At 45.0% G+C, this 121,648-nt stretch overlaps 2 protein-coding genes across 4 annotated transcripts in view; both read left to right on the top strand.

Moving 5' to 3' along the window:
* Window positions 1–12,308: 12,308 nt before the first annotated feature.
* On the top strand, window positions 12,309–84,278 carry LOC121271949 (transient receptor potential cation channel subfamily M member 1-like). Its single transcript, XM_041178205.1, has 27 exons — window positions 12,309–12,389; window positions 18,129–18,208; window positions 18,326–18,518; window positions 20,289–20,502; window positions 25,971–26,095; window positions 26,832–27,003; window positions 28,536–28,710; window positions 29,509–29,632; window positions 30,517–30,589; window positions 32,018–32,118; window positions 43,944–44,093; window positions 44,185–44,319; window positions 46,244–46,294; window positions 48,247–48,387; window positions 49,845–49,874; window positions 57,344–57,636; window positions 58,224–58,452; window positions 59,006–59,125; window positions 60,143–60,274; window positions 60,941–61,069; window positions 62,415–62,666; window positions 69,050–69,224; window positions 70,431–70,451; window positions 71,361–71,505; window positions 71,991–72,181; window positions 81,462–81,594; window positions 83,024–84,278. Exons 1-27 carry the CDS (start codon window positions 12,309–12,311, stop codon window positions 84,276–84,278), a joined length of 4,920 nt encoding a protein of 1,639 aa, XP_041034139.1.
* Window positions 84,279–91,756: 7,478 nt separating this feature from the next.
* mtmr10 (myotubularin related protein 10) overlaps window positions 91,757–121,648 on the top strand; it is a 33,405-nt gene continuing 3,513 nt past the window's right edge. For 2 of the 3 annotated variants that reach the window (XM_041178525.1, XM_041178524.1), the window contains exons 1-14: window positions 91,757–91,851; window positions 91,958–92,015; window positions 98,858–98,994; window positions 106,499–106,571; window positions 109,586–109,728; window positions 111,759–111,849; window positions 112,579–112,729; window positions 112,984–113,071; window positions 113,809–113,897; window positions 115,137–115,267; window positions 116,546–116,615; window positions 117,784–117,854; window positions 118,824–118,996; window positions 120,812–120,982. In XM_041178525.1, coding sequence (XP_041034459.1) covers window positions 91,786–91,851; window positions 91,958–92,015; window positions 98,858–98,994; window positions 106,499–106,571; window positions 109,586–109,728; window positions 111,759–111,849; window positions 112,579–112,729; window positions 112,984–113,071; window positions 113,809–113,897; window positions 115,137–115,267; window positions 116,546–116,615; window positions 117,784–117,854; window positions 118,824–118,996; window positions 120,812–120,982 — 1,512 coding nt within the window. In that variant the 5' untranslated portion in view covers window positions 91,757–91,785. Of the gene's footprint in view, window positions 91,852–91,957; window positions 92,016–98,857; window positions 98,995–99,263; window positions 99,293–106,498; window positions 106,572–109,585; window positions 109,729–111,758; window positions 111,850–112,578; window positions 112,730–112,983; window positions 113,072–113,808; window positions 113,898–115,136; window positions 115,268–116,545; window positions 116,616–117,783; window positions 117,855–118,823; window positions 118,997–120,811; window positions 120,983–121,648 lie in introns of those variants that run through there. The other variant, XM_041178526.1, reaches the window with a different exon arrangement.

Raw genomic sequence — 121,648 nt, 5'->3', positions numbered from 1 at the left:
CCAACAACATTCTGGAGGTTGCCATTGATCAGAAACTGAACTGGACTGGCCATCTCAATCCTGTGGCCAGAAGAGCAAGTCAGAGCCTGGGAATCGTGCAGCGAGTAACTCACCTTCTGACTTCCCAAAGCCTGTCCACCATCGACAAGGCACAAGCAGAGAGTGTGATGGAATACTCTCCACTTGCCTGGAAGAATGCAGTTCCCACAATACTCAAGAAGCTCAATGCCATTCAGGACAAAGCAGCCTGCTGGATTCAGCTGAGGATTGTCTAACTAATCTTTGTATACAGGAAGGCTTGTAAAACTCGACAATAGTCGATTTAGCTGGTTGTTTAACCAGTTAATTCCTTCTGTTGGATTGAATCATCTCTTAACTCTCTCTCTCTCTCTCCCTCCAACCACTTCCTGGCTTTCTCTTCTTCAAACCTTAATTAAAATCTCCATTCATCTTTCAGACTCAGTTCTGAAGGGTCTACGCTCAAAATGTTAATCTGTTTTTTACCTTTTCAAATACTTACAGTGACATGCTGACTGTGTGTACATTGAGCACAAGGTTGAGCTAGCTGTGGAATCTGCTTCTGACACTCAATAGTCAGGCTCGCATTTGTGGAATGGTAACTGGTGTGAGATATGAGTGGGAACCCAACATCCAGGGAATCCATGTCTCAGAAAAAGTCAGCCTTTCTGGGAGACGGAGTGGGAAATGTTGAGAGAGCAGGAATTTAAATAAAGCAGAGAGAAGGAAGTAGGTTATATTTAAAATCTTTGGTTTATTGTGCAGAGGGCAGAGTGTTTTTGGTGACCACTGGTTCTGTTTAGCCCCATTGCAGCGCTTGCAGTTGTAAAACTGTTATTCATTATTCAATCTGACCACAGAGATTAGATCAAGAATTTTCCATCAGCACTGATCATGATGCCCTGTCCATCACTCACAGTGGTTATCTTAAGGACTTGGAGTTCTTTGAAGAAAGTGGAGGTGGGGCAGCAATTCACAGGCACCTAGAGGGCGATTCTGCAATTCGCAGGCACTAGAATCTGACACATGGACGTGTCGAAAACACAGATTTCTCCCAAAGGCTAGAGTTCATTAATCCCTGACCTCAAGGCTTGGAGCAGGTGCCAGAGCCTTCGCTGTTTTGCTGCATCTGACAAGGTAAGTCCCTCACTGGTAATTTCTGAATAGACTAATGAGAGATTTAAATAGAACCTAAATTATAGGGAAGGCTGAAAAGTGCACAGGATGTTTTGCAAGGGATCGTCTGGGAACATACTGACTGGGAGTGGTTGTGTTGGCAGCTGGAACAGAATAATTATCTTATAAATAAAATGATTCTTTCAGAACTCCAGTTTGTTCAGCCCCCAATCCCCAGGAATGCAGTGAGTGAGTGAGGTACACAGACCAAAAGGATCCCAGGTTCTTAGTCTTGGTCTGTGCTGAATGGGCAGTCACACCTCTGTTGGTGGTAGGGCATAGTTAGCTCCAGTCCCTCTGAGGCTAGAAAGTAGGAAATGCAATCAGCTGGTATTCCTGCTGCTGCTTGTTTCATCATGGCTCTATGGGTAGCGCTCTCACATCTGAGACTTGAGCCCAAAATTTAAAGCGACACGCCAGTGCAGTATGAAGGAGTGCTGCACTGTCAGAGGGTCAGCACTGAAGGAGTGCTGCACTGTCAGAGGGTCAGCACTGAAGGAGTGTTGCACTGAAGGAGGGTCAGTACTGAGGAAGTGCTGCACTATCAGAGGGTCAGCACTGAGGATGTGCTACACTGTCGGAGGGTCAGCACTGAGGGTGTGCTGCACTATCGGAGGGTCAGCACTGAGGGTGTGCTGCACTGTCAGAGAGGCAGGACAAGGAGGGCCAGACTCTCGAAGGCTCCATATAGAAGAAGTGCTGCGCTATTGGAGGGGCAGCTTTAAGGGAGTGCTGCATTGTAGGAGGGGCAGTCCCAAGGCAGTGTTGAACTATTAGAGGAGCCATCTTTTGGATGAGTTGTTAAGCTGAGGCCTATTTGTCCTCTTGGGTGAATATAAAAGATTCCATGATCATTATTTTGGAGAAGAGTCTGGGAGCTATACCCAGTGCCCTGGCCAATATTTATCCTTCAATCAACATCGCAAAACAGATTATTGGTCTGCTCGTGGGAACTTGTTGTACTTAAATTGGCTGCCAAGTTTCTTACATTACAATAGTGACTACACTTCAAGAGTCCTACATTGGGTGGAAAGTGCTTAGGGGTATGCTGAGGTTGTGAATGGTGCTCTATAAATACAAATCTTTCTTACTTTGTTACCGAGTCACTCTAGATGCAGTGTGGATGTCAGGTGAGGGCAGGGTCAGGATCAGCTGGGATGTCCAGCCCAGATCAGTAATTGGTCAACACTCTCTCAAAGAGGCCTGGGACTTCCAGAGTCTCTGGAACCTCTTCAGGTTGGCGGGAGGCGAGGTGTTGAGTGGAACATGGGGGTGTGGACTGGGGGGGACCAGGGACAGAATTATTCATCTACTCGGAACAGGTACCTTCATCAAGGTAAAACCAGTCTGCACTTCTGGAGCTGTGGTGTTAAGTTCTCTTTAGCTCCAGCTGTGTATGAGTTACTGGAACGTAGCACACACACAGCAGCTTCCCTGTGCCATTAGATTTTGGCGCTTAAAACAACTTTATCCCAATCCTCTTATCTACAAAGTCAGGCAGGATTCCACATGTACAAATGTTAGGGCTCTGCTCTGTTACTGGACGTGCAGTGAGCAAGGCACAGGAATGTGACAGTGAGGCTTTGGCCAGGAATCAGGACAGAGATTCCGCTGACCAGCGCACATGACTTCTCATTCATACAATTCCGTGGCCAAAAACCCAATAAACTGCCCATTTGTGTTCCTTCTATAAACTACCACTAGCTCAGTTTGGAGAGGTGTAGGTGGAGCTAGCCCAGTGTCAGTGATGAGTCATGGATTAATGGAATGAAAGGATTGTGATTGCAAATAAAACAGCTTGGAGTTTGTAATCTCCAATTAATTTCCAGAGATGTTAGAGCAGCTGGAGGCCGATTGTTAAATTCCAACTTTCATTATTTCACATTTACATCTGTTCTGTGTCTACATTTAACCAACATGTCCTGCACCCTGACCTACTTTCAGAGGGAGTTTGGGATGAATTATCCCCTTCCATCTTAAATGTTCTTCTCTCCTCCCTTCCCAACTGCCCCATCCCCTGATGATACAGAATCTCGCTGGGATGGGGTTGTACAGCTCCTGATCCCACCCCACTTCCTTTAGGAACCTGGACCATTAGCATCAACACAACATTTGACCACAGGAGGCATGTGACATTCATCCTGCCCTCCCCTGATGCCCCCAGCACTCGCACTTTCTAGCCGGGTCACTAGATACTGATCAGGTTCAGGAACCATGGTTGATTGTTTTCCCTCTCAGCAGCTATGGAGTATTGAGGACAATTATTGCACCCTTGCAATCTCTCCACCCAGTCACAGCCAATTGTGTCCCCCTCACCCCACATGTTAAATTCTAGTTTAATTCTTTCCTTCCTGTAACAGAGAACATACAAACATACGAATTAGGAGCAGGAGTTCAGCCCCTTGAGCCTGCTTCACCATTCAATAAGATCATGGCTGACCTGACTGTGGCCTCAACTCCACATTCCACCTATCCCCGATAACCTTTGATTCGCTTGTTAGTCAAGAATCTATCTACCTCTGCCTTAAAAATGGTCATTGACCCTGTCTCCACCACTCTCTGGGGAAGAGAGTTCTATAGATTTACGACCCTCTGAGAGAAAAAATTCCTTCTCATCTCCATCTTAAATTGGTGTCCCTTTATTTTTAAACTGTGTCCCCTAGTTCTAGTCTTCCCCTCTAAGGGAAGCATCCTTTCGCATTCACCCCATCGAGTTCCCTCAGGATCTTAAATGTTTCAAAAAGATCACCTCTCATTCTTCTAAACTCCAATGGATGCAGACCCATTCCGCCTAACCTTTCTTCATAAAATAACACCCCATCCCTGGTATCAATCGAGTGAACCTTCTCTGAACAGCCTCTAAACATTTATATCCTTTATTAAATAAGGAGACTAAAACTCTACACAGTACTCTAGATGTGGTCTCATCCACACCTTGTACAACGGTAGCAAAACATCCCTGCTTTTATATTTCATTCCCCTTGCAATAAACAGCATTCCATTTGCCTTCCTAATCACTCGATGTACCTGCATACTAACTTTTCCTGATTCATGTACCAGGACACCCAGATCCTTCTGTACTTCAGAGTTCTGCAAACTCTCCCTATTTAAATAAGATGCTGCATTTCTATTCTTCCTGCCAAAGTGGACAAGTTCACATTTCCCCACAGTATAGACCATCTGCCAAATTTCTGCACACTCACTTAATCTTTCTATGTCCCTTTGCAGACACCTTATGTCCTCTTCACAACTTACTTTCTTACCTATCTTTGTGTCATCAGCAAATTTAGCCACCAGGCTTAGCTTTCTGTTCCTTCATCCTAGTTATGGATATAAATTGTAAATAGTGAGGCTCCAGCACTGATCCCTGTGACACTCCATTTGTCTCATCTTGCCAACTCAAAAAAGACCCATTTATCCCTACTCTGTGCTTCTTGTTAGCTAACTAATCCTCTGTCCATGCTAGCATGTTATCCATACTCTATGAACTCTTATTTTTCTCCTTGCCTAATTTACATAATACACTCTAACCACTCTAGTCCAGAAATCTATCGTTCGGAAGCACCAGTTGTCCTGAACGTTTTTGAGCAGACCCCAGCATTCCCTTGATGTCATGGCATCGTTTTAGTACAGGACTTCATGGCATCGTTTTAGTACAGGACTTCATGGCATCGTTTTAGTACAGGACTTCATGGCATCGTTTTAGTACAGGACTTCATGGCATTGTTTTAGTGCAGGACTTGATGGCATCGTTTTAGTGCAGGACTTCATGGCATCGTTTTAGTGCAGGACATCATGGCATCGTTTTAGTGCAGGACTTGATGGCATCGTTTTAGTGCAGGACTTGATGGCATCGTTTTAGTACAGGACTTCATGGCATCGTTTTAGTACAGGACTTCATGGCATCGTTTTAGTACAGGACTTCAGAAGCAGAAACATGTAAGATACAGTATTTAGATAAGTAACCAATTTTTATTACTCCTTAATATTGTTTTATCACATATGTTTCAGGTAAATATTTATATCTAAGGTGTTTTCAGGTTCACACATTTGTGGTTCAGCAAACTAACATCATTCTACAATCCAGAAAATTCCAAAATCCAGAAATGACTTGGTCCTAAACATTGTGGACTGGAGAGATTTTAAAAAAAACTGAGCATAATATGTATAGATGTACTGATGCAGCTTTACCCTTCATGTAAGCTGCTGAATCTGTCTTGTCAGGAAGTTATAATCATTTTCATAATATTATTGGAATTTATTGTGAAATACAATGATTGTGTGTGTGCGTGTGACTTATCTGAATTAAAGGCAGCTGGTCTGAAGACTTTGATATAAGAAGAGAAGCTGGGTTTGAAATGCTAAACAGGTAAATATGGGAGAAGTTTTAGAATGTGAGGTGTAAAGAAAACATTTGCATTTTTAAATAAACCAGAGTAGCTTGAATTCAAAAGAGGGAGTGAAATGTTACATCTAGCCAGAAGAAGTTAAGAAACGGTGTGTTTATTTTTCCCAAAGATTACTGGTAAAATTAGTATTTTGATAGATTTTTATTATTAGAGAGGTAAAGTCCAAAGACATAGTGAAACAATGGGAATTTGCATTCAATAGGGGAAAATATGTATAAATGAGAGAAGGCATTTTAAGATCAAACACAAGTGTGAAAAGCCTCTAGCATCTAAGCCTCAAGCTATTGTCTACAAAGAACTGAAGCTGAGAAAAACTCATTTTGAATTCGACTGTCCAGGGTGTGTGCTTTGGTTGGGTCTGTTTAAATCTGTGTTTTACTATTGCCTTAATGGAGGTGTAACTGGGAGTTAAATTAACTAGGTGAGCGAGGAGTTATCATAGTAGTAATTTGTAAACCTACCTATGTGCTTAAAATAATTTTAAAATTTTTTATTAATAAAGGTTTGGTTTAGTTTTGTAAGAAACCTGTAAGACTTGGTGGTCTTATTACTACTGAATTCAAGGCCAGCGTCTCAAACTAAATATAAAGTGTAAAATAGTTGTGACAGTTTCAAGTTCCCCTCTGGGATTTGAACCGCTCAGCATTTACCATCCACTGTGCCATAACACTTGTACTGTCTGACACAGAAGCGCAGCTGTATATAGCACTGGCCTGGAGAGCTCTGGGAGAACTGATCTAGCACCCCTGCCACTGATACAACAGAGGTTGCGAAATAATCAAATCAAACTTTTGGCTTTCATTCTCAAATATTCATCAGCTGGATGACCTCATTCTAAAGAATTAAAACTCTTGTTTTTAATTGATTAATTATTACTTTTATAATAATGAAATAAAACTAATCTATTTGTGTCAAGTGCACATCCTATTCAGTACAGTTGTAAGTCTGGTCACATCTAGGGCTTATTTTCAGATAATAAATCAATGGCATATCTATTCCTCAATCAACTTCATGTCATCACATTTTGCAAAAAAATGTTAGATTGTGGGGAGTGTGAACATTAGATCATGACCTTTCACCTTTAAATTAAGGCTGCAATACTAGAGTAAAAGAATAAAATAAATCAGAGCAGGAGTAGACCATATGGCCCATTAAGACTGCTCACCATTAAATACGAGCATGGCTGGTCTCAGGCTTCAACTCCACTTTCCTGCCTGCTCCCCATATCTCTTGTCATGGCCACAGACCATAGCCCAGAATAACGTACAGACATATTGAACTTTTAATAAGACATGTGTTTTTTAAAAAATGAATTACAAGCAAAAGACTGTAAAGTAGCCACTTGCTGGAAAATTCCTATGTGGATTATATGTGACCAGCTAGTCCGGAGAACAGAACGTCGCAACTAAAAGATATCAAGGCCTACTTCAGACAGAGACACTTCAAAAGAAGAGATACAAAGCAAAAACTGAACTGTAATCTGCAAACTTTCCCTATTTAAATAAAATGATAATAGAAACTGATTACCATCTCAGTAGAAACCATTTCCTGTTAAGTTTTATCCCAGACTGTGAACATGATCTGAGTTGAAAGAAAGCAGTTTCTGGATGAAAGACATGTTTGTTATTCCCTTCCAAGAATACACAAGAAAATGGGTTAAAAGCCAACTGCAACCCTGGTTTCTGTGTGCTTGTATGGTGTTCTGTTCTGGTGCTAGTATGTGCTGTGAAGGTCACAGCTGAAGAACATCAACTAGGCATCCCTGCAGCTGCAGGTAAAGGGGCCTCGTTCTGATTGTTGGAAGCAAGCCACAGTCGAAAAGGGAACAGGACAACTCCTGTCAGCTAACCTATAGAACCAAGAATCTCCAAACCAACTGCTGAACTGCCAAAGTCAGCTCTACCAGAATCACCCAGCTTAACAGCACAACGTTTCACTGCCTACTTCTCACGGACAAGCCAAAGACTGATTCTTTTTTTTAACTTTTAATTTTGGACTCACTTCTCATTTCTAATCTGTGTGTGTGGGTCTGTTGCATTTTTATTATTTTTTTTCTCCATTTTACTAACTAATAACCTCACTCTTTCTTTGACTCAAGAAAGCCTGGTTAAGTTGGTTCCTTTTCAAACATAAATACATTTGGACTGGGAAAAGGTATCCACGAGGGAAGGGATCCTTTCTAAATTAACCTTGTTGTGACTGAGGGAGGTTGAATAAAGAAGGGGAGTCAGTTCATCCCTCCTCACCCGAGAGCAAAACAGTTTGGGCTCCTTTGCCTGGGATCGTAACAAATTGGGGGAAACTCGCCCAGAGACCGGTCCTAATGCTCTTGATTCCCTGAGAGATCAAAAATCTGCCTATCCCAGACTTAAATGTATTCAACAATGGAGAATTAACAATCCTCCAATTTTAAACTCAAGCACTTAAGAAATTGATTGGACAGCTTCTTCATGTTAATGTGAATAGGTATAAATACTGAAAGACGTTCGGAGACTTGCTTCATTATCATAAACAAAAATACCTGGAAAAACTCAGCAGGACAGGCAGCATCTGCGGAGAGGAACACAGTTAACGTTTCGAGTCCGAATGACCCTTCAACAGAACTAAGTAAAAATAGAAAAGAGGTGAAATATAAGCTGGTTTAAGAGGGGGTGGGGGGATAAGTAGAGATGGATAGAGGGCCAGTGATCTATCCATCTCTACTTGTCCCACCCCCACTTAAACCATCTCTTTTCTATTTTTACTCAGTTCTGATGAAGAGTCATTCGGACTCGAAACGTTAACTGTATTCCTCTCCGCAGATGCTACCAGACCTGCTGAGTTTTTCCAGGTATTTTTGTTTTTGTTTTGGATTTCCAGCATCTGCAGTTTTTTGCTTTTATTTACGTTTCATTATCATGTCCAAATGCTCTGTCTGCTATTGAGGGGTGTTTATTATTTATTTCAAATAAGACTCTGAATTAAAATAATGGGCAGAGGAAAATGATTCAAGCACCTCACACCAGCACCATTATTAAATTAGATCATGGCTGATCAGAATTTCCTCTCTTTTTCCATTTTTGTTCCATATCTCTGAAACTAACAAAAAGTCATAAATCTAAGTCTTGACCATTCTAATTGACACCCGGCATCCACAACATTTTGGGAGAGAGAATTTCAGATTTCTACAATATTTGTGTGAAAAGGTTTTCATAACATCACCATTTCATAAAAGCCCAGCTCTAATTTCAAGGCTAAGCTCCCTTGTTCTGGATTCCCCACCAGAGGAATTAGTTTCTCTAGATCTACTCTATTGAACCATTTTATCATTTTAAACATCTCCATTCAATCCCCCTCAACTTTCTAACCTCAAGGCAATACAAACCAAGTTTGTACAAACTGACCTCATTATAAATTAATAAAATAAAAACAAAAACAGAATTACCTGGAAAAACTCAGCAGGTCTGGCAGCATCGGCGGAGAAGAAAAGAGTTGATGTTTCGAGTCCTCATGACCCTTCTGTCGAAGGGTCATGAGGACTCGAAACGTCAACTCTTTTCTTCTCCGCCGATGCTGCCAGACCTGCTGAGTTTTTCCAGGTAATTCTGTTTTTGTTTTTATTTTGGATTTCCAGCATCCGCAGTTTTTTTGTTTTTATCATTATAAATTAACCCTTTCAGTTCTGGTGTCATTAGGTGATTCTTTGCTGTGCCCCTTCCAACACCAATGTATTGTTCCTGAGGTGCAGTGCCCAGATCTGAATGCAATATTCCAGTTGGGCTCTAACCAAAACTCAGTACAACTAAAATTTAATTCCCACCCTTTATATTCCAGCTTCTTTGAAATAAAGACCAAAACTCCATTCAGCTTTTGATCACATTTTGTGCCTGCACTGGCTTCCAGTTATTTGTGTTCATGGAGATTAGCTCCTCTACAATTCCTAGTCAGTTGCCTTTTTAACAAAATGTTCTGTTTCATCTTTCTTAGATCAAAGCTGGATGAACTTACAATTCCCTATGTTAAATTCTGTCTGGCCCACTACCTTGCTCTGTTTATGCCCCTATGTTTTTTTTTATTCATTCAAGGGATGGGGGCTTCGCTGGCTGGGCCAGCATTTATTGCCCATTCCTAGTTGCTCTTGAGAAGGTGGTAGTGAGCTGCCTTCTTGAACCGCTGCAGTCCATGTGGTGTAGGTACACCACAGTGCTGTTAGGAAGGGAGTCCCATGATTTTGACGCAGTGACAGTGAAGGAATGGTGATATATTTCCAAGGCAGGACAGTGAGTGACTTGGAGGGGAACTTCTAGGTGTCGGTGTTCTCATCTATCTACTGCCCTTGTCCTTCTAGATGGTAGTGGCCGTGGGTTTGAAAGGTGCTGTTGAAGGAGCCTTGGTGAATTCCTGTAACTTCTTGTTTTCACTTATGCAAGTTATTGTGCTTCCTAAGTTAATGTCATCAGCAAACTTGGGTGATAAACTCTCCATTGTTTCTTCTTCCAGGTCATTGATATATATGGTGAAAAGCTGAGGCCCCAGAACTGACCCCTGTCACATTGCACTAGTCAGAGAACTTTGAGTTGGATTTCCCCATTGGAGGACGGAATCGGGATTCCGGGTTGCGAACCTGCCCCCAAAGCCAGCCTGCTGTGAAATGTGATTTTCATAGGGTTGGGGTCTTAATGACCCTAGGGATGGGTCTTCTGCCCAATTAGTGGCCAGGGGGTGGGAATGGAGGTGGGACACCAGGGAAGTCAGCCGTGCTGTGGCAGCCATCTGTGTGTGGTCTTCAAAAAATTGAGAGAATCTTCATTTGCAAAGTGGCCATAACAATTAGAGAGCTGGGACCTGGGACAGGGTAGGGAGAGTTTGGTTATTGAAATATCATTGCTGCTTAGAAGTTACTTTGGTCCATACTTTCATTTTTTTCCTCACTAAGTAAAACTGTTTCAGTGCTATTGCCCCTGCTCCTGCCAGGCTGCAACTGGTCAGCTTCAGGGAGCTCCTATCGAGGCACCTGTCGCCATGAAAATTTTGGGAAGTCAGAATATGAATTCTCAACAAGGTTCCTAATGAACTCGGCACGTCCAATTAACAAGGAAGGCAACTTTACTTTCCTGCCTGCTACCTGCTCTTCCCCCTCCACCCTCTGGAATGGAGTTGGGAACAGAGGCAGCAGACTGGCTGCCAATGCCATTTTTTTTTTGCTGTCCTGCCTCCTTTCTGTCCAAACTCAGGACAAGAAAGTCTGGCCCTTTATCTCAACAGTCTGTCAACCATTATGGATGTCCTGTGACCCTGTAAGTAGTGCTCTTGCCTCTGAGCCAGTATCTCCGGAGTCAAGTCCCACTTCAGGACTTAGTGGTCACAGAAGAATTGTTCATGATGTGGTTCAAATAGGTTGATAATCAGTCTGTTAATCTCTTCAACACTTCCCCACTGTCCCCCAAAGAGAAATAAAGTCTGTGTGAGAATACTGAACAATAAATGACCAAACCCATGTCATCAGATTACCTCTAATTCCACCACAATGCTTCAACAGTACTTTGTTGTGAAAAGCTTTGAGGACATCCTGGGTCATGAAAGGTGCTATAGAAATGCAACTTCCTTCTTATTTTTAATATTGACAATGGCACCTCTGGGCTCTGGTTTGGAAATGAAATGGTTTGTGTAGTATTGAGCACATTCCAGCAGGTGGTGCTGCATTGCCCAAAAAGGGAGGCTGGAGTTCCTTAACACACGGGGGTGTGTGGAATTCTCAGCCACAAGCCCCTGTTCCAGTACAATCCACAAACTCTTTGAAAGGTCCAATATATAGTTGCTTTAAAATGGATTATTGAAGGTTAATGAGGAACTGGGTGGGATATCAAAGGATATGGAGAGTGAACAGGAGAGAGGGATTAGAATGGATGGCCTGGCATAGATGTGTTGGGTTGAATGGCCTCCTTTTGTGCAATAATTAACCTATGACTCTGTGTGGAGAACCCAGTTGGTTGAAATTTGATGGGCTCAATGGCCTCTTTCTGTGCTGGGGCAACCAGTTTTACTGCAGCGAGAGAGGGAATATGAGGCAGTGATGCTGCTGCTGATCTTTAGTGAGTCCTTTGTAGAAACACAAGTGTGACAGCGAGAGATCCAAGTATGACCGTCATTGAGTTCCTGTATCTATAAAATATCAGTGGGAAACTGTATTTTTTTAAGTAGCGTTCAGCAAACTGTAATTCTTCATTGTAACTCCATCTCTATTGTGGACTGTGCATTAGTCTGGGATGTGCTGGTCAGCTCTCAGCCCTTACCCCATCACTATACTAACTCTACCTTCCAACAAATGTTGACCATCTGCTTCATTCAGTCACTTTTTTTCAATAATATAAATTATTCCCATCTGACTCCTGTGTGTGTATAAAATCTCCGCCCTGCAAAGTAGATTTATCTCCAATCGCCATTTGTTAAATCTCCATCCTTTCAGCAGTTGCTGTCAGCGGCTGGTGCTCTAAGCCTGATTATAGAAGGGGTAGAGTGGGGCTGATGTGTTGTCCTGTGCTCCATTGATCCACTCTCTGTATTACTCCAGCACAGCTGTCTGTCAGTCCACTGCCATCTCCTTTTTTATTTTTCTCCCTTATAATGTGTGTCTGCACCCACTGGTTCAGTACAAGTGTGATCTGAACCCTCTTTGGAGACACATGCAAGGTGTGAGCAGGTAGAGAAGGCTGCTAAACAAGAAGGATGTTGACAAGCTCTTTGAAAAAAATGAGTGGTTCCTTGAAGCGCAACTCCATTAAACGTACGATATCCGGGTCACAAAAGGTGAGTAGGAAGGTGATAATAACTGTTTAAGCTGTCAATTCATCCTCATTGTCCAGTGTATAAATGGTGTTTACCCATGAGTCAAGTATAAATGATGCAAAATCTCCAGAGGAGCTAGTGTAAGGAGACCAGAGTGGGAGATGATGAAAAATCCAAGGTCCATTCTTTCATAATTTCAGAACAGATTTTAAAGAGTTAAATGTTCCCCCAGTTGGTGCCTGATTGAGGCACAGGTCTTGTTGTGATAACTGCATCATACGTGCACTTTTACATTTATGGGTCATATGTGAAAGTGTGACATCAGCTCAAAACTTATACTGAGCATCGGTTTATTTTCCAATCTCCTGACTCTCACCTGATACCCTCCTGTGCCTCAGACAAGTGACATATGTGCCAAGGAAGTGAATGGCACAGGCTATTTGACAGTGGAAGGTGTCACTGACTCTCTGATCCTCTCCACATCCAAACTCCACACACTTTCCAGTAAGAGTTACTGATGATAGTCAGGGTGTGTATATTCAGTTGATGGTTTTTCCTTTCCCCAGTATGAGTCCTGTGGCCAGTTCTAGATCCCTTGGCTCAAATCAGTGGACTCAGTAGAGGCCAGTACTGGAACCTATCACTTTTGTAGGGTTCGAGGGATATCATAGGGATGGTAGCATAGTGATAATGTTACTAGACTAGTAATCCAGAGACTTGGATTATTGCATTCAAGACGTGAGTTTAAATCCCACCATGGCTGCTGGGGAAATTTAAATTCAATTAATAATCTAGAATTAAAAAGTTAGACTCATGAATAGCCATGAAACCAGTGGATTGTCATAAAAATCCATCTGGCTCAGTAATGCCCTTTAGGGGAGGGAAACCTGCCGTCCTTACCCGATCTGGTTTACATGTAACTCCAGACCCACAGCAATGTGGTTGACTCTTAACTGCCCTCTGAAATGGCCTAGCAAGCCACTCAGTTCAAGGGCAACTAGGGATGGGCAACAAATGCTGGACTTGCCAGTGACACATCCTAAAAGTGAATTAAAAATAAATTGCAGGGTGGCGGTTGGTGAGGGAGATAGTATTGGATTGAAGGATGGCACGTAGGGCGGAGGGCTGTTGTGATATACACATCAGGATCACAACCTCCTATTCTCATGCTATAGGATTTCAATCTCCCACCTCAGCATTGTGTTCTCATGGGTAATGAACAGTGCAGAGTACTTCCTGGCATTTTAACTTGCTGCAAATTAAGGGAAGGATAAGAAACCCTTGAAAAGCAAGATTTGAAGACCAATAAGAACAAAAAGAGAAAAACACTGAAATGAAGAGAACAATATTTAACAATGGCCACTTACTATCATCCTTCACAATTGAGGCAGTATGCTGTGATTGGCCATTTTTCTGATTCTGGCGTGAGTTGATGCCTCAGATTTATGGTTCTCTGTCTGTTGATGGCAATTCTCTGCGTGACTTGATCTGAATACAAGGTTATTTGTCAGAACACATTACCCCTTTAATGTGTTACCAGTACAGTGATTAGAAGCATGAGTCGCCGTTTGAGCAAATGAATTATTTCTAATTTAAAACATTGGATTCTGGAAGTGGTTTCTGATATCCATCAGGGAAGATTCAACTCTGAGCAATGATCAATCATGATAAGTCCTAGAATGTGTGGAATGACAGGAATCTGACCCTGTGTTGCAGGTGTGAGTAATATTTAATGATTAATATTACATTTAGGGTAGAATATTAAAACCATTTGTGACCACAGAGTTTTCGAAAGTCCTCATTCTGCAATGGTGAGCTGCATTCGAACTTTACCCTGCGGTAATGAGGGTTGGGACTAGACCTGTGCTCACCCACCTGCTGAATTACTGGTCTTGGTGTTGCTGCTATATGGAGCATTGAGCACAAGCCCCATAGAATTCCCACAGGAGAACAGGAATGAGAGATTCAGTCACCACTTGATCATTTTGGCAGCAGGTGAGAACCGATACACATTCAGCTGGGGACAGTCACTGATGTAGCATTTTGGGTGTAGTTAATGTGTGACTTGGGGATTAGCAAGGGGAGAGCATACTTCGAGACTTGTATTCCAGTATTGTAACTAGCACATTTAAAGGAGCAAAATGTTACAGAGGTTTGATTATTCGGCCCATCGTATCCATGCTGGCTCTTTCAAAGGGTTATTGAATTAGTCCCACACTCCTGCTCTCTCCCCATAGTCCTGCACATTTTTGCCTTTCAAAGTATTTATCCAAATCCCTGGTGAAAGCTGCTATTGGTCTGCTTCCGCCACCTTTTCTGATGAATTCCTGAACACAACAACTTAATGCATAGATATTTTATCCTCATCTTCCCTGTGGTTCTTGTATCGAATATGTTAAATCTGTGCCCTCAGCACCTTCAGGAACTGTCCCCCAGAGAGAGTCAGCACCTTCAGGAACTGTCCCCCAGTGCGAGTCAGCACCTTCAGGAACTGTCCCCCAGAGAGAGTCAGCACCTTCAGGAACTGTCCCCCAGTGAGAGTCAGCACCTTCAGGAACTGTCCCCCAGTGAGATTCAGCACCTTCAGATACTGTCCCCCAGTGAGAAGTCAGCAGCTTCAGGAACTGTCCCCTAGTGAGAGTCAGCACCTTCAGGAACTGTCCCCCAGTGAGAGTCAGCACCTTCAGGAACTGTCCCCCAGTGAGAGTCAGCACCTTCAGATACTGTCCCCCAGTGAGAAGTCAGCACCTTCAGGAACTGTCCCCCAGTGAGAGTCAGCACCTTCAGGAACTGTCCCCCAGTGAGAGTCAGCACCTTCAGGAACTGTCCCCCAGTGAGAGTCAGCACCTTCAGATACTGTCCCCCAGTGAGAGTCAGCACCTTCAGGAACTGTCCCCCAGTGAGAGTCAGCACCTTCAGAAACTGTCTCCCAATGAGAGTCAACACCTTCAGGAACTGTCCCCCAGTGAGAGTCAGCACCTTCAGGAACTGTCCCCCAGTGAGAGTCAGCACCTTCAGAAACTGTCTCCCAATGAGAGTCAACAGCTTCAGGAACTGTCCCCCAGTGAGAGTCAGCACCTTCAGGAACTGTCCCCCAGTGAGATTCATTCCATGCACAATGTGGTAAATCTAATGTGAATTGAAGTATTTGATTAGAATGATGGTTTATTAATAGAGTAGCATTATTTGTGGATTTCCAGTTGTTTGCAGTAATTTGCGTGAATGAAGAATGAATCTCACTTTTTTTCTAAACCCCTTTCTGTATTTAAGCTTCTGAACCTTTTAAACCCAGGATTTGATTAGTGGGCATTGGGCAGATTAACTTTGATTATTGTTGTGTGAGCTCTCTTCACCAGCCCGTTTAATCTTTCTTATTTCCTGAATGTAGAACTGTAACTTTAACAAGGGGTTTTTCAGTGTCTACCCAAATCCCAGTTCCATTTTTGGAGAAATAGCTGAATCTGAATGTGGTGCCTGAGAGCTTGTGTCAAAGGTTCATCTGCATGGGCTGCTCAATCATCGCACCAACTGAGGATCAGGGAGGGGAGTGGAGGCAGATGAAAGGATCGTTTAGCAATGTGGTGGTGGGTTCTTATCAGCCTAGACTTATTGTGCCTCGTCTCATGCGAAGTAAAGTGCTCAAGTCAATGGGCCACTGCGAAGAATCATGAATCCACAAGAGGATTTACCTCCCAGTTCAAATCATGAGCTAAGCAAAGCAGCGCACTCAATTTCTGGCCACGTGAACTGTTCCTTAAGTGGCCGCACTTGACTCATAATATTCAAAGGTTGTCCTCATAGGCACGGAGAATTTCAGGAAAGCAACAGGAAGCTGCTCATGAGAGTGGATTGATAGAAGGAACAAGGTGAAATCACAAAGTTGAAATCACAAAGTATTTCATTGCATTATTAATGAGCTGAAGAAACCTCCAGCAACAAAAAGGTGGGACAGTAAAGTAAAGGAAGGATTTGGCCCAGTTTATAACAGAGGTAGTTTCCCCATCTGAAATAATTGTAAATTCAGTGACATTTCTTAATGTTCTTTCAGATATTTTATGAATAAAGTATATTTTTCCAAAAAGAAAACATTTCTTTATCAAGGTAGAATTGTGATGCTTGTTTAAATTTTGCTTTCTGAAATTGTGTTTCTGTTCTGGGATCATTGCTTTTCTTATATTTTTCTGCATGAAATTCTTTGTATTTTTGTTCTAATAAATTGAATATGGCTGAAAGCTAATGGCGTGGTAGGGCCAGACTCCTTTTACAGTTCAAAAGCTGTATGATTAAGTTCAGTTGCTTTGAATATAAAACACTAGAGCCCCACTAGAGTATTATAGCTGCCAGCCATGGGCAGGGGGACCTCATTAGAAAGGAAAATTGGAATGTTGGGATCAAGGACCTCACTCGGACCCTGATTTGAGTTTAGACAGAGATCGTGACTGCAATGGTCAGTGCCAGAAGCAGAGAAGCTAAGGTTGACAGCGGGCCTAGGTAAACGAGCTTAAGTTTTTTTTATTCGTTCATGGGATATGGGCATTGCTGGCTAGATCAGCATTTATTGCCCATCCCTAATTGACCTTGTTCGGAGAGCATTTAAGAGTCAACCACATTGCTGTGGGTCACATGTAGACCAGATCCGGTAAGGACGGCAGATATCCTTCCCTAAAGAACATTAGCGAATCAGATTTCCTTGTTGTCCCAGAGAGTAGGAAATCTTCTCCTGATCCCACACATAAACCTTGGGCATCCTTTGCCTCATTTGTGATTTCCATCAAATCCTCTCTGCTCCCCAGCAGTAAGATATTGGGGGATGGGGGCAGTGTGGTGGGAAAACAGCAGAACGACAAAGCAAAATTCTGTTCTCAATTTAAATAGAAGTCCCCTTTTGAGTTCAATTTTAGTCCTTGATTTATGAGTGAACTTGTTCTAAGTTGGTGTCTATTTATCTGTGTGTTTATGAGTCTCAGGCTCTGAGCTAAAGGATTTAAATTGCAGGAAATGGATAGCTTCAGCTACAGAGAAGCAAAATTCTCCCAAATTCAACCCTCCATAAACTTCAACTCAACAAAACTTTATTGCCCATTTCCAAAATTGCACCAAGTCCCATTTATGTACCATCCCTGTGCTTTTATGACCTACATTGGTTCCTAGTCCAGCAATGCCAATATTTTAAAATTCTCATCCTTGTGTTCAAATCCCTCAATGGCCTTGCCCCAACCCTCCCACCTCTCCTCCAGCCCCACAACCTTCAAGACCTTTGCAATCCTTGAGTTCTGGCCTCCTGCTCATCTCTAATTTTAATTCCTTCACCATTGATGGCTGGGCTTTCAGCTTCCTAGGCCCCATACTCTGAAATTTCCCCTCTAAATTCTCTTGACCTCGCTCTCCTCCTTTAAGAAGCTCCTTAAAACCTCTTTAAGGAGAGGAGAGAGAGGCCAGGCTCAACCAAGCTTTTGGCCACTGCTCCTGATATCTCCTTATATGGCTCAGTGTCAGTTTTTGTCTGGTAATGTTACTGTTAAGCACCTTGGGAAGTTTAATGACATTAATTATGCTATATAAATGAAAGTTGTTGTTGTTACTGAGTACTAAAGTCAATACGGATACCATTTTCTGTTAGCAGGACAATAGTGATGAGTGTGAGCACATGAGGGCACATGCTCCTTCACCACTTTCTTGCAGTATTCACAAACTTGCTTTCTACCTCTAGATTATATCCCTGCCATTTTAATTTTTAAAAATGTTTGTTTTTAACTCCAGGGTCACAAAGCTTGGATAGAAAAAAACTTCCAGAAGCGTGATTGTATTTGTGTTGTCCCAAACCCAAAAGACCCACAAAGGTAACAATAGAGTTTTGATGAGGGGCATTCAATTTGTTGGGGTTTCACATTAAAGTAGTGTTGGGTTGGTAAGTTAGTGTCTCCTTCAGGTGTAGTCACTGTCCCTTCCTTTCCAAGGTGTGGCTGTGGTCAGCAGATCGGTCAGCATGTCATCATTCCTCCGACTGCCCCGTCCAGTGAAACAGGAGAAGAAGAGAAGCAGCTGGTTCAGCCTGAGAAATGGATGCCGAGTAAGCACACACAGGCTAGTCCCACTGATGCTTTTGGAGCTATGGAATTTCAAGGTGGAGGTCACGCCAGCAAAGCCATGGTAAGGACCAAAACCAAATCATGCATTACAAGTTGCCTGTGATATTAAGCTGAATCAACATTAAAACTTTTCTCACCGTGTCTCCTTGGAGAAGCTGGATTTGGCTGCACCTCCACCAAGTGTTTGGTCCAGAACAATTTTAAAACTGGTACAATGTAAATAAATATTCACCACAATTATTACCTGCGTGAATCTGACCCCCAATCATCCCAGAGCCACTACAAAATGAATGGCTGTGAATGGCTGGGGAAGTGGATTCTTGTATTGAGTGAGGTGGAACTAAGGGCTTGGATGTGAGTTGGGCTGAAGGGTGCTGGGGAGGTGGGAGATGTGGGTCTGATGTGTCGGACTGGGTTTGAGTTTGGGTGGGATGGGCTGATGGGGCTGCTGTTGGGGGTGAGGAATTCTATTGCCTGTCCTGAGTGAGTTTCTCGCTCTTTTAAAAATTCCTTGTTTTATTTTATCAACTTGAATTAGGAACAAAGGGATTGAGTTTGTGCTGCACCTCCCCTTGCTGTGGGCACTCGCTCTCCTCATTGCTCTGAATATTTATTACCAGAATTCTGCATTGAGAATGTGATTTAAACTTGATTTCATCAAGTAATCCTATTGTGACCTAGATTCAATGTTTCACTCAATTAGAGTGCAGTTAAACAAAACATGATCTGTACAAAATCAGCTTTTTGAGTAATTTGTGTGAAATGTTGATCAAGGCCCATCTGGACAGCTGGTGCTGTACTGGACACAACTATGTCAAGAATAATTTTACCCTTTAGATGGAATGCAAATGGAGAGTAGGAAAGGAAGTAGAAGAGACAGAGAACAAAAGTTATCTCCCACTGTTCCCCAGTGAGAGTCAGCACCTTCAGGAACTGTCCCCCATTGAGAGTCAGCACCTTCAGGAACTGTCCCCCAGTGAGAGTCAGCACCTTCAGGAACTGTCCCCCAGTGAGAGTCAGCACCTTCAGGAACTGTCCCCCAGTGAGAGTCAGCACCTTCAGGAACTGTCCCCCCAGTGAGAGTCAGCACCTTCAGGAATTGGTTCCCCAGTGAGAGTCAGCACCTTCAGGAACTGTCCCCCCCCAGTGAGAGTGAGCACCTTCAGGAACTGTCCCCCCAGTGAGAGTCAGCACCTTCAGGAACTGTCCCCCAGTGAGAGTCAGCACCTTCAGGAACTGTCCCCCCAGTGAGAGTCAGCACCTTCAGGAATTGGTTCCCCAGTGAGAGTCAGCACCTTCAGGAACTGTCCCCCCCCAGTGAGAGTCAGCACCTTCAGGAACTGTCCCCCCAGTGAGAGTCAGCACCTTCAGGAACTGTCCCCCCCCCCCCCCCCCCCCCCCCCAGTGAGAGTCAGCACCTTCAGGAAATGTTCCCCAGTGAGAGTCAGCACCTTCAGGAACTGTCCCCCAGTGAGAGTCAGCACCTTCAGGAACTGTCCCCCAGTGAGAGTCAGCACATTCAGGAAATGTTCCGCAGTGAGAGTCAGCACCTTCAGGAACTGTCCCCCCCAGGGAGAGTCAGCACCTTCAGGAACTATTCCATCTCCCCCCCCCCCCCCCCCCCACCCACCCAGTGAGAGTCAGCACCTTCAAGAATTATACCCCGGTGAGAGCCAGCACCTTTAGATTAGAGGTCAGGCTCAAGCAGATCAGGAGAATCTATTTCAGGAGTAGGAAGACATTAACTGGTAAGGCAGGTACATAGGATGATTCGTGATGAAGTGTTTATTTGTCCAATGACCTGCCTCAGTCTACCCTTCTGATCTTGCAGTATATCCGTGTGTCATATGACACTAAACCAGACCTCCTACTCCAGCTCATGACCTCAGAGTGGGAACTGGAGCTTCCAAAGCTGCTCATATCCGTTCATGGTGGACTTCAGAACTTTGAACTTCAGCCTAAGCTGAAACAAGTGTTTGGCAAAGGACTGATTAAAGCTGCAATGACAACAGGAGCCTGGATATTCACAGCTGGAGTCAACACAGGTGAGCAACCAAAGCAGAATGGAAGAGTGGAACAAGAAGGGACAGAGTGTTTAATGGTAATAGCAAATCAGCAAGGAAGGCCCATGCAAAAGTACTAGTTTAAAAATAAAGTTAAGTGCAGTTTAGCTCAACACATGAAGCATTTGAAATAAGATAGATGAACTAGTGGCACAAATTGTGGGAGGTGGTGTCGTTGTGGTAATGTCACTGTAATCTAGAGGCCTAGGCCAATGCTCTGGGTGGACATGGGTTCAAATCTCACAACAGTTTGTGGAATTTGAGTTCAATTAATAAAACCTGGCATATAAAGCTGGTATCAGTAATAGTGACCATGAAACTATCATTGAAAGTTTTGAAAAACCATCTGATTCTCTAATGTCCTTTTAAGGAAGGGAATCTGTCAACCATACCTGGTCTGGCCTACATGTGACTGCAGACCCACAGCAAGGTGGTTGATTCTGAACTGCCCTCCGGAATGGCTGAGCAAGCCACTTAGTTCAAGGGCAATTAGAGATGGGCAACAAATGCTGGCCTTGCCAGTGACACCCACATCCCATCAAGGAATAAAGAAAAAACAATAGAGATAAATGGTTTAGATCTAATTGCTATTGCAGAAACATGATTCAAAAGTGACCAAGATTGTGAAATAAATTTTCCAAGGTACACAATATTTAGAAAAGAGTGACAGAATGGAAAAGGAGGAGGAGTAGTTCTGATATTAAATTACAGGGACAAGGACATTAGTGAGAAAGGATCTTGGTTCAGATGAACAGTAAATAGAATCAGTATGAGTGGAGATTAGGAATAACAAGGGTCAGAAAACACTGCTGGGAGTAGTTTATAGGCCTCCTAACAGTAGTTATACAGCTGGACATGGAATTATGCAAGAAATAATTGGTACTTGTAACAAAGACAATGGAATAACCATTGGGGAACTTTAATGTTAAATAGACTGGAGACATTAAATTGGCAAAGGTGATCTGTGACAGTTTCCTGGAGCAATACATTGTAGAACCAACCAGGGATAAAGTTATCTAGTATTGTACAATGAGACAGGTTTAATTAGTAATCTCATAGTACAGATCCTCTGGGGAAAAGTAATCAAAATACAGTTGAATTCCATATCAAGTTTGAAAGTGACACATTCTAGAGCCAAACAAAATTCATAGACTTAAACAAATCCAATTACTTAGGTCTGAGAGCAGAGTTGGCTAAGGTAGGCAAACAGACTAAAGGTATGGCAGTAAAGTAAAATGTGGAAATATTTAAAGAAACTAGTCATCAAAAATACATTCCAGTGAGAAACAAAAAATCAGAAAGGAAGATCCCTACATGGTTTACTGGGAAATATAAGGATAGTATTAGCTTAAAACATACTTGTAAGAGAAAGGTTATTGCTCATGGATTAAAAGGGACAGTAGCAACGTGGATACAAAATTGATTGAAAAATAGGAAGCAGAGATTAATGGTCAATGGATATTTTTTGGGCTGGAGGAAGGTTTGTAATGGAGTTCCCCAGTAGACAATATTGCAACACTTGCTTTTCCTGATATATTAATCATCTAGATCTTGGTGTGCAGGGGACAATTTCAAAGTTTGTGTTGGATACGAAGCTTGGGAGTGTTGTGAACTGTGAGGAGGATGGTGTGGAACTTCAAGATAGATAGCTGGTGGAGTGGACAGATAGGTGGCAGATGAAGTTCAATGCAGAGAAGTGTGAGGTGATGCATTTTGGTAGGAAAAACATGGACAGACAATATAAAATAAGGGGTGAAATTTTGAATGGGGTGCAGGTGCAGAAGGACTTGGGTGTATATGTGCATGGATCATTGAAAGTAGCAGGACAGGTGGAGAGACCAGTTAATAAAGCATACAGTATCCTGGGTTTTATTAGTAAGAGTATAGAGTACAAGATCAGGGAGGTTATGTTGCATTTATATAAGACACTGGTTAGACCTCAGCTGGAGTATTGTTTACAGCTCTGGGCACCATATTATAGGAAGGATGTGAGCGCATTGGAGAGAGTGTAGAAGAGGTTTACAAGAATGGTTTCAAGGATGAGAAATTTAAATTACGAAGATAAATTGGAGAAATTGGGATTGTTCTCCTTGGAGAGAAGAAGGCTAAGAGGAGATTTGATAGAGATGTTTAAAATCATGAGGGGGCTGGACAGAGTAGATAGGGAGAATCTGTTACTGCTTGGAAAAGGATCCAGAAAGAGAGGGCACCGGGTTTAAAGTGATTTCCAAAAGAAGCAAATGTGACTTGAGAAAAAGCTTTTTCACACAATGAGTGGTTCGGGTTTGGAATGCCCCGCCTGGAAGTATGGTGGACGCAGGTTCAATCGAAGCGTTCAAGAGGGCAGTATATGATGATTTGAATGGAAACAATGTGCAGGGGTGTAGGAAAAAGGCAGGGCAATGGCACAAAGTCATAATGCTCACTTGGAGAGCTGGTGCAGACATAATGGGTCGAATGGCCTCCTTTGGTGCCATTAAGATTCTATGATTCTGTGAAAAGAAGAGGTTAGAATGTTGCAACTAATAATAGTAAGCCTCAAGATTGGCAATGTTTTAGAAAGTAGCAAAGAGCATCCAAAAATTTGATAAAAAGGGAATAAAGAGAACATGACTGCAAACTAACCAGGAATGTAAAAACAGATAGGAGAACAGAACTTTTGCAAGTTTTAAAATGATTCTATAATGGGATGTGGACATTGCTGGCTCGGTGAGCATTTATTGCCCATCCCTAATTGCCCTTGAAGGTGGTGGTGAGCTGCCTTCTTGAACCGCTGCAGCCCATGTGGTGTAGGTACACCCACAGTGCTGTTAGGGAAGGAGTCCCAGCATTTTGACCCAGTGGAGGAACAGCAATATATTTCCAAGTCAGAATGGTGAGTGGCTTGGAGGGGAACTTCCAGGTGTTCCCAGCTATCTGCTGCCCTTGTCCTTCTAGATTATAGTGTCATGTATTTGGAAGGTGCTGTCGAAGGAGGCTTGGTGAGTCCCTGCAGTGCATCTTGTAGATGGTATCTGCTGCTGCCACTGTGCGTCGGTGGTGGAGGGAGTGAATGTTTGTGGATGGGGTGCCAATCAAGTGGCTGCTTTGTTCTGGATGGTGTCAAGCTTCTTGCTTGTTGTTGGAGCTGCACTCATCCAAGTAAGTGGAGAGTATTCCATCACACTCCTGACTTGAGCTTTGTAGATGGTGGACAGGCTTTGGGGAGTCAGGGGATTCCTAGCCTCTGACCTACTCTTGTAGCCACAGTACACAGTACTTATATGGCTCGACCAGTTCAGTTTCTGGTCAATGGTAACCCCCAGGATGTTGATAGTGGGGGATTCAGTGATGGTAATGCCATTGAATGTCAAACGGTAATGGCTAGATTCTCTCTTGTTGGAGATGATCATTGCCTGACACTTGTTACTCGCCACTTGTCAGCCCAAACCTGGATATTGTCCAGGTCTTGCTACATTTGGACATGGACTTCTTCAGTATCTGAGGAGTTGCGAATGGTGCTGAACATTGTTCAATCATCAGCGAACATCCCCACTTCTGACCTTATGATGAAAGGAAGGTCATTGTTGAAGCGGCTGAAGATGGTTGGGCCAAGGACACTACTCTGAGAAACTCCTGCAGTGATGCTCCAGGAGCTGAGATGATTTGACCTCCAACAACCACAACCATCTTCTTTTGTGCTAGGTATGACTCCAACCAGCAGAGTTTTCCCCCTAATTCCCATTGACTCCAGTTTTGCTAGGTCTTCTTGATACCACACTCGGTCAAATGCTGCCTTGATATCAAGAGCAGTCACTCTCACCTCACCACTGGAGTTCAGCTCTTTTATCCATGTTTGAACCAAGGCTGTAATGAGGTCAGGAGCTGAGTGGCCCTGGCGGAACCCAAACTGGGCAGCAGTGAGCAGGTTATTGCTAAGCAAGTGCCGCTTGACAGCACCGTTGATGACCGCTTCTATCACCTTACTGATGATGAAGAGTAGACTGATAGGGTGGTAATTGGCCGGGTTGAATTTGTCCTGCTTTTTGTGTACAGGATTTACCTGGGCAATTTTCCACATTGTCAGGTATCTGACAGTGTTGTAGCTGTACTGGAACAGCTTGGCTAGGGGTGTGGCAACACAGACGGTTAGAATGTAGGTACAGCAAGTAATTAAGAAGACAAATGACATGTTGACCTTTGTTGCAAGGAGACTGGAGTACAAGAATAAGGAAGTCTTGCTACAATTGTACAGGGTTTTGGTGAGACTACACCTGGAATACTGTGTTCAGTTTTGGCTTCTATATCTAGGCAAGGATGTACTTGGCTTGGAGGTAGTTCAGCAAAGGTTCACTTGATTAGTTTCTGGGATGAAATAGTTGTCCTGTGATGAGAGGCTGAGTAAATTGGACCTATATCTCTGAGATTTAGAAGAATAAGAGATGAACTCATTGAAACATACAAGATTCTGAATGTGCTTGACAGAGTAGTCAGAGTAGTCCTTTTGCTGAGGAATCTAGAACTTGGGGGCACAGTCTCAGAATAAAGGATTGATGATTTAGGACTGCAATGAGGAGAAATCTCTTCACGCAGAGGGTTGTGAATCCTTGGAATTGTCTGCCCCAGAGGGTTGTGGATACTGAATAGTTGAGTATATTCAAGACTCAGATCAATGGATTTTTGATTTTTAAGGGATATTGGGAACAGGTAGGAAAGTGGATTGAGCAGGCTCCAGGGCCAACTGGTCTGCTCTTGGGTCCTATTTGTTGTGTTCTTAAAATATCTATCATGTCACCTGTTATCCTTTGGTGTTTCTTTCACACATACGCACACACATCCTTTTACACCTCTGGTGGTCAAATAGCATCTGGGGCAGGTACCTGGGAACTGGCATGAAGTCTGATCTTTTATGTGAATTAAAGTTTCTTTCCGAACTTATTTCTCCCCTTATTCCAGCTTGTCCTTCGTAATCCTCCACACTCCCCTGTTACACCTGAAAGGCAGGCGGTGAAGGATAGGACTGGAGCTAATCATTACACACTTTTTATAAACATTTATTTACAGAGTTGTACATTGTAAACAAATACCAAACCCCTCAAGTACAATTCCAGTCTGTTCCTATTTATTCCTATTTATAGGATACAAGTGAATCTCCAGTTAATGCTCCCCACCTGCATACAATTAAACACAATCAGTGTACAATTAACATCCAACCGCACCATCCCGCACCCCCCAGGAACTTCCTACCCCCCCGCCCACACTGTCTCCTTAACCTCCCCCCACCATTCCCCCACTGCCGGCTTGTCACCACCACCACCACCCCCACCACCCCCCCACCACCCCCCAACCTCACCCCCCAGCAGCCCCCCCCTCCCCAATCCCTACTCCCCCCTCTCTCAGGCTTCCCTGTCCCCTCCTTGTACATTAATAACACTCTTCAGGGCTGACAGTTCTTTATTGTTGATTTTAAGGAGTAATACGTCATGTAGGAGATGCCTTGAAAGATCACTCATCCAAATCCTGTGGCAGAATTTGTGCAATTGGATTTGCTCCCTGGGGCATTGTAGAAAACAAGATGGATTTAATTGGGAAAGATGTAAGTATGAAAAGCACTAACTGGTGTCAGGAATGTGCCCGTGGCATTCAGTGTGACTAGGATCAGAAACTTCTCAAACTTTGCAAATTCCCAAAATATAGGATTGACCTAAAGCAAAGGCCAGGGGAACCCAAACTCAGCTCTCAATCAGGGAACCCTATTTCTGAATTGATTCTTTTCCATGTTTCATGGAATAATTCTTCAGGGACAGCTCTTCACTCCAGGTAATTACCCAGTCAGTTAATGGTCCAATGTCAGCCTTAGTTGGTAGGTTGAGGGTAGGGGTGGTGTCACTGATAGTGGGAGGGGCCAGTCACTAACAGGAGGCCGGGATTGGTCACTGATATTCAGGGGGGCAGGTCACTAATGGTCAGGGGACAGGGGCAGCTGATAGTGAGGGTATAGGTAACTGTTAGTGTGGGTGTGGTGAGACACTAATGATCAGGCTGCAGGGCAGGTCATTGATAGTTGGGGGTAGGGTCAAGTCACTGACAATCTGGATGGGGTCAGGTCGCTGAGGGTTGGGGGAGAGGGGCAGGTCGTTGAGGGTTGGGGGAGGGTGCAGGTCGCTGAGGGTTGGGGGAGAGGGGCAGGTCACTGAGGGTTGGGGGAGAGGGGCAGGTCACTGAGGGTTGGGGGAGAGGGGCAGGTCACTGAGGGTTGGGGGAGAGGGACAGGTCACTGAGGGTTGGGGGAGGGTGCAGGTCACTAATACTTTGCTTCTTTTTTGTTACAGGTCACTAAACCCTATCAAACAATGTCCAATCCTCTGAGCAAACTGACTGTGCTCAACAACACACACTCGCACTTCATCCTGGCTGATAATGGCAGCCTGGGCAAGTATGGAGCTGAGGTTAGACTTCGGCGACAGCTAGAGAAACACATTTCCCTGCAGAAAATCAACACACGTAAGGAATTTTTCGGCACAAAGTGTAACCAACTTGTGCAGCTCTAGTGGGCTGTACTATGGTACTTGTGTTAAGGACAGTTCACAAAGACCTCGGTAGCTAGTGGGTTTCCCTTTCTCATCCTATGCCTGGGAATATTGATAAGGCAGGGAGGACAAAGGATCACTCAACTGTTTTCAGTTCACTCCTTCACCTTTCAGCCTTGTTCTCTAATGAAGGACCCTTGTGACAATCAACTGACGATAAGACAAGCAATTTATTTGAAGTTTGGAAACCCATCAGTCGCTCATGGTGTTGCTTATTTAGGAATTTTAGATCCACTGTTTTCTGTTTGGGAAATGGAATGAATGTGAAATTATGGCAGTTAATGGTGAGATCTAATGAATCCTGGAATTGGAATACATTTCACCTTTTCCTTACGTTGATAGCAACATTTCCAATTCAGGACCACACACTGTTCTAAACGACATGCAATTCCACCTGTCCAATCCCAACAACACACCATTCCACTTCCACAACAAATTAAATACCAAGAAATGCTCCCTCTACACTGTCCCCTTCAAACACTCCCAGGACAGGTACAGCACGGGGTTAGGTACAGAGTAAAGCTCCCTCTACACTGTCCCCATTAAACACTCCCAGGACAGGTACAGCACGGGGTTAGGTACAGAGTAAAGCTCCCTCTACACTGTCCCCATCAAACACTCCCAGGACAGGTACAGCACGGGGTTAGATACAGAGTAAAGCTCCCTCTACACTGTTCCCATCAAACACTCCCAGGACAGGTACAGCACGGGGTTAGATACAGAGTAAAGCTTCCTCTACACTGTCCCCATTAAACACTCCCAGGACAGGTACAGCACAGGGTTAGATACAGAGTAAAGCTCCCTCTACACTGTCCCCATCAAACACTCCCAGGGCAGGTACAGCACGGGGTTAGGTACAGAGTAAAGCTTCCTCTACACTGTCCCCATTAAACACTACCAGGACAGGTACAGCACGGGGTTAGATACAGAGTAAAGCTCTCTCTACACTGTCCCCATCAAACACTCCCAGGACAGGTACAGCATGGGGTTAGGTACAGAATAAAGCTCCCTCTACACTGTCCCCATTAAACACTCCCAGGACAGGTACAGCACAGGGTTAGGTACAGAGTAAAGCTCTCTCTACACTTTCCCATGAATGTGCCTCAGTTCCAACCTCAGATGCTTTCTTGTGACCATACCCGCTATGTTGCAGCCTGAGGTTAACTTTGAGATCAGACCCGTTTGTCTTGTAGCCCCAGTCCTGTCGGGACAGGGTGAGTCTCGAGTTCCAGTCCCCTTACAGCTAGCAGATGGCTAAGGCTTTCATGGCATTGGTCTCGGCTGAGTTTGGAGCCTGGTTGAAGGGTGTGGCAGTCAGTGTGTGACCTCTCTCATGGTCAGCCCCGTATATTGTTATTTTTAAACTTACTGGCTTTTATTTTCTAAAAGATGGTGTGTATTTTGTTTGAGATTTCCTGGTTTTCTGTATCACCGTTTTGTGTCTAGGGCTTGGCCAGGGAGTGCCAGTAGTTTGTTTGATCGTGGAAGGTGGTCCCAATGTGATATCGATTGTACTGGAGAGTCTCCGTGAGGACCCTCCTGTGCCAGTGGTGGTCTGTGACGGCAGTGGGAGAGCTTCCGACATCCTGGCATTCGCGCACAAGTACTCAGAAGAAGGAGGGTACGGCTTTAAATCACTCACAGCCTCACAATGTGCCCAGAGCAGCCCAGTGCCATCCAACCCATAATAACAGAGACTGTGTGTCACCCTAAAAGCATGGAGGGTGCGACGGCATTTTGACCCCTGATGAACTCAAAAATTCCTTTATTTGTCCATAACTAATCTGACCCATGTTTTGATCTGAATTTGGGAAAAATATGAATCCTCAAATTGGAAACCCCCCTCCTGCAGCACAGTTCCTGCCCTCCAGCTCACAGCAATATTCCAGCTCATCCAAAACTTTGCTGTCCCTATCCTAACTCACTCCAAGTCCTGTCCACTGATCACCCCTGTTCTTTCTGAGCTACATTGGGCTCTTCCCAAATCCTTTTAAAATCCTTATCCTCGTTTTCAAATCCCTCCATGGTCTCAACCCTCTCTACTTTTCAAATCTCCACTAGCCCTACAACATTGCAAGGTCTCTGCGCTCCTCCAGTTTTGGAACTGGACAGCCCCAATTTTAATCCACCATTGGCAGCTGTGGCTCCAGCTGCCTGGGCCCTAATCCCTGGAATTCCCTCCTTCAATCTTTCTCCCTCACTTTCTTAATTTAAGTGAGTTAACTATCTCTTTGACCAAGCTTCTGGTAACTTGTTCTCATGTTTCCTCATGAGGTCCGGTGTCACATTTTATTTGATAACATGCCTGTGATGTGCCCTGGGAGGTTTAACTATGTTAAAGGTGCTATATAAATGCCAGTTGTTGTTGATTCACAAAGGGCCTACTCACAGGTCAGTCATTTCCACTTGCTCTGTGCAGGATAATCAGTGAGTCGGTGCGAGATCAGCTCATGGTCACAGTACAGAAAACCTTCAGCTACAGTCGACAACAGGCACAGCAACTGTTTGTCAGCATCATGGATTGTATGAAGAAGAAAGCTTTAGTGAGTGCCATCATGGAAACCATTGTTATCAAGAGATTCCGCCACATTTATTCACCACATGTTAAATTTCATATTTAGTTAATTTATTTATATTCAGTTTGCATTATTTTTGATTTGTTCATAAAAGAGTTTGACTGTTGTGTGTGTGTATAAACGCTGTGTTGATTGTGTGTGTGTGTGTGTGTGTGTGTATGTAAACATTGGGCTGTTTGTGTATGTATGTAAACGTTGGGCTGTTTGTGTGTGTGTGTAAATGCTGGGCTGTTTGTGTGTGTGTGTGTGTGTGTGTGTGTAAACGCTGGGCTGTTGTGTGTGTAAATGTGGGATGAGCGTGCAGGAGAATGAACAGGGTTTTACAGAAAAAAGGTGGGAGAATGGCATGAAGTGAATTGGTTATTTGGAGAGTTGGAGACAGATTGGACGAATGGCCTCCTTCGCTGTAACAATTCTGTGATTCTGTGTTGTCATTTATATTGGTGCTGTTCACCATTCAGCCATAAACTGTCATGCTGTTAGTGCTGCAAAATCTCTCTACCTTTGGCTCCAAGTTGATCTCTGACCTCAGCCTGGCAACTCTTTAATCAACCTCAGTACCTACAGCATGGGTAAGCAGAAGATTGGGCTTAGATGTGAGGCCATCTGTGATCAACAGCCAGCTGTTACTATCTAGAATGACAGATGGGTGACCCGTGGGAAGCTGGTGTCCATGGAAGCCTTTGGGGGAAGAAATTCAAAAATGGAAAAATGTATTTTTGTATTGTATCCTTTCAGGGTAGATCCTTCTATTGGTGATAATTAATGGCCTATTAGATTTATGTTAACTCACTAGCCTATCCATCCAGTTGTGATGCCGATGGTCCAGGCCTTGTGGTTTTCTCTCACAGATCACAGTTTTTCGAATGGGTTCAGAAGGACAGCAGGACATTGATCTTGCCATCTTGACGGCACTGCTGAAAGGTAAGGAACCTCATCTGTTGCTGTCTTTACATTTCTATCCTTCAATCCTCCTATTATATCCCTCACCTGCATTAAAATGTCCTTCAGCAGAATCCCACAAGTGAAATGTTTGTCGTAGGGAAATAAATCCCAAGAGGATTGGTTCAGTTCTCTTCCACTTCCCGCATGTGCTTTGTGAAATTACTTCCAGTTTCCTTTTGATTAATTCTGTCAGCAATTAGATTCTTTCTCTCAAGAACTTGAGTTTGGTGCGCTGGGAGCACTTGGCATGTGTGGGTGCATGGTGAGTATTTAATGTGTCTAGGATAGTGGAATTGGTTAAACAACAGTTGGCACGATCTCCATAGAGACCATTAACCTTTTAAAAAAACAAATTTGAACTTCCAGTTAATATCTGAAAGGATGACATGACTTTTACTGTAATTAAAAAAAACTAGAAGCACTATTGACTAAACATTGCTTTTGTAGGCAGCTTATACTTTGAACTTTAGAATCAAGCTCCCCCCTTTTACTTTAAACACAACTGTAAAAAATAACACTTCACTGGTATATTTTACACTGTCCTTTAAGCAAACATTAAGTTTTCATAGACCCAGCCCCAGGTGATTATTAGCTCCTGTGGGTTTACTTGTGTCCTTTTCCCTTCCACTCTTGGTCATTTTTAACCCCAGAGCTGTCCTTCACAATATGGGTTTCCCTGGAGATTCCTTCCTTTAGCTAAAGCTAGGTGAATCCTCCAGTCTGATTTAAATCAGCAAGAATTAGGTCTTTTCAATCCAAGCGCAAGCACCCACCTACATTCCTGCGTGGTGAACCTTGGATACTTTCGGCCTCGGACTGCTCTCTCTCTCTCTCCCAGATCCTGGCAGACTGGTTGTGTCTGAGAGTTTCAGGGATATCTGAGGAACTTTTCCCTCTCAAAGCCCATCTCCCTGCCAACATGAATTACATGAGCCTTATATCCAGGCAGATATGCTGATTAACCATCCTTCAGAGCCCAACTCTCTTTTATCTTGGAACTAAAGGATAGCGTAAAGCATAACTGTTTACAACCTGACATTCTCAACACCTTTCTGGGACTTTGGAGACCAGCAGCCTAACCACTGTAAGCACAGATGCTGCTGCCATTGTCTCCAAATGCACCTTGCACCTTCTTCCCAGCAATCTGGGCCTCTCATTAACCTGAACAGCCACTTTACCCAAACAGAATTCAGGACAGGATACATTATTCCCTTCATTTTACCCTAAATTTAAAGACGCAGTTCCAAAACATCACAATCTCATCAACCTCATATTTGTCTCACAGTTATGAGCATTTTGGACAGACACGTGATTTTTGAACTGTTGGCAGATTACGCCACCACCCCCCACCCATCGCAATCTGGATTTTCCTGTTTTAATTCGTACCTTTACTTTCTTCTGTTCTAGGTACAAATGCATCCGCCCCAGACCAGCTGAGTCTGGCAATGGCCTGGAACAGGGTGGATATTGCCCGCAATCAGATCTTTGTCTTTGGGAATCACTGGCCGGTAAAACTGCGAGGAAATCCTTTTCAGACGTTTCAGATTTGGGAGCTTTTTACAGAGATTTACAGAGATTCACAGAGCTAGCTGATAACAGAGAACGGTGGCATCACATTCACAGAGCTAGCTGATAACAGAGAACGGTGGCATCACATTCACAGAGCTAGCTGATAACAGAGAACGGTGGCATCACATTCACAGAGCTAGCTGATAACAGAGAACGGTGGCATCACATTCACAGAGCTAGCTGATAACAGAGAACGGTGGCATCACATTCACAGAGCTAGCTGATAACAGAGAACGGTGGCATCACATTCACAGAGCTAGCTGATAACAGAGAACGGTGGCATCACATTCACAGAGCTAGCTGATAACAGAGAACGGTGGCATCACATTCACAGAGCTAGCTGATAACAGAGAACGGTGGCATCACATTCGCAGAGCTAGCTGATAACAGAGAACGGTGGCATCACATTCGCAGAGCTAGCTGATAACAGAGAACGGTGCCATCACATTCGCAGAGCTAGCTGATAACAGAGAACGGTGGCATCACATTCACAGAGCTAGCTGATAACAGAGAACGGTGGCATCACATTCACAGAGCTAGCTGATAACAGAGAACGGTGGCATCACATTCACAGAGCTAGCTGATAACAGAGAACGGTGGCATCACATTCACAGAGCTAGCTGATAACAGAGAACGGTGGCATCACATTCACAGAGCTAGCTGATAACAGAGAACGGTGGCATCACATTCACAGAGCTAGCTGATAACAGAGAACGGTGGCATCACATTCACAGAGCTAGCTGATAACAGAGAACGGTGGGCATCACATTCACAGAGCTAGCTGATAACAGAGAACGGTGGCATCACATTCACAGAGCTAGCTGATAACAGAGAACGGTGGCATCACATTCACAGAGCTAGCTGATAACAGAGAACGGTGGCATCACATTCACAGAGCTAGCTGATAACAGAGAACGGTGGCATCACATTCACAGAGCTAGCTGATAACAGAGAACGGTGGCATCACATTCACAGAGCTAGCTGATAACAGAGAACGGTGGCATCACATTCACAGAGCTAGCTGATAACAGAGAACGGTGGCATCACATTCACAGAGCTAGCTGATAACAGAGAACGGTGGCATCACATTCACAGAGCTAGCTGATAACAGAGAACGGTGGCATCACATTCACAGAGCTAGCTGATAACAGAGAACGGTGGCATCACATTCACAGAGCTAGCTGATAACAGAGAACGGTGGCATCACATTCACAGAGCTAGCTGATAACAGAGAACGGTGGCATCACATTCACAGAGCTAGCTGATAACAGAGAACGGTGGCATCACATTCACAGAGCTAGCTGATAACAGAGAACGGTGGCATCACATTCACAGAGCTAGCTGATAACAGAGAACGGTGGCATCACATTCACAGAGCTAGCTGATAACAGAGAACGGTGGCATCACATTCACAGAGCTAGCTGATAACAGAGAACGGTGGCATCACATTCACAGAGCTAGCTGATAACAGAGAACGGTGGCATCACATTCACAGAGCTAGCTGATAACAGAGAACGGTGGCATCACATTCACAGAGCTAGCTGATAACAGAGAACGGTGGCATCACATTCACAGAGCTAGCTGATAACAGAGAACGGTGGCATCACATTCACAGAGCTAGCTGATAACAGAGAACGGTGGCATCACATTCACAGAGCTAGCTGATAACAGAGAACGGTGGCATCACATTCACAGAGCTAGCTGATAACAGAGAACGGTGGCATCACATTCACAGAGCTAGCTGATAACAGAGAACGGTGGCATCACATTCACAGAGCTAGCTGATAACAGAGAACGGTGGCATCACATTCACAGAGCTAGCTGATAACAGAGGAACGGTGGCATCACATTCACAGAGCTAGCTGATAACAGAGACGGTGGCATCACATTCACAGAGCTAGCTGATAACAGAGAACGGTGGCATCACATTCACAGAGCTAGCTGATAACAGAGAACGGTGGCATCACATTCACAGAGCTAGCTGATAACAGAGAACGGTGGCATCACATTCACAGAGCTAGCTGATAACAGAGAACGGTGGCATCACATTCACAGAGCTAGCTGATAACAGAGAACGGTGGCATCACATTCACAGAGCTAGCTGATAACAGAGAACGGTGGCATCACATTCACAGAGCTAGCTGATAACAGAGAACGGTGGCATCACATTCACAGAGCTAGCTGATAACAGAGAACGGTGGCATCACATTCACAGAGCTAGCTGATAACAGAGAACGGTGGCATCACATTCACAGAGCTAGCTGATAACAGAGAACGGTGGCATCACATTCACAGAGCTAGCTGATAACAGAGAACGGTGGCATCACATTCACAGAGCTAGCTGATAACAGAGAACGGTGGCATCACATTCACAGAGCTAGCTGATAACAGAGAACGGTGGCATCACATTCACAGAGCTAGCTGATAACAGAGAACGGTGGCATCACATTCACAGAGCTAGCTGATAACAGAGAACGGTGGCATCACATTCACAGAGCTAGCTGATAACAGAGAACGGTGGCATCACATTCACAGAGCTAGCTGATAACAGAGAACGGTGGCATCACATTCACAGAGCTAGCTGATAACAGAGAACGGTGGCATCACATTCACAGAGCTAGCTGATAACAGAGAACGGTGGCATCACATTCACAGAGCTAGCTGATAACAGAGAACGGTGGCATCACATTCACAGAGCTAGCTGATAACAGAGAACGGTGGCATCACATTCACAGAGCTAGCTGATAACAGAGAACGGTGGCATCACATTCACAGAGCTAGCTGATAACAGAGAACGGTGGCATCACATTCACAGAGCTAGCTGATAACAGAGAACGGTGGCATCACATTCACAGAGCTAGCTGATAACAGAGAACGGTGGCATCACATTCACAGAGCTAGCTGATAACAGAGAACGGTGGCATCACATTCACAGAGCTAGCTGATAACAGAGAACGGTGGCATCACATTCACAGAGCTAGCTGATAACAGAGAACGGTGGCATCACATTCACAGAGCTAGCTGATAACAGAGAACGGTGGCATCACATTCACAGAGCTAGCTGATAACAGAGAACGGTGGCATCACATTCACAGAGCTAGCTGATAACAGAGAACGGTGGCATCACATTCACAGAGCTAGCTGATAACAGAGAACGGTGGGCATCACATTCACAGAGCTAGCTGATAACAGAGAACGGTGGCATCACATTCACAGAGCTAGCTGATAACAGAGAACGGTGCATCACATTCACAGAGCTAGCTGATAACAGAGAACGGTGGCATCACATTCACAGAGCTAGCTGATAACAGAGAACGGTGGCATCACATTCACAGAGCTAGCTGATAACAGAGAACGGTGGCATCACATTCACAGAGCTAGCTGATAACAGAGAACGGTGGCATCACATTCACAGAGCTAGCTGATAACAGAGAACGGTGGCATCACATTCACAGAGCTAGCTGATAACAGAGAACGGTGGCATCACATTCACAGAGCTAGCTGATAACAGAGAACGGTGGCATCACATTCACAGAGCTAGCTGATAACAGAGAACGGTGGCATCACATTCACAGAGCTAGCTGATAACAGAGAACGGTGGCATCACATTCACAGAGCTAGCTGATAACAGAGAACGGTGGCATCACATTCACAGAGCTAGCTGATAACAGAGAACGGTGGCATCACATTCACAGAGCTAGCTGATAACAGAGAACGGTGGCATCACATTCACAGAGCTAGCTGATAACAGAGAACGGTGGCATCACATTCACAGAGCTAGCTGATAACAGAGAACGGTGGCATCACATTCACAGAGCTAGCTGATAACAGAGAACGGTGGCATCACATTCACAGAGCTAGCTGATAACAGAGAACGGTGGCATCACATTCACAGAGCTAGCTGATAACAGAGAACGGTGGCATCACATTCACAGAGCTAGCTGATAACAGAGAACGGTGGCATCACATTCACAGAGCTAGCTGATAACAGAGAACGGTGGCATCACATTCACAGAGCTAGCTGATAACAGAGAACGGTGGCATCACATTCACAGAGCTAGCTGATAACAGAGAACGGTGGCATCACATTCACAGAGCTAGCTGATAACAGAGAACGGTGGCATCACATTCACAGAGCTAGCTGATAACAGAGAACGGTGGCATCACATTCACAGAGCTAGCTGATAACAGAGACGGTGGCATCACATTCACAGAGCTAGCTGATAACAGAGAACGGTGGCATCACATTCACAGAGCTAGCTGATAACAGAGAACGGTGGCATCACATTCACAGAGCTAGCTGATAACAGAGAACGGTGGCATCACATTCACAGAGCTAGCTGATAACAGAGAACGGTGGCATCACATTCACAGAGCTAGCTGATAACAGAGAACGGTGGCATCACATTCACAGAGCTAGCTGATAACAGAGAACGGTGGCATCACATTCACAGAGCTAGCTGATAACAGAGAACGGTGGCATCACATTCACAGAGCTAGCTGATAACAGAGAACGGTGGCATCACATTCACAGAGCTAGCTGATAACAGAGAACGGTGGCATCACATTCACAGAGCTAGCTGATAACAGAGAACGGTGGCATCACATTCACAGAGCTAGCTGATAACAGAGAACGGTGGCATCACATTCACAGAGCTAGCTGATAACAGAGAACGGTGGCATCACATTCACAGAGCTAGCTGATAACAGAGAACGGTGGCATCACATTCACAGAGCTAGCTGATAACAGAGAACGGTGGCATCACATTCACAGAGCTAGCTGATAACAGAGAACGGTGGCATCACATTCACAGAGCTAGCTGATAACAGAGAACGGTGGCATCACATTCACAGAGCTAGCTGATAACAGAGAACGGTGGCATCACATTCACAGAGCTAGCTGATAACAGAGAACGGTGGCATCACATTCACAGAGCTAGCTGATAACAGAGAACGGTGGCATCACATTCACAGAGCTAGCTGATAACAGAGAACGGTGGCATCACATTCACAGAGCTAGCTGATAACAGAGAACGGTGGCATCACATTCACAGAGCTAGCTGATAACAGAGAACGGTGGCATCACATTCACAGAGCTAGCTGATAACAGAGAACGGTGGCATCACATTCACAGAGCTAGCTGATAACAGAGAACGGTGGCATCACATTCACAGAGCTAGCTGATAACAGAGAACGGTGGCATCACATTCACAGAGCTAGCTGATAACAGAGAACGGTGGCATCACATTCACAGAGCTAGCTGATAACAGAGAACGGTGGCATCACATTCACAGAGCTAGCTGATAACAGAGAACGGTGGCATCACATTCACAGAGCTAGCTGATAACAGAGAACGGTGGCATCACATTCACAGAGCTAGCTGATAACAGAGAACGGTGGCATCACATTCACAGAGCTAGCTGATAACAGAGAACGGTGGCATCACATTCACAGAGCTAGCTGATAACAGAGAACGGTGGCATCACATTCACAGAGCTAGCTGATAACAGAGAACGGTGGCATCACATTCACAGAGCTAGCTGATAACAGAGAACGGTGGCATCACATTCACAGAGCTAGCTGATAACAGAGAACGGTGGCATCACATTCACAGAGCTAGCTGATAACAGAGAACGGTGGCATCACATTCACAGAGCTAGCTGATAACAGAGAACGGTGGCATCACATTCACAGAGCTAGCTGATAACAGAGAACGGTGGCATCACATTCACAGAGCTAGCTGATAACAGAGAACGGTGGCATCACATTCACAGAGCTAGCTGATAACAGAGAACGGTGGCATCACATTCACAGAGCTAGCTGATAACAGAGAACGGTGGCATCACATTCACAGAGCTAGCTGATAACAGAGAACGGTGGCAATCACATTCACAGAGCTAGCTGATAACAGAGAACGGTGGCATCACATTCACAGAGCTAGCTGATAACAGAGAACGGTGGCATCACATTCACAGAGCTAGCTGATAACAGAGAACGGTGGCATCACATTCACAGAGCTAGCTGATAACAGAGAACGGTGGCATCACATTCACAGAGCTAGCTGATAACAGAGAACGGTGGCATCACATTCACAGAGCTAGCTGATAACAGAGAACGGTGGCATCACATTCACAGAGCTAGCTGATAACAGAGAACGGTGGCATCACATTCACAGAGCTAGCTGATAACAGAGAACGGTGGCATCACATTCACAGAGCTAGCTGATAACAGAGAACGGTGGCATCACATTCACAGAGCTAGCTGATAACAGAGAACGGTGGCATCACATTCACAGAGCTAGCTGATAACAGAGAACGGTGGCATCACATTCACAGAGCTAGCTGATAACAGAGAACGGTGGCATCACATTCACAGAGCTAGCTGATAACAGAGAACGGTGGCATCACATTCACAGAGCTAGCTGATAACAGAGAACGGTGGCATCACATTCACAGAGCTAGCTGATAACAGAGAACGGTGGCATCACATTCACAGAGCTAGCTGATAACAGAGAACGGTGGCATCACATTCACAGAGCTAGCTGATAACAGAGAACGGTGGCATCACATTCACAGAGCTAGCTGATAACAGAGAACGGTGGCATCACATTCACAGAGCTAGCTGATAACAGAGAACGGTGGCATCACATTCACAGAGCTAGCTGATAACAGAGAACGGTGGCATCACATTCACAGAGCTAGCTGATAACAGAGAACGGTGGCATCACATTCACAGAGCTAGCTGATAACAGAGAACGGTGGCATCACATTCACAGAGCTAGCTGATAACAGAGAACGGTGGCATCACATTCACAGAGCTAGCTGATAACAGAGAACGGTGGCATCACATTCACAGAGCTAGCTGATAACAGAGAACGGTGCATCACATTCACAGAGCTAGCTGATAACAGAGAACGGTGGCATCACATTCACAGAGCTAGCTGATAACAGAGAACGGTGGCATCACATTCACAGAGCTAGCTGATAACAGAGAACGGTGGCATCACATTCACAGAGCTAGCTGATAACAGAGAACGGTGGCATCACATTCACAGAGCTAGCTGATAACAGAGAACGGTGGCATCACATTCACAGAGCTAGCTGATAACAGAGAACGGTGGCATCACATTCACAGAGCTAGCTGATAACAGAGAACGGTGGCATCACATTCACAGAGCTAGCTGATAACAGAGAACGGTGGCATCACATTCACAGAGCTAGCTGATAACAGAGAACGGTGGCATCACATTCACAGAGCTAGCTGATAACAGAGAACGGTGGCATCACATTCACAGAGCTAGCTGATAACAGAGAACGGTGGCATCACATTCACAGAGCTAGCTGATAACAGAGAACGGTGGCATCACATTCACAGAGCTAGCTGATAACAGAGAACGGTGGCATCACATTCACAGAGCTAGCTGATAACAGAGAACGGTGGCATCACATTCACAGAGCTAGCTGATAACAGAGAACGGTGGCATCACATTCACAGAGCTAGCTGATAACAGAGAACGGTGGCATCACATTCACAGAGCTAGCTGATAACAGAGAACGGTGGCATCACATTCACAGAGCTAGCTGATAACAGAGAACGGTGGCATCACATTCACAGAGCTAGCTGATAACAGAGAACGGTGGCATCACATTCACAGAGCTAGCTGATAACAGAGAACGGTGGCATCACATTCACAGAGCTAGCTGATAACAGAGAACGGTGGCATCACATTCACAGAGCTAGCTGATAACAGAGAACGGTGGCATCACATTCACAGAGCTAGCTGATAACAGAGAACGGTGGCATCACATTCACAGAGCTAGCTGATAACAGAGAACGGTGGCATCACATTCACAGAGCTAGCTGATAACAGAGAACGGTGGCATCACATTCACAGAGCTAGCTGATAACAGAGAACGGTGGCATCACATTCACAGAGCTAGCTGATAACAGAGAACGGTGGCATCACATTCACAGAGAGCTAGCTGATAACAGAGAACGGTGGCATCACATTCACAGAGCTAGCTGATAACAGAGAACGGTGGCATCACATTCACAGAGCTAGCTGATAACAGAGAACGGTGGCATCACATTCACAGAGCTAGCTGATAACAGAGAACGGTGGCATCACATTCACAGAGCTAGCTGATAACAGAGAACGGTGGCATCACATTCACAGAGCTAGCTGATAACAGAGAACGGTGGCATCACATTCACAGAGCTAGCTGATAACAGAGAACGGTGGCATCACATTCACAGAGCTAGCTGATAACAGAGAACGGTGGCATCACATTCACAGAGCTAGCTGATAACAGAGAACGGTGGCATCACATTCACAGAGCTAGCTGATAACAGAGAACGGTGGCATCACATTCACAGAGCTAGCTGATAACAGAGAACGGTGGCATCACATTCACAGAGCTAGCTGATAACAGAGAACGGTGGCATCACATTCACAGAGCTAGCTGATAACAGAGAACGGTGGCATCACATTCACAGAGCTAGCTGATAACAGAGAACGGTGGCATCACATTCACAGAGCTAGCTGATAACAGAGAACGGTGGCATCACATTCACAGAGCTAGCTGATAACAGAGAACGGTGGCATCACATTCACAGAGCTAGCTGATAACAGAGAACGGTGGCATCACATTCACAGAGCTAGCTGATAACAGAGAACGGTGGCATCACATTCACAGAGCTAGCTGATAACAGAGAACGGTGGCATCACATTCACAGAGCTAGCTGATAACAGAGAACGGTGGCATCACATTCACAGAGCTAGCTGATAACAGAGAACGGTGGCATCACATTCACAGAGCTAGCTGATAACAGAGAACGGTGGCATCACATTCACAGAGCTAGCTGATAACAGAGAACGGTGGCATCACATTCACAGAGCTAGCTGATAACAGAGAACGGTGGCATCACATTCACAGAGCTAGCTGATAACAGAGAACGGTGGCATCACATTCACAGAGCTAGCTGATAACAGAGAACGGTGGCATCACATTCACAGAGCTAGCTGATAACAGAGAACGGTGGCATCACATTCACAGAGCTAGCTGATAACAGAGAACGGTGGCATCACATTCACAGAGCTAGCTGATAACAGAGAACGGTGGCATCACATTCACAGAGCTAGCTGATAACAGAGAACGGTGGCATCACATTCACAGAGCTAGCTGATAACAGAGAACGGTGGCATCACATTCACAGAGCTAGCTGATAACAGAGAACGGTGGCATCACATTCACAGAGCTAGCTGATAACAGAGAACGGTGGCATCACATTCACAGAGCTAGCTGATAACAGAGAACGGTGGCATCACATTCACAGAGCTAGCTGATAACAGAGAACGGTGGCATCACATTCACAGAGCTAGCTGATAACAGAGAACGGTGGCATCACATTCACAGAGCTAGCTGATAACAGAGAACGGTGGCATCACATTCACAGAGCTAGCTGATAACAGAGAACGGTGGCATCACATTCACAGAGCTAGCTGATAACAGAGAACGGTGGCATCACATTCACAGAGCTAGCTGATAACAGAGAACGGTGGCATCACATTCACAGAGCTAGCTGATAACAGAGAACGGTGGCATCACATTCACAGAGCTAGCTGATAACAGAGAACGGTGGCATCACATTCACAGAGCTAGCTGATAACAGAGAACGGTGGCATCACATTCACAGAGCTAGCTGATAACAGAGAACGGTGGCATCACATTCACAGAGCTAGCTGATAACAGAGAACGGTGGCATCACATTCACAGAGCTAGCTGATAACAGAGAACGGTGGCATCACATTCACAGAGCTAGCTGATAACAGAGAACGGTGGCATCACATTCACAGAGCTAGCTGATAACAGAGAACGGTGGCATCACATTCACAGAGCTAGCTGATAACAGAGAACGGTGGCATCACATTCACAGAGCTAGCTGATAACAGAGAACGGTGGCATCACATTCACAGAGCTAGCTGATAACAGAGAACGGTGGCATCACATTCACAGAGCTAGCTGATAACAGAGAACGGTGGCATCACATTCACAGAGCTAGCTGATAACAGAGAACGGTGGCATCACATTCACAGAGCTAGCTGAGAACAGAGAACGGTGGCATCACATTCACAGAGCTAGCTGAGAACAGAGAACGGTGGCATCACATTTACAGAGCTAGCTGATAACAGAGAACGGTGGCATCACATTCACAGAGCTAGCTGATAACAGAGAACGGTGGCATCACATTCACAGAGCTAGCTGATAACAGAGAACGGTGGCATCACATTCACAGAGCTAGCTGATAACAGAGAACGGTGGCATCACATTCACAGAGCTAGCTGATAACAGGATACAAAAATGGAATATGAGGAATTTGGCCACAGCCTTGCTATCATCCAGGCTGTATCCCAGGATGGGCTGAGATTCCCCATGGCGGGGTGAGGTGGGAGGGGCGGTGGTAGGGCTGTGATTTCCTACAGAAGGTTTGGGGGCGGGGAAGTAAAATACAGAAATTGAAAAGCTCGCATTTATATAGCTGCCAGGATATCCCTAAATGCTTTACAGCCTATGAATTATTTTTGAAGTGTAGTCCCTGTTGCAATGCGGGAATTGTGCCAGCCAGTTTGCACACAGCAAACCCCCAGCAGTGTGATTATGACTGGATAATCTGTTTTAGTGATGTTGGTTGAGGAATAAATATTGGCCAGAATATAAGGGAGAACTCCCTTGCTGTCCTTCAAAATAGTGCCAGAGAATCTTTTAATTCTAACTGAGAGGGCAAACAGAGCTTTAGTTCAATGTCTCATCTGAAAAACACATCTCCAACAATGTGGCACTCCCACAATACTGCACTCAGTTATGTTTTCAAATTTCTGGAACAGAACTTGACCATACAGCTTTCTGATTGAGCAATCAGAGTGTTTTTTTTTTTAAATATACTTTATTCAAAAAATATCTGGAAGAACATTACAAAACATTTCTAAATCACCGTCACAAAAAGTACAATCAGATTCAACTTTTACACATGGATCATGAGATGCTTCAATACAATCAATGAATATTACAGTTATTTCAATATGATCATTACAGACAGCCAGACATGCAATGATATTGGAGTTTTCGACATCCATCATGTTGCTCTCTGAGGTGCTTCAATATGATTATAATATAATTAGTATTCAGTGCATATATTTATTGTGAGTTGTACAGCTCAAGAGGTCTATACAATTCCCAGCCCCTCGGTGCACTATGGCAGAAAGGTGACCTTTCCCCCATTGTGCCTTTGCGGCGGCTGCCCCAAGCTTTAGTGCATCCCTCAGCACGTAGTCCTGGACCTTGGAATGTGCCAGTCTGCAACTCTCAGTTGGGGACAACTCTTTGCACTGGAAGACCAACAAGTTTTGGGCAGACCAAAGAGCATCTTTCACCGAGTTGATGATCCTCCAGCTGGAGTTGATGTTTGTCTCGGTGTGTCCCTTTGGAGAACAGCCCGTAGGGCAGAGTCTGCTTGGGATGAACCTTGACAAAAACCACTGCATCTCTCTCCAGACCCTCTTTGCAAAGGCATATTCCACAAGGAGGTGAACGACACTGACTGCGCAATGAGAGTGTTACTCACAGGCACAGCTGACACCTTATAGAATTAGAAAGGGTGAACGAATGATGAGTTTAAATGAAGTGCTTTGTCAGTAACTTTGGTATTTAAATTGCCTCTGCTAGCCCCTTAAGTGTCAACATCCTTGTCTGCTTCTGTATTTCAGCCAATGGGCAGCAGCTCTGGACCTGCTACTCAGGAACCAAAAAGATCTGTAAAACAGCGAGCGACGAAAGTAAAGGGAAAAGGGAAAAAGAGAGGGAAAGATGAGGTGAAAGAGGAAACTGACCCACGGAAACTGGAACTGCTGAACTGGGTGAGAACCACGGTGTCATAACTTTACTGCCTCATTGCTGACTGTGTGATGGTGTTACCTTTGTGTTAACTGGTTTGTGCTGGTGCTGCAGGTGAACTCATTGGAACAAGCCATGATAGATGCATTGGTTCTGGACCGGGTGGACTTTGTGAAGCTGTTGATTGAGAATGGAGTAAATATTCATAACTTCTTAACCATCCCTCGGTTAGAGGAGCTTTACAACACGGTGAGTCTCCATCCCTCACATAGATTGTGATTCATAGGGTAAGATTTTAACCAACAGGCTGGAGCCAGAGTGCTGGAATAACACTTCCTCTGATAGATAAGGTGAGTTTCATGATAAGCCATGCTGTCCCTATTTCCCTCTCTCTCTCTCTTTCTCTCCTGAGCTCCCAGCCTTGCCTGAAGACTGGAAGTTGTGGTTCCACTTGCCCACTGACAGTGAGAAAGGCACAGAGCAGCTGAGAGAGGCAGAAAACAACATTGCCTAAACAGAAGGAGGAACATCAATTCACTCATAATGGTGACTAATCAGAGGCAGAAGTTTGGCCATTCTGGTGGCCTTTTGAGTTATTGAAATATAAAATTATTTGGACCAAAAGGTTTTTAATTTGCAGGAAATGACCCCTGTGGTCAAAGGAGGGGGTTATTGCCCAACCCAGTGTGTGATACATCAGGAAAGCCCCTGCTTTCATCCCCAGTCAATCTCAGGCATCTCTACATTAAGCTTGGGGCCCTTTGGGTTAGGGAAAGGAAATCAGACCGGGTGCCCAATCCTGATCACTGTCCAGTGGCACCTGCAGCAAAGGTGTTTCTGCATGACTCTGTGTGCTTAGGTGTGTGTGTTTTTGCATGTTTTGTTTGTGTTTCTGTATGTTTTGGGGTGTGTGTGTGTGTGTGTGTGTGTGTGTAGGAATGTGTAGGCGTGTGTGTGCATCGGTGTGTCGGGGGTGTGTGTGTGTGTGTGTGTGCGTCAGGGGGTGTGTCTGTGTGCGTTGGGGTGTGTGTGTGTATGTCGGGGGATGTGTGTGTCGGGGGTGTGTGTGTGTGTGCGTCAGGGAGTGTGTCTGTGTGCGTCGGGGTGTGTGTGTCTGTGTGCGTCGGGGTGTGTGTGTCTGTGTGCGTCGGGGGTGTGTGTGTCTGTGTGCGTCAGGGGGTGTGTCTGTGTGCATTGGGGGTGTGTCTGTGTGCGTCGGGGTGTGTGTGTGTCGGGATGTGTGTGTGTACGTCGGGGGATGTGTGTGTCGGGTGTGTGTGTGTGTGTCGGGGGGGTGTGTGTGTGTGTATGTGTGTCGGGTGTGTGTGTGTGTCGGGGGGGTGTGTGTGTGTGTGTCGGGGGTGTGTATGTGTGTGTGTATGTCGGGGGGTTGTGTGTGTGTGTCGGGGGGGTGTGTGTGTGTCGGTAGGTATGTGTGTGTGTGTGTGTGTGTGTGTGTGTGTGTCAGGGGTGTCGGGGGTGTGTGTGTGTGTGTGTATATGTGTTGAGGGTGTGTGTATGTGTCGGGGGTGTGTGTGTGTGTGTATGTATGTGTCGGGTGTGTGTGTGTGTCTGTGTGTCGGGGGTGTCGGGGGTGTGTGTGTGTCGGGGGTGTGTGTGTGTGTATGTGTTGGGGGTGTGTGTATGTGTCGGGGGTGTGTGTGTGTGTATGTGTCGGGTGTGTGTGTGTGTGTATGTGTCGGGTGTGTGTGTGTGTGTGTGTCGGGGTGTGTGTGTGTGTGTTGGGGTGTGTGTGTGTGTGTTTGTATGTAGGGGGGGTGTGTGTGTGTGTGTGTATGTGTGTGTGTCGGGGTGTGTGTGTGTGTGTGTCGGGGTGTGTGTGTGTGTTTGTACGTAGGGGGTGTGTGTGTATGTCAGGGGGTGTGTATGTAGGGGGTGTGTGTGTGTATGTAGGGGGTGTGTGTGTGTGTCAGGGGTGTGTGTGTGTGTGTCAGGGGGTGTGTGTAGGGGGGGTGCTGTGTGTGTGTGCGTGTTGGGGGCTGTGTGTGAGTTTTCCTCTTCATTGGCCATGGGAACAGAGTGTTAAATTTGGTGCTGTACTCTCTGGGCTGACCCAGGGCATTGGCTGTTAGGAGTTAAGGCAGGGAAATCTGGTGCAAAGATGTGGGTGCATCTGAAACATGAGTGAGTAATGACTTTGGTTTTGTTCCAGAGACTGGGCCCCCCCAACACTCTGCATTACCTGGTCAGGGACGTCAAAAAGGTAAGAGCAGCTGTATTTAATGCTGGTGCCCACTGATTGCGCTGCAGGTTTCCCTCAATCTTAACAGACATGAAAATCAGCAATCAGGAAAGGGGTCAGAGAATACAACAGGGTCAGGGGTCCAGGTAAGGAGACAATTAGGAGATGAATTAAGTTCTTGGTTTTCAGCAAGGATGTTTAAACAATGCAGAATCGAGAAGTTTAGATGTATATCTGGTGAGATAATGAACTGAGGGAGAAGCTGTACTGGGGTATGGGGAAGAGATCAGTGTGGGACTGGGAAATAGGTGTCAATGTGTGGGCAAAGGAAGGGTCAGTGTGTAGACAGGGGGTGCTGTATGGGAGGGGGTTAGTGAGTGGCTTGGGGAGGGAGAGTTCATTGTGGGCGAGGGTATATTCCGTGGGGGAGTCAGAGTGTGGGCAGTGGAATGGGTGTCATTGTTGGGTAGGGGAGGATTGGTCAGTGCAGGGGAGATGTCAGTGTCAGGGAGGTGTTAGGATGAATGAGTAGACAATGTGGGGGAGGAGTCAGCTCAGCTGTTACTGTCAGGAGAATAAAGGGGGAAATTGTGTGGAAAAGGGATTCATTTTAATGGGTCAGTTCCCAGCATACATTGCACTTAATTCTGTTTTGTGACTAGTGGAGAGTGCTGAGGGTAAAGGTGAACTGCCTGGTTACTAGGGTTGCCAACTGTGATTAAATGTATTCCTAAAAGTTTCATCACATGACATGTCCCCTTGTTCCAGCCATTAATCGGCCAACACATCTACCCTTGTGATGTACTTCCTTCCTATGCCAATTGGAAAGCAAAAAGACCCATTACCCAATTGAATGGTGCTTTACTGTCAGCCTAACATTTCAACCTTCCCATTTTCAATATTTTTACATCTGGTTCAAAGAAACTGACAAAAAAAAGTCTTCTTTAATGTCCCAATGATTTTTCTGCAGGGCTGCACATAGCTCTGTCCTGGAGATTCCTAGAGAATTCAGGTTAATCCTGGAGGGTTGGAAACCCTTCTGGTGACACCCTGGTACCTGGGTTTGAACTTGTGCACTGGTAGCTCTTTAACAAGACTGTAGGGATTAGTTACACTTGTCAGATTGTTAACACAACTCCAGCTGACTCACATTCTTACTGCGTTGAGTTCAAATTTGACTGCTTTCCTGTAAGAAAGGAAAACACTTCAAACATGCAAAATGCTTCATTGGTGGGCTGGATATTTTTCTAATTCTGATTAAATCTATGTAAGAAACGCATAAAAAGCATCAACTGCAGACAACATTTCCATTGATGTCTGTGCATTTTGGACCCCTGCTAACAGCTGGATAATACAGTAAAATCTTTATTATCTGGTATGTGCCGGGAATGGGTGGTGCTGGTTAATCAAAAATGTCAGTTAATGAAAAGTGCCATTTACCAACGGAATACAGTGCAATACTTGTAGCATGAACTAATATGCAAGTACTGAGGAAATGAAGTACAGTATTCAATTTACTTCTAATCCTCAACGGTGCATTAAAACATAAAGTGTGAAATAATACAATGTACAGGTGTGGGTTCCCGATAGCTTTGTAGTTGCTTCCAGTAGGTCAAGTGACAATTCGTATTAGGGGAACATCAGAATTCAGGTTAGCAGAGAATTCCAGTTGGAAGAGTGCTGGGGAACAGTAAGCTAAGTGACATTGTCAAACTAGAAATGGTTAAGTATGTAAAACATTTGTGGTCATGAAGGGTTAACGACTTGATATCCATTCAACTGTCAAAAGGAGAGTTCTGCCGGGGGAGTGGGAGCAACATTCACTGGCTTGTGGTGATTCCAGCCTCTGTTTAGGGAGTGAAAAATGAACTGAGACTCCTCTCTTTGGGTCTATAACACCAAGGTGCCTTGTTGGTTTGGGGTTGTGTTTTGGGGTAACACATGTTGACCCATTTCTGTTCTCTCTGTTACAGGGGAACCTGCCTCCTGATTACCACATCAGTTTGATTGACATTGGGTTGGTCATAGAGTACCTGATGGGAGGAGCCTATCGCTGTGCTTACACAAGAAAAACATTCCGCACACTCTACAATAATTTATTTGGGCCGAAGCGGGTAAACATAAGCCTGTCCTTTAGTAAAATCAATTACTTAATACAGAATTGGAATGGAAACTGTTCAAAGCTTTTTCTCTTGTAATCTCTTGTGCTTCACCAAAGGTCAGTGGTCACTCTTTGGCCAGGATAAGAGCAAGTGATCCAAAGTACATGATCTTGGTGACCTGCTCTCTCTCCACTCCTCTACTCCCCAACATGGACTTGCTGGAGCGCACCCTGTGTTAACTGTCCACATTGGGTCCAGTGTCCAGCCAGACTCTGACTATGGTGGATAAGGAGATGGTAACTGGAATCCATTCTCAGGCTGTGTTCACTTAGCCAATTTCATTAGTTAGGAAGAGAGTTTTCATTCATTCAAGGGGTGTGAGTGTCACTGGTAAAGCCAGCATTTATTGTTCCTCCATAATTTCCCAGAGAAGGTGGTGAGTGATGGTGCACCACCTTCTGAAAGTTTGATTCAACTAGGTAACAGGTCATTCAGAGGGCAATTCAACCATGCAGGTGTGGACTGATGTTATGTATAGACCCCAGACTAGGTAAGGAGGCTAGGTTTCTTCCCTAAAGGACATTAGTGAACCAATTGGATTTTTATTACAATCCAAAACTTCACTGTCACTTTTACTAAGACCAGCTTTTTATTCCCAGATTTTTCATATAGAATTCAAATTCCAAAACTCTGCAGTGGGAATTGAACTCGCTGGGCAGAATTTAAGGTGTTTGGGCTATTGGTCAGTGGCTGGAAAGCTGGCGAAAGCTTCACATCATCTACTTATGGGGTGGCCTGTTGCTATTAAGTGCTAATCAGGCACCTAAATGGCCAGCTTTTCCCAGGATCAAGGACCCTGGGGAGGTGGATCGGAAGAAAGGACAGGGGTGGCTTTCGGTGGCCCCCCACCTTCCTGATGGCAGATTCCTGGATCAGGCACTGTGCCTGACAACGAGGGACCCGCCCCATGCTTCCGTGCCCCCCCACCCCAGGAGCCCACAAGCAAACACGACAGGGTTGAATACCAGAGGTGGCACGATGAGGCCCTTAAGCAGACTTAATCAGGGCAGAGGTGGGACAGTCGCTACCCTCCTGCTGATTAAATGCTGCCCTCGACTTCAAACTCGCCTAGGGGGAGGGCATTAACTTGCACCCACTATCTCTGTATTGTTAATCCAGTGACAATCCCTACACTCTCGTACCTCTCTATAGGCCTCAGTGCCCTATACCTGATCACTGTTCAGTGACTCTTCACCCCTTCCTGAGACCCATTTACTGGTGATCTCATTGAATATGAAATGAGTGCTGACTTCATTCCACAGTCACTGCACAGTCTAACTTGGCCTATGAAGCACTTAGGGTCTTTCCTGTTGGCAGTGAAAAGAGCCGATATTAGTCATTCCTCTCACTAACTGATCTTTGCTCTTCTTTTCTCCATCTTTAATCTGTTTCATTCTGTCTTCCTGCAGCCAAAAGCTCTTAAACTTCTGGGAATGGAGGTGAGCAATGATTGAAATATTCTTGTTGAAATGGTTTGATTAGATTTGATATTTTATTCCTTTTGATACTTGGTGTGTTCCATTTCTCCCTTTTATACCTTCTCTTCCCCCAGAACTGTATCTTACTCCAGCCTATTCCACCAACTCCTGGGGCTTGTCTTTTTATTCCTGTAGTCTGACCCCTTCACATTGAGAATGAGCCTTTGCATCATTCGCCTTATCTACACAAGACTGACTCTTAAACAAAGGTGATATTTTCACAAGGTTTCCCATGACTGAATGGAATCCTCTGATTCCTCTTAAATGGAAGGTAATCAGTTTAATGACATGGGTCCTCGCAGACTCATCGTGTCAGCCTGTTCCTGTTCCTTCCTATCTTGACTCCATTCTCTCTTCCCTTGCCCAGTATCTTCCCACCTACATTCACAATTCCTCTGATGCCCCACATCATATCAACAATTTCCAGTTTCCTGGCTCTAACCACCTCCTCTTCACTATGGATGTCCAGTTCCTCTACTCCTCCATCCCCCATCAGGACAGTCTGAGGGCTCGCTGTTTCTTCCTTGAATAGAGCCCCAAACAATTCCATCCACCACCACTCTCCTCCACCTGGCTGAACAACTTCTCTCACTGAACAATTTCTCCTTTAACTTGTTTCACTTCCTCCAAATAAAAAGTGTGGCTATGGGTACCTGCATGGGCCCCAGTTATGCCTGCCTTTTTGTGGGGTATGTGGAACATTCCTTGTTCTAGTCATACTCGGGCCCCCTCCCGCAACTCTTTTTCTGGTACATTGATGACTGTATCGGTGCTGCTTCATGCTCTCATCTGGATCTGGAAACTTTATCGATTTCGCTCCCAATTTCCACCCCTCTCTCACCTTCACAAGGTCCATCTCCGACACTTCACTTCCCTTACTTGACCTCTCTGTCTCCATATCTAGTGATAGACTGTCCACCAATATTCATTACAAGCCCACTGACTCCCACAACTACCTCGACTACAGCTCTTCACACCCTGCTTCCTGTAAGGACTCCATCCCATTTTCTCAGTTTCTTCTCTTCCATCGCATCTATTTCAATGATGCTACCTGCCAAAATGTCACTTCTGACATGTCTTCCTTTATCCTTAACCAAGAATTCCCTCCCACTGTGGTTGACAGGGCCCTCAACTGTGCCCAACCCATCTCCTGCGCCTCTGCCCTCCATGTTAGGGAAGGAAACATTTAAAGAGGTTCAATTGCTAATTATTAGGTTGTTTAAGTACCCATTTGGTTGTATAAAAGGGATAACAGCTGAGACTAGTGCTGTCTGAGGAGAGTTTTATGATAAGCAATAAAATTCTGTCTGAAGGAGTTTGTCTTGGTTTTGGTCTTCATTTCTAAACAACTATTAGAATTTAACAGTGGTAGCAGAGAATGGTTGCTGCTTGTAAGTAATAGATTGGAAACTAAGCTTTCTTCAGACAACAGACTGTATTTGGAGTTAACTTTAAGGGCAGAGTGGTTTGGAATAAAAAAGGAGAATGGCTGAATCAAAATGTCGAGTTTCAGGGTAGGATTATCCACCAATGTTTTCTGAGATTGAACTCTGTGAGCAATGGAATAATGAAGTAACTATATGGACACTGGTTACGTCCTTGACAAAGAGAAAAAAAGGAATGGCCTTGGCACTTTCACTACCATACAAAAGCAAAATAAGATGCGAGGTATTTTTGGAGTTTGAGTCTGAGCATTTGAACACGAGTGAAGGTTTGAAAACGTTATTAGATTTTATGGGTAAGATCTATCAGAAGGATGTCGTATTAAGCGCTTATGAAACATGGTCCAATTTTGAAAAATTCAGAAAGTTGGAAGAAAGTTCCATAGAAGATTTTATAATGGAATTCAGTAGACTATATTCAAGATTGTAAAAGTTCCATCTGGAAATTCCCCAATTGGTGCTGGCGTTCAAGTTACTAGAATGTGCCAAAGTATTGAATATGGATGGCTTCTAGTTCTAACGGGAGTAAAATTCGCAGAAAGATACACACTGCTAGAACAGATGTCAGAAGCTCTAAAAAAAAAATTCCTCAAACATTTCTTTCCGGCAATGTTCATGGAGCAAATGAGCCAATTGGCAGTAAGACAGAAAATGGAGGATACAATGTTAATGGAAGCTTGGCCTAAATAGCCAAGTGGTTTTGGTACTGGGTTTGTAACCCCAAGATCAAATCTCACACTGGCAAACTATGAAACAATGTAACTTCATCTGAAACAGATGGAAACGGGTTTGTACTCGAAAGAGTTATAATGTTAATGGGATGGCGAGATCGTTTAGAAACGGGACGCAGGTGTCAGCACGAGAGGAAATTTGTAACTAGAAACAATGGGGACAGAAACACCTTGGACAATTAAGGCACAAGAAAATAATTGGGGATTTATAACAGAAGAATGAACCCTAGAAATGCCCAGGGTATGATCAATCGGTGTTTTAGGCGTGATTCATAGTACCATTAAGCAATGAACTGTGCTCAATGATATAATAAGGTGGTCAAAATTAAATACGAGACAGAAGACTCAGAAGAGTGATCATCCCCCAGTTTGGCAGGGGACTACCGTTAGCTCTACCTTTTCTGAGCATTTAACTGCACTACACATGGGTGGAAAAGTGTTCCTTAAGGCTGAAGTTTCAGAAAGAATTCAGTGAGCTCTAAGACACAGAGTATGCCCACCGGAAACTATTTTCAATCAGGGAGACATGGTATACTATAAAAGAGAAGGATTTAAGGGGTGGAAAAGCCTGGGAAAGATTATAGGTAAAGATGGTAAAACAGTCATTTTACAACATGGGGACCAAACCATTCGGGCACAAGCATCAAGATTAGTTGGCACAGACTACAAATTTGCAGGTTCAGAAAGTGTTTTAGGAAAGGACGAAGAACCATGTAATTCTCATACCCCATATGTTGCATGATTGTGAGGACCAGGTAGCTCAAGTTGACAGTGTATCTGAATATGGAGACAGTTATTTGGACGAAGAAGATAAAGCAATTTGTCCCAGAGGACAACTGCCAAAAGCTGGCACTAAAGTTACATACTCACCAGAAGGGGCCAGTCAATGGTGGGTAGCGACAATTGTAGATAGAGCGGGAAAGGCCATTGGAAAATATAAAAACTGGTTAAATGTACAAGATAAAGAACAGGAGGTTAGGCCTATGGATCGGAAACATGAAGTACTAAAATGGAAGGCATGGAAATGCAGTATCATTTCAGATGGTGGGTCTGGGAGTGAACATGCCTCGAGGAACAGATTGCAAACTGTTGAAAGAACATCTATAAATGGGAGAGGGAGATCAAATGGTAACAGTCCCGGAGCATGATAGAAGGCAGGATAGAGGGTGTAGCTTAGCAAGGTCAAGGAATATGGCAAAGAATGGTAATGCTACAAGGAGCAGAAGCCCATGTGACTGAGAAGTCTTGGTAGCTTCAAACAAATTAGGTGATAAATTAATAAAGGATGCCAAACAGCAAGAAGTACATAGTTGGAAAGAATTTGCGGTATACACAGAAGTGCCAGACAGGGGACAACCAGCTTTGTCTCATAGATGGATATGCACAGAAAAGGTACTTTCTGAAGGGACTTATAAAGCTAAAGCCAGGCTAGTGGCACGAGGGTTTGAAGAAAAATTGGGTGACCAGGATATAAGAGTAGATTCACCCACAGCAGGGAAAGTTATGCTGAAGATCTTTTTAGTTCTAGTAGCTGCAAGTGCTTGGGAATGTAAGTCCATTGATGTTAAAGCTGTTTTTTTTTGCAGGGACACCAAATTCAAAGGGAAGTTTTGCTCCATGCACCAAAAGAGGTGCCAAAGACAGAAGGGAGCTCTCTGGAAGCTAAATAAATGCGTGTACAGTTTAAACGATGCCTCCAGAGTTTGGTGTTTCTCAGTGAGGTCAGTCTTGTTAAGGTTGGGCTGTCTTCAGTTGGAAGCAGACCCGGCAGTGTTTTATTGGCACCATGGAGGGAAACTTGCTGCATGTTCCTGATGCATTTGGATGATTTTTTTTGTGAGATGGTAGTGGCGAATTTGAAACAATTGTCGTTGATGGGCTCAGAACGGAGTTTAAACTTGGAAGTCGGGTTTCTGTTGCACTTTAAGTGCATTTAAATTGGAAATGAGGCAGAGTGGATCACACGTTGTTTTACATCAATAACAATCCTATTTAGAGAATGTCAATCCCATTGCAATTAGTCATGGTAGGGCCTCCCAGAATGACACAGCAACTTCTGAAACTGAAAAAGAGGAACTCGGAAGTCTAATTAGGAAACTCAATTGGCTAGGCAGACAAACCAGGCCAGATGTCAGTTTTGACGTTTTGGAATTGAGCACTGAAATGAACAATCCCAAGGTTGAAGAAATCATTCGGGCAAACAAGACCTTGACCTAATTAAAAATGGAGCAGTATGTTTTGAAATTCCAATCTTTGGGTGATGGTAGAAAAATTGACCTGATTGTGTTCAGTGATGCATCTTATGCAAATCTACGTGATGGATTTTTGAGTGCAGGAGGATTTATATTTCTCATGGGGGGGAGAAAGGCAAATGCTGCCCTTTGGCATGGGAATCTAAAAAGATACAAAGAGTTATGAAAAGTAGGTTGGCAGCAGAGACTTTCGCCCTTGTTGAGCTAGTAGGTATGGCATTCTTTATAACAAAGATACTGGCAGAAATTTTAAAAGGGACAGAGTATTCAGGGATGGTACTTATCGAATGTCTTATAGATAACAAGTCACTTTGGGGAAAATGTTCACTCTACAAAGTGCACTAACAAGATGAGTTGCGAATTGACATTGAAAGCTTAGAACAGATGCTTGAGAATAAGGAGATTGCCAAGATCAAATGGATTGGTAGCAGCTACCAATTATCTGACTGCCTCACCAAAAGAGGAGCAAGCTCCAACAAGTTACTAGAGATCGTCAAGGAGAGACGTCTTTGTCTTTAGGAAAAAATACTTTTGTGTGGACATATCTATACATGTGTTTTTATTTAAGGAGGGAATAAAGTCAACTTATTGATTGAAAAAAATATGTTGATGTTTGTTATTACCATTTTTTGTGTGATTATATAAACTCAGGGTTACTTTCTTTTTATGAAGGGGGAACCTGTTAGTGAAGGAAACAGTTAAAGAAGTTCAGTTGCTAATTATTAGGTTGTTTAACTAAGTACCCATGGTTGTATAAAAGGGATACCAGCTGAGACTAGTGCTGTCTGAGGAGAGTTTTATGACAAGTAGTAAAACTCTGTCTTGGTTTCAGTCTTCATTTCTAAACAGCTATTGGAACTTAACATTCACCCCTTCCTCTTCCTCCCAGAACCATGATAGGGTCCTCACTTTTCACCCCACCAGCCTCCGCATTCATTGGATCATCCTCTGCCATTTCTGCCAACTCCAGCATGATGCCACCACCAAACATGTCTTCCCTTCATCTCTCCCCCCCCCATTCTGTAGGGACTGTTCCCTTCATGACACCTTGGTCGACTCCCCTATTATCCCAACTCCTCATCCCCTTCACACAGCACCTTCCCATGCAATCGCAGAAAGTGCATCATCTAACACTTTACCTCCTCTCTCCTTCCCTTCCAAGGCCCCAAAAGCTCCTTTCAGGTGAAGCCACTTGCACCTCCTTCAATTTGGCCTACTGTATTCGCTGCTCCCAATGCGGTCTCCTCTACACCGGATAGGTTAAACGCAGACTGGGCAACCGTTTTGTGGAACATCTTCACTCAGTTCGCAAGCATGACCCAGGCCTTCCTGTCACTTGCATTTCAACACACCATCCTGCTCTCATGCCCACATGTCCATTCTTGGCCTGCTGCATTGTTTCAGCGAAGCTCAACGCAAACTGGAGGAACAGCACCTTGTCTTTTGATAAGGCACTTTACAGCCTTCCAGACTTAACATTGAGTTCAACAACTTCAGACCATGAACTCTCTCCTCCATCTTGACCCATTTTTTAATCCAATTTTTTCCCCCAGCCCTCCGCCACCAACAACAGAGCCATCTGTTACTTGTTTTTAGTTATGCTTTCACAGAGCGCTGATCCCTGTTCTGCTATTCACACATTGCTATCTTACCTTTATGTCACTATCAGCACCTCCTTTAGTCTTTAACACTACCATTAACACTCCCTTTGCCTTGTGTCCATGACATTTTTGTCAAATCTCTCCTGAGCTCCCACCTATCCCTGACCTTCTATTTTGCTGCACTTGCTCCACCTCCTCATAAACAGTATAAAATCCAGTACATTTCTATCTATCTTCAGCTCTGAAGAAGTCATTAAGACTGTAAATGTTAACTCTGTTTCTCTCTCCATAGATGCTGCCAGACCTGCTGAGTTTTTCCAGCATTTTTTGTTTTTATTTCAGATTTCCAGCATCTGCAGTATTTCAGGACAATTACATGGGTAATAGAGTAACTAACTGTGTAATCAGTTAGTTACTCTATTTACATGGGAAACAGGGAAATTATATGTGTAACATGGTAACTACACATAATGTACTTGCAGATGGTAGCTGTAGTATGAGGCCCTGTCATGGATCATGTGGGATGAGTATCATGCTGTAAGAGAACATATGACCAGCACCTAGGGATCAGTCTAGTGTTGGACAGAGCTGTGTGTACCAGCAAGCATGGAGACAGTTGCTAGCTTGAACTCTTTACTGTGCATATGTAATAGTTCTTGTAGTTAATAAATATATACAGTTAACCTACTTAAGACTATGAAGACTTCATTAAGACCTACTGAATGGTATCCGACACCCTACAACAGTAACTATGTGTAGAACAGTAATTACATTTGTGACAGGGTTGCCACATGCATGACATTGTATACACATGTGTGACTTTCTTGCTTTATATTCCAAAAATTGTTTTCCCATGTGGTTTAGGACAAGCTATACCAGCCCCAGCTCCTTTAACCTTTCCTCAGCACCTGTGTTGCCCCATCCACTTTCAGATGTAATAATCTCCTTTCTGTGAATGGGTGTCCAGGATGTTCCTGGTTCTCCACATGGGATCAGAGTGACACTTTGTACAGCAGTGGCTGTTGTCCTGCTGCTCAGTTCTGTGACTCTCAGCTAGTGAAGCTCAGCACCTTACTCTTCATGTTAGTGTGACTGAAACCAGTGCTGGATTTCACAGATTTTTTTAATACACGCTATAACTACTCGATTGCTCCTGAATCTGCACCTTTCCCCAATAATATTTTCATTTGCTTCCAAAGAAAAGATGAAAATGCTTAGTGTGGAACATAATTTTCAAATTAAGCAAACGTGTAGATCCTGTGAGATGGGCCGTGTTTCTGACAATCCCCTGATTCCCAGCCTGGTTGCAATCTGCTGTCATTTGAAGTCCTGCTAAATGATAAATGTGTCAGTGGGAAGGGATGTTCTGCATGTGCTGCTCACTCTGCTTGTGGCCTGTCCCAGGATGATGAACCACCCTCGAAATCCAAGAGGAAGAAGAAGAAGAAGAAGGAAGAAGAGATTGACATTGATGAGGATGACCCAGCTATCGGCCGTTTCACCTACCCCTACCACGAGCTGCTTTTGTGGGCAGTGCTGATGAAGCGGCAGAGAATGGCATTGTTCTTCTGGCAGCACGGCGAGGAGGCTCTGGCCAAGGCTTTGGTCGCCTGCAAGCTTTACAAGGCCATGTCAAACGAGTGTTCTGGCAGTGAACTCGTGGATGACATCTCACAAGATCTGGAGAACAACTCCAAGTCAGTCACCGTTCTGTTTATTATTGCTACCATTTCTCTCCGGTTAGTCAAATGGCTCCTTTTCTTCTCCAGCAGGAAGATGCATTTTTCAGCACGTGAGTGCAGTGAAAGCATTCGTGGGCCAATTCCACACAGGTGATATAGGCCTCAGTCCAGTCACACATGTGGGCCCTTATATGGCAATATGTGCCTAAGGCTGGTCCCATGTGTGGTGATATCAGTCTCAAGCTGATCCCACACATTCAGTTTACACAGGAAGTTCATCAATCTGCGGCACACTATTCAGGCAATGGACGGATCTGACACAGGGTCCAGACCCAAAGCCCCTCTCATCTATCGAGTTACTGTGCAGTTCTCTTTGTGTCACAAGATTAAATATTCCTTGTATCAGATTCAGGACCAATTGCCTGGAGTTTTCTTAGAGCCAATAATGATGGGCCTGTGTTTGTCAGACAGCAAAATTAAAGCTAAAATGGACGAGAACCTGTGACCAGCTTGGTTGTGTCTCTGTGTTAGCTACTTTTCCCTTTCCACCTCTCCCATTTATCTCTCTCTCTCTCTCTCTCTCTCTCTCACCTTGTTCGAAGGGATTTTGGCCAACTTGCTGTTGACTTATTGGACCAGTCATACAAACATGATGAGCAGGTGGCCATGAAACTCCTGACGTATGAGCTGAAGAACTGGAGCGACTCGACCTGCCTGAAGCTGGCAGTAACAGCCAAACACCGGGACTTCATTGCTCACACCTGCAGCCAGATGCTGCTGACTGACATGTGGATGGGCCGGCTTCACATGCGCAAAAACCCCGGCCTTAAGGTGCGCTTTTCTGGATACTGCTTAAATCACAAACGATAAATGCAAACCAAATCATCCTTTTAAAATCTAATTATGTTACTTTGTAAGTTATCTTACTTAATGTGCCACAATGAAACACTTCTAACAATCTTCTATGAAGGCGCTATATAAATGAAAATTGTTGCTGTTTTGTGGGATCTTGTTGTGCACAAATTGGCTGTCGAGTTTCCTCCATTACGAGCGATGACTATCCTTCAGAAGTACTTAATTTGCTGGAAAGTGCATAATTAGGACATCCTTACAATGTGGAAAGAGCCATATAGAAAGAAAGAACTTGCATTTATATAGTGCCTTATGCAAATGAATACATTTGTTAAAGTTTGGATTGTTAGTGTTGTAAGTATAATTAAACTGCAAAGTTATATATTATCCACAGTTCAAATGTTTCCATGGGGTCTGTGGTATTTCAATTCATATCTAACATAAATGAATATAAAGTATAGCAGGTCAGTCTTGTGATTACACTTTCATCCTGAATCTAATTTACTAACACATTGTTTTGATCTCCTATCAGATTATGCTGGGAATCATATTTCCGCCGGCCATTCTCTTCATGGAGTTTAAAGGCAGTGATGATTTGTCATATGAAGCATCTGGGGACAATGAACAGGGAAAAGAGAAAGAGGAGGACAATGTAAGTGGGCAGACAGTGGGGAGGGGAAGGCGGAGGAAGAGGTGGGGAGACGGGTGGGGGGGGGAGGGGGAGGTGGGGAGACAGTGGGGAGGGGAAGGCGGAGGAGGAGGTGGGGAGATTGGGGGGGTGGGTGGGGGAGGTGGGGAGACGGTGGGGTGGAGGAAGAATCCACGAAGCTTATCATTAAAGAACTAAAACAGGAAAATCCAGAATCCCAGAATGATCTGCTCAATGTGGGACTGAGCTATACTGACCAGGAGTACAATGCCCAGTACTGACCAAACAGGAGCTATACTGACCAGGAGTACAATGCCCAGTACTGACCAAACAGGAGCTATACTGACCAGGAGTACAATGCCCAGTACTGACCAGAAAGGAGCTATACTTACAGGAGTACAATGCCCAGTACTGACCAAGCAGGAGCTATACTGACCAGGAGTACAATGTCCAGTACTGACCAGAAAGGAGCTATACTGACCAGGAGTACAATGCCCAGTACTGACCAGAAAGGAGCTATACTGACCAGGAGTACAATGCCCAGTACTGACCAAACAGGAGCTATACTGACCAGGAGTACAATGTCCAGTACTGACCAGAAAGGAGCTATACTGACCAGGAGTACAATGTCCAGTACTGACCAGAAGGGAGCTATACTGACCAGGAGTACAATGTCCAGTACTGACCAGACAGGAGCTATACTGACCAGGAATACAATGCCCATTACTGACCAGATAGGAGCTATACTGACCAGGAGTACAATGTCTAGTATGGACATGCAGGAGCTATGCTGACCAGGAGCACATTGTACGGGACCAGGAGGGAGCTATACAGACCAGGAGTACAATGTCCAGGAATGACCAGGCAAGAGCTATACTGACCAGTTGCACGTTTTCCGGGAATGACCAGGAGGGAGTTATACTGACCCAGGAGTAAATTGTCTGGGACTGGCCAGACAGGAGCTATACTGACCAGGAGAACAGGACTGCTCCGTGTGAAATACTGTTTCCTTTATTTCAGGATGCAAACACTGAGGCTGTTTCCAGAAAAGGGGACGAAGAAGAAGGGATGGAAAATCACAGAAGTATTCCAATTGGAAGAAAGATTTATGAGTTCTATAATGCACCAATTGTTAAATTCTGGTTCCACACTGTAAGTTCCACTGTAAACCATAGATGTTCATACTCTAGCAGTGTAAGGTTAGTAATCACACCCAGTGTAAGGGGAATAAAATACTACTTATAAACTGAGATGGACTTGAGGGATATGGGTGATATATTTCAATATGGAATTGGATAACTACTCAATAAGGAAAACGTTTGAGGAAAGATAAAGGAGTGGGACTTATTGACAACTCTTGCAAAGAGCCAGTACAGGGACGATGTACATGGAGTCCTGTGCTATAAGATGTTATATTAAGGACATGGTGAGAGGGATTGAAGATATGGGGGAAGTGGAAATTTTAACCTATCAGAAAGGAATGGGCTTGACCCTAATGAACCCTTCACACAATCATTTTATATTTTGAACAATGATCTTTAGAAATTCTGCCTTTTACACTCTGTGCACATACAAATTGTTACATAGAATTATCCAGTATAGAAAGAGCCCACTCATTCTATTGTGTCTGCACTGACTCTTTGAAAAAGTTACCAATAAGTCCCACTCCCCTGATCTTCCACCATAGCCTTGTAAATAAACTCTAACTACTTAGTGATCCTTACATACCCTGTGAAATTATAGATCCCTCTCATGTCGTAATAAATATGTAAGAATGTGCTAATCCTACATGAGGTGTATGTGTCCATTCTTTCACAGATGGCATACCTTGCATACTTGCTGCTCTACAACTATGTAATCCTGGTAAAGATGGAGGGCTTACCCTCGATTGCAGAATGGATTCTCATCTCGTATATTTTAATGTTGGCCGTTGAGAAAATCAGGGAGGTGAGGAAGCCACAGAGTCTTATCACTTTCAAACCTGACTTTTAAGAAGGGTGTTCCCAAAAAGGAAATCTTCTCTCTGTTCCTCACTGTGTGGCAAGCCTTAACACGAGAGAGTGCAGAGCAAGGGGAAGGTCACTATGAGAAAAGGTCATTGACTACAGGAAAGGTCATTGGCCGCAGGGGCAGGCACTGGCCACGGGGGAAGGTTAGTGCCTGTGGGGAAGATCACCCGCGTGGGGAAAGGACGATAACTCTGGGGTAAGGTTACTGACTGTGGGAGTAGGTCACTGGTCACTGGCTGTGGTGGAAGATCACTGGGCGTGGGGGAAGGTCACTTTCATGGGAAAGGTCACTACTGTGGGAGAAGGTCACTGGCCGTGGAGTAGGTCACTGGTCATAGGGAATGTCCCTGGCTGTGGGGGTAGCTCCCTGACTGTGGGGGAAGGTCACTGAGTGTAGGTGAAGTTCAGTGATGTGGGGGAAGGACACTGACTGTGGGGGAGGGTCACTCATGAGGAATGTCGCTGGTCATGGAGAATGAAATTGGCCCTGGGTGAAAGCCATTCCTACGGGGAAGGTTGCTCCTATAGGGGAGGCGACTACTGTGGGGGAAGGTCACTGTTTGTGGGGGAAGGTCATTGGTCTTGGGGAATCTCACTGGCTGTGGGGGAAGGTCACTATTGTGGGAGAAGGTCACTGGTCATAGGGGAATGTCACTGGTCATGGGTAATGTCATTGGCTGTGGGTGAAGGTCACTCATATGGGGAAGGTCATTCCTATGGGGAAGGTCACTCCTATGGAGAAGGTCACTCCTATGGGGAAGGTCACTGGCCATGGGAAAAGGTCACTGGCCATGGGGGAAGGTCATTGGTCATGGGGGAAGGTCATTGGCCATGGGGGAAGGTCATTGGTCATGGGGGAAGGTCATTGGTCATGGGGTAAGGTCACTGGCCATGGGGGAGGTTACTGGCCGTGCAGAAGTTCATTTGCCATGGGGGAAGGTCACTGGTCCTGGGGAAGATCACTGGCCGGTTGGGAAGGTCACTGGCCATCGGGGAAGGTCACTGGCCATGGGGGAAGGTTGCTGTCTATTGAAGTCTTCATTCACTCTGTTCTTTGCCAATCCTTTAGACTGGATATTAATAGTGCGCTAATTTTCTGTATGAATGAGGACAAACCTGTCCCACCTGACTATGTACCTTCAGGATCCACACTCCTCTTCTTTACACTGACCTGTCACAGCAAACACTCCACAAATGTTCAGGAAGTCCTATTTGGAGATGACAGATTTCTGCCTATTGAATTATAACAAATTCCATCCTTGTTAATTCAATTTTTAATTTAGATCCTAATGTCAGAGCCAAGTAAACTGAAGCAGAAGGTGAAGGTGTGGATGCAGGAATACTGGAATGTCACTGACATGGTGGCAATCGCTATCTTCAGCTGTGGCGTGTTACTGCGGCTCCAGAGTCAGCCTTATATGAGCTATGGTCGTGTCATCTACTGTGTGGACATTATCATCTGGTATATCCGTGTCCTCGACATCTTTGGTGTCAACAAGTACCTAGGACCCTACGTGATGATGATTGGGAAGATGGTGAGTGAGTCTGCACACCTGAGTATCAAGCCCCTGGGATTTGTGCTTTGATCTGGAACTAACTCCCACTTCCCACCTATCCTACATTCCAGTGAATGTTCAGATGGAATCAGAATGAAGTGGATTGAACTTTAATGTGGAATAGGGAGGAAGGAGCAGAGTATTTCCATCCAAACCTGGAAATGACCATTTTGGGCTGTTTTAATTTCCTCAAGAAATGACTTGGACACCGTGCTTGGCTGTACCCTGGCAGAACTTTGTGCCTGGATTCCCTGTTTGTAAAATCCAGCGCAGCCATATGGCTCCCATGTAGTTCCTCAACTCAAGCTCCACATCCTAATTTTCAAATCCTGTTCTGGTGTCACTCTGCCTAACCTTCATGATGTTCTGCCCTACACCCCTGTAGCTCCAGAATACTTCTAGTTCCCTGTGTTTTATCCTCAGCTGCTGATCTTTCAATCTCTATGCCTCAGCTTTTGGACTCACCATAGATCACACAAACTCCTTCCTTCAAAAAATCCCTTAAATCTCTGGGCTGTGTCTTTGGCTCCCACCTCTTACTTCCTTCCTGTCTCAACTCACTGATTTCCTGTCCCCTTGTCAATCCTCTAGAAATGTTTCTCTGTGAGAGTGCGACTCTATAGAAGCAGATTGTGTAGGGGGTTTCACTCTCCAATGCAGGATTTGTAGATTCTTGTTCCTGAGGCTTTGGGGAAATAATGGCATAGTGGTACTGTCACTGAACTAGTAATCCAGAGATAAAGGCAAAATACTGCGGATGCTAGAAATCTGAAACAAAAACAAAAAATGCTGGAAGAACTCAGCAGGTCTGACAACATCTGTGGAAAGAAAGACAGAGTTAACGTTTTGAGTCTGTATGACTCTTCTTCAGAGCTAAAGGAAATAGAAATGTGGTGAAATATATACTGTTTAAGGGGGTGGGACAGGTGAAGCTGGATAGAGGGCCAGCGATAGGTGGAGGCAAAGGAGAGATTGCGAAAGATGTCATAAACAAAAGGTCAAAGGGGTGTTAATAGTGGTGTTACTGGCTAAAGGAGGTGCTAATGGCGACATTAAGAGTGGAAAGCAGAACGTGATAATGGCAGGACCAGGGTAAGCACTCTGGAAAGTGACAGATGGCAGTAGTGGGGGTGGGGTGGGGTGGGGGGACAGATGGTGGTTGGAAAAAAGATCAAAAAGGCTAAAAGCTGGGGATAAAATGATGAATAAAATGGAAATACCTAATAATAAAGGAAATAAGTGGGTAAAAAAATAATAAATAAATAAAAATTTAAAAATACAAATGAATAAGAAAAAAGGGGTGGAGATGGAGGAGAGAGTTCATGGTCTGAAGTTGTTGAACTCACTGTTAAGTCCGGAAGGCTATTAAGTGCCTAATCGGAAGATGAGGTGTTGTTCCTCCAGTTTGTGTTGAGCTTCACTGGAACATTGCAGTGGGACATGTGGGCATGAGAGCAGGGTGGTGAGTTGAAATGGCAAGCGACAGGAAGGTCTGGGTCATGCTTGTGGACAGACCGAAGGTGTTCCATAAAGCGGTCACCAAGTCTGCATTTGGTCTCACCAATGTAGAGGAGACTGCATTGGGAGCAGTGAATGTGGTAGACCAAATTGAAGGACGTGCAAGTGAAGCATTGCTTCACCTGAAAGGAGCACTTTTGGGCTCTTGGATGGTGAGGAGAGGGGAGTAAAGGGGCAGGTGTTGCACCTTCTGTGATTGCCTGGAAGTTGCCATGGGAGAGGGTTGAGGTGTTGGGGGTGATGGAGGAGTGGACCAGGGTGTCCCAGAGGGAACATTCCCTACCAAATGCCGACGGGGTGAAAGGAAGATGTGTTTGGTGGTGGCATCATGCTGGAGTTGGTGGAAATGGCGGAGGATGATCCTTTGAATGCAGAGGCTGGTGGGGTGAAAAGTGAGGACAAGGGGGACCCTATCATGGTCCCAGGAGGGAGAGGAAGCAGAGGCTCAGGAGATGGGTTGGACATGGTTGAGGGCCCTGTTAACCACCGTGGATGGGAAACCTCGGTTAAGGAAGAAGGAAGACATGTCAGAAGCACTGTTTTGGAAAGTGGCATCATCAGAACAGATGCAACAGAGGAAAAGGAACTGAGAGAATGGGATGGAGTCCTTACAGGAAGCGGAGTGTGAGGGGCTGTAGTCGAGGTAGCTGTTGGAGTCGGTAGGTTTGTAATGGATATTGGTGGACAGTCTATCACCAGAAATTGAGACAGAGACGTCAAGGAAGAGAAGGGAAGTGTCGGAAATGGACCATGTGAAGGTGATAGATAGGTGGAAATTGGAAGCATTTCAATTTAAAAATACAAATGAATAAGAAAAAAGGGGTGGAGATGGAGGAGAGAGTTCATGGTCTGAAGTTGTTGAACTCACTGTTAAGTCCGGAAGGCTATTAAGTGCCTAATCGGAAGATGAGGTGTTGTTCCTCCAGTTTGTGTTGAGCTTCACTGGAACACATACCCCATAAAGAGACAGGCATAACTGGGACCCATGTGGGTACCCATAGCCACACCTTTTATTTGGAGGAAGTGAGACAAGCTTAAGGAAAAATTGTTCCGTGAGAGAACAAGTTCAGCCAGACGGAGGAGAGTGGTGGTGGATGGGGATTGTTTGGACCTCTGTTCAAGGAAGAAATGGAGAGCCCTCAGACCATCCTGGTGGGGGATGGAGGTATAGAGGGGTTGGAAGTCCATGGTGAAGAGGAGGCAATTAGGGAGTCAAGATAGGAAGAAATGAGTTCCATGGGGCAGGAACAGGCTGACATGATCGGTCTACCGAGACAGTCCTGTTTGTGGATTTTGGGGAGGAGGTAGAGACATGCTGTCTGAGGTTGGGAGACTATCAGGTTGGAAGCTGTGGAGTGAAGATCTCCAGAGGAGATGAGGTCAGTGACAGTCCTGGAAACAATGGTTTGATGTTTGGTGGTGGGGTCATGGTCCGGGGGAGGTAGGAGGAACTGTCTGCGAGTTGGCGCTCAGCCTCTGTGAGGTAGAGGTCAATACGCCAGACAACAACAGAACCACCCTTGTCAGCGGGTTTGATAACAGTCAGTGTTGGACCTGAGATAACAGAGTGCAGCGAGTTCAGAAAGAGACAGGTTAGAGTGTGTGAGAGGAGCAGAGAAATTGAGATGGCTGATGTCACGCCGACAGTTCTCAATGAAAAGATGAAGGGCAGGTAAGAGGCCAGAGACCCAGGCTAATGCCTCTAGGGCAGCTGGTGGAATTTAAATTCAATTAATAAATCTGGAATATAAAGCCAGTCTCAGTAATGGTGACCGTTGGTGTAAAAATCCACCTGGTTCACTAATGTCCTTTAGGGAAGGAAATCTGCCATCCTTACCCGGTTTGGTCTACATGTGACACTCCAGACCCACAGCAATGTGCTTGACTCTTAACTGGCCTAGCAAGCCACTTTTTCAAGGGCAATTAGGGATGGGCAACAAATGCTGACCTCGCCAATGACACCCAATACCCCCTGAAAGAATAAAGAGAAAGAAATCCCCTGGTGCTTGGGAAGATGGTGAGCAGAAGCCGTCACTCACCACTAATTGATTATATATGGTGATTAGCAGAGGGGAGGGACCAGCTAGCAGTTTTCTCAGGATTAAGATACGTGGGAATGGGATGGGGAAGAGGACAGTGCCAAAAATGGAAAGCACTGAAATAAACTCGAGAAGATAGTGAGAGGAATGAAATATAAATGGAAAATGTTGAAAATATTCAGCATCCATTTTGCTGTTTGCAATGAGAGCAGTGATTTTTGGCTTCCATTTACTGACTCGGTTCCTGTGCCCTCTGCAGCTTCAAGTTTCTAACAGCATGATATTCTCTGGGTGAAATAGACAATAAACACATTAAATACAAATAATACCCAAGAGACACAACTATCTCTGAAATTAAATAATCATCTACTGAAAATTTTAAATCAGGGCAGACAAAGTAATTCCACTTAATATTCAAACATTTCCTGAAGGAATTTTATGGATATGATTTTAATTCCATGAATTCAAAAGGAATTGCTTCTCCATCTGGTCTTACTTAAAGGGAACCTGCTTTATGTTTCATATAAAAAGGTTCTTTGAAGGGTTTTTGAATTATTTTTCTTGGCTCTCTGTGTATAGAAATGAGTTCAGATGAAAGTTTTAATTGTATTTTACAAATAGAAGTCTCTGCCCGGAATTTTCCATCCCCGTTGGCATTGGACTTCATGGTGGGTGTGAGCAGACAATATGGCGAGAAGGCCAAATTTCAGTTTTAAATCGTCGTGAAACCAGTTTGCGATTGTCCACTCCATCCGTCAATGGCCTTTCTTGCTGTCCAACGTCGGGAATGTCATTTAAGTACATTTCGATCTAATTATAAACCTTGCTCGCCAGAATCATCCCCTGACGCTGGATCATCCAGGCACAAGCTGGCGTGTTTCACAACTTAAGTGACGTGCACTTGGTGGGCTGCACTTCACTCGAGAATTTGTTTGCCCACTTTACTTCAGGCAGCACTTGCAGTTATCAGTGCCAGCCTTCGCAGGCAGCACCACATCACTTTTGGGGAGTTCACAGGCAGGTCGCTACCTACATGACCAGCTGTAAGGCTGGGGTGGCGTTTCAATGGCTGCAGGGCTAGGCCTTGCTTGGGGAAGGGGGAGAAGTGGACTCAGGCAAGGGAAGAGACTACAGGGTGAAGGCTGTACTGGGGAAGGAGATATCTCAGGGTATGTGTGGGGGGCACATGTTGATCAGTGCAAGTGACCTCAAGATGGTGAGGGCTGAGGAGACAGTCTCCAGAGGAGATGAGGCCAGATGGTGATGTGAGGGTTTGTGTGATGTCCCTTGTGCTGGCAGGAAGTGGGATGCCAGTGAATTTGTGATGGCATTGATAGAGTGTGAGTTTAGAGTGATGAGATGGCCACCTTACCCTGGTGGCAGAGATGAGATCATTCATCCGTTTTCTACACTGGATGGCCAACCTCTTGTGTGCAGCATTGGCACTGACCACATCTGCCACTGCCTCCCAAGCCTGAGTGGTAAGAGTGAAGGAAGAGGACATCACAGCGGGCCTCCACAGTGTCCAGCAGGCGTCCCAGGAACGTGTCATTGAATCTGGGGCTGCACTTTTCTCAGCTTTTGGGGCCATGTTTTTACTGGTGCCCTCCTTGGCTGCAAACATTCAGAAGTGTGCACGCGCTGCTGTTTAAATATGGTGCCCTGTGAGAGGAATGTAAATCTGGGATGATTCCACCCTCGGTCTCATGCTATCAACAAATCCTTTTTGCTCATATTCATAGCAGAGTTTCAATAAATAGGTTGAGTCTCCTATGGGACAATTCCTATCAGGGGGTTAGCCACAGAATTAACAATTACCCCTTAATTGTATATAACGCATCAGAGATTGTGTTGGAAGTCCATCACATCCCCCAGTCTACTCTGTAACATACTAAATATTGTGTCATCAAACCATTACCTTCAGGTTAAGACCATTAGTCATTTGCAACTAAAATAGTTACACAAACAGTAAGCCAGCAGGAATTTGGTTGGACAATACTTAAAACAACTAGAATTGATCCATCAGGTGTTCGACTTGGAACATATTTATTATCCAGCCCCATAACATGCAAGACTTTAGGATGAAACAATCTTTTGCAGACTTATCAATGCAGTGTTATTGGTGAATAACATGACTTTCACGTTGCCCTAACAGTGTTCGACTTTGTAAGTTTATTGTAGTGAACTGAGTTATTGAAAGATTGCAGTTTGCACTGTCTTCATTTCATTCATCAACTTTGACTTTGATGATCAGTTTGCTTAATTCAAATATCTTCACACATAAATATTTCAAAAACAGATTGCCCAGAATGACTAGGTACTGACAAGAGGAAGTGGCACTAATTACAAAAACTACTGATGCTCATTGAATTTGTAGGTGCATCTGGGCAGTGTTGTGCTGTAGCTACTGCCACACACACCATGCACCCCCTGTCCAGCCCAACCCAACCACAGCTCTGTCTTAGAGAGAAACTGATTCCTTTAAATGTAGAGCCAACTGAAATCAATTCATAGATTAATTCCACCTGCTTCAAATCATACAAGATGCAATGCAGAAATAATACAAATCATTACACACCCATTTTGTCAAAATGCAGGAATGGAGTTTAGTAATGGGGCCTGATTAGTATCAGCAAAATAGATGCAGTTGATTCAGAGTTGTGTGATGACCTTAAGCCTTCCCCCACCCCCCCCACCCCTGGTATGTGATGACCCCGTGGCTCAGTGCTGTGTGATGACCTTGGCTATGTGATATAGCATTAACTTTGTCTATGATGGACTGGCCATTTAACTACTCTGTTGCAGATGGTTGACATGCTGTACTTTGTTGTCATTATGCTGGTGGTCCTGATGAGTTTCGGAGTGTCGAGACAGGCGATTCTACACCCGGATGAGGAGCCTTCCTGGAGATTGGCCCGGAATATTTTCTACATGCCCTACTGGATGATCTATGGAGAGGTGTTTGCGGATCAGATAGACCGTAAGACTAGAATTTATAGTAAGACTCTGCTTCCTGTTTCTTGGGCAGATGATCAGTACTAAAACAGCCAAGCTGATGCCAAGGGTTACTGCCACCATTAGTGTCTGAAGCAATAACATCCTGACATACAGCAGGCTGCCCTGTTAATGTCTCCATTTTCTCTTCATCTCCCTGAAAGTGCTGACCCCTATTGGGGTACTGTCCCATGGATGCCAATTGTGCTGTAGTAATTGACTGGGATATTTATCCATGGGAGGCATCATGCTCGAACCTGTTTGTGCTTCATTCATATCCAGGGGTCACTTGGCAGAGACCAGGAGCAAGAATCCACCTGACCCCTGAGACCAAAGCTGAAGGCAGCTGTCATTTATATGAGCCAGCCTGGCTGAGTCAGCTAACCCTGCACAGAACACTCTGACCCTTTACTGGTCTGAAGTGAGCCATAAAATCTAATCAGTGAACCACTGAGAAGTTAAAAGATCATTTGATAAATATTGACAGAGTGTCTAAATCTAACTGGTTCCCAATTCCAGGAAACTAGCCTGTTGAAGGGCAAGAAATGAATTTGCAAGAATAAGGAAAGTACAGATTGAGGGATCTTTAACCTCTAATATCATACAGCACTGCTTCATTGGAAGGAAAGATAATGCAGGTCCTCTGTTTCAGAAATCGTTACCAAGAGCAATTGGAGCAATGTTGATGAAAATGTTGACAGCTCATGAACTCACAGGGATCAGCAAACATACTGGCGTTATTCATATTTGGAAGTTGAATTATTTTACATTGGAAAGTAGAGTCCAAAACCCGAGTGCACATTTTATATGACAATTTCATAGCTTCAAAGAGGAAAATACTTCACATTTGAATTACATGTGAAAATCTATGGAACTTTTTGCATTAGCTGCAGATTGTTGTGTAGAACAATCACCTGCCATATCATCTTTGCATTCATGGAGAGTGAGGTCAGGTTCTCAATCTTCAGTACAAAGAAATTGATAATTTGAGATTGTGTACTGAATGGTTGATGCATTATTTGCTGTTTCCCTGGACTGAACTCTCTGTGCATCATTCTCCAGGACTGCAACATTATTTTTATTTTAATTATGTATGCCAGGAATTCTTGCTTTTGATATTGTGGAGGTCTGCTCTCATTGTCCTGTTTTGCTTTCTTCATTTTTGCTCTACCATGATGGAATCTTGCCCTAGTATATGCCATGGAAATTAATCGTAAGTTTGAAACAATTTTGCTGCAGGGGAGGGAAGTATTTTGTTTGTGTTGTGTTTGTATTTGTTTGGATTGTGGGCATGATTTGATGATGATATGCAGTATCTGCATTTGTGATTCTGTGTTCTCTGGTCACAAAGGCCAGATATAAAGCCATCAACCTTTAACTGAGTCTTTTCTGTTCATTGTTATGTTTAGGTTGATCTTAAAAGGCTGATATTCACCAGCCACATGCACGGTTGGACTGATTAAATTGTTTCAAGCCTGCTAGCCCAGTCTGGCTGTGAGGATCTGTCAGTTTACTCACTCGCTATGTTAAAGGCAGTGGCAGAAATTATGTCATTGCTTGATGGGTGATACTGAGCCTCAGTTTCCTGTGAAGTTCAGGCACAGTGTGTGAGCTGGTCAGGAGATTTTACTCATTCCAAAATACTGTCCACGTAGGCAACTTAACTCATACACATATGCAGACTATCAGTGAATGTGGATTTGTATCTACGTGTTAGTGTTTGCTCACAACAGTCACTCCGTTCCTCTTAGCTCTGGAAAGCTGTGCTACAAATCTGTACTGCGCAGGTGTGCCCCTGTGGTTTGTGCAGACTTGCCCCGTGGTTTGTCAGATGTGCCCCACAGTTTGAGCAGCATGCCTCTGCATGTTTGTGTAGGCTTACCCCTGCAGTTTGGGCAAGTGTGCCCCGTGTTCTGATCATCCTTTGTCTCAGTCCACATGATAGTTGGACATGGAGTCACCTTCTTGGTTTCCCCAAATAATGAGCTGCAATCAAAAAATGGGAGAAGAGGGTCCTGTTCCTTGAAATAACTGTCAATGAAATGGGCTTTGGGCTTGTAGTCAGTGCACCTTGTGTCATTCCTTGTTTATATCATATTGTGAAGAGTTTCTTTCCCTTTAGCTCCTTGTGGGGAGAATCTATTTGATGATGATGGGAAGCGTCTCCCTCCCTGTATCCCAGGAGCCTGGATTATTCCTGCTATCATGGCTTGTTACCTTCTGGTTGCTAATGTCCTCCTCGTAAATCTGCTGATTGCTGTCTTCAAGTAAGAATCAGAATGTTAACATGTCTACCTTTGCAGCTCTATAGTAACTGACAGTTTAAACAAGCTGCAGATTATAATCAGTCATGCAGGAGCAGATAATTTACCTGCTGCTGTCTCCTGTAATTTACTATGATCAGTGCATCTATGAACTCTTCTCTCTTATTCCTTCAAAGCTCCAGTAATCTTGTTCTACTTGATCTTCCTCCCCACCATCTTCTCTGGATAAAATTGAGACTCATTACATTGTTTCTTGCTTCATTTCTTTTTTACTCAGAGTCACCCTGCCCTCCCCAGGCCCCATCCTTTCTCCTGCTTCCCATAACCACTCTCCCTGGACTGTTGGCCTTTGCCCTCCTTCTCCTTTTCCCATCCTTCAATTTCCTTCCTCTCCCCTTTCCCTCTTCCCTCCGCTGGACTGTAGACCCTGATCATTGTTTGATTTTCTTGTTGTGGGTTTATTGATTGAGATCTCCTCTGTTCTGCAGCAATACTTTCCTGGAGGTGATTTCCATCTCAAACCAGGTGTGGAAGTTCCAGCGCTATCAACTAATCTTAACATTCCATGAAAGGCCGGTCTTCCCTCCACCGCTCATCATCTTCAGTTACCTGTCTATGGTTGCGCATCACTGCTGTCGCAGGAAGAACAAGGAGGTGGAAGAACGGGATCGGGGATTGAGTGTGTACACTGCCATAACAATAATAACTGTGCCTTACACCCCTGTGCAAGAGTCCCATTCCCAACAGCTGTCTCTGCTTCAACCCCTGCTGTAAACACCTTTGATCTCTACCAACCCCAAGGACTTCATGCGTTATAATCTCTGGATCATTACCTGAGCTAAATGCAAATTGGCAAAGGGACAAGCAGATTAAGGATGTGAACACATGGCTGAATGAATGATGTGAGAAAGAGGGCTTCCATTTCATGGGACACTGCACCAATATTTGTACTGGAAGGAAATGTACCACTGAGATGGACTCCACCTGAACTGGACTAGGACCAGAATCCTAGAGAAAAGGAGAATAGGGCAGTCACAAGGACCTTTAACTAGTAAATGGGCAAGGATTCAGATGGAAAAGGTAGATTAGATAACAGTTCAAAAGCAAACAAAGGAAATAGAGTGGAGTAACAGTTAGAAAGTGTGTTTTTGGCACCACAGGTAAAGAGAAAATGAAAAGATGTAAATTAATTTAACCAGGAGAGAGAAGTAAAAAAATGTTTAAGTAAAATATTAGAGCAGGACCAGTTAGGGTGTCTAGCCCAAATAAATGATCTTTATACAAACGCATTGAGAAAAAAGACAAATCAAATGAATTGTGGTGGCAAATTCAATTTGGAGGATGTACATATTAACCATTACTGAGATATGGCTGCAAGATTGTCAGGATTGGGAACAATATATACCAGGCTATGAAGCCCACAGAAGGCGCCTTTGTGATTAAGGATGAAATCACATCAACGACCAGGGAGGATATAGTAAGGGGTGGGCAGGCAGTGGAGACTTTATGGATAGAATTAAGAAATAGAAAGGATTTAAGAAAGTAGTGGGAGTTGTGTATTGACCTGCTGCTAGCAGCTGTGGAGTGACAGATAGTATAAATACAGAGATTAAACAAACGTAGTAAAAGCAGAGTAGTCTTAATGTAGGACCTTAACTTTCACATAGATCGGGATAAGCACACTAAACGTAAGCACCCTGACTCATGTCAGAATATTTCTAGGATAGTTTTCTGCAATAATATGTCCGAGAAACAATAAGAAGGCTGACCATATTCAATTTAGTAATGAGCAAAATTTACTTAGCTTAATGCTGCATTAATATTTATCTAATAGTTGATCAGAAAATGATTAAGTTTATTTTAGTGTTTGAAAGGTAGAAATGTGAAACGGCCACTAAGATTCTAGATTTAAGTTAGGCTGACTTCAGTGAGATGAGACAGTACTCTGAGCAAGTCTGTTAATGGGTAAAACAGCAGAAGATCTGTGGCAGATATTCAAAAAATAATTTAATGTGATGCAGGCCAGTTTATATCTCTCAGGGGCAAGAGGTCTACCTGTCAAAAAGGAGAGGCAAGGACAACTAAAGCTTAAGGGATAACATTAAAAGTAAAAGAAAATGCATTCCAAAATGCAAAATTCTACAGGTTCTGACAACTGGGAAAGATACAAAGAACAACAAAGTTGACGAGAGAGTAAGAACTACAAAAAGGGACTATGAAAAGGAAATTGAAAGGGATAGCAAAATCAACACAGTTATTGCAATGATATTAGAAAAAAGAGGTGGTCAGGAGCAATGTGGGCCCCTTGAAAATCGATCGTGGTGATGCTGTCCATAAAATAAGGAAACGATGGACATCAGAATAGTTACTTTGCTTCAGTATTTACAGTAGAGGCAGAGATCAGCATACCAGGTATCCCAGAGAAATTAATATTAGGGCCTTACCAAAATTAATGTTAGTGTTACGGATAGGGAAGAGAGGCAAACTGAACTCTTTTACTTTCTCACCGTCTGTCTGTAAGCAGAGGTGGTTTAATCTTGAAATAGGCTGTGATGTGTTTCCCCAAACCTTTCTTTGTGAAGTCAATTTTAAAGTGACTTGCAGCAAACTCTCTTTAGGGTTAAATCAGAAGTATTATTTATTCATATATTCAAACCCATGGGATGGTCATCGTAACTACATACACACACACACACACAGGCATACAAGAAAGAGGTAGGGGAAAAAAGAGTTTTACAACCGCTGCTAACTTAAAAGATGTGGATATTAATTTATATGAATGTCAGAGTCCAGTGAAGGTTCCTTCACATAGAAGTTAAAGTTCAAGCGAGTTCAGCTGGCTTAAAAGATGGTGATGACACAGCAGGATGAGGTTGGTACACAGAGACTTGGCCCATTCTACAGGCGATGGCAGGAATCTTCCAGAGAACCAGGCTTTGAGGAGGTTTAGACTTGAGACAGACTCTGTTGTCAGTCTGGATTCCTGCTTTGGTGTTGGCAGGCTGGATATTAAAATAAAACTCCCCTGAGAGTCCATGTGACATTAAAACTTCCCAAAGGCCAAAGGAGCTTAGGTCATGTGGTGTTGTCCATTGATTTAAAAAAAAACAGCAAATAGGGTCAAAGGGAGAAAAATGGTTAAAAAAAGCAAAATTAATGGCCCTTTACTTAAATGCACATAGTATTCGGAACAAAATAAATCAATTGACAGCACAAATAGAGGTTAATGGGTGTGATCTTATAGCCATTATGGAGACATGGTTACAAGGAGATCAAAGCTGAGAACTAAATATTCAGGGTTATGTGACATTTCAAAAGGACCGACAGGAAGGAAAGGGTAGCTGGGTAGCTTTGTTAGTATGGGATGGAATAAGTACGATAGCAAGAAACGATCTTGGATCGGAAGATGTAGAATCCATGTGGGCGGAGGTAAGAAATAACAATGGGAAGAAGACACTGGTGGGAGTAGTCTATAGGCCCCCTGACAGTAGATACATTATAGGACAGAGGATAAATCAGGAGATAATAAGGGCACGTAAAAAAGACAGTACATTAATCATGGGTGGCTGTAATCTTCACTTAGATTGGGAAAATCAAATTGGCAGAGGTAGACACCAGCAAGAATTCTTAAGAGTGTATTTGGGATAGATTGGTAGAACAATATGTTGTGAATCCAACCAAGGATCAAGCTATTTTGGATCTGATAATGTGTAATGAGGCAGGTTTAATAAATGATCTCAGAGTAAAGGATCCCCTAGGAAACAGTGACCATAATATGGTAGAATTTAACATTCAATTTGAAAATGAGAAACTTGAGTCAGAAACAACTGCTAAACTTAAATAAGGGTAATTACAATGGAATGAGGGCAGAATTGGCTGGAGTGGACTGGGAAAGCAATTTAGCAGAAAAGATGGTCGATGAACAATGGCAGATGTTTAAGAAAATAGTTCATGACTCTCAACAAAGATATTTCCCAGTGAGGAAGAAGGATTCAAGGAAGGGGATAAACCAACCATGGTTAACCAAGGAAGTTAAGGACAGTATCAGATTGAAAGAAAAAACATACAACGTGACAAAGGTTAGTAGTAAGCCAGAGGATTGGAAAAGTTTTAAAAACCAACAAAAGATGACCAAAAAATAATAAAGAGGGAGAAAATAAACTTTGAGGGTAAACTAGCAAGTAATATAAAAATGGACAACAAGACCTTCTTTAAATATATTAAAAGGAAGAGAGAGGCCAAAGTAAACATAGGCCCCTTAGAGAATGAGGCTGGGGAAATAATAATGGGGGACCAGGAAATGGTAGAGGAGTTGAATAAATTCACAGTAGAACATACTAATAGCATTCCAAAAATACTAAATAATCAAGGGGCAAAAGAGTGGGGGAGGAAATAAATACAGTAACTATCACTAGAGAAAAAGTACTAGGGAAACTAATGAGGCTAAAGGCCAATAAGTCCCCTGGACCTGATGGGTTGCATCCTAGGATATTAAAGGAAGTAGCTACAGAGATATTGGATGCACTGGTAGTAATCTTCCAAGAATCCTTAGATTCTGAACAAATCCCAGAGGATTGGAGAATGGCCAATGTAGCACCCTTATTCAAAAAGGGAGGGAGACAAAAAATGGGTAACTATAGGCCAATTAGCTTAACATTTGTCATTGGGAAAATTTTGGAGTCTATTATAAAGGATGTAACAGCAAAGCATTTAGAAATACATAATCTAATCAAGCAGAGTCAGCATGGCTACATGAAGGGGACATCATGCCTAACAAATTTATTAGAATTCTTTGAGGATGTAACAAGCAGGATAGATAAAGGGGAACCAGTAGATGTAATATATTTGGATTTCCAAAAGGTGTTCGATAAGGTACCACACATATGGCTACTTAATAAGATAAGAGCAATGGTGTTGGGGGTTATACATTAGCATAAATAGAGGATTGGCTAACTAACAGAAGACAGAGAGTTGGGATAAGGGGGGCATTTTCAGGATGGCAACCTGTAACTAGTGGAGTGCCACAGGGATCAGTGCTGGGCCTCAATTATTTACAGTATATATTAATGACTTAGATGAGGGAAATGAATGTACTATCACCAAGTTTGCTGATGACGCTAAAATAGGTGAGAAGGCAAGTGGTGAGGATGACATAATGAGTCTACAGAGGGATATAGACAGGTTAGGTGAGTGGGCAAAAACTTGGCAGATGGAATATAATGTGAGAAAATGTGAGGTTATGCACATTGGCAGGAAGAATAGAGGAGCTGAACATTATTTAAATGGAGAAAGACTGCAGAAGGCTGCAGCACAGAGGGATTTGGGAGTTCTTGTACATGAATCCCAAAAAGCTAACATACAAGTTCAACAGGTAATAGGGAAAGCAAATGGAATATTGGCCTTTATTTCAAAGGGAATGGAGTATAAAAATAGGGAAAATAAAAGCAAAATACTGCAGTTGCTGGAAATCTGAAACAAAAGCAGAATAGACTGGAAAAACTCAACAGGTCCAACAGCATCTGTGGAGAGAGAAAAATGAAGTTAACATTTTGAATACATATGACCCTTCTTCAGAGCTGAAAAGAAGTGGAAATACGATGAAATTTATACTGTTTAAGGGGGTGGGGCAGGTGGAGCTGAATAAAAGGCCTGGGGACAAAGGAGGGATTGACAAAGATGTCATGAACTGAAGGACAAAGGGAGTGTTTATAGTAGTGGTTAGTGCTAAAAAAGGTGCTGATAGTAGCATAAAGGTAAGAAAGCAGAATATGATAATAGCATAACAAGGGTAGCGTTGTGTGAAAGAACAATACGGAACAAGTAACTGATGGCCCTTTGGGGGATGGGGTGGTGGGATGGGGCAGTGAGGGGTAAAAAAAGGATAGTAAATGGGATAAAAAAGGGGATAAAACCCCAGATAAATGAATAAAAATAAAATAAGTGGATAAAAAATAAAAATTAATGTAGAAAAAAGGGGATTAAAAATGGGGTGAGGATGGAGGAGAGAGTTCATGGTCTGAAGTTGTTGAACTCAATGTTAAGTCCGGAAGGCTGTAAAGTGCCTAATCGGAAGATGAGGTGCTGTTCCTCCAGTTTGCATTGGGCTTCACTGGAACATTGCAGCAGGCCAAGGGTGGACATGTGGGCATGAGAGCAGGATGTTGTGTTGAAATGGCAAGTGACAGGAAGGTCCGGGGCATGCTTGCACACAGACTGAAGGTGTTCCGCAAAGTGGTCACTCAGTCTGCGTTTGGTCTCCCTGATGTAGAGGAGACCACATTGGGCAGCGGATGCAGAAAATCAAATTGAAGGAAGTAGAAGTGAAGTGCTGAATTGAAGTGTTCGGGCCTTGGATGGTGAGGAGGGAAGAGTTAAAGGAGCGTTTGCATGGGAAGGTGCCATGGGAAGGGGATGAGGAGATGGAGGAGTGGACCAGGGTGTCCCAGAGGGAACGGTCCCTATGGAATGCTGACAGAGAGGGTGAGGGGAAGATGTATTTGGTGATGGCATCATGCTGGAGTTGGCAAAAATGGCGGAGGATGATCCTTTGAATACGGAGGCTGGTGGGGTGAAAAGTGAGGACAAGGGGGACCCTATCATGGTTCTGGGAGGGAGGGGAAGGTGTGAGGGCAGAGGTGCGGGAGATGGGTCCTGAGCGCCCTGTCAGCCACAGTGGGTGGGAAACCTTGGTTAAGGAAGAAGGAAGACATGTCAGAAGTGCCATTTTGGAAAGTGGTATCATCAGAACAGATGCGATGGAGGTGAAGGAACTGAGAGAATGGGATGGAGTCCTTACAGGAAGCGGGGTGTGAGGAGCTGTAGTTGAGGTAGCTAGGTAGCTGTGGGAGTTGATGGGTTTGTAATGAAGTGTGATAAAAATAGGAAAGACTTGCTAAAACTATACAAGGCACTAGTTAGACCACATCTAGAATACCGAACAATTTTGGTCCCCTTATCTAAGGAAAGATATACTGGCATTGGAGGCAGTCCAAAGAAGGTTTACTAGGTTAATCCTGGGTATGGAGGGATTTTCCTATGAGGAGAGGTTGAGTAGGTTGGGCCTGTACTCATAAGGGTTTAGAAGAATGAGAGGCACCTTTACTGAAACATATAAGAATCTTAGGGGGCTTGACAGGGTAGATGCTGAGAGCTTGTTTCTCCTTGTGGGAGTGTTTAGGACCAGAGGGCATAATCTCAGAGTAAAGGGGCGCCCATTTAAAACAGGGATGAGGAGGAATTTCTTCGCTCAGAAGGTAGTGAATCTGTGGAATTCTTTACCGTAGAGGACTGTAGAAGCTAGATCTATAAGTATATTAAATGCTGAGATAGACAGATTTTTAATCAGGAAGGGAAGCAAGGGTTATGGGGAAAAGGCAGGAAAGTGGAGTTGAGGATTATCAGATCAGCCATAATCTCATTGAATAATGGCGCAGACTCGATGGGCCGAATGGCCTACTTCTGCTCCTATATTTCAGGTTAACAATCAGTTTCTATGCCACTGGTTGAAATCCATTGTTCACCTTAGGAGATAGATGGTGGCTATTAGCGCCTCCACAAGTATAACAAATTTGATGGCTCTCTCTTTGTTATAAATCAAGATTTAAACAGCTTATAATCTCTTTCATGTCTTATCGACATGACATACCAAAATAACAGTAATTGCACCAAAGAGTAACAGATCCCTTGGACCAGATGCCTTGTATCTCAGGGATTTGAAGGAAGTAGGCAAGAACATTGTAGATGCCCTAACTTCCAAAGTTCTCTTGATTCGGAACCATTCCTTTAGATTGGAAAATTGTTCATGTCATTCTGCTGTTTAGGAATGGTGAGAGAGGGAAACCATAGAATTATAGACCAATTAGCCTAACATCTGATGTTGGGAAATTACAGAGCCTGTAGTTAAGGATAGGGTGCCTGAACGCTTTGAATATTTGTGAAAGAGTGACTAAAGTATGGGACAGGAAAATGCCTATGGATGTTTTTTTTGGACTTCTAGAAGGTATTTGATAAAGTCCCTCAAAAGAGACTGTCAGTTAAAGTTGAAGTTCATGGAATTGAAGGCAAATTATTGACTTGTTAGTAAATTGGCTGAGCAGCAGAAGACTGAGGTTGGGGTAGCGGGCAGGCACTCTAGTTGGCAGCGGTGACTAGTGTTGTCCTATCTAAACTACTTAATTTCTTAATGACTTAGATGATGCGTTAGAAAGCCACATATCCAACTTTGCTGTTGAAACAAGATAGGCAACGTTGTAAGTAGAAGGAGACATAAAATTACAAAGAATTGTGAATGGACAAGACTATGGCAAATGAATTTTAGGCCAGAATTTTACATTTGTCGGGTGGGCTCGGCGGGAGTGGGCCACCATAGCCTTTGCGTTATCCGGCGCCTTCAGCCATTTCTTGATATGTTGAGTGAATCGAATTGCCTGAAGACTGGCATCTGTGATGCTGGGGACCTCTGGGGGAGGCTGAGATGGATCATCCACTCACAACTTCCGGCTGAAGATTGTAGCAAATGCTTCAGCCTTATCTTTTGCACTGATGTGCTGGGCTCCCCCATCATTGAGGATGGGGATATTTGTGGAGCCTCCTCCTCCAGTGAGTTGTTTAATTGTCCACCACTATTCACGACTGGATGTGGCAGGACTGAAGAGCTTAGATCTGATCTGTTGGTTGTGGGATCGCTTGCTGCTTATGTTGTTTGGCATGCAAGTAATCCTGTGTTATAGCTTCACCAGGTTGACACCTCATTTTTAGGTATGCCTGGTGCTGCTCCTGGCATACCCTCCTGCACTCTTCATAGAACCAGGGTTGATCCCCTGGCTTGATGGTAATGATAGAGTGGGGGATATACCGGGCTATGAGGTTACAGATTGTGTTCAAGTATAAGTCTGCGGCTGCTGATAGCCCACAGCACCTCATGGATGCCTAATCTTGAGTTGCTAGATCTGTTCAAAATCTCTCCCAGTTAGCACGGTGATAGTGCCACACAACATGTTGGAGGGTATCCTCAACGTGAAGGCGGGACTTCATCTCCACAATGACTTTGCGGTGCTCACTCCTACCAATGCTGTCATGGACAGATGTATCTGCGGTAGGCAGGTTGGTGAGGATGAGGTCAAGTATGTTTTTCCCTCTTGTTAGTTCCCTCACACCTGCCGCAGACCCAGTCTAGCAGCTATAACCTTTAGGACTCGGCCAGCTCAGTCAGTAGTGGTGCTACCGAGCCACTCTTGGCGATGGACTAACCTAGATAGACTACACCTGGAGTACTATAAGCAGTACTGGGTATCATATCTTTGGAAGGATATTTTGGCCTCGGAGAGAGTGCAGCGTAGATTTACCAAAATTATACCAACTCCAAGGGTTAAATTACGAGGGGAGATTATAGGATTGTGTTCCCTGGAACTTAGAAGAGTAAGAGGTGATTTAATCAAAGTTCTCAAGGTTTTTAGCGGAACAGATAGAGTAGATAGAGAAACAATTTCTGCTAGTTGGGGAGCCTAGGACTATGGTCAGAATCTAAAAATTGGAACCAGGTCTTTCGGGAATGAAATTAAGAAATACTTCTACACACAAAGGACAGTAGAAATTTGGAACTCTCTTCTGCAAATGGCAACTGTAGCTGGATCACTTGCTAATTTGAAGTCTGAGATTGACAGATTTTTGTTAACCAAAGGTATTAAAGAATATGGGGCAAAGATGGGTATATGAAGTTAGGTTGGAGATCAACCATGATCTCATTGAATGTTGGAACAGGGTTGAGGGTCTAAATTGCCTCCTCATGTACATCTGTTCCAGTCATCCCTCACTCCCCATTGCCAGCCCCAGTAACAGATCACAATGCTTGTATCTTTGATTTTTCAGTCAGATCAGTATTGATTTTTAATAATCTTTTACTTGCATCATTTTACCATGTATGTATGAATAATATTCTTACTTCTCCTTCCTTGTGACAGAACTAATCCTCAGTGAAGAAGAATTGAAGAAGCTGCAGGAGTTTGAGGAGCAGTGCGTGGAACAGTACTTCACACAGAAAGAAGATCGAGAGCAATCATCGAATGATGAGCGTATTCGGATCACATCTGAAAGGTGGGTTGTTTGCTCTGTTGGATGCGCCTTTTGTTCCTGGGAAAGTCCTGTCAAGTGTAACTTCTCATTGTGTGACATGTTCTGTCCAGACATACTAGCAAGAGTTTCCTGCTTCTGCCTACGATTCTCCCTCTATTAGAACATAGGAACAGGAGACAATTCCACCTTCGAACTTGTTCTGCCATTCAGTTAGATCATAGCTGATCTGTAATCTCAACCCCATCTACTCACCTTTGTTCTGTAATACCTTTGGTTAACAAAAATCTATTAATCTCAGTTTATAAATTTTTGATTGAGCCCCAGTCTCAACAGCTTTTGGGAGAATAGAATTCCAGATTTCCATGAACATTTGTGTGAAGAAGTGGTCCCTGACATCATCCTGAAAGAGCTGGCTCTAATTTTTAGGTGATGCCCCTTCTCCTGGGCTGTCCCACCTGAGGAGATAGTTTTTCTCACCTATCCAATCAAATCCTTTCACCAACTTAAACGTCAATTAGAACAGCCTTTAATCTTCTGTACCGGAGGGAATACAAACAATATTAATCAAGCTCCCTAACAGCACTGTGGGTGTGCCTACACCACATGGACTGCAGTGGTTCAAGAAGGCAGCTCATCACCATCTTCTCAAGGGTAATTAGGAATGGGCAATAAATGTGGCCTAGGTAGAGATGCCCTCCCATAAACAAATTAAAAAAAAGTATAATTTCAAATAAAGACAGAGAATGCTGGAAATACTCAGCAGCATCTGTGGAAAGAAAAACAGAGTTCCTGTTTTAGGCCGATGACCTTTCCTCAGAACTAAAATGTTGGGCCTGATTTTCAGTTGCTGTTGGGGTTGGGAATGTGGGCGTGATTTGAAAATCATATTCCCGGAAGTCTCTGGACAGTCTGGTGCACGTCAACGTCGGGGAGATGTTAAAGTATTTTGATAAGATGAAATATCTCAGCACCTGGGAGTCTTGTGTCAGATCACGTACATGACCTCTCATTTCGCCACGAGGCCGCTTTTGTGCTCGGCAAGGCTTCCGGCCCCAAGGAGTTGCCTGCTCTCTTTTGCAAGGCAGCAGCAGCAGGCCCCTTCGTAACTTCCATCTGCCTTTGCCAGTCGTGCTGTGCGGGCAGCTCCCCCTTCCTGGCTGGGCTCGGCGCCACGATAACCGGGATGACTAGCTCGCCTCTGGCCCAATCAGGGGATTTTACGTTTCAAGATTGCGTCGCATGAGCGATGCAGCATGGGGACTCCAAGCCCTGTAACTTAGATTCTCTCTTCACAGATGCTGCCTGAACTGGAGTATTTTCAGCATTTTCTGTTTTTTATGTAAGATTTACAGAACCCACAGTAATTTTGCTCGGGTATAATTGCAGTTTAGTGATTTCACTCAGAAACTTGATCTCATTTATTTGACAAGTGCTTCCCTTGATATTTCAGAGTGGAGAATATGACTATGCGTTTGGAGGAAGTGAATGAGAGGGAACATTTCATGAAAGCTTCACTCCAAACTGTTGATATTCGCTTGGCACAACTGGAGGAATTCTCTGGCCGCATGGTTAGTGCTATGGAAAAACTGGCCGGTATAGATAAGGCAGAGCTAACCCACACTCGCTCAAGGTGTCCTTCAGAATGTGATGCTTCCTACCTGATCAGACAAAACAGCACTGAGGCATCGAGCATGTATCGCTTCTACATGGATGGAGATGACACAAACTTTGAAGACAGCACAGGCCTAATGTCTCCCTCAATGGGATCTCACAGGAAGAATTATTCCGCGATTGCACTGAGAGATGAAAAGGAACTTGCGGAACAGAAAATCAACATGACGCCAAAACGTCGGTTTGGGCTGCACCAATCCTCGAGCACCCGGAGGATGAAGGGAAACAGCCCAAGGCTGGGAGTCACACAGGACCCCAGGAGTTTCAACTCCTGTGTCGACATCTTTGTTTCCTCGTCTGATGGCTATCAGGGCCCTTTTAACACAAAAGAGGAAACTAATTACCAAAGGTTCCTGCGTGAAACAGAAGCTGACTTGAATGGAAAATTAGTCAACGAAGCTGGGTCATTAGCACGAACAAAGTTGGAGGCTTGTTTCTCATTTCCCTTAGAGAAGTCCAAAGAGGCTAATTACTTTCCTTCACAAACCTATGGTGCATGCCAGACCACGGTGGTAAAGTCTAGAAGTGTCATCTTTGGGCTAGATGCCAGACGCTTTTCTACAAAGACCCCAGAATGGGTCACTCAGTATGAGCGCAAGTTTTATAAAAATTTGACTGAAGAACGAGGGGAGGAGCAAGAAGCCACTCACCAAACATTACCATCCTCTCCTGAGACATTGGCAGAGCAAAAACAGGAGCTGACAGACATGGAGGATGACAGTGACACTGGGAGCTGGGCCTTGGATCATTCGCCACCTAGAGCAGAGGTGCTGAGAACAGTCCCAAAGTCCAAAAACTTTTTAACAGTCACACCGGATAAATTCATCTCCTCGAGGTCAAAGAGTCTTCACGGACACAGCAGGCAAACAATGCACATGATGGGAGAAAGCTTCAAAAAACCAAAACAAGCATTCAGCACAAAAGACCTGCGGCAGGTGTGCGGAGACCCCCGTCAGGTGTATAGAGACCCCCGGAGGACGGGTAGTAGTCGAGCAGCAGGCCTGAAGAAGAAATCAACTGAGACCTTTTGCTAAAGGATTTCCTGCAGCCTCCTGTAACCCAACACCAATTATTATCTGATGAACTTTAGTGCACCACCCTCACCACGGATTTAAAACATCCTTAATCTCTTTTTTCTTACCAATTTCTCTCTTTCCTCTCCTAATGACACTGACCCTTGCTATGGGACAGATACAGCACCAAGCAGGCCCCTGATACATCCTCAAGTGGTCATTCTTTTGTGAGTCCAGACAGTGAATTTTAAAAAAAATCACAGGATGTTGGGAAAGCTGGCAAAACCAGTATTTATTGCAGATTCCTGAATGCCCTTGAGCCAACTTCTTGAACTCCTGCAATCCATGCTCTGTTGGGGAAGGAGTTCCTGAGTTTTGATCCAGCAAAGATGAAGGAAGGTTGATAGATTTCGAAGTCACGAAAGTATGTGACTTGGAGCTGGACTTGTAGGTGATGGTGGTCCCATGCTTCTGCTGCCCTTGTCCTCCTCGGTGTTGAGTCATAGTCAAAGAGTCATAGCGGTCTACAGCACAGAAAAAGGCCCTTCGGGTCTGCGCCGGCCAAACAAGTACCTAACCATTCTAATCCCATTTTCCAGCACTAGGCCCATAGCCCTGTATGCCATGGCATTGCAAGTGCACATCCAAATACTTCTTAAATGTTATGAGAGTTTCTGCCTCAACCACCCTTTCAGGTAATGAGTTCCAGATTCCCACCACCCTCTGGGTGAAAAAATTCTTCCTCACGTCCCCTCTAAACCTCCTGCCCCTTTCCTTAAATCTGTTCCCCCTGGTTATAGATCCCTCCATCAAGGGGAAAAGTTCCTTCCTATCTGCCCTATCTATGCCCCTCATAATTTTATACACCTCAATCATGTCTCCCCTCAATCTCCTCTGCTCCAGGGAAAATAACCCCAGTCTATCCAATCTCTCCTCGTAACTAAAACTCTCCAGCCCAGGCAACATCCTGGTAAATCTCCTCTGCACTCTCTCTAGTGCAATCACATCCTTCCTATAATGTGGATTCCAGAACTGCACACAATACTCGAGCTGTGGCCTAACCAGTGTTTTATGCAGTTCCAGCATGACCTCCCAGCTCTTGTATTCTATGCCTCTGAGATAATGGATTTGGAAAAAATTTTGGGCAGTTGCTGCTGTACATCTTGTGGATGGTACACATTGGAGCCACTGTGCATAAGTGATGGAGGAAGTGAATGTTTTAGGTGGTGAATGGATACCAATCAAGCAGATTGACTTATCCTGAATAGCATTGAGCTTTGAAAGTATCAGGACCTTTTGTGTATCCTCCAGCTCAGTCACATTGTAAATTTACTCACAGATATTTTAACCTAGGTCCCAGGGTGATGATGAGGGTATGTTGTTCTTTTGGTTGTGAGAAATTATATCAGCTCAATCTTGTTAACATAAAACTGTGTGAAAACCCACAAGAAATGAATGAATGAAACTTCATCTCATTACAGCCCAGTTACTAAACAGTCTGATCAGTTTGTAAATACAGAGTTTGATTGAAAGAAATGCAGAAGAAAATAAGTTTGTGTTTTTGCAAGCAAATAGAATTGTTTTACCTCTGGATTCCTTCCGTCAGAATGTAAATTAAACTGCCAAAGCTGTTTTTGATTTAATAATTACGCTGATGATGGAGCATTCACTCGCTTTATTTCCAACATACTCTCTGGAACCCTGATTCCAGTGCTGCAGATACAGAGCATTAACTAGCAATGTGCTGTAACCATTAAGACTGAATGGTAACTTTCACCAACTTCAGCCACTGACTCTGCTGTTTGTTAGTGGACGCTCGACTCTTGTATCTCTCTACACAGTGAATTTGCTGTTGCCAAATCTGTAGGTTTAAAATGTCCTGGTAATTTCCTGCAATGTGCTGAGTAGCTCAAAGTACTTGTCTTTTTTATGTTTGAGATCCTGGCTTCATGTCACTTAAAAATACACCTTTTCCCATGGGATTAGTCAGTATCTGAGAAAACAATGGTAATAAAAATATTGGGTTTATTATGACTGAATTCTTTGTCTTCTTTAAACCACCCCCATCCACCTCCTGTATGTAAACAGAGTTTATTTAAACGGTGACTGTGATTCTGGTTCAATGTCCTGCTGATTTTCGTGGGCTATTCTTGGGAAGACTGGTTCATGGTGAGTCGTTCTCTAGCCATTGACTTCATCACTCTTCCTGTCAACTGTCAAGAGGCTGAACCAGACTGTTGCCAACCTTGATGCCATACTTGATCCTCCCATAAGTTTCTGATCACATCTGCACCATTTGACTTTAACTTTGGATTCCTTCCGAATGTCTCCTGTCTATTCCCTGTTTTTTGCCAGGTTTTAATGTATCCTAAATTGCTATGTCACCGGCCTATGTAACTTGAATTGTCCCTGTCCGTTTGCATGCAGATTTTGGCTGCCACGCAGAGACAAGCCCATCACTTATATTTCCACTTTAATATTTTTTTTTCTTTACTTCTCTTTACCCCTCCTAGCCCTTTCTCTCCTGTCTTTCTGCCCCCTTTAATTTATTTCCTTGTTGGTACACTGTCCTCCCAAATCCCCTTTGGCCTAGATTTTCAGGAAGTCGTGGAGAGACTCTGTGGACCTTTAAATATGGCAGTGGGACCTGGATGTGGAAGTCCCGCCCCATTTCCAACAGATCCCATTTTCGCCAGTAGGGAAAAGACGGCGGGGCATGATTCACACCTGAGGGAAATCTGAACTCAGCACGGCCATTTGAACTCAGTGCTGAGTACATACAGATGCTATTTTCACTCTACCAAGGGTCTTAACCCACAGTGTGGAAGTTACACATTTTTATAGTTGTAAATATATTCGAAGGGTGGATAAATTCTGTAGAACTGTCAAACTGTGAAGTTATTTAAATCCCCAGCCCTTTAAAAATAGGCTGGCTGAGTCAGTGAGAGTTGAAAAAATCTGTTCTAGCAGTTACAAAAGCTGTTAGTTGATATTTCGCCAAGAGCTATTATTATGTCATTACTAATGTTTGGCTGTTTTCCACAACCTATCATTATTTCAGTAGCTGTCTTTGATATGGGTTTATGAATAAAAGTCTGTTTGCTTTTTATAAGGAATCAAGTACTTGAGGGAATTTAAATGTTTTGAATATGCTTTCATGAATAGAAGTGTTTTTTTAAATATAGTAAAGGCTATAATAGATATTTAGAACTTTATTTCATCTCAACTTGGCTTCTGAGGTCTGCCCATGGTGGATACTGGGCGAGTTGGGGATTGTGTAAGGGCAAAGGGTGGTGGGTGAGTTGAAATTATTAAGTTAGCATGGGGCTATAAAGGCCTTTGCAGGTACGTGGGGACATGGGTTGGCATGGAGGGTATGAGGGGCCTTTGGTGTGGGTGGGCATGAAGGGTTTGAGGGGTTATGAGGGTGAGTAGGGACAGAGGTTGGCATAAGTTGGCATGCATGGGGCATTGGGAGAGGGTGCGGGAGTGAGAGCTGAGGGCTTAATATTTAACAAAACAGCTGGGACAAAATCCCTGAGAACCAAGGCGGGCTTTTTGAATAGTCCACCTCGGCAGCTGGCCATCCCTTCAGACCCAAGGTCCATCCTGTATCTGCAGTGAAGATCCCGCCAGTCGGGGGAGTTTCTCCTGAGACAGGCATGGTGATCTGGGAGATTTCCCAACTCCCTCTACCAGGCTCAAGGCAAAAATCCAGTCCAAAACTCTTCTTCACTTCTTGACCTTCTTGTTCCCTTGCTGCTGTCCGAGGTGTGACTTCCTCTTAGATAAACCCATGGCTTTTTTCTGTGCCTCTCTTAACATCCTTTGAAAGACCCATGGAGACAGTTGGTCCTACCTCATTAGGAACAGCAACCCTAACTGTCCCATCTTACTTGTGCACTAACCCTTCATTCCCTGGGGGCTGAGCTTACTGACCAACTCACCCCTTCCACGGCTGTCCCTGTGATCTCTTCCAGTAGGTTAGCTCTCACTGCCTCTCTTTGCATTTCCCTCAAGAATACCTGTTCACTTGTAAAGAAGGTCCTTGCCGTGCATGAGTTTATTGTGGATGATTGCATCGACATGGTCTTAGTGGAAACCTGGCTGAGAAGTGATGACACCTTCACTAAAATGAAGCTTTCTTGCCTAGCTGTACCTTCCACTTACCCAGAAAAAACCTTAGTGATGACAGTGTTGCTCTTATCACCAAATCGCACCTTGGCCTGGCTCCCTACTTCCTTCTCCTATGAGCATCTCCCCTTATACACCCTCTTTCCTCTCATTTATAATCCTTGCTCTCTCCCACCAACCCAAGTACCACAAAGAAATCTTCTCACTGAGATATCTTCACTGCTTTCCTCCCTCAGCCTGCGCAGGGAATGACTTCTCATCTTCAGTGATTTCAATGTCCATCTCAACTCATCATGTCGGCCCTCCTCTGAGTTCACTGCCCTTTAATTCTCCCCAAATCTCTTCCTCCATATAAACTCCCCAACCCATATTCATGGCTGCCACCTTGACCTTGCCATCTCATGTAGTCTTACTACTCCCACTGTATAAGATAAGGCCATCTCTGATCACTTCCTTGTATTGCTCTCCACCCACATCCTCCTTCCATACCCCAACCCACTTGTTCCTATATCCATTCCTGGAAAATATTATCCCCAATTCAGTTAAACCTGCACTTTCAAAATCCCAAATATTTCACCTTTGGCCCTCCATTTTGTATGACATTTTTGCAGACACTGATTTGCTCAATTGCATGCTCACCTTTGATACCCTAGTCCCCATTAAAATCATTTCTCTCTCTGATTTTGGTCATTCCTCAAGTGTGGTCCTCATCACTGCCACCTTAAATCCAAGTGACCCAGATATGAATGGATATGATGAACAGCTGATTTAGTCATTCACCCCATGTGGCTGGACCACAGAAAGCACTATTGGGGTCCTATTCTTATCTGCCAAAATCATTCCATAATCCTGGAATGTAAAGGTAACCCCTGATTGATTTTCTGTAATGCAAGTTGCCTTCTTAATCCCTGTCCCCTTCACCCTCACCTCCAACAATAAATGCAAAGATCTCAATGATTTTGTTGTTGCTAAGATTGAGACGATCTGATTTGCTTCGTCTGCCACTTCATTCTCTTCCACTAGCCCACCAGGCAAAACTTCTTCTAAAGTTCCCCTTACCCTGAACACATATTATTGTCTAGTTGCTTTCCTAAATCCGCTCATGTCCCTCCAAGCTCATTTTGTCCAGAAGACCCACTTCCTATTGCCACTATGCTTAGTGAACAACTGACCACCCAACTTCCCTTCCTGGTCCCTATGTTAGTCAATATTGTTAACACTGTATCTCCCTGCCACCACACTGGAACAGGAAGTCATTGCCACTGATGTGATTGTTGTATCCCTAGAACAGGAAATCAGCACCCACTTTGTCCTTAGGCACATGGGCACTCCTTCTGTAGGTGCATGCACGGTGCTGCTGACATCATTGTTGTATGCCTGTTGTCTGTTGAACACTCGTCACCCACTTGTTTTCACCCTGCGTGCCGCCCACCTCACTGACCCCCTTGCCGCTCAGGGAGTGGGGCAGCAAAGGAAGCAGTGAGTGCTCAGGGTTTGGGAGAGAGGTGGCGAGTGGAGCAGTGAGAGTGTCGGCAAGAGGAGCAGCGAATGGGAGGCGAGCAAAATGGCGAGAGCGGCAGTTAAGGGGGGGTGGGGGGTTGGGAGTGGGGCAGTGATTGGCAGGCATCCAAAACAGTGTTCTTTGATGCAGGCAGTGGTGTCACAGGTACTGTGACTACATGTGCAGTGAGTGCGCCCTCTGCAGTTGTGCAGCAATCATAGCCTTGTCTAGCTGGGTGGGACTGCTCTGAACTGGATTCATTCGTATCTATCTAGTCGTAGCCAGACTATCGTTTGCAATGACTTTTCTTCTAGCTCCCATAACCTTGCCTCTGATGTTGCCCAAGGATTTGTCTTTGACCTCTTCCTAGTTCGTATCTACCAGCACCTTTTGGCTACATCATCTGAAAGAACAGCATTAGTTTTCACATGTACTTTAAAGACACCCAGTTCTACCTTACCGTCACCCCTGTCTAGATTCCTCTCTACTGCCAAATTAGAAAACTGTTGATATAACACTGAGTACTGGATGAGAGAAATTTGCTCCAATTAATTATTGGGAAAACTGAAGTGCAATCGTTTTCAGTGCCTGCTCCAAGCTCCATTCCCAGCTATCAACACCATCCCTCGCCCTGGCAACAGCTTGAGGCTAAACCAGACTGTTCATAATCTACAGACAGAAATTTACAATCCCTCCCACCTGTGGGATCTTCCGATCCTGCCGAAGTCAAAGGAGTTTTGAAATGCTCGTCGCATTTTCTGGCCCCACCCCTGTTGCGATGGGGCCATAAAATCCCACCCTAAGTATCAAATTTAACCCCAAGTTGAGCTTCAGGACACATATTTGTGCCATCACTAAAACCACCTATTTCCAGCTCTGCAACAAAGCCTGACTTCACCTGCTACTGAAACCCTCATTCATGCCTTTGTTACCCCCAGACTTGACTACTCCAATGCAATCTTGGCTAGTCTCCCACATTCTACTCTTCAAAACATTGCGATCATCCAAAACTCTGCTGTCTGTGTCTTAACTGGCATCTAATCCCGTTCATCCATCAGCGCCATGCACCTGAGGCCAATTTTCACCAAGTCAATCTCCCCGCAACCTGGGATAGCCCTGCCCCTGCTCTGGACCCTCCCTCTCCCCTCTCCCCCCAACTCCTGACTTCGTCCCCCCCCAAGTCCCCTCCACCTCCCCCTCCCCTCCTCTCCCTCCTCCACCCCTTCCCCTTGCCCCCTCCTCCCTCCTCCCCTTGCCCCCTCCTCCCTCCTCCCTCCTCCCCTTGCCCCCTCCTCCTCCCTCCTCCCTCCTCGCCTTGCCCCCTCCTCCCTCCTCCCCTTGCCCCCTCCTCCCTCCTCCCCTTGCCCCCTCCTCCCTCCTCCCATTCACCCCCTCCTCCCTCCTCCCATTCACCCTCCTCCCCTTCTCTTCCTCCTACCCTTCCCTTCTCTACCCTTCCCCCTTCCTGATCCAATCCCCACCCCATCCCCCATTCCCCTCCCCATAGCCCCATCCCCATCCCCATCCCCCCTCCCGCCCCATCCCCGCCCCCCTTGCCCCTCCCCCTTCCCCCCTGCCCCACCTCTCCTCCTCCCCCCGTCCCTCCTCCTCCCCCGCCTCTCCTCCTGTCCCTTCCCTCCCCCTCCCCACCCTTCCTCCTCCCCCCTGCCCCGCCCCCAGCCCCACCCCACCCGTCCCCACCCCTGCCCCGCCCCCAGCCCCTCCCCACCCCTGCCCCGCCCCCAGCCCCTCCCCACCCGGCCCCTCCCCCGCCCCCCCAGCCCCTCCCCACCCCCACCCCCGCCCCCGCCCCTCTCGGGTCGCAGGCCCCGCCCCTCGCGAGTCCAAGGCCCCGCCCCTCTCCCATGCCAGGCCCCGCCCCTCCCGCTCGGGATGTTCCGAGTGTCCGGGATGAAGAGCTCGAAGCCGAGTTTCAGGAGCTACCTGCCGCCGGCGGAGGTGAGGCCGTGTCCGGTTTAGCGGCGGCTGTCGCCTCGGGGCTTCGCTCTCTCAGTCTCTGCCTCTGTAACGGGTGTTTTTCTCTCCCCCTCTCCCCTCCCTCTAGAGCTCCTTCCCGAGCCGGGCCGAGGTGAGCCGGGCGTGCGAGGCCGCGCTGCTGCCGGGTGAGTCTTTACTCGATTCCGGGGCCTGGGGAGTGGGGGCGGGATGGGGGCCGGGGGGCGTCCACACCGGAGGCCGGGCCCCCAAGGTCGGGGCCGCGGTGGTGACGGGCGGCGGGGGTCCTCCCACTGTCGGCGGCTCTGAGACCGGGAGGCGCCGAGACTCGGCCCGGGGGAGGGGGACAGACTCCAGGCCGGAGCCCGGGGGGGTGGGGGGAACTCATCAGGAAAAGTTTCACAGAGAAACGGGGAGGGGAGGGAGCAAATAGGTCAACACAAGCGATGGGCCAACACGGGGTCGATGGGCCGAAGGTTCCCCCGCGGGTCTGTGGCCCGGGGTTGGTGGGGGGGGGGGGGGGCTCAGTCCCGGAATATTGGGGCCTTTACTTTACTTTAGTAAAAAGAACAAGTTTGTGGAGGTGATGCGGAGGGAAATTCATAGAAACCAACTGCGTGGAGCTTTGGCCAAGCGGAGCCCGGGGGGTGGGGGGGGGGAGTGGGGGGGGTGTGTTGGTCGGGGGGAGGGGGGGTGTGTTGGTCGGGGGGAGGGGGGGTGTCGTGGTGGCGGGGGGGGGGAGTGGGGGGGGTGTGGTGGTCGGGGGGAGGGGGGGGTGTGTTGGTCGGGGGGAGGGGGGGTGTGGTGGTGGCGGGGGGGGGGTGTGGTGGTCGGGGGGAGGGGGGGTGTGGTGGTGGTGGGGGGGGGAGTGGGGATGGTGTGGTGGTCGGGGGGAGGGGGGGTGTGGTGGTGGCGGGGGGGGGGAGTGGGGGGGGAGGGGGGAGGGGGGGGTGTGGTGGTGGCGGGGGGGGAGTGGGGGGGGGGGGGGGAGGGGGGGTGTGGTGGTGGGGGGGGGGGGGGGTGTGGTGGTCGGGGGGAGGGGGGGTGTCGTGGTGGCGGGGGGGGGAGTGGGGGGGGTGTGGTGGTCGGGGGGAGGGGGGGGTGTGTTGGTCGGGGGGGGGGAGGGGGGGAGGGGGGTGTGGTGGTGGCGGGGGGGGGGTGTGGTGGTCGGGGGGAGGGGGGGTGTGGTGGTCGGGGGGAGGGGGGGTGGTGGCAGGGGAGTGAGGGGGGGTGGTCGGGTGGGGGGGGGGGCAGTAGGGGGGTGGCCGGGGGGAGGTGGGGTGTGGCCGGGGGGAGGGGGGGTGTGGTGGTGGCGGGGGGTGGGGAGGGGGGTGGGGGGGGGGGGGGGGTGGAGGGGAGGTGTGGCCGGGGGGAGGGGAGGGGAGGTGTGGCCGGGGGGAGGGGGCGGTGTGGTGGTGGCGGGCGGGGGAGGGGTGTGGTGGCGGGCGGGGGAGGGGTGTGGTGGCGGGGGAGGGAGGGTAGGAAACGTGATAAATGAGTTTACAAAACTTTCCCAAACCTTCCCCCCCCCCCCACTTTTTGAGAGACGAGCTGACGGCGGGGACAGAGCGTCTGTGCAGGAAACAGCCGAGGTTTGAAATGAAATTTGACCCCGAGACGCAAAAGGAGATGTTAGAGCAGGTGGGCAAGGTGGTGGGGGGGGGGGGGGGGTGTCAGAGAGAGGGGGGGGGGGGGGGGGTGTGTCAGAGAGAGAGAGAGGGGGGGGTGTCAGAGAGAGAGAGGGGGGGTGGGGGGGGGTTCAGAGAGAGAGAGAGAGAGAGGGGGAGGAATGTGGGGGGGTCAGAGAGAGGGGGAGGAATGTGGGGGGGTCAGAGAGAGAGAGGGGGAGGAATGTGGGGGGGTCAGAGAGAGAGAGGGGGAGGAATGTGGGGGGGTCAGAGAGAGAGAGAGAGAGGGGGTGGGGGGGTCAGAGAGAGAGAGAGAGAGGGGGTGGGGGGGTCAGAGAGAGAGAGAGAGAGGGGGTGGGGGGGTCAGAGAGAGAGAGAGGGGGGGTGGGGAGGTCAGAGAGAGAGAGGGGGGTGGGGCGGTCAGAGGGGGGCGGGGGGGGTCAGAGAGAGAGAGGGGTGGTCAGAGAGAGGGGGTGGGGGGGTCAGAGAGAGAGGGGGGGGCGGGGGGGTCAGAGAGAGAGAGGGGGTGGTCAGAGAGAGGGGGTGGGGGTGGTCAGAGAGAGAGGGGGGGGCCAGGGTAAGGAGCCTCTTAGAGGGGGGAAGATGGGAGGGAATTCCAGAGCTCAGGGCTGCCAGTGGTGAAACAACGGAAATCAGGGCTGCGAAGGTGAGAGAGGAACGTAGATATTTTGGAGGTTTTGTGGAGAGGACAGAAATGCAGGGACAAGGCCGTGCAGGGATTTTAAAACAAAGATAGGAATTTTTTAAAATTGCGGTGTTGTCTTAATTGTTCAAGTAAGATTCTGATTAACTCATGTTCCACTGCACACTGTGGAGATCGATTTATAATCAGTGTAAATGTGCAGAAACTGACCCAAACCATAGGTTCCAGTTACATAGGCCAGGTCACATGGAGTTGATCAAGGGAGAACAGCACATTCCACTGTTAGCTGCACCACTATTTCAAGGTGGAGTGAATTATCTGCTCGATAATTGCCAAGGTTGGAGGTCCCTTGAATACATCCTCTAACCCGGGGCAGATTGAGACCTCCAGCTGCTGCAGTGGTGTCACACCGTCTCTCAAAAGTTTCAGTTACTCTGGTGTGATTTTGCGAGGGGTTGAGCACAGGATAGCAATGTCACAATGCCAGACGAGAGGAAGGAGAGAGCTCTCCTTGGTCTGGCCAGGATCACTTGCTTCAACAAAAATAATTTATTTCTATCAAGTGGACCCGGAATGTTTTCTCTGATTCTGCCACATCCTTTGTGAGTTTTCTACATGGGCAGCAGCAGTCACTAGCATGGCAATCATTTGGGAGGCCTTCATCTTAGGAACCCTGATACAGTCTGAAACGAGCTGTTGGTCTCTGTGGTGGTTACCACAACTCCATAAACAAATATCTCCTCGGTATTAAAGCCTGTTCTTCAATTAGAATATAAACTACTCAAAACATCCCCTTGCGCTTTTAATCTTTCAGAAGGTTGGCACTGTGGGAGCACCGCACTGTCAGACAGTTGGCACAAAACCTTTTCGCCCATGGGGTAGTGGGGGCCTGGAACACTCTGCCTGAAAGGGTGGTTGATGCAGAAAGCCTCAAAATATGTACTTGGATATGCACTTGAAGTGCTGTTCCCTACAAGGTTATGGATGCAGAGCTGGAAAGCGGACTTAGGCTGGATGCCTATTTGTTGGCTGGTTCAAACATGATGGGCTGAATGCCCTCCTTCCGTGCTATGTTTCTATGCTAATTTTTAACTTTGTGCCATTAAACTGTGCAATGGTATAAAGTGAGCGATGGGATTACTCAGTCCACATAAGCCATGTTGGACTGGTTTTTGAGGTATTTAGTCACAAGTAGGTAGCATTCTCGTCCCTGCGTTGATACCACCGTAGCTGTAATAATGAGAGAGGTGTTCCGCTGAGTTACGTTGAACACTTTCAGCCAGTGCTACACTCGTGATAACAATGATTGTATGACTCACTCACATGGCAATGGGTTTTAATAATCCAACAGAAAAGTTATTGTTTAACCCACCACAAAGAATGTGGTTAATGCAGTGTGAACAGATTAAGAAATGGCAGGGAAGAATGAATATCTCATGCACACGATAGGAAGGCACAGACTTGTAACTAGCTGTCGCAGTGATTGGATGTTTGATTATTTTTCCTGATGATGAACTGGGTGCTATTTCTGACTGCTGCTTTTCCCTCCACCCCTTTCTAGGTGCTAGAATTGGTTTGTGGCCCGTTCTCATCAGCCCACACCCACATATACTATTGAAAACATCTTGTGTCTGTTTAATAAATTTTAAAGTAACTATCTTTGACAGGTATTTGCGTCTCAATGCCCTTTTACCAGTTTCCAGCACTAGAAACATAGGAACAGAAGGAGGTAATACAGCCCTTTAATTAGATTATGGCTGATCTGTCTTAACTTCATCTACCTGCCTTGGTTCCATAACCCTTAATACCCTTACCAGCAGAAAATATATCTGTTGCAGTTTTGACATTTTCAATCAGCCTCAATAGCTTTTATGGGGTGAGTGTTCCAGATTTCCACTTCCATTTGTGTGAAAAATATCTGCTGGAATTTTGAGATTATTTGGTTACTCGGGATGTTACAGTCAAACCCATTCCTGTCTTTGTGTGATGTTAATAAATATTCCCTTCAAGCATTTATAATTTTTGTTGTACCAGCAAAAATCTTCCAGACAGAACAGGATCTTGTAAAACTCTCAAAAACTGCAGGGATTCAGGGCTGTTTTCAAACAAAAACCAGCTTAAAAGCAAAAACTAGTTAGGAGTAATTTTAGAATTTAGGCATATCTCCTTGAAAATGGGTTTAAAAAATTAATGGGTGGAAGGGAACATTTATTTGGACTGAATTTTAAAAGTACTGATTTATTGTGTGAGATTTAGGCACAAATTGTATCTGAAATGATACCAAGTTAGAGTGGTACATAGTGCTTGGTGTGTAGGTAAACCTGTGGCTGAGGCAGGTAGTGCTGTATCTTTGGACTGGAATTTTCATGTAGTGTCTGCCCAGCAGTATGAGGGTGTTTGGTCTGTAATAGGCTCCGCTCTCCGACTAACTGTACAACTGGCCGACACTCCCAAACGCAGGGCCAGCAGTCGCTAATGAGGCAGTTTTACAACCTGGAGTCTGCGCCCCGGCTGCACGTTCCTTAAATTTTTGATATGAAGAGCAGATGGTTGATTATGAATACACAAACATGTCACGTTTTTTTAACTGATTTGTAACCAAGTTGAGTGGGAGCATTTGTAATCCTGCTGGGAGAATGGAGTATACCCCCGGTATGGAGTGATGTGTTAATTAAACCTCTGAGCAGTGAGATACTACACAATAATGGCTCTCCTTCATTAAATCAGAAATTTTCTGCCAATATCGAACAGTAGGTAGATGCCCTAGAATCAAAATGTTTATGGCACAGAAAGAAGCCACTCTGCCCATCATGTCTACCAGCTGAAAAAGGAGCCACTCAGCATAATCCCATTTTCCAGCATTTAGTCTGTAGCCCTGCAGGTTACGGAACTTGGAGTGCATAGCCAGACACCTTTTAAATGAATTGAGGGTTTCTGTCTCTGCTACCCTTTTAGGCAGTGAGTTCCAGACCCCTAAAACCCTCTGGGTAAAAAAAAAACTTTCCTCATCTCCCCTCTAATTTTTCTACCAATCACTTTCAATCTATGCCCCCTAGATAGTGACCTCTCTGCTAAGGTAATATAGGCCCTTCCCATCCACTCTGTCCAGGCCCCTCACAATGTTGTACATCTCACTCAATTCTCCCCTCAGTCTCCTCTGTTCCAAGGAGAACACCCCCAGCCTTTCCAATTTTTCATCAGCTGCAATTTTCCAGCCCTGGCAACATCCTCATAAATCTGCTCTGTAACTTCTCTAGTGCAATTACAACCTTTCTGTCATGTGGTGATCAGAACTACACACAGTATCAAGTCGCGGCCTAACTAATGCTTTGTATAGTTCCTGCATAACCTCCCTGCTCTTATATTTTATACCTCAACTAATAAATGAAAGGATTCCATATGCCTTCTTAACCCCATCTTAACTTTTAAAAAAAATCTTTCATGGGATGTGGACATCGCTGGCTGGGCCCAGCATTTATTGCCCATCCCTAATTGTCCTTGATAAGGTGGTGGTGAGCTGCCATCTTGAACCGCTGCAGTCCATGTGGAGTAGGTACACCCACAGTGCTGTTAGGGATTATTTGTTGAAGCGTTTTTAATCTTGCTTATTTCATGCACCCAGTTTTAGCATTAACCCCTCAACCTGGTCAGGTACAGCACAGCCAGCTGCAAAGTGACTTCCTAACCTTGCTATCCTTATTTCTTTGACCTAAACAGGAAAGAACAGGGTATTTTCTAAATGGTGAAAAACTAAAAAATGGTGGGCCCAGTATATACATCATTAAAATGTCAAGAAAAATTCAGAAAGGCTGATACAATGCTGGCCTTTATATCCTGAGGACTAGAGTACAAAGGAGTAGAAGTCACGCTTCAGCTATACAAAGCCATGTTTTGTCTGGAGTATTTGAGCAGTTCTGGTTACCACACCTTTGGAAGGATATTGGCCGAGGAGGGAGTGCAGCATGATTTACCAGAAGAATACATGGGTTAGATTTAGAGAGATTACTCAAACCGAGTTGCAGTTCCTGGAATTTAGGTCGTTAGGAGAGATTTGATCAAAGTTTTCAAGAAACAGGGTAGCCAAGATTGTAGATTTCTGCTGACTGGGGAGTCCAGGAAGAGGTGGCATAGTCTCTAAATTAGAGCCAGAGATTTAGCTTACTCACAAAGGGTGGTAGAAATTTGGAGCTCTTTTCTGCAAATGGCAAGTGCTGCTGGATCTACTGGAATTTTAAATCTGAGATTGATAAATTTTGTTAACCAGAGGTATTAGAGGATGTGGGTTGGTATGTGCGTTTAGGTCGCAGATCAGCCATGATCTCATTGAATGGTGGAACAGGCTCAAGGGGCTAAATGACTTCCCATGCTCTGATGTTTCCCCAGTGCAGAAGGTGGATGAATGCAGTTTCAAAAAGAAATCAAATTTTAAAATCTTATATATAAAAATAATAAGTTTTAGTTTTCAGATTGCCTATGCACATAACAACAGAATTAAGGATGGAAGTTTACAAAAACTATGCTGAATGCAATCATTTGTCCTGACCCCTTTCCAAAAGTTGGTCTGGACTCTATTTGGAATAAGTAGGTTATGAAATGTTGGGCTGAAAACCATAGCCTCTGACACTAGAGTTATAATCCACAGTTTGATACCTTTCAGGGAGGGAGCAGGTCGAGGTGGAGACCAAGGTACTTCTAATGCCCAGTTGCTTTGTTTCAGGTGAACTTGTAGTGAGTGAGACCAGTAATGTTAGAAAATGTATCGCTACGGACACGAGTGCACACGACCTCTATGGGACATTGCTATGCACCAACTTCAAGATCTCCTTCATTACAAAGGATGTGACACCTTTTCGGGTTTGTACATTCTTGTAAACATGCAACATTTTAGTTAAATTTCTTCATCATAAGCATAAATAAATTGGGACTTGCATTTCATAGAACTCTAGATGAGAGAAAATTGAATTGTTCTACTTAAAGCAGTAAAAGATATGTGGAGATTTAATAGAACTGTTCAAATTCAAAAAGGATTTTGATGAAGTAAATAATGAGAAATTGTTTCCACAGACGTAAGGGCCAGTGATCAGAGGATACGGATTTGGGATACTTAGCAAAAGAACCTGAGGGGGAGATGAAGAGAACTTTTTTTTTTGCAGTGAGTTATGATCTGGAATGCACTGGCTGAAAGATAAGGTGGATTCAAAATTGGCTTAGTTATAGGAGACAGAGGGTGTCGACAGAAGGATGCATTAGTAACTGGAAGCCAGAGTCCAGTGGCGTACCACAGGGATCTGCGCTCAGTCCCCCTATTATTCTTCATTTATATAAACGACATAGATGACTATGTGGGGGGTAGGATTAGTAAGTTTGCGGATAACACAAAGATTGGCCGGATGGTTAAAAGTGAGGTTGAGTGTCTTGAGCTACAGGAAAATATAGATGGGATGGTAAAATGGGCAGATAAGTGGCAGATGGAATTTAACCCTGAAAAATGAGAGGTGATACATTTTGGAAGGAGTAATTTGGTAAGGAAGTGTTCAATGAACGGCATGACACTAGGATGTTCTGAGGAACAAAGGGACCTTGGCGTGTGTGTCCGTAGATCGCTGAGGGTGGAGAGGTATGTTAGTGGGGTGGTGAAAAAGGCATATGGGGCACTTGCCTTTATCAGTTGAGGCATAGATTACAAAAGTAGGGAGGTCATGTTGGAGTTGTATAGGACCTTGGTGAGGCCACAGCTGGAGTAGTGTGTGCAGTTCTGGTTGCCACATTATAGGAAGGATGTGATTGCACTGGAGGGGGTGCAGAGGAGATTCACCAGGATGTTGCCTGGGATGAAACATTTAAGCCATGAAGAGAGGTTGGATAGACTTGGGTTGTTTTCGTTGGAGCAGAGAAGACTGAGGGGCAACCTGATTGAGGTGTACAAGATTGAGAGGCATAGCCTGGGTGGATAGGGAGCAGCTGTTCCCCTTAGTTGAAGGGTCAGTCACGAGGGAACATAAGTTCAAGGTGAGGGGCAGGGGGATGTGAGGAAAAACCTGTTTATCCAGAGGGTGGTGACGGTCTGGAATGTGCTGTCTGGGAGGGTGGTGGAGGTGGGTGGCCTCACATCCTTTAAAAAGCACCTGGATGAGCATTTGGCACGTCATAACATTCAAGGCTATCGGCCAAGTGCTGGTAAATGGGATTAGGTAGGTTGGTCAAGTGTTTCTCACGTGTCGGTGCAGACTCTGAGCCGAAGGGCCTCTTCTGTACTTTGATTCTATTTGAGACTGTGGCTAAGAGGAACTAAGGTAGTCGGCCAAGAACAAGGGTTGAAGGGACTTCTTGAAAGAGGTGAGAATGTTAAGGCTGTGTAGGAATGGCAGGAAAGAGGCAATGTGAGAGGGTTGGGGGTTCAATGATGTGATTGTTAGAGGAATGTAGGGGGAAAAGGAGGGTCAAGTGGATAGCCCAAATTTAGAAAATTATATAATGAGAGCGTTAGATCAAATAATGCACACTGCACATCAGTGAGGGAGTGTTTTTTGGCTAGTGCACAGACTTTAATATGACATGGGAGCAATGCCGTCAGCATCATGGTGAAGCAGTCTGGGAAGAGTGTCCTGCAGTCAGCAACGCGATGAAGCAGTCTGGGAAGAGCATCCTTCAGTCATCATCACGGTGAAGCAGTCTGGGGAGAACATCCTGCAGTCAGCATTGCGGTGAGGCAGTCTGGGAAGAGCATCCTTCAGTCAGCATCGCGGTGAAGCAGTCTGGAAAGAGCATCCTGCAGTCAGCATTGCGGTGACGCAGTCTGGGAAGAGTGTCCTGCAGTCAGAGGGAAGAGCAATAGTGGAGGAAGGGGAACAGACAGGCGTTTCTGTGGCTGTAGACATGACACCAGGATGTTACGTTGCCTCCCTGGTGCCAGGGTCAAGGATGTCACTGAACGGCTGCAGGACATTCTAAAGAGGGAGAGCAAACAGACAGATCGTGGTACATATTGGTACCAGTGACATAGGTTGAAAGAGGGATGAGAATTTAGGGAGCTAGGAAGCAGATTAAAAAACAGGACCTCAAAGGTAGTAATCTCTGGATTACTTCTGGCACCACGCGCTAGTGAGTATAGAAATAGGAGGTTAGTCCAGATGAATGTGTGGCTGGAGAGATGGTGCTGGAGGGAAGGCTTTAGATTTCTGGGACATTGGGACCATTTCTCAGGGCGGTGGGAACTGTACAAGGCGGATGGGTTGAACCTGAACTGGAATGGGACCAACATCCTTGCGGGGAGGTTCGCTAGTGCTGTTGGGGAGGGGATGGGATCCTGGGGGAGGTTCAGCAGGGGGAGATGCACGGCCAAAATTAGAAGAGAGAGCAAGTCAGTCTGGAAGGCATAGCAATTATAGGCCAGTTAATGTACAAGGGAGTTTGGCAAGGTTGGATGCTATTTAATGCAAGGAGTTTGAAGAATAAGGCAGATGAGTTGAGGGCACAAATTAACACATGGAAGTATGATGTCATTGCTGTCACAGAGACGTGCTTGAGAGAGAGGCAGGATTGGCAGCTCAATATTCCAGGATACAGGGTCTTCAGGCAAGATAGGGAAGGAGGTAAAAGAGGAGGGGGTATTGCAATATTGATCAAGGAATCAATTACAGCAGTAAGGAGGGATGACATCTTAGAAGGTCCTCAATATGGGTAGAACTGAAAAACAAAAAATGAGCAATCACATTGCTGGGAGTGTACTATAGGCCCCCAAACAGTCAGAGAAATAGAAGAGCAGATATGTAGGCAAATTTCAGAGAAGTGTAAAAATAATAGGGTGGTAATAGTGGGGGATTTCAACTTCCTCAACATTAACTGGGTTAGCATAGTGATAGGTTTAGAGGGAGCAGAATTCTTAAAATGCATCCAGGGGAGCTTTTTAAGCCAGGACATGGAAGGTCCTACAAGAGAGGGGGCGGTCCTAGACTTAATTTTAGGGAATGAAGCTGGGCAAGTGAAGAGGTATAAGTGGGGGAGCAATTTGCAAATAGTGATCATAACTCCGTTAGATTCAAGGTTGTTATGGAAAAGGCAAGGATGGACCCTAGAAAGCAGAGTTCTAAATTGGGGGAAGGCTGATTTTAATAGATCAGACATGATTTGGCCAGAGTGGACTGGGAACAACTACTTTTAGGTAAATCTGCGTCAGAGCAGCGGGACTCATTCAAGAAGGAAATAGGGAGAGCACAGGGCCAACATATTCCAGTAAAGAGAAAGGGTGGGAGTAACAAATCCAGGGAATCCTGGATGTCGAGGGATATACAGGATTGGATAAAGAGAAAAAGGGAGGCTTATGGCAGATACTGAGGGCTCAAAACAGTGGAAGCCCTAGACAAGTATAGAATGTGTACGGGGGATTTTAAAAAGGAAATTAGGAGAGCAAAAAGGGGGCATGAAGAAACATTGGCAGGTAAAATAAAGGAAAATCCAAAGTTATTTTACGAGTACATTAAGAGTAAGAGGATAACTAGGGAAAGAGTAGGGCTCATTAAGGACCATAGTGGTAATTTGTGTGTGGAGCCGGAAGAAGTAGGTAGGGTTCTAAATGAATACTTTGTGTCGGCGTTCACAAGTGAGAGGGGCGATGTGGGTATGGAAATCAGGCAGAAGGACTGTAATATAATTGAAGAAATTAGCATAGAAAGTAGATAAATCTCCAGGCCTGGATGAAATGTATCCCAGGATGTTGAGTGAGACAAGAGAGGAGATAGCAGGGGCGCTAGCAATAATTTTCAATACCTCTCTGGCCACAGGAGAGGTGCCAGAGGACTGGAGGACAGCCAATGTGGTACCGTTATTCAAGAAGGGAGGAAGGGATGAACCGGGGAGCTACAGGCCAGTCAGTCTAATCTCAGTGGTGGGGAAACTATTGGAAGCAATTCTAAGGGACAGAATTAACCTGCATTTAAAGAGGCAGGGATTAATCAAGGACAGTCAGCATGGTTTTATTAAGGGGAGGTCATGTCTGACCAATTTGATTGAATTTTTCAAAGAGGTGACCAGGTGTGTAGATGAGGGTAATGCATTTGACGTAGTCTACTTGGACTTCAGCAAGGCTTTTGATAAGGTCCCGCATGTGCGACTGATAACGAAGGTAAGAGCCCATGGGATCCAAAACAACTTGGCAAATTGGATCCAGAATTGGCTGAGTGGCAGGAAGCAGAGGGTGATGGTTGAGGGATGTTTTTGTGACTGAATGCCTGTGTCCAGTGGGTCTCCACAGGGATCAGTGTTGGGTCCCTTGCTGTTTGTGGTATATACGAACAATTTAGATTTGAACGTAGGAGGGTTCAACAGTATGTTCGCAGATGACACGAAAATTGGTGGAGTGGTAAATAGAGAGGAGGATAGCCTTAGATTACAGGAGGATATAGACGGGTTGGTCAGATGGGCTGATCAGTGACAAAGTGAATTTAATCCGGATAAGTGTGAGGTGATGCACTTGGGCAGGACAAACAAGGCACGGGAATACATGATGAATGGCAGGACCTTGGGAAGTACCGAGGATCAGAGGGACCTTGGTGTGCATGTCCACCGGTCCCTTAAGGTAGCAGAACAGGTAGATAAGGCGGTTAAGAAGGCATATGAGATACTTGTCTTTATTAGCCAAGGCATAGAATATAAGAGCAGAGAGGTTATGCTGGAACTGTATAAAACGCTGGTTAGACCACAGCTAGAGTATTGCATGCAGTTCTGGAATCCGCGTTATAGGAAGGATACAATTGCACTAGGGAGAGTGCAGAGGAGATTTACGAGGATGTTGCTGGGGCTGGAGAGTTTTAGTTATGAGGAGAGATTGGCTAGACTGGGGTTATTTCCCCTGGAGCAGAGGAGATTGAGGGGGGACATGATTGACGTGTATAAACTTATGAGGGTATAGTTAGGGTAGACAGGAAAGAACTTTTCCACTTGGTGGAGGGATCAATAACCAGGGGGCATAAATTTAAGGTAAGGGGCAGGAGGTTTAGAGGGGATGTGAGGAAGAACTTTTTCACCCAGAGGGTGATGGGAATCTGGAACTCATCACCTGAAAGGGTGGTAGAGGCAGAAACCATTTAAGAAGTATTTGGATGTGCATTTGCGATGCCATGGCATACAGGGCAATGGGCCTAATGCTGGAAACTGGTGTTAGAATAGTTAGGTACTTGTTTGGCCGGCGCAAACTCGATGGGCCTTTTTCTGAACTGTGGACCTCTGTGACTCTATATGACTCTATAATGCGCAGTGTTAACTCTATAATGCACAGTGTAATATATAAAGCAATGAGGGGAGTGTTATACTGGTTAGTGTGCATGTGTTTTAGGTCAATGAGGTGAATGCTACACAGTGTAACACGGTTTTCTATAACAGTAATGGGAATGTTATGCTGGGTAGTGCACAGCATGTCATAGGACACTAAGTGGATTGTTATACTGGGTAGTGCACAGTCAGGGATAGCTTATACTTTATGGTCCTTTCCAGATAGACAATCTGAGGAAAGCTCTCTGCTTCTCTTGTCTAGTCTCTAATCACTGCCCCATTCATCTGCACCTATTAAGAAACTTAAGTGGTGTAGTTGTCTGAGATGAAGCACGTGCCCAGACAGGTTCATAAAATGAAGAATTGGGACTGGCTGTTTAGCAGGAGGAGCGGAAAGCCTGTGTTAATCACCTCTCATTTTGTCACTGTAAACAAACTACATGCAGCTGAGGTGAGAATAACAGGAATATCACAGAATCTTAACAGCACAGGAGGTGGCCATTTGGCCCATCATGTCTGCACTGGCTCTCCAAATGAGCATTATGACCTAGTACCATTGCCCTGCCTTTTCCCTGTACCCTGGCACATTGTTTCTATTCAAATAATCATCTAATGTCCTGTTGAATGCCTGGATTGAACCTGCCTCCACCACACTTCCAGGCAGTGCATTCCAGACCCGGACCACTCACTGTGAAAACGTTTTTTCCCATGTCACGTTTGCTTCTTTTGAAAATCACTTTAAATCTGTGACCTCTCATTCTTGATCCTTTTGCGAGTAAGAACAGCTTCTCCCTATCTACTCTGTCCAGCCCCCTCATGATTTTGAACATTTCTATCAAATTTCCTTCAGCCACCTTCTATCAAAGGAGAATAGCTCCAACCTCTTCAATCTGTCCTCATAGCTGAAGCTTCCTATCCCTGGAACCATTCTTGTAAACCTCTTCTGCACTCTGTCCAGTGTGTTCACATCCTAAAATGTGGTGCTCAGAACTACACAATATTCCAGCTGAGGTCTAACAAGTGTCTTATATAAATTCAGTATAACTTCCCTGCTCTTGTACTCTATGCCCCTATTAATAAAGCCCAGGATGCTATATGCTTTATTAACTGCTCTCTCCACCTGTCCTGCCATCTTCAATGATCTATGCACATATACACCCAGGTCTTTCTGCTCCTGCACCCCCTTTAAAATCTCACCCCTTATTTTAAATTGTCTGTCTATGTTCTTCCTACCAAAATGCATCACCTCACACTTCTCTGCATTGAACTTCATCTGCCACCTATCTGCCCACTCCACCGACTTATCAATGTCCTCTTGAAGTTCTACACCATCCTCCTCACAGCTCACAACACTCCCAAGCTTCATATCATTTGCAAACTTTGAAATTATCCGCTGGACACCAAGATCTAGATTATTAACACATATATCAGGAAAAGCAAGGGTCCCTATACCGACCCCTGGGGAACTCCACTACAAACCAGCCCAAAAAATATCCATTGACCATTGCACTCTGCTTCCTATTTTTCAGCCAATTTTGTACCCATGTTGCTACTGTCCCTTTTATTCCATGTTATTACAAGTTGGGAGGAAAAATCCAAATGGTAATTTCATACAGGGAAATTTCTTCTGTATTATTTGTGATAGAAATATGCTTAGCTAAATCTTCAAGTGTATATATCAGTAAGTACATTAGAATGGTGTGCTAAAGATATTCGGGCTTGTTGGTGTTCCTCAGTTCGTTTAAAGTTGTCCCCAGTTTTGCATGTGTAGGTAGTTTGCTAGGTTAAAATTGTAAGGTGACTTCAAATTGGTGTTTCTGCGCCTGTATCACATGAGATTAACACCAGAATTTTAACTTTACAGTATTTTCTTTCTCTGCAGTTATAAATTGCATGTTTCATTCTGTACCAATTGTTGATTGTTGCCTCAGTGTCTGAAACTACATTGTATATTTACAACTTGCTGTCTTGTAAAACTATATTCGATGTTTGCACTCTTAAGGTGGAAAGCAAAGTTACTCGTTCTTACTGACTGTTCTTCTCCTGCGAAGAGGTCAGAGTTTGATTTTAACCTTTAACTTTTCAACCACAGAAATTTCAGTACCGAAACCTGCTATTGGAGGAACATGACATCTCTCTGACCTGTGTGGACCAGGTCGTGGCAGGTACGATGTTCTTCAGTCATCTGTTCTACTATTCATTCAGACAAATACCTGGTCCTTTACTGATGATATGCTAAATCGAAATTCACCAAGTCTTAAAGCAGTGAAATAAAATCCCAAAATGATGGAAAACAGAATTTAAAAAGAGTAAGAGATTAATACTTGATTGTCTTTGTTGCTGTTTGTTTCTGATTTTAATTACTCTTTGTTGGCATTTGTAGTGTATAAATTAAGGAGGTTGGGTTGTGAATGAGTCTCAAATTGGTGCTTATTGGCCAGTCTCGTTATTAGAGACTGTCTGATTATGAGACTATAAAGTTCTGTGTTTGCCTCAGATTCAGAGTATCAAACCTCAAAAGGTTTTTTCTAAACTCCCTTTTTATGCCTGTACAATTCTTGAATGTTTTCTTCTTGTTTTTGTTCACCACCCAGTGCAACTGTGCACAGCAGGAATGGAGTCTGGGAATTTCTGGATCTATGTGGCTCAGTACCATGCAGGATTGCTAACAGCTGTGGAGAGCTAGTGGGTCTTTTAAATCCATGTCAGAATTCTGTTAGTGAGAATGTTTCATGCTGCCTAGACTTTAATCCATGGTTAGGTTGTTTGCTCTGAACTTTCCTACCTTTTAAGCCTCATAAGCAGCTGTGTTTTACACACTATTCCTCATCTATGCATTCTTCTTGTGTTAAAAGAAAGGCTCATTGTGCAGTTTCTTATAATCTTACTTATTCCCGGCACTTCTAATTCCATGCAACTCCTCAACACCTTCAGTCTCCCCTTTCACCCACAATCTACAGAGCCCAGGCACGGTATCACCAAGCCACGTCCTTCAGATTTACCTTGTTATCTCTATGGTTGTTCGGGACCTTGATGTTGTCCTGTACTGTGGGTTATGACCTTTCACCCTTGGTGCTATTCTCTACTGTGGGTTTTGATACTTCAACTACAATTCTCAACCTGATTTGATTTAGAATTTCAAAGTTTAAAAATAAGTTTGGGTATCTGACTAAACTTAAGTGTAAAAAATGTGATTTCAATCTGGCGATTCACATGCTTTTGAAACTTTCTTTGCTGCTGAAGGGCAGGATGGGAGGCCTGTACTATTCAGTGCCAGTGCTATGTCTTGGACCTAGTCTATTTGCTTGGGGAGATGGTTGCATTGTAGTAGTGTCATTGGATTAGTATCCCAGCAACCCTGGTTAATGCTTTAGGGACTCCAGTTCAAATCCCAACACAGCAGATGGTAAAATTTTGAATTTGATAAGAATTAAAAGTCTGATGATGAACATGAAACCATTGCTGATGGTTGTAAAAACCTGGTTCACTAATGTCCTTTAGGGAAGGAAATCTGATGTCTGGCCTACATGTGACTCCAGACCTGCTGCAATGTGGTTGACTCGTAAATGCTCTCTGAACAAGAGCAGTTACGAGATGGGAATCATGGGCAATAAATGCTGGCCTAGCCAGTGACGCCCACATCTCATGAACGAATGAAAGAAACCATCCCCTGTACTTGTAGTTGCATCTTGCTGGACTGCGCATAGTTCCGTCCTGGATCAAGTATCACCAGTCCACAGTAAACAATAAACCTTCTTTAATGGATGTGTGCAGGAGCATATTTGCCCCTCTAGTGTTTTTGACATTTCTATTCAAATTAACTTGGTCCTGTTCTGACTATAGCTGTAGTCAGTAGTTAATCTATGGGCAACTATTGAACAAGGTTGCTGCAAATTGGAGGACTCGGCTAGGTCAAAATCCCCTATTAAAGGACGATTGAAGCCTTTTTGAGTTGTTTCAGTCAGATTATCCTTGCTAGCTGGCTCCTGTTGTTCCCTTCTTGACGTTATCTTAATGATAACTAACAGCCTGCATCCCCTTCTTGCACTGTACCCAAGTGGTTTTAGAATTCAATGGGTGCCATCAACACCTGTTACCCATGAATGAGCTGGCAGAATATTTGGCCACAATCTGTTAGTGTAACATCCTGATTGGTATTCTCAGTCCAGGGGCATTGAGGCTAATTGTATTTTTGCTGACGTCAGCTAACTCAATGCAAACTAGGGTTAGGACATAGAACACCTTGCAAGAAATAATGATGGAGCCAGAACTAACAATCCCTTTTTAAAGGGAAGTAGATAAATATTCTGGTATGTGAGGCTGAGTACCATGTAGGACGGTAAGGCATTGGTGCGATTGTTTAATAGTGATGCCTGTGAGCTAGTTGGATCTTGTCATTTGGTTGCAGTCTTGGAAGGCCACACTGCTTCTGAGGATAATCTAGAGCAGGGGCTTGTCTGCATGTACTTAATATCTAAAGGGATCCAAACACTGAAAGGAATCCAAATTCATCCACAGTCAGCTGAACAAATTTGGACACATTGTTAGTTACATGAAAGCAAATTCCGCCCATAGAGTCTTCAGGGTTGGAGAAATACCTGGAAAAACTCAGCAGGTCTGGCAGCATCGGCGGAGAAGAGCACAGTTGACGTTTTGAGTCCTCATGACCCTTCAACTGTTCTGTTGACTCAAAACGTCAACTGTGCTCTTCTCCGCCGATGCTGCCAGACCTGCTGAGTTTTTCCAGGTATTTCAGTTTCTGTTTTTGTTTTAGATTTCCAGTATCCGCAGTTCTTTGCTTTTATATTTGAGTCTTCAGGGTTGATGCATGAAGATATTTTGATGTCCAGTGCTTTGTCTCTTGAGAAATAAAAAGCTAATTTCATGAAGGTAGGCTTGCAAGGATTGGGGAAGTGGCAGATTCAAGCAAAAGTAGGCGCACTGAACTGTGAAAAGTCTTTAAAAGAAAAAAGGAACTGGAGACAGAATATAATAATGTGTAAATTCTGAAAGGTGCTGATGCTTAATTTACTACATATTTGCAAAGTGTGTGCATATGCGGCATGCACATGATGTGTGTGTGTTTTTCACTTTAATGTGTCTGTCTGTGGCACAGGTCATCAGGGGGAGCTTGTTTCTGACCATGGGTTGGTTTAATATTCTATTTTCCTTTGTCCAGTGAACGATGAGAGAAAGAAGAGGAAGGTTCTTGGACCCAACCAGTGCCTGAAGTTTAAACCTACCGAGCTGATCATTTATTGCAAGGATTTCCGTATCATCCGCTTCCGTTTTGATGAATCTATTCCAGAATCTGCTAGAAAGGTGAAAAGTGTACCTGGATATGGTGGGCACAGTGTGGCTCTGGGTACTGGTTATTTGGTGGTTGTGCAGACAGAAATGGAAATGGAAAGCTGGCACTTGAGACAGGGCTCTCCTGTCTTGAGTTGTGTAGCTGCTCTCTTGATGAATGGTAGTGATTGTATTGTGTGTACAATAAAACTGAAAGAGCTTGGAGTAGTTCAGGAGTGGTCATGTGCTGTGCATGAAGTGCTCTTTGTGTATGGCACGAATGACTAGTGAGGTCTCTACCCCAGTGTGGACTTTAACTATTTACTACTCTTGCAAGCTGTGAATAATTGACCTTTTGCCCCTCTTACAGGACTGCCATTTAGTAGCAGGTTTTCCCAAGTAACTAAAAATACAAACTGAGAAGCTAACTTTTCTTTAACGTTTTCTGAATTCTCCTGAATCTGATATTTGCTGGAACATTATGGAAATGTAACTTTCTAAAAATCTTAGGGTCTGGGATCAGGGGTTGCTAAAGTTAGCCTTAGTATCCAAGGCTTGGGTGGGTGGGGGTGGAGGGGGAGAAAGTAAAACAAATTCAGGATTTCCACTGTCATTATTATCCTGTTAATCCTGCGGAAAATTGCACATGTGGGGATGTCAGATGATGACAGGATTGGGGTGAATGTCCTATTGTTTTCTCCACTGTCAAGTGGCCATTGGGATGCTGCTGATGCCTCCTGCAAGGAGTAGCACCATCTGGTGTGAGGGGCAGCTGAATAGAAACGTCCCTGGTTCCCACTTAGCATGATGAGTTATCTTGGATCCCCAGGCTATTTTCTGTTGACACTTTATAGTTATCTTTGAAACCCAAGGCCCAGTCTACAGCCACTGGAAGTGCTGAGTGCACTTTCCTGGCCCAGGACGATATTCAACACAGAAAGTCCTTGTATAAAATTGTCTGGCTGGACTGCTGTGTAGTCATTGACTTGACCAACTTTACCAAAGGCCCAGTACAGACATGAAAGAGCAAATGGCTGCCTCCTGTGTTGTATAATTCTATGACTCTGGGTATTTGCAGGAGGAGGGATTGCGTTGGTATCAAACCTTTCCACGAGGTCTCGAGGCCTAACCGTAAGAGCATGAGATAGTGACTTATTTTTGGGAGAGTGTCAAACTCTGCCATTCAGAACAGAAGTGATGGTGAAGGAACAGCCTGGGAGCTGAAATATTTTCACTTATTAATGCACTAGGTCCTACATGCTGGATGCCCTGGCAACAGCAGCAGCTCGTAAGTTATAGAGCACCTTTTAATGTAGTAAGATGTCACAATGTATTTCACAGAAGTGTTATCAGACAGAATTTGTCTCTGAAGCTCAAAAGGAGCAATTAGGAGGGGTGAACAGAAGCCTGGTTAAGGGGGTAATTTTGAAGAAACACCTTAGAGGAGAAAGAAGTGGAGAGATGTAGGGCAGGGATTCCAGAACTGAGGGCCCAGGCAGTTGAAGGCAGAGCCAACAATGGTGAAATGATTAAAATTGAGAATGTGAAAAGGCCAGAGGATCGCAAGCATCTTGGAGGCTTGTGGTGCTGGAGGAGATTACTGAGATGGGGAGGGGTGAGGCTGTAGAGGGTTTTGAAATAAAGGATGAGAATTTTAAGATCAAGGTGTTGCTGGACAGGTGGGCAATCTAGGTCAGTAAGCACAGGAATGATGGGTGAACAGGACTTGTGAGTTCGGATATGCCATTGGACCTGGAGGAGACTGAAACTAGATCCTAACGAATCTTAGAGGGCATCCTTTTTGGCAGCTTTTTGGTTGCCCAATGTTAAAGCACCTTTGGGGAACAGCTGTAAACTTGGGGTCAGAACCACGTGGAGGGTAATCATTTCACTTTAGCAGGTTTGGTGAGTGCTGCCATTGCGGAGAGTCACCAGAAGAATTTGGGCCATTCTTTAAAACTCTGACCTGACAGATCCACCATTTCTGATGAGAAGCAGAGGCGACAGCTATTGGTGCAGTTTCCACAGCCTGTCCTTAATTGTGGATTCCTGCTTTATTCCAGATCTGCCTTGTGATTGCTCATTACTCTCAGCCTAAAGATCTCCAGTTGTTGTTTGGGTTTGCATATGCCAAGGAGAAGTGCCACAATTCAGGTAAGACGGTAGGAATATCACTGGGCACCAGGCACTCTGTCATGTGATGGTATTTGTCTCCTGGTGTTAGTTTATTTGCCCCAGTGAGTCACACTTTTTACTAAATGGATTGTGCTCAACAATAACACTTGCATTCACTAGCAGAGTAAGCAAAGTTTCCTGTAAACTTCCGGACAGGCCTGGTATTATCAGTGCAGTGAGTAATTGAGCTGTGCAGGTCAGGCTCTGCACTGAGTTCACTGTCTTTGGCTGGAAGCCTGGCCTTATACCTGTGAACTGTGGAGAGGAAAATTCAGCCAGAGTTTCTGATCCTGATCACTCTTATTGGCCCTTTTGGATTGTATGCTTGAAAATTATCAATTGAGGACAGGATTGGAGATCACTGGAACTGGATTTTATTGTAAATTGACCAGTTCTGGACGTGAGGAAGGAAAAAGTGAAAAATTAAAAGAAAAAAAACTGGCATTTATATAGCCCTTTTCATGATCACTGGGCGCCTCAAAGTGCTTTACAGCCAATCAAGTAATTTTCAAAGTGCAGTCACTGTTGTAATGTTAGGAAGTGCAACAAAAAATAATGCCCACCAATGAGAATCATTTTGCTGTAAAGCTAGAGTGTGGCGCTGGTTGGGGAATCACATGATCCAATATTGGTGCTTGATTACAGTCACAGACTTCTGTCTCGAGTTACTGATCGAAAAATCTCTAAGTCACAATTGTCTTCTCTTAGTTGGCAACATGAATGGAACAGACCCAGAAATGGATGGACTGCAGACATCACTGTTTGAAAGCTATTCAGACTGGGATAGGGAGATAAAGCGGACAGGGGCATCAGAGTGGAGGGTTTGTTCTGTCAATGAACACTATGCTACTTCTACGAGGTAAGAAAACTTCAGAAACATTGACAATGGCTTGGAAGCTTGCAACAGTGTTTAACATGGTTGTATTTCACCAAGTGAATTAGATATCTAGAGTAAGTGAGGAGTTAGGGGCGGGGAGTTTGCAGGAGATGGGAGAGGGAGATGGAGTGGTAGAGAGTGGGGTTAATCTGCTCTGTTGCTGTATGTGCAGAGTTTGAGTACCAATGCTTTAATGTGTGAGGTTTTACTGTGTTCATTCTATTGTGGTTTTTCAGCCTTCCGGAGTACTTTGTTGTTCCATCTTCTCTGGCGGATGAAGACTTGAAACAGTTGGTTCCTTCCTTCAATGGTGACCGAATCCCAGTGAGTGTTGATCTGTAATCACGGTGCACATGCTTTCGTTTGACAGTGAACCGGAGGGATTCTCCAATGGTTTAAACACTTTAGTGCATCCACACCTCCAGTTCTACTGTGTGCATGTAGCACACACCTTTAACTGGATAGTTTTATTGCCAAGAGTGTTAATACACATGGTGCAGCAGCAGCACCATAAGCTCTTTGTGCTTCGGCTCTACTTTTTGCATTGAGCTAGTGCTTCGAAATAAGGTACGGAACACAGCAAAAACTATCAGGCAAGGGAAGTAACTCCTTCACTTTTATTTATACTGCAGGTTAATATATGTACAGATCAGACTGAGAGGCTAGTGAGATTTGGAGGAGAAATATAGCTGCTACTAGGCAGAAAGCTCAGATCCTAAATATGGAGTTTATTCCTATAAAATCTACTTGGACATAGACACTAGGTAAAAAAAGGGGGGTGTTTATGGAGGGGAAACACCTGGAATAAATCTGTTCTGGCCATACTGACTTTACATGTGTGCGGCCTGTAATTTCATTCCATCTGAATAATTCCTTCTACTTTCCATTTATAAAGTAACAGAATTGTTTGTAAAACCTTTGTAAAAGCAGTAAAAAATTTCAAATGAAAATGAGGGCAGTTTACTGTGTAATTAATTCATTTTGTAAGTGCTGTACTTTTGAAAGAAGCAAGGATTGTGATTGAGTTGGAAGGTAAAGCTTTGCCTCTGATTCTGTTACAGATGTGGTGCTGGCATCATTGGACTGGCAGTGCCCTAGTGAGAATGGCCAACATTAAACCTGGGCCAAAGCTGAGAAAACACAATACAAGGTAGGGAGATAGTAATCCTGCCTATCTCCAATTTTTGGCTCAGATTATTGATTTCCAATATGAATCAATTCCTCAACTAGTCACTAATAACCACATTGTGAGACTCTCATTGGGGGGCAGTTTGTGAAGGTGCTGACTCTCACTGGGGTATGGGGACAGTTCCTGAAGGTGCTGACTCTCACTGGGGTAAGGGGGACAGTTCCTGAAGGTGCTGACCCTCACTGGGGTAAGGGGGACAGTTTCTGAAGGTGCTGACACTCACTGGGGTAAGGGGGACAGTTCCTGAAGGTGCTGACTCTCACGGGTAAGGGGGACAGTTCCTGAAGGTGCTGACTCTCACTGGGGGACAGTTCCTGAAGGTGCTGACTTTCACTGGGGGACAGTTCCTGACGGTGCTGACTCTCACTTGGGGGGACAGTTCCTGAAGGTGCTGACTCACTTGGGGGGACAGTTCCTGAAGGTGCTGACTCTCACTGGGGGACAGTTCCTGAAGGTGCTGACTCTCACTGGGGGTGGATAATTCCTGAAGGTGCTGACTCTCACTGGGGCGGACAGTTCCTGAAGGTGCTGACTCTCACTGGGGGACAGTTCCTGAAGGTGCTGACTCTCACTGGGGGACAGTTCCTGAAGGTGCTGACTCTCACTGGGGAGGACAGTTCCTGAAGGTGCTGACTCTCACTGGGGGGGACAGTTCCTGAAGGTGCTGACTCTCACTGGGGGGGACAGTTCCTGATGGTGCTGACTCTCACTGGGGTGGACAGTTCCTGAAGGTGCTGACTCTCACTGGGGGGACAGTTCCTGAAGGTGCTGATTCTCACTGGGGGGGACAGTTCCTGAAGGTGCTGACTCTCACTGGGGGACAGTTCCTGAAGGTGCTGACTCTCACTGGGGGACAGTTCCTGAAGGTGCTGACTCTCACTGGGGGACAGTTCCTGAAGTTGCTGACTCTCACTGGGGGGACAGTTCCTGAAGGTGCTGACTCTCACTGTGGAGCAGTTCCTGAAGGTGCTGACTCTCACTGGGGGACAGTTCCTGAAGGTGCTGACTCTCACTGTGGAGCAGTTCCTGATGGTCTGGAAGATGCTGGGTTGCCAATGTTGTTAATGCTGATCTGTTCTGATGTATTCCTCAGTAACATTGTTGAAATGTAACAGAAACTTCTCTTCCTTGTAGAACAAATGCAAGCTGCCTGTCTTGAGCTAAGTGCTGTATAACTAACTCTTCTCCTATCTTTGTTAGGATCCTTAAGGCAATAGCACAAAGCCATCCAGAGAAGAGTGAAGTATTTAAATCTGACTTGGATAAGAATTTACCAAGTATATCAGAGGTGCAGGCAGCGTTGGTGAGACTCAAGCAGCTGTGCATTAATGGTGAGGTGCGATTCAGGACTTCCCAACATTGTGTTTCTCGTGTTTGTGTTATGCTGAGTTCCACAGAAATAGTTTGGATTGTTTTGTGTGCGGTTGGTTGGTGGGGGCGTTGTTTGTGTCCCTGAGGTCCCTCGTCTTTGAGACGATTGGAGTTGCATGCTCTTGTGTTCTCAGCTGACTGGTCTCAGTGCCTGGGTTAGGGAAGGCAGGTAACAACAGATCACCATTGCTAGTGATTGCTCCCCACTTACCCATGCTGCCAATCCTGCATGTAGATGGTGGGTGAGGACCGAATTGGCCCACCATAAAAAACATTTCCACCTGGCAACATGCTGAGCCAATACTCGCTGTCAGGATTGACTGACTTATCGATGGTCATTGGATTGTGAGCAGTCTGTGGAACTATGTCTTTGGAGTCATGGGGTTATGGAATTGGCATTGCAACATTTTCTTCAGAAGTTGTTTCACCAATACCTTTCTCGCTGGCCCCTCATCTTCCATAAGCTCCAACCTTATCCAGTGGTCAGCTGCTGTAATCTGTACTGTTCACCTATCACCCCTATCTTCATTGGCCTACACCAATTTCCTATTGCTGACATTATTACGTTTAAAATCATTATCTTCCTTTTCAAATCCATCCATGGGCTTGTGTCTGTAACATTTTCCAGTCCAGGCTGACTGTTACCTGTTCTCTTCCCTAAGCCCCACCCTCACTGAATCCTTTCCTAATTTACCCCTCCCCCCCCCCCCCCCATCCTGTCTCACCTTGAACCCTATGTCCGCCTGCACAGCAGCCCCCCCCCCGCCCCACCCCTCCCCACACACACACACACACACACACACACACACACACGCACACACAAAACACTTTCCCTCTGCACTTATTCTCAATCCTTAAAAGCCATCTGAAAACTAGCTGAGCTTTTTGACCAAGGCTTTGATAAACTTGTCCAGCCCCTGCTCCTTGGTTCTGTAGCTGCTCCTTTGTTGCCTTTATCTGTTGCTTAACTCCTTATTTGCAAAACCACCCCCCGCCCCCCCACCAGCCCCAACCTGGTAAAATGTCAGAGATCCTTTCTATATTAAAGTTGCTATTATAGTTGAGAGTTGGCTAATTGTCCAGTGCAGTGGATACACCTTGAGGTTCTTGATAAAACGGAGTTGGATACTTGCAATTCCCTTACCAGGAAACTCCCTGTTCCCAAACATCTGCAATCTCTCTACAACCTATTGATTAAACAGCAAATAATCATATGAATGTGATTTGCTTCACTGTAGATTTATTTGAAGAAACAGATGAGAAGTGGCTGTCCTCTTTAGAAAACACTCGGTGGCTGGAATACGTCAGGTAAGAACAAGAAGCCGGAAAGAGAGAAGGCCACTCAGTCCTTTCAGGACATATCCAACTACTGATATTGAGTTAAAATCAAAATACTGTGGGTTTTGGAAATCTGAAACAAAAATAAAAATAGCCGGAAAAACTCAGCATCTGCGGAGAGGAATACTGTTAATGTTTCAAGTCCGTATGACTCTGATATTGAATGTTGATTAAGGGCGGCAGTTCAGTATTGAATACCTGAATTCTTTTGTCAATGCTGCTGTGTTTCCAGATCTGAAAGCATTTGGAATAGGAGAGGGCCATTCAGTCCCTTCAACTTACTCCGTCAAGCAGTCATAACTGATCTGTATCTTCGGGGAATCCATACCCCAGCATGGGTCAAGGCCCGTGGAACCTGTACTCCGGTAGGAGTCAGTGCCCACAGAACCTTAACCCCAGTGTGAGTCAGTGCCCACAGAACCTTAACCCCAATGTGAGTCAGTGCCCACAGAACCTTAACCCCAGTGTGAGTCAGTGCCCACAGAACTTTAACCCCAGTGTGCGTCAGTGCCCACAGAACCTTAACCCCAGTGTGAGTCAGTGCCCACAGAACCTTAACCCTAGTGAGTCAGTGCCCACAGAACCTTAACCCCAGTGTGAGTCAGTGCCCACAGAACCTTAACCCCAGTGTGAGTCAGTGCCCACAGAACCTTGACCCCAGTGTGAGTCAGTGCCCACAGAACCTTAACCCCAGTGTGTCAGTGCCCACAGAACCTTAACCCCAGTGTGAGTCAGTGCCCACAGAACCTTAACCCCAGTGTGAGTCAGTGCCCACAGAACCTTAACCCCAGTGTGAGTCAGTGCCCACAGAACCTTAACCCCAGTGTGAGTCAGTGCCCACAGAACCTTAACCCCAGTGTGAGTCAGTGCCCACAGAACCTTAACCCCAGTGTGAGTCAGTGCCCACAGAACCTTAACCCCAGTGTGAGTCAGTGCCCACAGAACCTTAACCCCAGTGTGAGTCAGTGCCCACAGAACCTTAACCCCAGTGTGAGTCAGTGCCCATGGAATCTGTAACCTGGCGTGAGCCAAGACCTGTAGGATCATATCCAACGCAGCTCAGTGCTGTCAGGGAAAGAGAGACAAAAAGGAAATGTTTGTTTTGAGTGAACTTTGTGTGGTCTTCCTATCTTCATAGACTGTTCCTGAAGCACTCCACGGAACTCACACAATGGGTGTACAGCGAGAACATTTCTGTCATCATTCAGGGTGAGTAATACATTTTTCACATGGTTAATAATGAGCATCCAGTGCACGAGTGTGAGCCATGTCTTGTGTACGGAGCAATGTCAGGTGCATCCTATCAAGTCCTTAGAGCAATATTCAGGTGCTCCCTGTCCAGTACACTGAGCAATATTCAGGTGCTCCCTGTCCAGTACACGGAGGAAGATTCAAGTAGACACTGCCCATTATACAAAGCGATATATGATGCACCATGGCCTGTAAACAGAGCAGGATTCGGTGTCTCCCGATGCTCCCGACATTCCCCATTTCACAGCAAAGGGGGAAGCAGCTTAAATGTATCCAGTGTAGCTTGAGGTTGTGTTAAATTTTTTTTTTCTTTATTTTTTCATGGGATATGGGCATCGCTGACAAGGCCAGCATTTGTTGTACATCCCTAATTGCCCTTGAACTCAGTGACTTGCTAGGCCATTTCAGAGGTCAGTTAAGAATCAACCACATTGCTGTGGGTCTGGAGTCACATGTAGACTCGACTGGGTAAGGATGGCAGATTTCCCTCCCTAAAGGATATTAGGGAAGCAGATGGGTTTTTACAACAATTTATAGTTTCATGGCCACCATTACTGAGACTAGCTTTATATTCCAGATTTTATTAATTGAATTCAAATTCCACAAGTTGTCATGGTGGATTTGAACCCATGTTCACAGGGCATGAGCCCGAGCCTCTGAACTACTAGTCCAGCAGCATTACGAGTATGTCCCCATCTAAACCCACCCCCCCATGTACCTAATGGTAAGTGTGATTCAGGGCATTAGCTGAATTTATCTACCAGAGAAAGGGGATAATCTTAGTGTTGGGTTCCTGCAAGAAAAGATGCTTGTCACGGACAGGCAACATTCTCTCTCTGCTGCTCTGAACTTCCAGCACCTTTTTAATGGAGCTCAGTGCTCAAAATGAAGCTTTTCATCCATGTCGACCATGTGTCCCTTCATCAGAGGAGGAAGGAAGAGACCTGAGCTGTGTGATAGCCTCGGTTGTGCAGGTGATGTTGGACCCCCATTTCCGTACCATCCTGGGATTTCAGAGCCTGATTCAGAAGGAGTGGATCGTGGCTGGTTACCGCTTCTTGGATCGTTGTAACCATCTTGGAGAGTCTGAGAAACATGAGGTGAGGATTACACCTGCCCCCTTCCTTCTTAACTTAAAATCAGGGTTTTTAATTAGATTGCAGCAGACTGCAGTAAGACTGTGCTGGGAATTGGACAGATTGTGCACTCAACAGAGACCCCCCACAATCACCTTCCAGTTTCAGCAGTAGGTTTAACCCTCTAAGATGGTCAATAATTACATTAAGATTGCAGGGTGGATTGTACCTTAGATCAAACAGTTATGTTTCGCATGAGCCCCACTGTAACAAGGAATTGTCCCAGGGTTAGTTTCCTCACATAATCCCTTGTCCCCACTATTTAGTTTAAAACCCTCTCTACCGCCCTAGTTATGTGACTGACCAGAACGCTGGTCCCAGCATGGTTCAGATGAAGACAGTCCCAGCAGGACAGCTCCTACTTTGCCCAGTACTGGTGCCAATGCCCCATGAATTGAAACCCATTTCTGCCACAACAAATTTTGAGCCACACATTTAACTCTCTAATCTTATTTGCCCTATGCCAATTTTCTCATGGCATAGGTAATAATCCAGGGATTACTATTTTTGAGGTTCTGCCCATTAATTTAGCCCTTAGAAACTCATCTCTAAGAAGAATCTCTTTCCTAGTCTTACCTATTCCAGTGGTACCTATGTGGGCCATGACAATGAGAACCTCCCCCTCCCACTGTAAGTTCCTCTCCAGCCCAGAGCAGATGTCTTGAACCCTGGCATTGGGCAGACCATACAGCTTGGAGTGACGCTCTGCACTGCAGAGGAGCGCAGTGAAGCTCTCTACTGTCCCCAATACCACCATATTCCCGTTAAGTCCTCCCGCTTGAATGGCTTCCTGCAGCAAGGTGCCATGGTCAGTTTGCTCATCCACCCTGCAGCTCCTGCTTTTGTCTGTATAGTTTGCAAGAATCTCAAACCTTTTGGACCAATGCAAAGGCTGAGGCTTCTCCATTTCTACCTTTGATTCCAATACCTGCCTTACTCGCAGTTGCATGTTCCTGTCCCTGGCCAAACTAGACCACCCTATTCTAAAGGATGTGATGACCTCCTGGAACAAAGTGTCCGGGTAACTTTTCCGCTCCCTGGCGTTTGTGTCTGCAGTTTGGCCTCCAGCTCAATGACTTTGAGCTGAAGTTCCTCTAGCTGCTGACACTGTGGATGTGTTTGCTTGGATCACACTGTTGACCATGAGCTAGCACATTCTGCAGCCACCACACATCATCTGCCCTGCCATCTTTATAATGTTCAATTAATTATTTTGCTGATTAATTTAAATTCATGTCTCTACTTCTGACTGTGATTGTATTATTATTTAATCAAATAAATTATTTACTTACCCTAATTGAAATTCCCTAGTTAAGATAAATAGGAAAATTCAGCCAACCAAATGAGAAAAATATTTACCAATCAATCAACTACCTTTTTTTCTGTGATATCACGCTTGATTTTTCTCAGAATGCAGCCAATCCACTCTGGAGCCACGGACCGGACCGCCTTTCTCAGGGTTCTCCTCTGACCTGCTCCTCTAGGTGTTGCTGACTGCCTTTCTCAGGGTGGTCTCCTTTCAAGCTACTCCCAGGTTTAGTTTTAATGTTTTGGGGTCTAATTTTGACAGGGCTTCAGTTAGGAAACCCAGAGGAGGGTGAGCTGACTTTGAGCAGCCAATAGCGTTTTTTAATCTTGCCAATTCTTTTGGCTGCTCTTGGGGTTATTAATGCTCTGTAGCTGCATGCCTGCTATGTTTGAACTTAGAGTGAGGCAGCTTGCTGTGATGTCCTAATTCTGATATGAATGTATTAAAGTTAACACTGTTTTTCTTGCAAGTGTCCCCTGTTTCTACTGTTCCTGGACTGTGTGTGGCAGCTGCTGCAGCAATTCCCAGCTGCATTCGAGTTCACTGAGACATACCTGACTGTCTTATATGACAGCTTGAGGATTCCCCTATTTGGCACCTTCCTTTTCAACAGCCCATATCAACGGATGCAACAGAGCCAGGTGGGTGCAGACAACAATAGAAGATACTGCCTGTTGGGATCACTTTACCCTCATCAGAAGCTGTTGCCTGTTGGGGTAGTTTACCATCCGCTGAAGATGCTTCCTGTTGGGATGCAGTTTACCTTCCCTGAAGGTGCTGACTGTTGGGGTACAGTTTACCTTCCCTGAAGGTGCTGACTGTTGGGGTACAGTTTACCTTCCCTGAAGGTGCTGACTGTTGGGGTACACTTTACCTTCCCTGAAGGTGCTGACTGTTGGGGTACACTTTACCTTCCCTGAAGGTGCTGACTGTTGGGGTGCACTTTACCTTCCCTGAAGGTGCTGACTGTTGGGGTACAGTTTACCTTTCTTGAAGGTGCTGACTGTTGGGGTACAGTTTACCTTCCCTGAAGGTGCTGTTGGGGTACACTTTACCTTCCCTGAAGGTGCTGACTGTTGGGGTACAGTTTACCTTCCCCTGAAGGTGCTGACTGTTGGGGTACAGTTTACCTTCCCCTGAAGGTGCTGACTGTTGGGGTACAGTTTACCTTCCCTGAAGGTGCTGACTGTTGGGGTACACTTTACCTTCCCTGAAGGTGCTGACTGTTGGGGTACACTTTACCTTCCCTGAAGGTGCTGACTGTTGGGGTACACTTTACCTTCCCTGAAGGTGCTGACTGTTGGGGT

The sequence above is a fragment of the Carcharodon carcharias genome, chromosome 32, assembly GCF_017639515.1.
Source record: "Carcharodon carcharias isolate sCarCar2 chromosome 32, sCarCar2.pri, whole genome shotgun sequence".
Classification (NCBI taxonomy): Eukaryota; Metazoa; Chordata; class Chondrichthyes; order Lamniformes; family Lamnidae; genus Carcharodon; species Carcharodon carcharias.
Note: the sequence above shows the minus strand (reverse complement) of the source record. Positions and strands in the feature narration are given on the sequence as shown.

Coding starts and splice junctions, on each gene's coding strand:
- LOC121271949 (XM_041178205.1), top strand. CDS start 12,309: ATGTTGACAAGCTCTTTGAAAAAAATGAGTGGTTCCTTGAAGCGCAAC. Junction 18,519..20,288: donor GTCACGCCAGCAAAGCCATG/GTAAGGACCAAA, acceptor CTGATCTTGCAG/TATATCCGTGTGTCATATGA. Junction 81,595..83,023: donor ATTCGGATCACATCTGAAAG/GTGGGTTGTTTG, acceptor TTGATATTTCAG/AGTGGAGAATATGACTATGC.